Genomic DNA, 144,179 nt, shown 5'->3' with positions numbered 1-144,179 from the left:
CGCGGTTACTATCAATGGACCACCCTGTATATATTACGACGAACCAAATGAGCTAATAAATCAGCTACGACTGCTCACGTCATCAGCTGCTGGTACGACAACTCATTCGAATGAAGTTATTTCAATAATTTCTGGGCTTTGATAGGGAGATATCATCAAATAAGTATGGAGACTGTAGTTCAAGAAATGCAAAAATCAGCATGCAAAATTGCCCTCGTACATATATTAGGATTAAAAATTTGGATGAACTGTAGCAGGTGGATCTTGTCGACATGAGGGAATATTCACATGTGAATAATGGCTTCAAATATATCCTAATGCTCGTTGATACTTAATGTAACTTTGCGTGGGCATTACCCATGATAGATGAAATGTGCAAGGATGTCGCACAGGTGTTTGCGTGGTGTCACAGCCAGACACTACACTTGCTAGGTGGTAGCCTTTAAATCGGCCGCGGTCCGTTAGTATACGTCAGACCCGCGTGTCGCCACTATCAGTATTTGCAGACCGAGCGCCGGCACACGGCAGGTATAGTCTAGAGAGCCTTCCTAGCACTCGCCCCAGTTGTACAGCCGACTTTGCTAGCGATGGTTCACTGACTACATACGCTCTCATTTGCAGAGACGACAGTTTAGCATATCCTTCAGCTACGTCATTTGCTACGACCTAGCAAGGCGCCATATTCAGTTACTATGTCTCCTGAACAGATAATATTGTGAATGATGTACCGTCAAGAGCGACGTTCATCATTAATGGATTAAAGTTAAGTATCAAACTAATTACGTCCGCTCTCTGAATTCTAATCCCTTGTCATGTTCCAGACCTCACGTCAGTATAGTCCTTCCCTCCTCACGCCAGTCTGCGTGAGCTAAAACGCATGCGCTTCGGCCTCCAGTTGTAACACGGTGTTGGCTCCTCTGGCAACACAACAGTTTGAGCGATTGCTCCAGAAGAGGATGAATCGAAGCCCAGAAAACTTTCAAACAGATCATGGTGGCGAGTCTTCAAGACTGTGATGGTTCGGTATGGAATACATCACTACTTGACATTCACTCACCCGAAGGCATGTGTCATGCAATACCTAAACAGAACAGTGAAAGCCCGAACGTGTATGCATTTCGATCTTCGTGGCTCACACAAATGGACTGATATCCTCCCACAAATAATTGCACAATATAGTCGAATCGAACATCTCACAACAGAAATGAAACCAAACGACGTTCGTAATAGTATACTTCTAGATGCAGTATACAATCGTATTAATATGCTATAGCCACGGAACCGGCAATTTAATGTAGGTAATTTGGTTCGTATTTAAAAATACAAGACAGCATTTGAGAAGTGATACATGGCAAATTGCTCAACCGTGATATACACGGTTTCCAAAGGGCAGAGTACGAATCCTAGAACCTACCTGTTCAAGGACAGCTGTGGTATTGAAATTGCAGTATTCTTTTGCGAAGAAGAGTTACAGAAGACTTTGGAACCATATGTGTATCTCGTAGAGAGGGTCATACGACATCGAGGGAATAGAGCGCTAGTTAAGTGGCCTGGTTTCCCCGCGCCACAAAACAGCTGGATTGTCGATGGCGATTTGCTGTATTGAGAGGCATCCACATGCCTTGCTCATACTGTGGCATCAAGCAGTCAGGCCTGCAAGATGAGTGGTCTGCCAAGCGAGTGCATTCATTCTTAATTTATCGAGTAACATGAACTCTCGTACTCACAATTTAGTTACAAATTATCCTCCTGTATGAATAATACGCAACGGAAACACGCATCTGACTATCAGTAATTTACAGAACTCTGGCTGTACACTACGCACTGGCAATACCACATTTACTTTTTGTCTTTTATTTAACGGCATTTGTCAACACGTGGCCACCGCACTGAATATGAATGGCGCACACATTATAAATTCGGGACATTATGACAACATACAATTCGAAGGAAAAGTCCACCAATCTTTTTCTTTTCACTATCTTATTTATTCCGATAAATTCTCTAACCTAAACACACAAATTCTATAACCTACAACAATATCACATGAGAAATTCCGCCCAGTGGGCATGGCTTTACATTAGTGAATCTCTATATTATGGTCTCGTAATTATTTAACGCTACAGTGCACTTTCTGGATAGGATGGTGGATCTTTTATTATACCTCACACTTCGACTCTCACTATCATCATCACGAAACTTTCCTCCAGACCGAGCGGTACCGAAGGAACATGCATAACCCGCTAATCTTTTGAAACTACCTTGCTACTCTCCCATGCAAACCACACATACCCAAATTACATGACATACACCACACAACAATATGAAATACTACACAGAGAATGGTTACAACATTATCACTTTCAGCTTTCCCACTTCAATTAATATTTATCCCAGTTTCACACGACACTGCCCCACTTTGTAATTCTACTTTCCTACTGTGAACTCTGGAGATATATGCACGTCTTCCTGTGCAATGCAAGCCAAGTGGCGTTGCTGGATAGACGGCCGACTCACCTTGATTCTCTCTCAGAGTTTAAATCTATCGTCACACGGAATCATATCACGCAATTTAACATTAAAAACATAATCATCACACACGCGAGTCCTCAACTGATACCATGGACGAGTACTTCTCTTTATCCTTTGTCTCATACACAGATTGAGACTCACACAGTACTCACCACGTGGAAGTACTCGTCTCTAATTTCAAGTCCTGCACACGCCATTTCTTAAATATTTCAGCTTATGGTACACACGCTATTTCTTAAATATTTCAACTTATTGTACACACGCTAGTAATTCAGCTTAACTTAAGCACATGGAAGTATTTCAACTTATTGCTACACGTGGTTTCATTGTGACCGTTGGTCACTTCCGAAGATTACTACAATCCCATTAATATTACCTGCCTGACATTTAATTCTCCCCACAAAAGTTCCTGAGATAGAGAAATTATTATTTCAAACTACTCTTAAATATTCCACATGCATACCACGTCTCAACTCTTTCGTCATTACGGAGCACAACTAAAACAGGTCTTAACAGCACAAGATCCAGCGGCAGAGTGCTGAAACATGGCCGTCCTCTAGGTTCTCTCACACCTCTGTCGAAGTGGGGGGAGCACCTTCTTACCGTATTGGTCAGCCACATTTCAGGCGCTCAAAGCTCTGGTAAATTTCATCTCTTTGGTCCCACCAAAGGTGGCCAAAGGATCGACTCAAAGATGATCATATATCCACATTCACTATCTGCGGTTAGCAGACGACCATACATTCATTCATTTCACAGATCTCACCAAACTGGATGTAGGGATTTATTTTGTGGGAGTGCACATGTGATCAATTAAATAAATAAATTGTCATTCTTTCCCACACTGGTATCCGGCTTTGCTGTATTAATTGAAATTGAGTTATTTTTACAAAAAAGATGTGTTGTTCTGACAAGAATAATGAAGTAAGTTGTACCTATTTTCAATGTCGGGCGGTACTGTACCCTTTCACCACCGGCTACCCATGCAGAAAAATATGGCACGGTACTATCCTTGCAATGCGAGGGTAGTTCCGAACATTTGTTTAAGAAAACTGTATTAGAACAAACGTAGCAAGTCATCAAAATAACCAGGAGGAGACCTTAGCCCCTGGTGACCTCAAACTGACGACCAAATGTTGTTACTTTACCAAATTATTGACACAGTTGTTGCATTATTGTACTCTCCACAATCCGGAGTAACGTACACATACAAATTTACAACAATCCACATGACAAATAAAACATCACATCATAGAAATAAAAAAAATAATGGTGAGATAAAAATTTGCTTAGTTACTGGGATCTTCGTTATTTTTATGAGTAATCCAAACTTCACTAATTCTATGACAAATAAAAAAAATACTAATTGTACTCATGAAATTTTAAATAGCTCATCGTCCAAACACAGAACAAGTAATCTGACATTCATAAATTGCGTTGTAATAATCTTTACACGGCAATGTCTAAATACAAAACAAAATCAACAAAAGAAAAAATTTCGTACACTAGTTACACGTAGAATGTCAGGCTCCATACCATTACTCTAAAATATACCTCAAACCTACAGAGAAATGAAACTGAGAAGAAAAACAATGAAATATACCACAAGTTACATACTGGTTACGTAATATAGTTCGTCTAAGACATCATGTCATACCTCATTAACTATCATCACCTAAGCAATTGCCACAACTACTCGACAGTGAGTTTAACCTTATCCTTATCCACCAGTACAAATACCTGCTGCTGAGCCAGTCAGTCGATCAACTTTGATCAATACACGCAGTAAATAGTTTAGCAATAACTGCTTGAATCCACCAGTAGCTCTTGTATCTTACTCTACTGCTCATTTCTCTGTTGTCACACATTTAGACGACAAGAACTTGCATTTCGAGTAGCCTTCGTTACACTTTAATGTGAAATATCACCACTGTGAGAATGAAAATAAGTGGCTTCAGTCAACACACCAACAAGATCATTACTGTCCACGACATCAAAATGCATCAATTAATTCCGATATTTGATGTGCAATGCAAACTCTTGTCCCCTGTGACAACCTTACTGATCAATGCTACAAGAGCCACTACGTTAGTATTACGCCACTGGCTAATAATTAAAGCATCATTGTAGTCTTTAAGGTCTTCCTGCATTTTCGCTCTAGCCTCGTCCCTCAAATGGTTATACACAAACTTCGTTTTGAGGAGCAGTCCCCACGATGAAGGTAATGAATCTTGAAATTGAGACAGCCTTGGACTATACCCAGTTGGGTCTGCCACCTGTTTTATCCGACACAACCGTTCTTCTGACTCTGTGAATTCGTCTTCCTCTTTCTGTCTATTTTCGTTTTTCGAATTTATCTCATTCTCCCTCTGCAGTCTACCTGGTGGTGTTCCACCTTCACTTCTGCACGCTAATTGCAACTGTGCTAGTTCTTCCCTATGTTTCCTACTTATTTCTAATTGCGCCTCTTTAAACTGTAATGGTGATTGTATCTCCTCCTGGTCGGCATAAACCTCTCGCTGCGTACTGTCAGAACCTGTCTCGCCTCTTATACTGAGCTTTTCTACATCTGCACTAATCGTATTCATTCTGACCACTACCTCTTTGATTCGCTCATCCGGCAACACGTCCCTACGCTCAGTAGTATCACTCTCTATTGCAAATACTTGTACCTCCAAATTATTAGTTTTTTCTTTCACGGCGTCACATACTTCCTTCAACGCACCCAGGTTCTTCTCCCCCTCATCTAACCGATTATTAACTGCGGGCAGACGCTCATCGATAACTGTGTGTAGCTTGCTCATTGCCTCTTTACTTCCCTTATCCAATGCCTCCATACTTTCCTTACTATCTTTATACATCGCTTCCCATCTTTCCTTATTACCTTTATCCATGGCTTCCAATATTTCCATAAATTCCCTATCTCTCTCCTTAGCCTCCCTATCTCTCTCCTTATTATCTCTATCCATCTTCTGTAAAAACTGCAGTATCACATTGTCATTTGCTACTTTCGACGCGGTCACCTCGTTCGCCTGAGAAACCGCAGCCTCGCTAAGGGTAGCTGCACTTTCACTGCATACCTGACCTAGTCCCGGCTCGCCCGCGTCGTCGGGAAAAGCCCCCGATTGTGAAGAAAGCCCGCCGCTCAAAGGATCATCCAGCAGCGGTCCACTGAACAATTCACCCCCTTCCGAGTGTTTGTCTTTCTCGCTCATTAACCCATGGTCAACAGCTACTTCCTGCTGCACTGCTACGTTCACCCCAGAATCGCTATTCTCCATGGTGGCTACACTTTTCGACTGCGACCTAGTTACTACGGACATTACGCAAAAAAAATTATACCACGATCTTCCAGCCTTGGACGATATAGCAATTGATTACATAAAAAATAAAAGGTCCTCACCAATCCAGAAAGAAATTGCAAACAGAAAAAATTTTACTTCTTAGCGCTATCACAATATATTCCATCAAAAAAAAATCTTAACAGCAAACCCTAACAGCAAAATATCCTGGCAAAATATATCCTGGCTAAATTATCCTGGCAACAAAATATCCTGGCAGGGTCGAAATTATGAGAGGCACCCACATGCCTTGCTCATACTGTGGCATGAAGCAGTCTGGCCTGCAAGATGAGTGGTCTGCCAAGCGAGTGCATTCATTCTTAATTTATCGAGTAACATGAACTCTCGTACTCACAATTTAGTTACAAATTATCCTCCTGTATGAATAATACGCAACGGAAACACGCATCTGACTATCAGTAATTTACAGAAATCTGACTGCACACTACGCACTGGCAATACCACATTTACTTTTTGTCTTTTATTTAACGGCATTTGTCAACACGTGGCCACCGCACTGAATATGAATGGCGCACACATTATAAATTCGGGACATTATGACAACATACAATTCGAAGGAAAAGTCCACCAATCTTTTTCTTTTCACTATCTTATTTATTCCGATAAATTCTCTAACCTAAACACACAAATTCTATAACCTACAACAATATCACATGAGAAATTCCGCCCAGTGGGCATGGCTTTACATTAGTGAATCTCTATATTATGGTCTCGTAATTATTTAACGCTACAGTGCACTTTCTGGATAGGATGGTGAATCTTTTATTATACCTCACACTTCGACTCTCACTATCATCATCACGAAACTTTCCTCCAGACCGAGCGGTACCAAAGGAACATTCATAACCCGCTAATCTTTTGAAACTACCTTGCTACTCTCCCATGCAAACCACACATACCCAAATTACATGACATACACCACACAACAATATGAAATACTACACAGAGAATGGTTACAACATTATCACTTTCAGCTTTCCCACTTCAATTAATATTTATCCCAGTTTCACACGACACTGCCCCACTTTGTAATTCTACTTTCCTACTGTGAACTCTGGAGATATATGCACGTCTTCCTGTGCAATGCAAGCCAAGTGGCGTTGCTGGATAGACGGCCGACTAACCTTGATTCTCTCTCAGAGTTTAAATCTATCGTCACACGGAATCATATCACGCAATTTAACATTAAAAACATAATCATCACACACGCGAGTCCTCAACTGATACCATGGACGAGTACTTCTCTTTATCCTTTGTCTCATACACAGATTGAGACTCACACAGTACTCACCACGTGGAAGTACTCGTCTCTAATTTCAAGTCCTGCACACGCCATTTCTTAAATATTTCAGCTTATGGTACACACGCTATTTCTTAAATATTTCAACTTATTGTACACACGCTAGTAATTCAGCTTAACTTAAGCACACGGAAGTATTTCAACTTATTGCTACACGTGGTTTCATTGTGACCGTTGGTCACTTCCGAAGATTACTACAATCCCATTAATATTACCTGCCTGACATTTAATTCTCCCCACAAAAGTTCCTGAGATAGAGAAATTATTATTTCAAACTACTCTTAAATATTCCACATGCATACCACGTCTCAACTCTTTCGTCATTACGGAGCACAACTAAAACAGGTCTTAACAGCACAAGATCCAGCGGCAGAGTGCTGAAACATGGCCGTCCTCTAGGTTCTCTCACACCTCTGTCGAAGTGGGGGGAGCACCTTCTTACCGTATTGGTCAGCCACATTTCAGGCGCTCAAAGCTCTGGTAAATTTCATCTCTTTGGTCCCACCAAAGGTGGCCAAAGGATCGACTCAAAGATGATCATATATCCACATTCACTATCTGCGGTTAGCAGACGACCATACATTCATTCATTTCACAGATCTCACCAAACTGGATGTAGGGATTTATTTTGTGGGAGTGCACATGTGATCAATTAAATAAATAAATTGTCATTCTTTCCCACACTGGTATCCGGCTTTGCTGTATTAATTGAAATTGAGTTATTTTTACAAAAAAGATGTGTTGTTCTGACAAGAATAATGAAGTAAGTTGTACCTATTTTCAATGTCGGGCGGTACTGTACCCTTTCAGTATAACACCACAACCACCTCAGCAGCATAACATGCCTGACAGGGGACGCATTAGGTGAGGAGGTGGTATCCTCGACAAACTACCAGTCGAATTACAAATTACCGGATACAACTACTGTGGACCCGGGTCAATGCATCAAAAAGATTGGCACGCGGTGATAAGCGTCTATGGAACACTACATCACATATGCAACAACTAAAGATCGTGACACTGCAGATCGAATTTTAGCTGATGACGCTAAGGTAGCACACGTGAGAAGGGATATTGGTATAGGTCAATGCAATGCAGCATTTGCAGTTGAATAAACGATGAATGGTAAAGTTATGTTGGGCTTGGGTGTGAAGTAGTTCAGCTAAGTTATCAGCACTACATGTTGGGCGCTAAGGAAGAAGAAGACACCCAAAGGTTACATGTAAAACTACATCCCGAAAGCAATGTCTGCAGCTAAAAGCACCCTGAAGCAGAAAGCAGCGAGAAAAGGAAGACTTATTAAACCACCCAGTGTTCCGCCAAAACCCCAAGACGTCAGGTCGAGTTATTCCCTTCCTCCTGCCTGCCGTGGCCGGTCTCTCCCTGGATTGTTCACTTGCTGGGGGTGCTGCGGCTGTTGCCAGGACAGTCAAGAGTGCTCAGAACTCCCAAAAGCAACTGCAGGAAGCACAAAGACATAACGACATGATGGAGGCGGCAGACACTGGAAAAGGACTATATTTGAAACTATATAAGAAAAGTCTACATCCCTTCACAAATAAAAAAAGCCCCCTAGCAATAATGCCAGATAGGGCGCTCACAGGCACAGAACTGCTGAAGTTTGTTAAGAAGAAATTAAACATTCCGAGACTCTGAAGTGTGTTTACGCAGAATACATTACCGAAGACTATGTGGAAATCAGGGGAACGCTCAATTGTGAATCAAGACGTAGCAGGATGACCTGGAACTCTCTGGGTAGCATATGTTAAAAAATGAAATACAAATAACGTCTACTCTTTCGACTCATTCAGCGACCTTCAATCTTCAATATTATTGCAATGACACTTTCCCGGCAGAAGGCATGTGGTTTCGACGCTAATAAGACTTTAATACATATCTCTGTAAGATCATTAGCGATTATTTTCCTCCTGACGTTTACAAATGGCATAAGGACGGGCATTAATCGTCCATGCACCAGTTGGAGTTTGAATACTATGTCGTACACTCTGATTTAAAAAGAGCGATCGTCTGTATTACGTACAAATTACTTCCACCAATTGATTTAAGCACTGGAGATCGGAGTATCGCGCTAATTGGATTGGAGACATACAACAACAACCCAAATATCACAGAAGCTAAGAATAAAGTCCAGCTGGAAATTTAATGGTAAAAACGAAGTCTTGGAAACTGAACCTGGTGCCTACGATATTGACAAATTAAACGAAGTTTTAACACATATGGAAAAGGGATTGAACTCCGTGCAAACATCAGTACACTTGAATCTGAAATAAGGACGGTGAATGCATCGATTGACTTTAAGCAGAATGGGTCAGTAGGCCCACTACAGGGTTTCACAAAGACATAGACACTTTCTCAGCAAGCATTGCATCGCCGAGGCTTTTCAAGAATGGGAATTGTGCTAAAACACAGAGGACTGCAAAGCGGTTAACATGTTTATTGCATGGATTTCACTGGGACGATCCTGGCGTATCTAATAAAGATATGACGGCATCCCTTTGAATATTTGATCATCCTGATACCATCATCTACGTCAATGGCGAGGAGAAGATCACATGAATGCATCGAATCTTCAAGTTTGCAGTTATTCAAGACCTGGAATTCTATGGGTACCTGCTCTCCATCAGTTCAAGAAGAGGAAGATGTGTGAAAATAGTGTTATGTCTGGTTATGAAAATGTAAAATTACTTTTAAGTTGGATTAATGAAAATAAATGAATATTTTACCTCATATTCTGAGTTTTCTTTTTTTCTACCTAGCTCCCACATAGATAGCATGTATCTTTGCCCAGATCCTACGTCTGTGGCTTTGTTCAAGCACATTTGATATAATTTCAGACATGTTTGCTATTTTATTTAGAAGTGGACATTGTCACGTGCTGCCTGTTCCCAAAAACCTGTATGTACAGTACGCTAGGCGAAATCCCATAAAATAATTACATATATTTTGTTTTCCTCCATCTTAAGCAGTACCTCTTTCTTATTCAATTCCTCCTCTTCTGCAGTCATGTTCAGCTGTCCTTCACAATATGTGCACTGCTGCTGACACTATGTTCAAGGTGTAGTCTGTACAAATTTCAGTTAAGTGTAAGTGTGAGCATTCTTGTAGAAAGGACACGTGCAATGCGCATTGTAAGAAAAACATATATTTCATTATTTAAAAAAGGATGTTAAGGGTTTTGTGAAACAAGAAGAACAAGGATATATGGTAACAAATTTCATTTGTTTATTTTCCATAAATATAAATGTTACATTTCACTCACAATATCAGTGATGAAATTTCTGGTTACATTGCACTTATACAATTAGATTCACAATTTCAGCAGAAATACTTCAAATCCACAGTTACACTGTTTTTAGAATAGGCTACTATTTTTTAACATTATTCAAATGGCTCTGAGCACTGTGGGACTTAACATCTGAGGTCATCAGTCCCCTAGAACTTAGAACTACTCAAACCTAACTAACCTAAAGACATCACACACATCCATTCCCGAGGCAGGATTCGAACCTGCGACCGTAGCGGTCGCGCGGTTCCTGACTGAAGCGTCTAGAATCGCTCGGTCACACTGGCCGGCTTTAACATTATTACTCAAATTTAATGAGAGAGAGAGAGATTAAATCCACAGGCCACCTATCACTTTCACAAAGTAAAATTTATACAGTAGCAGTGGCTTAGTGCATTAACGGTTTACAATTGACAAAATAGCGCTTTCACTGTTTACAACTGACGCAGTACAGTTTACAGTTGACACTGTAGCAGTTTCACAGTTGTCAGTGGACTGGGGTTTATATCTACACTAAAAACTAATTTGACTGGGTCACAGGTGAAACATAAAAACGAGAAACTGTTTATTACTCATTCAGTGTACATTTGCCGTTCTAACTAGGTGCGCCGCGAACTGTTGACGTGTCCCACTATTGGTTGTTTCGCATGGTGCACGAACGGTATAACTGCACCCAATGAAAATGTAACACGGTTCGTGAACTGGCTTGGTATATGTGCAGCAGATAAAACAAATATACGTTCTGTTAACACATTGTTGTACCGGGAAACAATCGAAATGAACAATAATAATATAAAACTGTTGTTTTACTGTCGCACAAGGCAGCTGTGCGTACGTTTAGGAGACAACGGTACATTCGCTTTTATTATATTCTTCTATAGAAACGTACGAAATGGAAAAGAAGATGTTTTGTTACTATCTAATAACTGAAGCAAACGTGTAATTAATTTGCTATTAACATATTTTCCTACAGAGTCGCGCGAAATTAGAATAGAACTGTGGTTTTTGGATATAACAACTTGATTTGGGCGTGCAGCAGGTAAAAACAAATTCACTGTTAATACGTTATTCTACAGGAAAGCATATAAATGAAAATGAAATAGAAATTTTGGTGTTCGATCTAATAACTAAGAAACAGATGTCCCCACTAGGGGGGATCGACTTTTGAAACCATAGTGGTGTAGGTAGCGTCCCAGTTATCACATCCTGTAGCGATTCACCCTAGTGCGCCCTCGTTTACAAGTAATGGACGAAGAAAACGGAAAAAGTTTCGGAATTTTACCCGAGAATCTATACGATTAAAATAGAGAGCATATGTGTTAGCTGAAGTAGTGCAGTGGGTAACACGTCTGTTTTCTGTGCGAGAGGTGGTGGGTTAAAATTTTGTCAGGTGCTGCAACTTCCTTTTTATATCCAATATTTATCGAAATAACTTCGATCACTATATTATTAAATCATGTAGCGAAAAATGCGTTTTTACGGCATTGCGCAACTGATAGAAACAGATTATTCAACTTTTGCTTTTTAATCAATACACCAGCATTTTCAAACTTTTAAATATTATGAGGATAAATAAAAATAATTAAAATCACATATATAGGGATTCCAAATGAAAAAAGACAGGAACAAAAAACGTGACCTAATGAAAAATGTAGATACAATGATTTCAACAACCCTTAACCCATGTGTAAGGGCTGAACACCTAGCTCTTCTGCATACAATTCTGTCTCACCTGCTGACTCGGTAGAGTTGTTACTGATGTCCGGAGCAGCTGTCTCTGTCGAGTCTGAAGCTGACTTGTCCCATATATCCTCAGAACCACCCGACGAAATTTCACTATCACTGTCTGGTTGCAGTTGAATAATTACGCTCTCGGTAGCTTCATCCGTCAGTGCGTCTCTGTACCAGTATTCGTCCTTCATAGTTTTCACTTCATCACACGCCTTCTTTTAGGCGTCTTTCGCAATGCTCAGTATTGCAGCCGTAGTCATTTGCTTAAGTTGGGAAAGGGTGCCGCTGCCGACGTTGTTCGATGAAACTTTATGTATCATTAAATTCTAGATAAGTTCTATGGGGTTCAGATCACAGTTGTAGGGTGGAAGGCGTAATACTATGTCCTTTCCCGGATTCTTTTAGTACTCTGCTGGAAATCTTGAATCCGGTCTGTAGCGTTTCACATTTCCAAGAGCTCGTTGCGTGTTACATCTGCACTGAACGGAATTTTATGCTTTATCAGCCATGATTGCATATCTGCTTTACGAGAAGATGTGTTATTGGCTTTATTTTCGTGAACACAATGGTAGAGTGCGTTGTCTAATACCACAATAATTCCACCTGGAACATTTGGTGTTAGACGCTTTTGCAACCATTTTATATAATTTTCGCTGTTCATTTCACTGTCGTAATCTTCCAACCCCCACCCCCCCCACCCCCCCACCCAAGAACCACGGACCATGCCGTTGGTGGAGAGGCTTGGGCTTGCGTGTCTCAGCGATACAGATAGCCATTCCGTAGGTGCAACCACAACGGAGGGGAATCTGTTGAGAGATCAGACAAACATGTGGTTCCTAGAGAGGGGCAAGGGCAACAGTCTGGATGATTGACTGCTCTGGCCTTGTAACACTAACCAAAACGGCCTTGCTGAACTGGTACTGCGAGCGGCTGAAAGCAAGGGGAAACTACAGCCATAATTTTTCCCGAGGGCATGCAGCTTTACTGTATCGGTAAATGACGATGGCGTCCTCTTGGGTAAAATATTCCGGATGTAAAATAGTCCCCCATTCGGATATCCGGGCGGGGACTACTCAGGAGGACGTTGTTATCAAGAGAAAGAAAACTGGCATTCTACGGGTCGGAGCGTGGAATGTCAGGTCCCTTAATCGGGCAGGTAGGTTAGAAAATTTACAAAGGGAAATGGATAGGTTAAAGTAAGATATAATGGGAATTAGTGAAGTTCAGTGGCAGGAGGAACAAGACTTCTGGTCAGGTGAATACAGGGTTTTAAATGCAAAATCGAATAGGGGTACTGCAGGAGTAGGTTTAATAATGAATAAAAAAGTAGGAATGCGGGTAATCTACTACAAACAGCATAGTGAACGCATTATTGTGGCCAAGATAGATACGAAGCCCATGCCTACCACAGTAGTACAAGTTTATATGCCGACTAGCTGCGCAGATGACGAAGAGATTGAAGAAATGTATGATGAGATAAAATAAATTATTCAGATAGTGAAGCGAGACGAAAATTTAATAGTCATGGGTGACTGGAATTCGATAGTAGGAAAAGGAAGAGAAAGAAACGTAGTAGGTGAATATGGAATATGGAATGGGATTAATGAATGAAACAGGAAGCCTGGTAGAATTTTGCACAGAACATAACTTAATGATAGCTAGCACTTGGTTCAAGAGTCATAAAAGAAGGTTGTATACATGGAAGAAGCCTGGAGATACTGGACGGTGTCAGATAGATTATAAAATGGTAAGACACAGGTTTAGCAACCAGGTTTTAAATTGTAAGACATTTACAGGGGCAGATGTGGACTCTGACCACAATCTATTGATTATGAACTGTAGATTAAAACTGAAGAAACTGGAGAAAGATGGAAATTTATGGAGATGGGACCTGGCTAAATTGAAAGAACCAGACAGAGGTTGTACAGAGAGAATGAGGGTAAAAGACGAGGGCTAATGGAAATCCTTGGGTAACAGAAGAGATATTGAATTTAATTGATGAAAGGGGAAAATACAAAGATGCTTAAATGAAGCAGACAAAAAGGAATACAAACGTCTCAATAATGAGATCGATAGAAAGCGCAAAACGGGTAAGCAGGGTTAGCTAGAGGACAAATGTAAGGATGTAGAAGAATGTATCACCAGGGGTAAGATAGATACTGCCTACAGGGAAATTAAAGAGACTTTAGGAGCCGGCCGCGGCGGTCTAGCGGTTCTAGGCGCTCAGCCCGGAACCGCGGGACTGCTACGGTCGCAGGTTCGAATCCTGCCTCGGGCATGGATGTGTGTGATGTCCTTAGGTTAGTTAGGTTTAAGTAGTTCTAAGTTCTAGGGGACTGATGACCACAGATGTTAAGTCCCATAGTGCTCAGAGCCATTTGAACCATTTGAACCAGCCAGACTTTTGGAGAAAAAAGAACCACTTGCATGAATATCAAGAGCTCAGATGGAAACCCAGTTCTAAGCAAAGAAGGGAAAGAAGAAAGGTGGAAGGAGTATATAGAGGGTCTATACAAGGGCGATGTTCTTGAGGACAATATTATGGAAATGGTAGAGGAGGTAGAAGAAGATGAAATGGGAGATATGATACTGCGTGAAGAGTTTGATAGAGCACTGAAAGACCTAAGTCGAAACAAGGACCTGGGAGTAGACAACATTCCAATAGTACTACTGATAGCCTTAGGAGAGCCATCCCTGACAAAACTCTACCATCTGGCGAGGAAGATGTATGAGACAGGCGAAATACCCTCAGACTTCAAGAAGAATATAATAATTCCAATCCCAAAGAAAGCAGGTGTTGACAGATGTGAAAATTATCGAACTATCAGATTAATAAGCCACGGCTGCAAAATACTAACACGAATTCTTTATAGACGAATGGAAAAACTGGTAGAAGCTGACCTCGGGGAAGATCAGTTTGGATTCCGTAGAAATGTTGGAACACGTGAGGCAATACTGACCCTCCGTCTTATCTTAGAGAATATATTAAGACATATGCATGAAGTATGAAGAAGAGCACATAGAAGAGGTTGACAGTCTTAAATTCCTGGGATTACAACTTGATAATAAATTCTGTTGGGAGCAGCACACCACAGAACTGCTGAAACGCCTTAACAAATCTGTATTTGCAATTCGAGAGTTAGTAGACATAGGCGACATAAAAATGAAAAAGCTTGCATACTTTGCCTACTTTCATTCCATAATGTCATATGGTATATTTTGGGGTAACTCTGCACGTCAAACAAAAGTTTTCAGAGTCCAAGAGCGTGCAATACGTATTATTTGTGGAGTAAATTCACGGACGATCTGAAGAAACCTCTTCAAAGAACTGAGTATACTAACTACTGCCTCTCAGTATATTTACTCTTTAATGTAATTTGTCCTAAATAATGTATCTCTTTTTCCAACAAACAGCTCAGTTCATACATACAATACCAGGAACAAAAATGATCTGCAAAAGGACTTAAAAGCACTTACTTTAGTTCAAAAAGGGGTCCACTACTCAGGAACACTCATCTTCAATAATTTGCCAGCAAACACAAAAAATTTAGTTACAAATAAAGATCAGTTTAAAAGGTGCCTGAAAGACTTACTAGTAGCCAACTCCTACTGCATGGGCGAATTTTTTAATAGAAACAAATGATGTATAGTATATATTCATACCATTAGTATTGTTATTTCAGGTTAAAAAGAAGTTGACATGTTCCACGTCCACGAGGATCTCCTCAGCACGGATCTATGGAACGAAAAACTAATCTAATCTAATCTAAACCTACATTTCTAGCATTTGTAGAATTAGAGAAAGCTTTTGACAGTGTTGATTGGAATACTCTCTTTCAAATTCTGAAGGTGGCAGGGGTAAAATACAGGGAGCGAAAGGCTATTTACAATTTGTACAGAAACCAGATGGCAGTTATAAGAGTCGAGGAACATGAAAGGGAAGCAGTGGTTGGGAAGGGAGTGAGACAGGGTTGTAGCCTATCCCCGATGTTATTCAATCTGTATATTGAGCAAGCAGTAAAGGAAACAAAAGAAAAATTCGGAGTAGGAATTAAAATCCATGGAGAAGAAATAAAAACTCTTAGGGTCGCCGATGACATTGTTGGTTCAAATGGCTCTGAGCACTATGGGACTCAACTGCTGAGGTCATTAGTCCCCTAGAACTTAGAACTAGAGATGGGGGATCCGCTCTTGAACTAATTCATAGAGTTAAATCTTTCAAAGGAGTGAACAATCAGTGATTCAGAAAAAAAGAACGGTAGCTCCAAACGTTTCCCAGGCAGAGAGAGAGAGAGAGAGAGAGAGAGAGAGAGAGAGAGAGAGACGGAGCATATCAGCAGCGCCTCTGCTGGTCAGAGCACAGTGCACGCCACACAACACAGCCAGCGCCGGCCTCTGCCCTGCTTCTACCTTGGCTGCCTGCATTGTGCAGTGCCCCATTGGATTTTGTATTTCACATATGCTGGGCCGTCTCTGTGCGTCGTCTGCCGTGTGCACTGTGCAGTGTCTGGCGCAGCTTAACTTCGCATCGCACTCTGTCGGCGATCGTTTCAGTCGCACGTCCTGCCCTCTGGGCAGTTGATGCCAGCAACAGGAAAGAGAGCCACCTAGCGGATAACATAGGAACTACTTGCAAAAACCTGCTCGCAAGGGAGCGGACGATTTGTCTCGGAGCGGGTGAGCTCCCCCCACCCTCGGAACTCGCCCGCTCAACGCTCACCCCACCGTCTCGACTCTAGCCAGAGCGTCGAGCAAAGCGACTCTGGTGTCACTCTGGTCTCTGCGGTCTCAGCTCACGCAGTAATACAGCTCGCGGCTCGACCTGCTCGACTCAGCGCCTCTGCATCGGAGTTTGTCCCCACTGGATATTGTTCTTCATAGTAATACCGCTATGTATATTACATTATTATGTTATGTATACATCAATTGTTTTTATTTTATTTTTATTTGTTTAAACTGATTAGATTAGGTTCCTGATGACTACTCTTACTATAGGATTTTTATTATGGACACTCGAATTTACGCTTTAATTACGAGCGAACCGATAAACGTATCGCAAAATGTGATACACCAATATTTTCCTTGTTTTATTCTGCGTAAGGCTATATGCAGCACTTTCGTTTTACAGTCAAATTTATATTTTTTTTTCTTATTCTGGTACGGATTTTGCGATTTTAGGCGTCTTCGAAAGGAAAAATATATGGCTTGCGATGTATTTGTAAGAGGTTAATGAAATTTTAATACATTATAGCCAAATATATTGTTAATGTAAATCTCAAGTTACAACATTTTCCGATCACCCAAAAAACCACGCTAGTGCAAAATAAATCAATAATCAAAAACTTTGTCATATCGTGGAAATTTCAATAAACAATACAAAATTCTTACTCATTATCTATGTTACTTCAAAATAGGATCAAATAAGATCAAAATACAGGTATAGTACTGGAATAAACCAAGTTTAAAGGGCAATGTGCCTTTCATTTATTTTCTTTTGTAAATGAGTGGTGAGTCATGAAAAACAGCTAATTCATTTCAGGGAGTGAACAGTTCTGATCCAATCTCTGAAAAGAACAGTTTTGCCCATCTCTACTTAGAACTAGTTAAACCTAAGGACATCACAAACATCCATGCCCGAGGCAGGATTCGAACCTGCGACTGTAGCGGTCTTGCGGTTCCAGACTGCAGCGCCTTTAACCGCACGGCCACCTCGGCCGGCTGACATTGTAATTCTATCAGAGACAGCCAAGGACCTGGAAGAGCAGCTGAACGGAATGGACAGTGTCTTGAAAGGAGGATATAAGATGAACATCAACAAAAGTAAAACGAGGATAATGGAATGTAGTCGAATTAAATCGGCTGATTCTGCGGGAATTAGATTAGGAAATGAGACGCTTAAAGTAGTAAATGAGTTTTTGCTGTTTGGGAATCAAAATAACTGATGATGGTCGAAGTAGAGAGGATATAAAATGTAGACTGGCAATGGCAAGGAAAGCGTTTCTGAAGAAGAGAAATTTGTTGACGTCGAGTATAGATTCAAGTGTCAGGAAGTAAAAAATGTTCAAATGTGTGTGAATTCTTGTGGGACTTAACTGCTAAGGTCATCAGTCCCTAAGCTTACACATTACTTAACCTAAATTATGGTAAGAACAAACACACACACTCATGCCCGAAGGAGGACTCGAACCTTCGCCGGGACCAGCCGCACAGTCCATGACTGCAGCGCCTTAGACCGCTCGGCGAATCCCGCGCGGCGTCAGGAAGTCGTTTCTGAAAGTATTTGTGTGGAGTGTAGCCATGTATGGAAGTGAAACGTGGACGATAAATAGTTTAGACAAGAAGAGAATAGAAGCTATCGAAATGTGGTGCTACGGAAGAATGCTGAAGATTGGACGGGTAGACCACATAACTAATGAGGAGGTATCGAATAGAATGTGGGAGAAGAGAAATTTGTGGCACAAGTTGACTAGAATAAGGAATCGGTTGGTAGGAGATATTCTGAGGCATCAGGAGATCACCAATTTAGTATTGGAGGGCAGCGTGGAGGGTAAAAATCGTAGAGGGAGACAAAGAGATGAATACACCAAACAGGTTCAGAAGGATGTAGGTTGCAGTAGGTACTGGGATATGAAGAAGCATGCACAGGATAGAGTAGCATGGAGAGATACATCAGATGTTCAAATGTGTGTGAAATCTTATGGGACTTAACTGCTAAGGTCATCAGTCCCTAAGCTTACACACTACTTAACTTAAATTATCCTAAGGACAAATACACACACCCATGCCCGAGGGAGGACTCGAACCTCCGCCGGGACCTGAGATGCATCAAACCAGTCTCTGGACTGAAGACCACAACAACAAAAACAATCTTCCAATGTAGATCTCGAATCATAAATGAGCTTTGCCCCCTCTGTGTACCCCATTCCCCCTCCCGCATCAACCACTATTGCTCTTTGTCTAGAACTTTCATTTTCCCCCACAGCTGGTACGTCACTATGCTGCCAACATATACTGACAATGTAGTAAGTACGCCCCCATGTTTCAGCAGTATACTTGACGGGTTTCTTCGCAACCGTCTTGTTTTCTTTTAAAGTTCTAAGAAGCGTTCACGCCATGCTACAGTGTCCTCTATCTCAAGTAGAAATGTTCGTCTACTTTTACAGTTTTTAAAATGAAACTCCATATCCCTTAAAAATTTCCAGAAAGTGGTTAGTTTCCTCATGTAATTACTGTCTGTATCCTCCTTACCCAGTCGTAAAGCTTTCAATGAATTGGTATTTCTCTTTTATCGCCGTAATATTCCAAGAACTTCCTTATCAGTAAACACTTATCAAAGTCATTGAAACACTTCCGTTTCTTCCTCTGTCTTTTCTATCTTGGTGTCACAATTTCCTGACCACTCCGTCTGGCTTTCTTAACATCGTTCACAACATTACACACTGTCCTTACACTCTTTCCTACTACGGCTGCTGCTCTCTCCAGAGCTTTTTCTAACAGTACTAGCAAACCTTTCCGTTTTTCTTCTCGACAGAACTGAACTCTGTTATTAATCAAGACTTATCCGTCTGAGCGTATTCTTCGATAACGTATATTTGCGCGATCACTGTCCATTTCAGCAGATGCTAAGGATTCACAGAAGTAGTAACGCAGTATGACAACAACGTTACTGTAGAATGCCGAGACACATGCGTCATTGATGTACTGTTGAACTTCGTCGGACGCTGTCAGTATGTAAACAAAGCTTAGTTCAGCGTTCTGCCGTCGGCAGTTGTAAAATGAACAGGTAACACAAATGAGGAAGGTTGCTTTTTTTCTCGTCATCAGCACAAGGATGACATTACAGTCTCCATGTAAAGTCTTACATACTCGCCCAAATTTGAGATGTTGAATTCCCGCCAGACATTCATAGCATGCTCATACTCTGAACTTTTAATGGAATTGTCTGTGAGGTTACTGGAGAATGCAGTTATATCGAGTAGCCTGGATTCGTCGAGTTTTCCCATACTATTCAGATACTCATATGGGAAAACAACCTTCCTACTTAAAAGCTGAAACTTCGCGTCATTGGAGTATGCAGCTTGAGTACTGGGCAGAACGGCCGCGGTGGTCTCGCGGTTCTAGGCGCTCAGTCCGGAGCCGCGCGACTGCTACGGTCGCAGGTTCGAATCCTGCCTCGGGCATGGATTTGTGTGATGTCCTTAGGTTAGTTAGGTTTAAGTAGTTCTAAGTTCTAGGGGACTGATGACCACAGATGTTAAGTCCCATGTTGCTCAGAGCCATTTTAGTACTGGGCATGCCCTCCTGGGGCAGAGTTTCAACAAGTTTCTGGAATGGCGCGTGCATAAAACGTAGCGAGTCCAGGAAGCGGAGGGTAATTCTAGGTGCAATTCGTTTGGAGAAGGAAAATATTAATGGAGATACGTCCGTTTGTGATAAGATCTAAGCGCGAAGCATATAACACCTACCACCGTCATACCTGGGCTAAGCATTTGGCTGAGAACCCGAAACAGTTCTGGTCCTATGTAAAATCTCTAAGAAGGTCTAAGACTCCATCCGGTTACTTGTAACAGTCTGGTTTGGCACTAGAAGACAATAAAAGGAAGGCCGAAGCTTTCAGTTCCACGTTTAAGAAACTGTTCATGCAGGAGAATCGTAGAAAAGTACCGTCTTTCGACCATCGCACAGAGTCCCGTACGGATGACATAGTACACAGATCGAAAAGAGTTTTGCATCACCTCGGTTCCGAGAGTTCCGGAACCTGTACAGAAAATTGGAATAGAGATCAATATAAACATCATTTCCGCCCTTTGTACTGCCCATGAAAACCACACATTGCATGTTGTACCACCACCGAGCGAGACCTTCAGAGATTGCTGTACACACCGGTACCTCTAATACCCAGTAGCACGTCCTCTTGCATTGATGCATGCCTGTATGCGTCGTATCATACTATCCACAAGTTCATCAAGACAATGTTGGCCCAGATTGTCCCACTTACCAACGGCGATGCGGCGTAGATTCCTCAGAGTGGTTGGCTGGCGCGTCGTCCATAAACAGCGCTTTTCAGTCTATTCCAGGAATGTTCGATAGGGTTCATGTCCTGAGAACATGCTGGCCACTCTAGTCGAGCTATGTCGTTCACAAGATATGCACGATGGGGGCGCGAATTGTCGTCCATGAAGACGAATGCCTCGCCAATATGCTGCCGATATGGTTGCGCTATCGGTTGGAGGATCGCATTCATGTATCGTACAGCTGTTACGGCGCATTCCATGACCACCAGCGGCGTACGTCAGCCCCACATAATAACACCCCAAACCTGCAGGGAATCTCCACCTTGCTGCACTCGCTGGACAGTGTGTCTAAGGCGCTCAGCCTGACCGGATAGCTTCCAAACACGTCTAGGACGATTGTCTGGTTGAAGCCATATGCGACACTCATCGGTGAAGAGAACGTGATGCCAATCCTGAGCGATCCATTCGGCATGTTGTTGGGCCCAACTGTACCGCGCTGCATGGTGTCGTAGTTGCAAAGATGGACCTCGCCTTGGGCGTCAGGAGTGAAGTTGCGCATCATGCAGCGTATTGCACACAGTTTGTGTCGTAACACGACGTCCCGTCATCCACTGCAGTACTCGTCTTTGGGCGGTCTGAGCGAGGCATATCATCGACAGTTCCTCTCTCTCTCTTTATCTCCTCCATGTCCGAACCACATCGCATTGGTTCACTTCGAGACGACTGGACACTTGTTGAGGGCCCTCCCTAGCACAAACTAACAATGCGGACGCTATCGAACCGCGGTATTGACCGTCTAGGCATCGTTGAACTATAGACAACAGGAGCCGTGTACCTCCTTCCTGGTGGGATGACTGGAACTGATCGGCTGTCGGACCCCCTCCGTCTAGTAGGCGCTGCTCATGCATGGTTGTTTACATCTTTGGGCTGGCTTAGTGACAAATCTAAACAGACAAAGGGACTGTGTCTGTGATGCAATATCCATAGTGAACGTCTGTCTTCAGGAGTTCTGGGAACCAGGGTGATGGAAAACTTTTTTTGTTGTGTGTAATAAGGATCCCTGGCGCAGAGAAACAACTGAGAGAGTGGCAAACAAATAACTCACCTGGTCCGGAAGGAATTCCAGTTCAGTTTAATAAAGAGTGCTCTACGTCTTTTGCCCCTTACTTACTTTGTATTTATCGCGGATCTCTCAACCAGCACAAAGCGCCGAGCGACTGGAAAAAAGCGCAAGTGACTCCTGTATATAAGAAGGGTAAAAGAACGGACCCACAAAGTTACAGAACAATATCCTTAACTTCGGTTTGCTACTGAACTCTGTAGCATATTCTGAGTTCGAATACAATAAATTTCCTACAGACCGAAAAGCTCATGTTCACGAGTCAGCACGGCTGTAGAACGCATGATATGTTGTGAGCTATGGATGAAGAGCAGCAGGCATATCCCATATTTCTAGATTTCCGGAAATCATTCAACACGTTACTCCACTGCAATCTGTTAACGAAAGTACATGCACATGGAGTATGCTCCCAGATATGTGACTGCCTCGGAGACTTCTTAAGTAATAGAACCCACTATGTTGTCCTCTATGGCGAGTGTTTATCGGATATAGGGGTAACATCAGGAGTACCCCAGGGAAATGTGATAGACCGTTGCTATTTTCTATATACATAAATGATCTGATATACAGGTTGGGCAGCAATCAGTGGTTGTTCGCTGATGATGCTGTGTTGTACAGGAAGGTGTCGAAGTTAAGTGAGTGTATATTGACATAAGATGACCAAGACAAAATTTCTAATTGGTGTGATGAATGACAGCTGTCTCTAAATGTAGTAAAATGTAAGTTAGTGCAGATGAGTAGTAAAAACAAACCCATAATGTTCAGATACAGCATTAATAGAGCCCTGCTGGGCACAGTCACGTCGTTTAAATATCTGGGCGTAACGTTACTTAGCGATATGAAATGGAACGAACAAGTCAAGATTGGGGTATGATAGGTGAATGATGGACTTTGGTTTATTGGGAGAATTTTAGGAAAGTGTGGTTCATCTGTTGAGGAGATCGCATGTAGGACGCTAGTGTCACCTATTGTTGAGTGCTGCTAGAGTGTTTGGGATCCGCACCACGTCGGATTAAAGGAAGACATCAAAACAATTTAGAGGCAAGCTGCTACATTTGTTACCGGTACGTTCGATCAGAATGCAAGTGTTACGAATGTACTTCGGGAGCTCAAGTGGGAATCCCTGGAGGGAAGAAGACATTCATTTCGAAGAACACTACTGTGAGAGTTTGGAGGATCGGCATTTGCAGGAGACTGCGTTACGAAGCTACTGCCGCCAACATACATTTCACCCACAGACCACGAAGATAAGATACAAGAAACTAGGGTTCATACGGAGGCATATAGACAGTCGTTTTTCCTTCGCTCTGTATGTGAAGCGGCTAGTCGTGGTAAAGCCTACCCTCCGCCACGCACTCTACTGTGGCTTGCGGAGTGTGTATGTAGATGTAGAGATGTATTTCTCGACGCTGTCAGGCATGACACCTGATTTTTCTCCATATCGAATTTGTCCAAGTGCTTGATAAAGAAGTGGGAATCATATTCGTTTAAAGTATGGATGAAAACAGGTATGTGCCTTGGTAACTGATACTTCAAATTGCATGCATTGTGAGCTGCGCCACGGAACTTACCCGTAAGATAACAGTGATCTCTATGAGCAGCATCCACTTTTATATCTAATGGCAGCTTACAACTATGGCAGTCAACTGCGTTACTGTACAAATCGTCAGTCTCCTTTGACTTGATCATGGGAACGTTGCAGCTATAAAACCCATCAAACTCCCATCAAGATTTTTCGAGTGCAATGAACAGTTAAATTGCAGGGCTATCTCCGAAAAATGATTTGTGGCGCTTAAGATTCGAATAAAACGAGCACACTGCCTGGTAAGCAGCCTCATACGGTACGTGTTTCTCTGAGGAGGCTGTATGTGAGGCAGCGGGGTCGCCTTCGCAACGTGTCACAGGAGCAAGGAGGCACTCGGAGTCAATGCACGCTTCAAAGGGACGTCGCTTGTGGTGGTGTGCGTTCTTAATTTTTAAGAATTTACTGTCGTCAGTGGCTATCTCAACTCGTACCACCCATGGGCAGAGCGATCAACAAGATGCTCTATTAAAAACTCACTAGTGGAGAAGGCATTGAGACAGCTGAGGTAAACATGCAGTTTATGTCCATGTTTACTCAGGTGGTACGAAAGGAGTTGGGACAAATCTTTGATTCAGACGTAATGGAGATTGCCTCCAATGGAGACTAACAATTTGTTCCTATGAAAATAACGCTGACCTATAAATTTTGTAAAATGGAGAGGTCCGACAACTTTTTATGTGACTTTGCTATAGTCGTTATCATCATCATCATCATCATCATCATCATCCGGCTTATTCTTCTTCAGTTGTAAACGTTAAGTGAAATAGCCTCATTCTACCTCTAAAATTTTGGTGTGTCCAGAAGTTTCATGGGGAACTTGATACTGTCAAAGTTATAAAACCCACTCAATACCCCTGCCGTATCGAAATGGGCACTGCGGATCTTTCTCGTAATTTTTTTCACAAGCCAGGACAGACTATGCAAAACGAAAGGTGTCAGTTTCATTTTTGACATAACTACACGGCTGCTTAGCAGAGATATGGTCAGGAAGTTTGATATAGCTAGACCCTCCATTTACAGGATCAATGACTTGCATGTGCAGGTCCAGGTGTAGTACACAGCTAAGTGCTTTTCCAGAGCCTCTAACTTCCATCTTGGAAATTGACCCAGTATGCCACTTGAGGAGGATTCATCGAACCACTCAGCGATTGATATGCTCCACGATATCACACCATTATCCTCCAACATATAGAGAAGATTTGTCTCCTCAGCACCACCGACCTGTTTGGGGGATGAGTGAGCCGACAGCAGAGTACTGCACTACACTTAATGGCAAGATACCATGGACCACTTACGATTTTTAGGAGCCCTGTCTCTATGATGCTAAGGCACGCTTTCAGGGACCTGACGGGTTCCCGTTGCCCCTCACTGGGTACTGTATATGAGAAAATGACGTATGCTCCTCGATCACTGTATAGTTTAGTCGTGGCATGACTTAATGTCCATCATTAATAGAACGGGGGATAGAAATACCAATAGCCACTGGTTCTTCATTATCACTAACACTACTACTACAACTAGCAGGAGGTGTCCATCCAGTTGATGTCATTGGGAATGTTGTGGAAAGAGGTGTACGCTGAGACACACGTAACTTGCGTCAGCGAGAGCGATCTGCCTCAGGCGGAGGAGGAGAAGGCCAGTGTGAGCTGCCTCGCTCTTGATGCTCCAGGCCTGAACCGCCTGCCCGAGGGCTGGCTGACCCACGGGCTGGCTTGAGAAACCCATCATATCAACTGAGGAGTAAATAACTGACCAATTAATGAATTCGGATAATCTGTTTGATATCAGTTTTATATCAAAATTGCGCTAGAAACGGCTCTGCCTCCTACTGAACTGAATCACAAAAACCAGTGCTCATGGATGTGAAAAATCGTCACAAATTAATGTGGCACGAAACAAATGATCTTCCTTGTGGTCTCTAATAATGGAGGACCATTAAGTTCACTGAAGAATTGGATAAAATGCTGTTCCAGTCCTGTTGGTAATTGTGGACAAGTAGTGCATTATTTAGAGGGGTGCAAAATTCTTTTTACGATGGAGCTGTTACGATGCAAGACGTCTCTGAGATTAATATGAACCGAGTATCTCCTCTTGATGTTCATATCACCTCATACAATCAGATGTATACTAATGATGTAACCGCAAGGAAACACAAGGGAAGGATGGCCGTTACATACGAACTGGAGCTGTGAGTCTTACAAGAAATTAATAAGTATGAGAGGAGCATTGGGGACACATTACTACTGGAATGAAACAGGAATTCAGAAACCTTATGATTTATTAACAGTTCAGTTGAATGTAGGCTATCACTGAGCAAAAACATGTAAAGGAACTCTCTCTCTTGGAAGACGCGAGTGGAGAACCTGTGTTAATGGAAAAAAGTACATTAAACTGCTTGGGTGTGCGGTATGGCTCATAAAAGAACTGAGACAAAGCTTTATCCAGAGTCTAATCACGGGCTCATTCTCTTTACATCGAATTGGTAAGTGTGGCGCGAGAAAACCCTAAAATAATGTCATGGCCAAGAGGTCAAGGGCAAAGTGTAACAATTAATATCAAGTGAGATGAAAGTGCGCCTATTCCTTCATGAGTGAGGCTTACTCGCCACATTTCTGTGTAACTTAGACAATTTAAACAGAGCCGAGGCGATATGAAGTGCAGCAGGTGATGGTCCGCTAAGTACACATCACATCAGCTTCTGTCCTCTGCTGTCTCCTCCTCAAGTACCTCTAAAGACGGTTCCGTCCCTAATCTCTCTGAAGAAGCCTGCATCCCTTACATCTCCATAAACTTGCGCTGTCCGCTTCTACCATCAAGACACCGCCAAAATTGCTGGTAAGCCAATCTAAATGAACGTCTTAAACTCTGCTATTGGGAAATCTTAATTGGAAAATGGCACACTCATTATGCAGAATACCCTGATCTCTACCCAGAAGTTACAAATCATGACAAATTGTAAGCCATCATTCCCATTGTTCGCGAATGTCAACCAATCGTAACTCAGCCTTACATTCCCTCACGTACTCTACGTGGACTGTGATTTTAATAGTGGCCCCAGTGACGTATTGGCAAGCTTAAAAGCTGGCCCTAACTGTGGAGTATTGCTTTTCCTGCGTTACGAAGCGATCTTACCTTTCCACGGTGTCCAGAGTCGCATGCTTTTACCGCCTGCCGACCGGTCACACCCACCCATTATGCGAGTGGTCAACAGAAGTTTTGAGACGGTCTAAAAAAAATATCATTGCCTCGCAGACGTCCGAGGGATGGATGCCGGACCACGCCAGCCCAGACACCGTCAGTTCGAGGAAATGCTAGTGCCTCCCTGTCAAGCAAGTGTTTCGTAGATTTTAACTAGCGTGCATAGTGCCACCTTTTTAGTGAACTATTGTAGAAGTACGTTTCCTGCTGCCGCGGATGTTCGGGCTAACTGACAGTAACATCTACTAACAAAAAAAAAAAAAAAATGTTTCAAAGGGCTCTGAGCGCTATGGGACTTAACATCTATGGTCATCTGTCCCCTAACTAACCTAAGGACATCACACACATCCATGCCCGAGGCAGGATTCGAACCTGCGGCCTAGCAGTCGCGCTGTTCCGGACTGAAGCGCCTATAACCGCTCGGCCACAACGGCCGGCTTAGATAACAACATGGATCTTCTATTAGTAGAGTGCTCGATCTCCTTCATGAACCATGCGGACACACACGAACCTCTCGAAATTATTCAGGTAGTTTTTTGCTTCTGTTATCATTTAGTAACATTTTTGAACGATTAATTACTTCGAGCTCAGGTGTACATCTTGTATCGTTGACATATTGCGCTATCCAGCTACAAACAAGTGGAGGCAATTTAACAACCAGTCCAGCCCTCTGGCAAAGGGAGAGTGTCCTAGTAGAAATCAGTCAATACTTTTGATAACAGATTTTGCTTCGTCTTTAGATTATATAAGACACGGACTGATCGGCCAAGTAATTTGCAAGTCACTTCATTAATTGCCAATTAAATTATCAAATGAATTTTCCCAGGCAATTAGGGACCTGAAGAGATTATAATTTTCTGACGCCTGGTTTAATTAATGTAGAATTCTACTTCTACATCTACGTGATTACTCTGCTATTAACAATAAAGTGCCTGGCAGAGGGTTCGATGAACCACCTTCTAGCTGTCTCTACCGTTCCACTCTCGAACGGCACGCAGGAAAAACGAGCATTTAAGTTTTTCTGTGCGAGCCCTGATTTCTCTTATTTTATCATGATGATCATTTCTCCCTATGTAGGTGGGTGGTAACAGAATGTTTTCGCAATCGGAGGAGAAAACTGGTGATTGAAATTTCATGAGAAGATCTCGTCGCAACGAAAAACTCGTTTTTTTTAATGATTGCCACTCCAATTCAGGTATCATGTCTGTGACACTATCTCCCCCATTTCACGATAATACAAAACGAGCTGCCCTTCTTTATACTTTTTCATTGTCATCCGTCAGTCTCACCTGATGCGGATCCCACACCGCACAGCAATACTCCAGAATAGGGCGGACAAGTGTGGTGTAAGCAGTCTCTTTAGTAGACCTGTTGCACCTTCTAAGTGTTCTGCCATTGGTACAATATGGCGTATTACTAGAAGGCTAAAGCAGCTGTTAGACTGAATTTCCGTTCCTCGCTGGCGGTGGAGGGACACCGTCCCACCCACCGTTTCTGCGGAAGACCCACTATTCCATGTGTCCCAACTGTGAGTGTGCAGACACTGCCTTCACGGACCGGAACGTATACACCTGTGAGGTTGGTCAAGAAGCTTCTCATTCCGTCGGCGGACACAAAAGTGACGGGAGACGCTCTCGACACCCCAGTCAGAGCCAGTTATTAGTAGGTGCAAGTTTGTCACCATCGTCCGCGAGTGAGCTGTCGCCGTTATACACAGATGTGTATGCTGGTTACATCGGTAGCTTCCATTGATCGCACGACGCAGTACAGCACGATCAGTAATCAGTTTTTGCGTGCTAATCGGTAGAAATTTCGACATGAAGCGATGACGTGTATACCAAACGATTGGTGCGGGAGTCGTATCATGCTTCTGTAAAAGCAATCTCAACCGTCCCTGCCTGGGCTGGTCTCGTCAGTTCTCATGACTATTAGTATTTAAATTATCTCTCTGCCCACTCTTTCTTAATGCGGGAGTTGGACTGTTATATATTACGTCCGTAATTTACACTTTTTGATTATTACTGTGTCTTGACCTGCAGCAAGACAAGTCTTTCCAGTTCCATAACATTGTTGACGAACGGTAACCGTTATTTACGTTTAGTAGGCTACCTCTCATTTAACGTGTTGCCTTCACACAACATATGCAACATCATACAAGATGTGTCTGTTTACTTTCTTGGTGTGCTGTTTCCCCTGTTGTCTCTTTCTTTATCAGTTAATCACTGAAACCCAGCTAGATGTGACGGAGCTTGATGCCGGCCGCGGTCGGGGCAACAGAAGAGTCACAGGTGAAATGGTAATATCACCAGTTCTTAGGGGAGCAAGAAAAATGGATAGACAAATTAATTATTCAGTCATTCTTCATTCAGCTTTGTGAACCGCCTCCACGACCCGCAATCGCCCATTCAGTTATGACAGAGAATGAAAAAATGATATGTGTTAGGCGGTTTCCTTCGCCAACATTTCACTTTCAGGAAGTGTCACTTACAATATGATTTTGCACGATTGTCTTAGTGGCTGTAGTACCTCGTTAAGACCGACCTTAAGCATGTCATACAACGGGTGAAAAGTAGCTTTAGACCACGTGCAAGGCTATAAAGGTATATGTTTCTGCTTCCTGAGCTGAGAGTGGTCTCTAAATGAGAAGAAAGCCCATCTGCGACGCCATCACGTGTGGCCGCCTTGAGCCTCGTCAGGCCACAATAATGCGAAGTGGTTAGAGGGAAGGGACAGGGGTTATTACGAGTTCTGCCGACGGGCGGAATGGGGGCGGTAGTCTCATTACGCCGGCAGTCGTACATTGCTTCTAATGAAATAGCCGGCAGCCAATGTCGGCGCATTCTTCACGTTTCTCATTTCTCTATGCCCTCCTGGAAACACAGCGTCATAAATCTTACTTAAATAATTGCGGAGAAAGCGGCACAAACAGTGAAATCAGCGACTTTTTCGCGGAGCTCGCACGGAAGAACAGCCACCGAAAAACATTACCTCTTACACCCTACATGTCGTTCAGTGTCAGGTACAAAGTAAATTTTGTGACTGGAATAGAGGAACGGAAAATGAGTTGGAAATTATAAGAGGCACGAATGGCAGTTATAAGAGGCACAAAGGGAAGTACAACGGGCACAAAACAAAAAAAGGATATAAATTTTTCTAATTCAATCTCTCCACTGCATCTGACTAGAAAATCAAAACACGCATGCACACACACACACACACACACACACACACACACACACACACACACACGCATGTGCATGAGTACGGACATGCCTAATTTATTAACGTTGACGATAAATGGCTACTTAAAAACAAGAATCTGATTAACAATGCCTTACCCTTCCATTGAAAACTTACCATACACCTTATAGCTACAGTCTTAACTGAGACTACCAAAGAAAAAATTTACGTTAAAAAACGTGATGTATATATCGTCTGAGATAAATATGCTCAGTGATTTCAGAGTAAGTTTCTAATAACAAACAAAAGCTGCAAATGATATAAAAGTGACATTTTGTTTTCTAGAAGTGACTTGTGGAAATAGATCTCGAGTTTTGAGAGATTTGTGAAATGTCTGCAGAATAGTCACCCTGTGACCAGGCGAAATTACCTCCGGTGTTCATAAAAATGTTGTATGTGTTGGAGTAGTTATACATGTTGGGCCTGGTGATCGAGCGGTAATTTGTGTGCTTGGAAACCGACCAATTTACGAGGGGGGAGGGCGAATCTAATCCCTGTCGGACCACGAAAATTTTCAGTCTCCCATTAACATAAACTTCTCTTCACCTCTTCTCTCAGCTGTGTGAGGAGTCAAGTTGAAATGGCTTTGAGCACTATGGGACTTAACATCTGAGGTCATTAGTCCCCTAGAACTTAGAACTACTTAAACCTAACTAATCTAAGGACATCACACACATCCATGTCCGAGGCAGGATTCGAACCTGCGACCGTAGCAGTCACGCGGTTCCGGCCTGAAGTGCCTAGAACCCCACGGCCACCACGGCTGGCTGTGAGGAGTCACTAGGAATGACACGTGGTTCGAATTCCGCGTTAAACTGTAGGTGTCCTTTCCTCGGTTGCATAACTGGGTTGGGTTAATGACACGCAAGTCGTCGAAGTGGCGTCACATCGAAATACTTACACTCAGCTACTAGCCACACGCTATTGTACTGTAGTAGTTACGCAGTAGTGGAATCGTAAACCAAGGCCGTAAGCCTGCTCAAGTTTCTCACTGTCATAAACGCAATCTAAAATTTAAAAATCAATTTCCATAAGAAATTATGCCAAAACATAGTATAGTCTGTAGTCCGGCCGAATCCTTACCGTTGTGATGTTTTTATAGGAGACACAAATACCAAAATCTGCAGACGACTTGAGCTAGCCATGGGTGCTTGCATAAGATATGTGTATAACATTTGGTCGTCCTTCCTATGCCCAGTTACGGTGGATGCGGCCGTATGGACGACTTGTTTTTCAACACATTGTTCCCTTTATAGTTTTTTCATCACTAGGGGTCCTAAATAGCTCTCTGTGTATATTACATACTATCTTCATCCAATAACAACAACACTTGGTCAGATACAAGCAGCCTTTGGTTGTACCTACGCATAACACAAAATCTTCGTCCATCTCCTCCATTTTAGCCACACGGCACTGGAACAAAGTACTCAGTAAGCTTGCGATAAAACAGATGTGCTAAACCTTTTCATCCATTATGTTTATTGTACATATGATAAACCTGTTTTATTCTTTATATTTTTGGATGCTATGTGTTAATAAGAAATGTAACATGTGCTATAACCCGTATAAATTATTTTGTATCATGATGTATTTATTCCGGGTTAATGCCGTTAGGGAAAGTAGGAGCTCTGTCTCTGGACGGAGTATGACGTCAGAGGAGACTTATTTGGTTATGAGACGTAAAAGTGAACACAGGCAAGTGGCATGCACCGTCGGACCTATGTGACGCGCAGTTGTTATTAGTAGGACATCAGGAGCATGATGAGCATCGGCAAATGTAAGAAGCTCAAATAACATCGAGATCCTGCCCCATAACCGCTCATCGTGAATCAAGTTGTGCCCGCAATATCACATAGAGCTGTGGGGGCACTGTACACGATACGAAGAGGACGACTTAACATCTGCAACGATCTGTAAGGTTGTTTTATTTTCGTTCACGTTAAAATCCTTGTGATACATTACCCAGTAACATTCTCAGTGAATTTTTATTTCAATAATAAGTGTTGTACGAAAAACATGTAGTTACCTGAACTTACCATTATGCTCAGTCTTTGTCTTCTACTTAATGCCCCATTTCTTTCCAGTTACTGAATACCCGAGTGTCGTTGTTTAAATACTTAAACTAAACGTAATAAAATATTGTCATTCACTGTTTTGATCGTTTGCTAAATAGGTAATTGAATTTAATTGATGATGAAGCCTGAGTAAGTTAGCAGTGTTGTTCAAGGATATTCAGAGGCAAAGTCATTCTTGCCAATTGAGTGAAGTCAAAGTAAAGTAATGTAACTTAAAATTAAAGCAGTTCCGGCAATTTCAATTCAAAGGAAAGGATGATTCAAATGGTTCAAATGGCTCTGAGCACTATGGGACTTAACTTCTGGGGTCATCAGTCCCCTAGAACTTAGAACTACTTAAACCTAACTAACCTAAAGACATCACACACATCAATGCCCGAGGCAGGATTCGAACCTGCGACCGTAGCGGTCGCGCGGTTCCAGACTGTAGCGCCTAGAACCGCCAGGCCACCCCGGCCGGCGAGAAAAGGATGAGCTATGTTTACGTATTTCATATCTGTCTATTGTAATAATGCTAATGTATACTGGCTTGGTTCGTATTTTGGCGTTGTCATTCTGTTGAAAGCTAACAGTTGCTTATTTGATTCAGTAAATTTTCATATTAATTACAGACTATTCAAAGTACGTATCTAGCCTTGTCCAGGAATTTAGTGTTCGTTACCTGAGGTTATGTAAACTACTGCGCCGGCCGTGGTGGCCGAGCGGTTCTAGGAGCTTCAGTCCGGAACCGCGCTGCTGCTACGGTCGCTGGTTCGAATCCTGCCTCGGGCATGGATGTGTGTGATGTCCTTAGGTTAGTTAGGTTTAAGTAGTTCTAAGTTCTAGGGGACTAATGACCTCAGATGTTAAGTCCCATAGTGCGGAGAGCTATTTTTTTTTTTTTTGTAAATTACTGCCATAACAAAATATTTACCTCCTCGTATCGTCTCAAGTCGCGGAATTTGTCTCTCGGCCCTAGGGGAGGTCCTTAGCACTTTACACGCCGAATTTCCTTAACAAATGTTTGAGAATGCGTCCAGGTGACCGTTCTCTGTATCCCTGAATCGCCAAGAAAGCTGTAGCTTAAAAGCATGTCCCATTGACTATTGAGATCCTATTAAGTGACCCAGGACCTCCGGAACTTAGCTGTCAATCAGTCTTCAAACTGGATACCTCTTCCAGAGTGAATAACAACACTTATACACTGTACCTGACCATGATTACTTGGGGAACCCTTATAATATCTAGGCCCGTCTGAACTGGAAACCTTTTAATCAAAGTGTTGGGTCGTGGAGTAATACAGTTCCCATTATACTGTGATAGATTTTCGAGTCGTAAGATTCCATCTTTCCATCTTCAGACACCTGTAAAGAACGCTGTGAGTGATCGATAATACATAAATTAAATGTCTCCCATCGTGAACCAGAGAAGATAAGATGAAAGCATCCAGGAATTCAGTGTGCACTAGGATCACCTTTAGATTTCATAAAACTGATTTTACAGAACCTAGTGTTGATCCACGTACATGCTTGGATTTCCGGGTTGTGGATTCAACATTACTTAGAGCCTTCTTTACAGGCCCCCGAATATGCAGTCCTATGATTGTGACATTGATAGGAGTATGACAGAAATATCGTAATAAATAACGTGGTCAAAGGATCGTGTATTTGATATAATAATTAATATAGTTTAGAGGGAAGCGTATTTGGCATCAAAAAATAAGTTGGCATCTCACTACTGCAGTTATTATTCCGTTAGAAATGGGAAAAACAAAAATAATCGTCAGTTTTCTTTCAATGTTTGTGATGAGTTATTCGCAGACTTCTTTTGAACATTTTCATCTACATATACATATTAGTATACATCTCTACTCCAGAAGCCACACAGTAATGAGTGGTAGGGAGTAATTTTCATATCACTGTCACCCCCCCCCCTCTCCCAACACACACACACACACACACACACACACACACACACAGACACACACACACTTTGCCCTATTCCAGCAGCGAATGGTCGATGGGGAGAACGATCGTTGGTTATCGTCAATAGATAAGCTGGCATGTATTGACGCCAAGCCGCTTATAATCGGTTTATCACAAGTTCACTGATAAGGCGTCTGGGGTATTGTCACACACCTGAGTCAATTCCACTATTTATCCTCAAGGCTACTCCCAATTCCTGCCCTTCATTATTCCCCACCGTACCTACGACCCCCTAAGAATCAAGCTCCGCCCTCCCACTATTGTTAGCAGAGCACATGAGTGGGCGACGCTATCGGAGGTTTGTGCACCATACAGAGATGAAGTTTATTATAAACAAATTAGGGTGTGAATTAGTGACAGTGGTTTTTTCTCTCTATAGTTCAATTGTATGAACCTGTGTAGTGAAAGGGTTAGAATCTTTGTTTAAGTAATGACAATGAAATAACAAATTATGGTTTATTATTAACAATTTTTTCTGCGTTGTCTAATTTTTTCTTTTATCTATAAAGTTAATGCAAAATAAATTTTTTCTTATTACTTATAGACACATATACATTTCTTTTCCAAACTGATACTATCAGGTACATTTATACTATTTATCCTCACATATTATAAAAATGAATGTAAATGTGTACGAATGTATCTATGTGCACATGCTCCATATCTCCTACTACACCACTGATTTAATTTCAACCAAACTTGGTACACATATGACTTAATGTAGGGAAAGAAACACGGGGGCTAAGCATCCCCTATCTACCACTTGGCGGGCATCGAGGTGAAAAAGGAGCGTATTTCATGACATGTAAATAGCCACACTATATTAATGCAGTATTTGTGAATGCAACAAATTTTACGCATAATTTCAAACTTCTACGACACTTTTTCTCGCACACACCCCACTAAATGATGAAAGGAAAAAAAACTTTATCTCTTACTACATTTTCACTGTTCATGCAGAAAAAGTGGAGCAACAGACATGACCTATTAATTCATCACTCTATTCGCAACACATTTTCCGACAGTATCCGCATGTACCACTGAACCTACGTGCAAGAATACATAATTTTAAGATACATAGTTCAGGAGGTACAACGCTATAACCATTGAGCTGTGTGCAAACGAAACTGCAGGGAAAAATCACTAGAGATCCAGGTGAATTATGGGTAACTGTACTGTGAAATATATTAAATATATTTAACATTTGAGTGTGTGGACAAATCCGCATGTGAAAAGCTCCTTCTAACCCCCTAGACAGACTTTAACCAAACTTGGTACACAGATTGCTTACAATCTGGCAAGAACTACTGTGTGAGTAGAACTAGCAACCTCCTACTGGGATAGGGAAGGTAACGCGGAGAGAGAAGGGGAGGAAGAGATGAACAGAAAGAGATGGGAAGGAGGAAATGGACACAGATATGAGGGAGGAGGAGATGGACAGAAAGGGGAGGGAGAAATGGACAGAGAAAGGGAAGAGAAGGAGATAGAGAGAGGGAGGGGGAGTAGCAGATGGACAGAAAGAGGGACAGGATGAAGTGGACAGAGGGGGACCGAGGAGGTGCACACAGTGAGGTGGAGAAGGAGATGGATAGAGGGGGGGGGGGAGATGGAGGAAATGAAACGATAGAGGGGGTAGGCGGAAATGGACTGATAGAATTGGAATAAATACATATCCAGCAACGACAGGTACTTAGATAGTTTACACTAAAACAAGTAAAGAGAAGAAGAACTTAAATACTAAGTTTCCCATTGAATTAGTACTCTGTGACTGGTTTTTTAATCTATATACACTTGTCAATTTTGGTTATACAATATTTATATTTTAATCATTACTTTCGGAGTGTTTTTTTTCAATTCTATATTCATTTTTTACTTCCATTTACGAGGACGTGCTGAAAATGAAGGCTTCCGATTTCTTTGTGTGGAAACTCTTAAACCTTTTGAAATGAAACAAACATTATTAACGTTCCACATCGTTATTCTTCTTATCTTCATCCGCTAGAGGGCCCCGGGTTGTAGTGTGCATCATGGCGGTGTAAAGAAACTATGTCGTGTGAGAAACAGCATGCTGTAATCGAGTTTCGAATTCGAAAAGTTCGTCCACACATGGAGACCCTCTCTTTCTGCATGACAATGCCGCACCACACCGTAGCGCTGCGACAACTGCAACAATCCGAGTCCTTGGGTTCACTGTCACTGATAGTCCTCCATAAAGTCCTGACTGATCGCCATTCAATTTTTATGTTTTGAAAATTTAAAGAACATCTTCAAGGACTTCACTTTAATACTGATGAAGCAGTGGAAACGAAGGTGAGGTTGTGGCTTCGTCAACAAAATCAAACGTTCTACAGTGACAGTATCAACAAACTGGACTCTCATTAGGATAAATGTGTCCGTCACCAGAATGACTGTGTTGACCAATAAATGCGCTGTGATGTAGCATAAATAGGTAAAACGTTAACAAAATCTGCTTTATTTAAAAACCGATAAGAGTTTTTGTATTAAGAAAATCAGAAGCATTGCATTTTAGCATGCCCAGGTACAGACTATTGGAATCGGGTGCTGGGAATGCTGAATCATACACACACCTACAACAAATGGTTCATCCAACTATTCCACGCACACACATATCAACTGTTTACAAATATTTAACCCTCGACACACTCATTGACTGTCAAGTGAATATTATTTTTATGGAACGGTCCCGATCCGGTCCCTACAGATGAACACGTTTGTCATCATGACGGGCACAGCCCAACTTTCAGCTGCAGTGCAGTATGTATCTCATGGCATCGTGATCAGAAGGCTACTTGGCACACTAGCTGCAGAGCACTGCCAGCGCCGTCAAGCAAGCACCTCTTGTCACCTTCGACTGTGAGAACTACTGAAACCGCACCATACACTCCCTTAGCGCAACTGCAGTCTATGCAGTACGCCCACGTTTTCCGTCTGAGCTCCACGAATTCCACAACTTGCTTGTCAAATACTTTGGGATTGTACTTAACTACTTCATATGGATTAGGGGCTATCATCCAACAGATGAAACTGTCTGTACCCACATAAAGCAATTTGGGGTCAATGAAGTTTGGCTTCGCAAACTCGTAGTGGAATCGGCACATGTGAGTTTGGAGCATTCTAGAATATGCATACCAACATATGCAGGTTTTGTGAACTGCAGTGAAACATACACCACCTCCACAGCAACTATTATTTGATTGAAAATAGTAGCCTGCTTAAAATTATGGCTGGTGATGTAATCTCTTGTGCCATAAAGCCCATCCCAACGGTAAACAAAATGAATTTCTTATGCTTTTCCCGAAAACTGAGTTATTCACTAATGTAAAAAAAAATCCTTTTCAACACTTAGAAGTGGAGAGAACCCACTTCTCGGTGTTTACATGTATGTACTCCTTCAACCAGTGCGACTGTTTACAGGACCGATTGCAGCTGACTTTAGTAAGTTTCATCCCCAAATTGATGCACTTCTGGATATTTCTGTCGTGCAACATATATCTCTGTTTATTCCTCAGCTTGGGGATGGAACTATCGCGCGGGATTGGGCGCTCCAGACACAGCATCAAGTCACAGTGCGCATCGTGCATATCAGTAGTATACACAAGGTCTGCCTCGAAGACATACTTTACCAGAATCCACAGACTCATCTTGGATCTCATTCTTCATTCTGGCGATTACCTCTTTGAAATCCATCGGAAGCCACCAATAAACCGAGACTGCTACATGGCGTACCCTTAGACGTTGCTTACAATTAAGTAAGCGATGCCCAGCCTGTACCCCTTCTCGCACATTTGCCGGTTACTAGCCTTGGCGTACCTTTGTTCATACTGGCAAAGCTCCCCGCGAATCCCATGATCGAAGAAGAGCAGCAATTCAACATCAATTAACAGTTCGCTGCTGACACATGTGCTTCTCATCATTACATCACATGAAAGCCGTGGTGCTGTGTAAAAGATGGCAAGATCCAGAGAGTATGTTCCAAGGCATTGCTTGAAAATGTCTACGAACAGTCATACGTTGGTATTCATGTACATATTCCCCTAAATTAGGGGTGTTGGACTCCTGCCAGAGATTCATCCAATTCTTATACTCCACATCCGTTATGGCTGCAACTATGTATTTATTGGAGAATGCGGTTATGTCAGTCAATAATGGTTTCGTGGAGCCTCTCTACCAAATCCATTCACTCTTTGTGATAAGTAGAAACTTTGCATCGTCGGGATATACAGCTTTGATGAAATGAATATCCGTATGACGCACTGTCTCAGCATGTTTCTTTAGAGGTTTGTACATGAAATGTACCCAGGAAACGGAGAGTTATTTTCAGCGTGATTCGCTTAGTAAATAAAATGTATTTTTCAACGGTGTTAGGTATGACACTGACCTTATCATCCTTAAAGCAGAAATCACACAGGTGCTCAACAAGAAATGAGAATCATACCCGCTCAAATTATGGAAAATTACGGGTATGTGGCGTTGCAGTTGGTACTCCTACTTGCATGCATTGTGGGCTGTGCCGCGGAATTTCTTCTTTAGAAGATAGTGCTTAGCTACTAAACTTTTAGCGACGCTGGATGCCTACAAATAACCTTGCTGGCACAGTAAGGCTTCCATGCTACAGGCTCCCTGAAATGTCATGTTATTAAAATATGTATGGGATTCTTTAAACCCAATTTCCAGTTCGGTTTTACAAAGAGTACTCTACAGCATTGACTTCTTACTTATATTGCATTTATCGCAAATATTTCGCCCAGCGCAAAGTCCCAAGTACTGAAAGAAAGCGCAGGTCACTCCTGTATATACGAAGGGTAAAAGAACGGACCTGCAAAATTACAGAGCAATATCTTTAACAACGGTTTCCTACAGAGTCCTTGAACGCGTTTTTAGTTCAGATGTAATAAATTTCCTTCAGAATGAAAAGTTTGTCCACAAATCAGCACGGTTTTAGAAAGCATCGTTCGTGCGAATCTGAGTTTGCCCTATTGTCACATGATATCCTGCAAACCATGGATGAAGGGCAACAGGCAGATTACATGTTACGAGATTTTCGCAAATTAAGAGAATCCATTATGCTGTCCATAGCGGCGAGAATTCATCAGAGATAAAGGTATCGTCAGGAGTGCCCCTCGGAGGTGTGATAGTACCGCTGTTATTATCTATATTCATAAATGATCTGCGGACAGGTTAAGCAGCAGTTGCGGCTGTTTGCTGATGATGCTGTGGTGTATGGGAAGGTGTTGTCATTGAATGACTATAGGAAAACAGAAGATGAATTAGACTAAATTTGTAGTTGGTGTAATGAAAGGGAGCTAGCTCTAAATGTAGAGTAATGTATGTTAATGTGGATGAGTAGGAAAACCAGTGCCGTAAATTTCGTGTAAAGCATTAGTAGTGTACTGCCTGACACAGTCACGTCTGTTATATATGTAGGCGCAACATTGCAAAGCAGTATGAAATTGAATTAGGATGTAAGGATTGCAGTCGGGAAGCTGAATGGTCGACTTAGGTTTATTGGGGTTAATTTTTATGTCCGCGTAACGTTGCAAAGCAATATGAAATTGAATTAGAATGGTAGGATTGCAGTAGGGAACGTGAATGGTCGACTTCGGTTTATTGGGGCGAATTTTAGGAAAGTGTAGTTCATCTATAAAGATAACCTCATACAGGACACTGGTGCGACCCATTGTTGCGTACTGTTCGAGTGCCTGGCATCCGCAACACGTCAGATTAGAGGCAGACATCGAAGCAGTTTAGATTTTTTACTGGTAGGTTCGAACAAGGCGCATGTATTAGGGGGCTGCTTTGAGAACTTAAATGGGAATTACTTTTCGAGGAGCACTATTTAAAGAACCGGCATTTGAGGCTGACTGCAGAAAGACTCTGCTGCCACCACGTACATTTCGTGTAAGGGCCATGAAAATAAGATTAGAGAGATTAGGGCTTGTGCGGAGGCATGTAGATAATCGTTTTTCTATCGCTCTATTTGCGATTGGAACACAAGAGGAAATGACTAGTGGTGGAACAGGGTACCCTCCATCACGTACCATATGGTAGCTTGCGGAGTGTGTATGTAAACGTGATTCTAGACATAGACACACGGCAGCAGAAGAGTGGTGTGTTAGCGACAACGGCTGACGCCCACACGTTACTTTGTGGTTGAAGTGCATGCTCATTAGAGGAAAGAGACACTGACGTCCACGCAGCAGGCATTACCCACACTTGCTTCGATTGGTCATATCTATCACAGAATTTAGATTAATCAGGCTTCAGGCTATAAATAGGAGGAATTTAGAGTGAAAAAGTCACTTCCGTTTGAAACCTGATAACAGCCGAATCAACAGCCCCGAGAGCAGGAGAAATGAAACGTAGAAGTGGTTATGATGATGGTCCATTAGGGGCTAAAAAGCGTCTCCGATTTGCCTCTCGCGATACTGCAGGTTTGTATTTAAAATGACTTTTCTTCACCATGCCGCTGTCCCCGTACTTTAGCTGCAATCTGATGATGAATTTCTTCTTCTTTTGTTGCAGTTGGGAATGTGCCACCGCCCCTGTTGCATGATAGTACGGTGGAGGATGTGATGGAGCTCACTGACGCGCGGAAGGATGGCGGATGTCTCACAGAACCTTTCACAGGTGAAATTTGCAAACGTCAGTACTCGTATTTTACATATTTCTTCCCTTTCTAGTTGGTTGTATATGGATAATGCATGTATCTAATGTAATGCTTTTTCTATTTCTTATAAAATATTCCAGTGACATTTTGGTGATGGGGTGGATGTGATGGAGCCCAGCCCAATAACTGTACACTCCACACCACAGTCTGTGATCTAAATACACTACTGGCCATTAAAATTGCTACACCAAGAAGAAATGCAGATGATAAACGGGTATTCATTTTACAAATATATTATACTAGAACTGACATGTGATTACGTTTTCACGCAATTTGCCTGCATAGATCCTGAGAAATCTGTACCCAGAACAACCACCTCTGGCCGTAATAACGGCCTTGATACGCCTGGACATTAAGTCAAACAGAGCTTGGATGGCGTGTACAGGTACAGCTGCCCATGTAGCTTCAACACGACACCACAGTTCATAAAGAGTAGTGACTGGCGTACTGTGACGAGCCAGTTAATCGGCCACCATTGACCAGACGTTTAAAATTGGTGAGAGATCTGGAGAATATGCTGGCCAGGGCAGCAGTCGAGCATTTTCTGTATCCAGAAAGGCCCGTACAGGACCTGCAACATGCGGTCGTGTATTATCCTGCTGAAATGTAGGGTTTCGCAGGGATCGAATGAAGGGTAGAGCCACGGGTCGTAACACATCTGAAATGTAACGTCCACTGTTCAAAGTGCCGTCATTGCGAATAAGAGGCGACCGAGACGTGTAACCAGTGGCACCCCGTACCATCACGCCGGGTGATACGCCAGTATGGCGATGAATACACGCTTACAATGTGCGTTCACGGCGATGTCACCAAACACGGATGCGACCATCATGATGCTGTAAACAGAACCTGGATTCATCCGAAAAAAATGACGTTTTGCCATTCGTGCACCCAGGTTCGTCGTTGAGTACACCATCGGAGGCGCTCCTGTCTATGATGCAGCGTCAAGGGTAACCGCAGCCATGCTGCTGCAAACGTCGTCGAACTGTTCGTGCAAATGGTTGTTGTCTTGCAAACGTCCCCATCTGCTGACTCAGAGCTGATAGTCCATGCTGCTGCAAACGTCGTCGAACTGTCCGTGCAGATGGTTGTTGTCTTGCAAACGTCCCCATCTGTTGACTCAGGGATCGAGACGTCGCTGCACGATCCGTTACAGCCATGCGGATAAGTTGCCTGTCATCTCGACTGCTAGTGATCGAGGCCGTTGGTATCCCGCACGGCGCTCTGTATTAGCCTCCTCAACCCACCGACTCCATATTCTGCTAACAGTCATTGGATCTCCACCAACGCGAGCAGCAATGTCGCGATACGATAAACCGCAATCGCGATAGGCTACAATCCGACCTTTATCAAAGTCGGAAACGTGATGGTACTTATTTCAGCTCCTTACACGAGGCATCACAACAACGTTTCACCAGGCAGCGCCGATCAACTGCTGTTTGTGTATGAGAAATCGGTTGGCAACTTTCCTCATGTCAGCACGTTGTAAGTGTCGCCAACGGCGCCAACCTAGTGTGAATGCTCTGAAAAGCTAATCATTTGCATATCACAGCATCTTCTTCCTGTATGTTAAATATCGCGTCTGTAGCACGTCATCTTCGTGGTGTAGCAATTTTAATGGCCAGTAGTGTAGTTTCAACACCTATTCCATCTACATCGAAGATTCACGTCATTGACCCAACACCTTTCTCCAATGTGAGCTCGTTGGGAATAACGCCAATTGTCGTGGAGCAATTAAGTAAGTAGTAATATGTCAATTTTTTCTCAGCTCTACAGTATCAATAAAATGTTTGTTATCAGCTTGCAAGCATTATTTACGATATCAACTTGTTTCATTCTAGATGAACTCGATGAATGTGTGGCTGTATGAGGATGGTTTGAAACAGCAGCAGCTGCCGTATCAAACTAAATAGTACATCACAGTCCATGACACCTTCCTCCAGTGATAGATTATGGAGAATAACTCAGATCGTCCAGGGGCAAATAAATACTCAATACTTCACGGTTCTTATGTTCTATGGCATTAATAATACGGCTGTAACACACTTGGAACCAATTTGAAGAAGAGTTTGTTTGTTTCTAGGTGCACTGGATGATAATGCAATGACTGAGATGAATGTGGAGCCACAAGCAGAAGTGGATAAAATATTAAATATCATTGTAAATAATTATGTAATGAGACCTCACTGGAATGATTCGAATGCCGATCATTTTATGAGTAAGTATAATGATAAATTATTGTTATTATAGACATCTGCATATATATTTTTACACGTAATCCTTACCAATACCGTTTTTCTTTCATTAGAGATGTAATGGACATGTCTAGTGGCAGGCTTGCGTCTACTACAGCTCCATGACCTGATTCAACATTGAGGTATTCATCGTGCTCGTCCAGCCCTTAAACGAAATATTCGCTGCTTCCACAAACACAGTGAACGTCCACTTTGACGCCGTGGCCGGATGCTCTGCAGCGCCGTCTGTCAACAGTCTGATAAGGACTGACAACACTGGCTCTCTTGCAAATACAGTCACGCTCTCCATATCCTGGGCGATCTCGAAATTGTCCTGGACCTGCTGGAAATTGGGCACCACCTCGGCATTACCATGGATCTAGAAGTAGCAGCCCGCCTGCCCGCTGTGTTATGCATCACGAGGTAAACCGTGCAACTGCTTTGGCCTACACTGTTGTTGTTGGTACTTTTGGGGACAGGATGTGACAAGCTCACGACGACCACACTAAAGCAGAGTAACAACATCCTGCTACTCTCATCAGTGTCTGTCAAACTGTTTTGGAAAGAGAGCTCCCCACAGTAGTTAACAGTCCACGATATCCCACAATTAAGTGCAGTGCAGTTCTATGCTGTGAACTCATGTATCGCTGGTGAGGATAACAACATGTCCACATTTATGGCGATATATGTGTGATATCGTGGGATAACTCAAACACTGAGTGGTTTGGAATTTTACCAAGAGTGTCATACTGGATCATTTTTCAAAAATGTAGGACAGAGGGTCTGGTAAAGCACTCAGCCATGTACACATCCTCGATGGGTACTCACATGTTTTTAACCCAGTAAATGGAGGTGCAGCTTCATTCCTCCTCCAAAAGATATTTCCTATTTCCGCTAAAAAAAAGCGTGTATTAAGGTCCAGAATAATCAGTGGGTGATGAATCTTGCTTTGGATGGTCGCTTTTGGCTTGCGATAGAAATTGCCTGAACGCTGTACAGCATATGAGAACATACCAGGTATCTTATCCCTGCAGGCATTATAGCATTAAAGACATTTCATTCCCTGTAAAACATGAGGACCTACCAAAATTCGAGAGGTAGAATCCAGACTATCCAATTCAGGATTTGACGTAGCAGCAGATGTTTATAGTGACCCAGAAGATAACAAAGAGTACACTGTGCAGAAAGTTGTAAAGCATAATATAGTTGGATTGCATTTCTCCAATGACAAGATGAAATACAATGGGTCAAAAGCAAGTCTTGCCTATATTCCTTACAAAAGAGCACAATATTGTGTATAGTATTTTTGACATAGATGTCACAACTCCTATACTAAGAGCGAGTATCTAGAAAGGCCTGCTTATTTGCTCCAGCCAGGGACCAGTACATATTGAAATACCTACTGAGGTCAAAAAGTTCTGAGAGTTTGAGGATGCCAACTACCAGGAGTGAAGTTCCTTCATCAAATACGCTGCCTTCAAGTGCCTACTAGCTCATGTGGTTTGTTTTGAATATGACACCATAGCCTCTCATACTACCTTCACCAAATGTAGCTGTGTATCAGGTTATATGCTCATGTGACTCTAACCTCAACCAATTTCTTGGGTATAATCCTTCAAGAAGTTTGACGTTGAGCTCAAAAAACTTGCGAGGTATGTCGATAAGATTTATTGTAACAATACTTCCACGACTGATTCATAGGGGAATGAAGCATTATGCCCTTCAGGCATGCATCTCTTCAGAAACTTGCTGAGACAAAAAATGGTTCAAATGGCTCTGAGCACTATGGGACTTAACTTCTGAGGTCATCGGTCCCCTAGAACTTAGAACTACTTAAACCTAACTAACCTAAGGACATCACACACACCCATGCCCGAGGCAGGATTCAAACCTACGACCGTAGCGTGCTGAGACAAACTTCAGGAAGATACACATATCACTAGAGCTCCACGTCCTGATGATGCAAAGTTTCTGCTTGTGATGAAGAAGGGGGTCTTGACTTATGAATACCTGGAGTTGGTGGGGAGACTCCATGAATCCACTTTACCTGACAAAACCACATTCCCCAGGAAATTCTTAGGCACTGCCACAATGGATGCAGAGAATGGATATGCAGTGAATGTTTGGCCGAGTTCGACATCCCTAACTTAGGGCATTATGCTAGATTGTACATGAACACCAATCTGTGCCTGTTTGCAGACATTTTTGATAAATTCTGGAGTGTATGCCGCGGTCTTTTATATCTCGTGTACGTGATACTACTGCGATCTGTATATGTCCATATCGCTACCCCAGGACTTTTGTCATCTCAGTGTGAATACTCTGAGGTGTATACACATATACAGATGGCGATATTATCGCGTGCACAAGGTAAAGAGACTCAGTGCAATGGCAGAGCTGTCATCTGTATTCATATGATTCATGTGAAAAGATTTCTTATGTGGTTATGACCGCAAGGCGGGAATTAACATACTTTGAATGGGAAATGATAGAGCTAGATGCATGGAACATTGCATTTAATAGATCTTTAGGGCATTGAGTATTCTGAGATCGACAGTGTCAAGAGTATTCTGAGAATAAGAAATTTCAAGCATTACCTGTCACTACAGAGAGCCTTCACTTAACGACTGAGAGCAGTGGTGTCTGTGTAGCGTTTCCAGTGCTAACAGGCAATCAGCAACGCTTTAAATAGCCGCATAAATCAATGTGGGACGTACGACGAACGTATGCGTTAGAATAGCGCAGTGAAATTTTGCATTAATGAGCCATGGCAGAAGATGGCCAATGCGAGTTCCTATGCTAACAGCACGGCATCACCCGCAGCGCCTCTTCTGGGCTTGTGACCATATCAGTTGGACTCTACACGACTGGAAATCTGTTGCCTATCAGATGAGTCCCGATTTCAATTGGTAAGAGCTGATGGTAGGGTTCGAGTCTGCCAAGCACCCAATTTGTCAACAAGGCACTGTGGAAGCTGGTGGTGGCTCCATAATGGATTGGGCTGCGTTTAAATGGAATAGACTGTGACTGAGCCTGTCATTGACTGGAAATGGCTATTTTCAGCTAATTGAAGACCATTTGCAGTCATTTCTCGACTTCTTGTTCCCAAACAAGGATGGAACTTTTATGAATCACAACGCGAAATGTCACCGGGCCACAGTTGTTCACGATGACTATGAAGAACATTCTGGACAAGTTGAACGAATGATTTTGCCACCCAGGTTGCCCGACATGAATTCCATCCAACATTTACGGGATATAATAGAGGTGTTCGTGCATAAAATCCTGCACTGGCAGCACTGATGCAATTATGGAAGGCTATAGAACCAGCATGGCTCAGTATTTCTGCAGAGGACTTCCTTCGGCCTGTTGAGTCCATGTTGTTGTTGTTGTTGTTGTGGTCTTCAGTCCTGAGACTGGTTTGATGCAGCTCTGCATGCTACCCTATCCTGTGCAAGTTTCTTCATCTCCCAGTACCTACTGCAACCTACATCCTTCTGAATCTGCTTAGTGTATTCATCTCTTGGTCTCCCTCTACGATTTTTACCCTCCACACTTCCCTCCAATGCTAAATTTGTGATCCCTTGATACCTTAGAACATGTCCTGCCAACGGGTCACTTCTTCTCGTCAAGTTGTGCCCCAAACTCCTCTTCTCCACAATTATTTTCAATACCTCTCATTAGTTATGTGATCTACCCATCTAATCTTCAGCATTCTTCTGTAGCACCACATTTCGAAAGCTTCTATTCTCTTCCTGTCCAAATTATTTTTCGTCCATGTTTCACTTCCATACATGGCTACACTCCATACAAATACTTTCAGAAACGACTTCCTGACACTTAAATCCATACTCGATGTTAACAAATTTCTCTTCTGCAGAAACGCTTTCCTTGCCATTGCCAGTCTGCATTTTATATCTATTCTACTTCTACCATCATCAGTTACTTTGCTCCCAAAATAGCAAATCTCCTTTACTACTTTAAGTGTCTCATTTCCTAATCTAATTCCCTCAGCATCACCCGACTTAATTCGACTACATTCCATTATCCTCGTTCTGCTTTTGTTGATGTTCATCTTATATCCTCCTTTCAAGACACTGTCCATTCCGTTCAACTGCTCTTCCAAGTCCTTTGCTGTCTGTGACAGAATTACAATGTCATCGGCGAACCTCAGGGTTTTTATTTCTTCCCCATGGATTTTAATACCTACTCCGAACTTTTCTTTTGTTTCCTTTATTGCTTGCTCAATATACAGATTGAATAACATCGGGGATAGGCTACAACCCTGTCTCACTCCCTTCCCAACCACTGCTTCCCTTTCATGCCCTTCGACTCTTATAACTGCCATCTGGTTTCTGTACAAATTGTAAATAGCCTTTCGCTCCCTGTATTTTACCCTTGCCACCTTTAGAATTTGAAAGAGAGTATTCCAGTAAACATTGTCAAAAGCTTTTTCTCAGTCTACAAATGATGGAACGTAGGTTTGCCTTTCCTTAATCTTTCTTCTAAGATAAGTCGTAAGGTCAGTACTGCCTCACGTGTTCCAATATTTCTACGGAATCCAAGCTGATCTTCCCCGAGGTCGGCTTCTACCAGTTTTTCCATTCGTCTGTAAAGAATTCGTGTTAATATTTTGCAGCAGTGGCTTGTTAAACCGATAGTTCGGTAATTTTCACATCTGTCAACACCTGCTTTCTTTGGGATTGGAATTATTATATTCTTGAGTCCATGTCTTGTCGAATTACTGGACTACGCCAGGAAAAACAAGGTCCAACACGATATGAGGGGTATCCCATGACTTCTGTCACCTCAGTATAGACATATTGTGTGTGCTTGTAGTTTTGCTTCATCTGCTGCTGCTAACCCCTCTTTTCCATATATTTCATATATTATGAATAGAAATGAAAATTGTTTACAGAATTGAAAATGGTCAATCAGAAAGTAGTGATTAAAATGTAAGTGTTGTATAATGAAGAGTGACAGATGTATATAGTTAGAAAAAACAAGTCACAGGGGATTCATTTAACGGGAAATGTATCTGATGGATCTGTCTTCTTGCTTCTAGTGTAAATAAATGGTATAAATGTAACGACTGGTAGTAGTTTGAAAACTGTGTATATCTACACTCCTGGAAATTGAAATAAGAACACCGTGAATTCATTGTCCCAGGAAGGGGAAACTTTATTGACACATTCCTGGGGTCAGATACATCACATGATCACACTGACAGAACCACAGGCACATAGACACAGGCAACAGAGCATGCACAATGTCGGCACTAGTACAGTGTATATCCACCTTTCGCAGCAATGCAGGCTGCTATTCTCCCATGGAGACGATCGTAGAGATGCTGGATGTAGTCCTGTGGAACGGCTTGCCATGCCATTTCCACATGGCGCCTCAGTTGGACCAGCGTTCGTGCTGGACGTGCAGACCGCGTGAGACGACGCTTCATCCAGTCCCAAACATGCTCAATGGGGGACAGATCCGGAGATCTTGCTGGCCATGGTAGTTGACTTACACCTTCTAGAGCACGTTGGGTGGCACGGGATACATGCGGACGTGCATTGTCCTGTTGGAACAGCAAGTTCCCTTGCCGGTCTAGGAATGGTAGAACGATGGGTTCGATGACGGTTTGGATGTACCGTGCACTATTCAGTGTCCCCTCGACGATCACCAGTGGTGTACGGCCAGTGTAGGAGATCGCTCCCCACACCATGATGCCGGGTGTTGGCCCTGTGTGCCTCGGTCGTATGCAGTCCTGATTGTGGCGCTCACCTGCACGGCGCCAAACACGCATACGACCATCATTGGCACCAAGGCAGAAGCGACTCTCATCGCTGAAGACAACACGTCTCCATTCGTCCCTCCATTCACGCCTGTCGCGACACCACTGGAGGCGGGCTGCACGATGTTGGGGCGTGAGCGGAAGACGGCCTAACGGTGTGCGGGACCGTAGCCCAGCTTCATGGAGACGGTTGCGAATGGTCCTCGCCGATACCCCAGGAGCAACAGTGTCCCTAATTTGCTGGGAAGTGGCGGTGCGGTCCCCTACTGCACTGCGTAGGATCCTACGGTCTTGGCGTGCATCCGTGCGTCGCTGCGGTCCGGTCCCAGGTCGACGGGCACGTGCACCTTCCGCCGACCACTGGCGACAACATCGATGTACTGTGGAGACCTCACGCCCCACGTGTTGAGCAATTCGGCGGTACGTCCACCCGGCCTCCCGCATGCCCACTATACGCCCTCGCTCAAAGTCCGTCAACTGCACATACGGTTCACGTCCACGCTGTCGCGGCATGCTACCAGTGTTAAAGACTGCGATGGAGCTCCGTATGCCACGGCAAACTGGCTGACACTGACGGCGGCGGTGCACAAATGCTGCGCAGCTAGCGCCATTCGACGGCCAACACCGCGGTTCCTGGTGTGTCCGCTGTGCCGTGCGTGTGATCATTGCTTGTACAGCCCTCTCGCAGTGTCCGGAGCAAGTATGGTGGGTCTGACACACCGGTGTCAATGTGTTCTTTTTTCCATTTCCAGGAGTGTAGTTTTGGCGGATAGGCTCTAGTGTTTCAGATATCTCAAAGGTCATGTTGCTGAAATATATGAACATTGCGTAATCGTGAAGTCTAACCTATTCACAAAGCATGTGGAAAAAAGAATCAAAAGCCGGTCGGAGTGGCCGTGCGGTTCTAGACGCCACAGTCTTGAACCGCGCGACCGCTACGGACGCAGGTTATAATCGTGCCTCGGGCATGGATGTGTGTGATGTCCTTGGGCTAGTTAGGTTATGTAGTTCTAAGTTCTAGGGGACTGATGACCTCAGAAGTTGAGTCCCATAGTGCTCAGAGCCATTTGAACCATTTGAAAGAATCAAATTGCTGTAGACTAAGAACATCAAAAGCCACAGTCAATTTAGTTCAATAGGAGATACTATTAACAGTTGCCTGGTTTACAACACACGTTCTCTTTTCACCTACTGCTTATGGGGAAAATACGAGTCTTTCAGCAAAGTCTAACAGAAACCTGCCAACATTGAAGTACTGGTTATTTACTGGTATCTGTAGTATCGTGGCCAGTTGATATTACCCAGGGAGCCATCGTTCCATGTACAGAGGTTGGAACTAGAGGTTCCGCTGTAGTTCGACAGCGGCAACGACAGCGACTGGCGCCACCCAACAGCTGGCCGCATGTGTGCTACGCCCCCTGAGCTGAGGCTCCGCCAGCGCCAAGGATTACGTGGCGAGGAGCCTGCCTGACTGCAGCTTTAGCCAGTTCTAGCCGAATTCATGCTGAGTTCTAGCCCAGTTGTCGAATAGCTCCAGTTATCAGCAGTCGAGGATCATCATGGAGCAGTCGGAACTTTCTCTACGGAAGCATTACATCAGACCTGGCTTTAAGACTTACGTTTATTTCTGTATTGTGAACTGTTAAATTGTTTAACTTATCCCAGCATTGTTAAGGACCTCTATATGGATTTCGACAAGGACTCTCTCCATTAAAATCGAATATAATACAATATGTCTATCAGTGACTGTGTTCTCTCATTCTTTTCACATCTGCCTCAGAACCCACGCACCGTCTCGACTGAACATTGTACTTTTTTCGACGAGACTTTCTTTGTCACTTCAGTATCGATGTTCCATTACAGAGAGTCGTTGGTAAAACGTGTCACCATCACTAAAGGCCCTACAATCTTTAGGGAAAAAGTCGATATGTGAGTGAATGAAGTGATGAAGTTCATCTTGAGTGGCATGCTGAATTTCAGTTTTTCATAGACACATATAAGATCATTCACAAGTTCAATGTAATTTTCAGCTCTCCTATTGCAAGAAAACAATGCCGTAACTTTCTGAAAGCACTACCACGCGTTTAGCTCATCAGGATTTAGAATACACTAGAACTGCTGGTCTCCCACAACCTAATATATTTGTGGGCCAATGAATACTCCCTGTCAGATCTTCCCAGGGAATATTCTACGCAAGTATTCAAATGCTCGTCCGTTGCTCTTATTCACTGCTTTTCCAAATGACTTTAGTAATCCTAGCTTCACATGTAGTGGTGGTAACTTGGATTTATAAGTATCCCCCATGAGAGATGTCAGGTTGCAAAACTTTTCGTCGTAGCCAGTCCTTCGGTTTGTAATGTAAATCCTTAGCACACACATAGCAACAGTACTTACTGTATCCACCTTGTAGATCCATGAGCATATCGATGACGTTCAAATTACCGTATATGAGCCATTATTGATATTTATCCTAGTCTCACTGGTTGAAAATCCCTCAGCATGATGTAACTTTCCTTCGCCAGGACTGCATACGCCAGTGAGATGGAAGGAAGCACGTCGGCAGTATATAATAGCATGTCTTTCAAATTAATTTTCAAACTATCTATGAAAAGTCTCCAATCGTCCTGTTTTTATAAGATATTGGGTGTTTGAATCAAGCCTGCAGTATCCGTAAAGTATCTCGTCACATCTGCTGTGTTGAAAAAGCTTTCGAGTGGATTTTGACGTTGGCGGAAGTACATACTCAGCCCGTATCACCCGAAATATTTCACTCCATTAAACGAGGATCTAATAACTCAGTTTTATATTTTGGAAGGTCCAATCTCTAACAAGATTCTGGAGTTCACTTTGCGTGATGTTGTGCATTTCGCTAGATGATGTTGGTGTGAAGGTGGAATCGTTAAATGTAGAAGAATGGCAGGTATCTGACTGGTCTTCATTTTCGCTGTTACTAGAAAAGTTAATTGTTGTGACTACGGAAGAATCTGGAGCTGGAAGACCCATTCCATGAGGCACTCATCACATCACACTTGGTCTAATTGGATACTGTACGATACTCTTATTTTTCTTCTTAAATACTTTATTTAGCGGGGGCACAAGCCGAAACAGTAGTCCGTTACGTGGTTTGTAGGTTCGCACCAAATACTCGGCACTGCAAAATGCATGGACTCTTTTTTTTCTGTATGCTATTTTGTCTAAAACTGACATGGTGGGATCGTGGCTGTGTACAATTAACGTAGGTCGATTTTTACAAAGAAGAAGACAGAACCAGCCAATATTAATAATGCTGAAACTTTCTGGCAGATTAAAACTGTGTGCCCGACCGAGACTCGAACTCGGGACCTTTGCCTTTCGCGGGCAAGTGCTCTACCATCTGAGCTACCGAAGCACGACTTACGCCCGGTCTCACAGCTTTACTTCTGCCAGTATCTCGTCTCCTACCTTCCAAACTGTGACTAAGCCATGTCTCCGCAATATCCTTTCTTTCAGGAGTGTTAGTTCTGCAAGGTTCGCAGGAGAGCTTCTGTAAAGTTTGGAAGGTAGGAGACGAGATACTGGCAGAAGTAAATCTGTGAGACCGGGCGTGAGTCGTGCTTCGGCAGCTCAGATGGTAGAGCACTTGCCTGCGAAAGGCAAAGGTCCCGAGTTCGAGTCTCGGTCGGACACACAGTTTCAATCTGCCAGGAACTTTCATATCAGCGCACACTCCACTGCAGAGTGAAAATCTCATTCTGATTAATAATGCTATTTATTTAAGTAAACAGCGCCATAACCGGTTTCGAACTGACAAGTTCATCATCAGACGGCTGTTCACAAGATTCACAAGATGCACCTTATATGATCGTCAGTTTTCGGTTTTTATTCTCCCACTGTAGCGAGATATTCTTGGTGTGTTGGTGCCATCGAAAATTCCGCGAAATTTTGTTGCAAAGTTGCAGGATTGTATTTCTGAAATATTGCAAAGTATATGCAGCACTTATATGATTTGCGTATCACCATATTGTGCAAAGCACCACACACACACACACACACACACACACACACACACACACACACACACACACAAAGTATTTGCCACATGTGAAGTTGACACAAAGATGGTGGTTTGTCAAAGACAACAAATACAACTTTTTTTCTTTTCATTCACGCATGTGGAGTTGCAGTAATGTCGTACAATATACATGAGGAACCCATGCTTTTGGTTAATCCCCTACACGGCACCCGAAATGAAGGAAATAAGCTTTTTCCACAGCTTGTCACAATGTTCGTTTCCTTTGTCCAAAAATTACATCTCCCCAAAGGTAACGAAAATTTTTGAGGTTATTAACGCATATGTTGGACACAATTGCAGTTTGAATTCCATACGGCAACTCACAAACCTAAGCACAAGTCGCAATACACAATGGAGCACTCCTAAGGCAAGCAATCTCAGACATTGTTAGCATAGAAGCAAAACACTTACGTAAAATCACGCGGGGTACGTGTTAAGCGATCGAAATATCTGAAGATGTGGTCACGGAAGTCTGTGTATCTGATATAGCATGAAATACACCGTTCATGTGTGATTTCAGTGGCGTTCATAATACATGATTGCGGGAGCTAATAAACGGAAATAAAAGTTAACAAACTTCATATTGCACTTGAACGGGAGCTAAAAAAAGAATTATTCTCATTTTCGCATTCAGTGTACCAAAATCTATAACTATTCGGTATTTTCCTTACGCAAATATTTCATTGTTGAACAGCGCAATAAACCTTACGTAAATGTGTTATATCATTGTTATTTACACTACTGGACATTGAAATTGCTGCACCACGAAGATGACGTGCTACAGACGCGAAATTTATCCGACAGGAAGAAGATACTGTGATATGCAAATGATTAGCTTTTCAGAGCATTAACACAAGGTTGGCGCTAGTGGCGACACTTACAACGTGCTGACATGAGGAAAGTTTCCAACCGGTTTCTCATACACAAACAGCAGTTGACCGGCGTTGCCTGGTGAAACGTCGTTGTGATGCCTCGTGTAAGGAGGAGAAATGCGTACCATCTCGTTTCCGACTTTGATAAAGATAGGATTGCGGTTTATCGTATCGCGACATTATTGCTCGCGTTGGTCGAGATCCGATGACTGTTAGCAGAATATGGAATCGGTGGGTTCAGAAGGGTAATACGGAACGCCGTGCTGGATCCCAACGGTCTCGTATCACTAGCAGTCGAGATGATAGGCATCTTATCCGCATGGCTGTAACGGATCGTGCAGCCACGTCTCGATCCCTGAGTCAACAGGTGGGGACGTTTGCAAGACAACAACCATCTGCACTAACAGTTCGACGACGTTTGCAGCAGCATGGACTATCAGCTCGGAGACCATGACTGTGGTTACCACTGACGCTGCATCACAGACAGGAGCGCCTGCGATGGTGTACTCAACGACGAACCTGGGTGCACGAATGGCAAAACGTCATTTTTTCGGATAAATCCAGGTTCTGTTTACAGCATCATGATGGTCGCATCCGTGTTTGGCGACAGCGCGGTGAACGCACATTGGAAGCGTGTATTCGTCATCGCCATACAGGCATATCACCCAGCGTTATGGTATGGGGTGCCATTGGTTACACGTCTCGGTCACCTCTTGTTCGCAATGACGGCACATTGAAAAGTGGACGTTACGTTTCAGTTGTGTTACGACCCGTGGCTCTACCCTTCATTCGATCCCTGTGAAAATCTGCATTTCAGCAGGATAATGCTCGAGCGCATGTTGCAGGACCTGTACGGGCCTTTCTGGATACAGAAAATGTTTGACTGCTGCCCTGGCCACCACATTCTCCAGATCTCTCACCAACTGAAAACGTCTGGTCAATGGTGGCCGAGCAATTGGCTCATCACAATACGCCAGTCCCAACTCTTGATGAACAGTGGTATCGTGTTGAGGCTACATGGGCAGCTGTACCTGTACACGCCATCCAAGCTCTGTTTGACTCATTGCCCAGGTGTATCAAGGCCGTTATTACGGCCAGAGATGGTTGTTCTGGGTACTGATTTCTCAGGATCTATGCAGCCAAATCGCGTGAAAACGTAATCACATGTCAGTTCTAGTATAATGTGTTTGTCCAATGAATACCCGTTTATCATTTACATTTCTTCTCGGAGTAGCAATTTTAATGGCCAGTAGCTTATAAAAATGGGCAACGGCCTTGCCACAGTGGATACACCGGTTCCCGTGAGATCACCGAAGTTAAGCGCTGTCGGGCGTGGCCGGCGCTTGGATGGGTCACCATCCCGCCGCCACGTGCTGTTGCCATTTTTCGGGGTGCACTCAGCCTCGTGATGCCAATTGAGGAGCTACTCGACCGAATAGTAGCGGCTCCGGTCAAAGAAAACCGTCATAACGACCGGGAGAGCGGTGTGCTGACCCCATGCCCCTCCTATCCGCATCCTCACCTGAGGATGATCCGGCGGTCGGATGGTCCCGATGGGTCGCTTGCGGCCTGTAGACGGAGTTAGTTAGTTAGTTAGTAGCTTATAAAAATACCTGACCCTCGCACTACAGAGGCTCATTATATTGAACTATAGAGAGAGAGAAAATTATGTTAGTGACATACTTGAACGTCCCTACAGGGAGCACAAACCTTGAGTGACATCGCTCATGCAAATGCTCTAGTAATGAAATCAATTCGGTGGCGAGATAGCTGGAATCTTGTTGGTCCCATGGGAAAGGGAGTGAGGAAGTGAGCGTGGTCAGGGTGGTGTTCCTTGAGTTCAGTGGTGTGGATGATGATCTTGCAGATAAATGGCGCAATTGTCTCAGGTATAATGTGATACCCTGGAAGCTGTGTCAGTGACCTTGAGATAAGAAACCGGTTATAGCCAATTTGCTGCCTAAACCAACGCTGCTTATCTACTAGCCTCTGTTTGAATTCGAATACGTCTAATTTTATATGAATCGCCTTTTTGCGCGGTATACATAGCAGGAAGCAATATTTTGGTCGACGTTCACGGAATGTTAGCAGCAAACCACACCGTGATGCACTAACCCATTTTTTTGTAACGTCTGCCACTGGGGCTGGCTGTGCATCTTTCGGGCTCACTAAATGAACGTGTAACGAAACACACTGCTCTGCTCTGGATATTCTCTGTTTCCTCTATCAAAGCTATCTGTTACGGATGCCAGATCGACCAAAACTATTCAAGTATTGAGCCAATGAGAATTTCGTAAGCTGCCTCCATTTTTGGCGAATTTCACGTCTGAGGAACCTTGTGGTAAATCTGCGTCTGACATTTACCTTATCAGCGACAAGTTTTATGTGTGAATTGCTGTTTACATCGTTCCGTACGTGTATCCCCAGATGTTTAACTGATGTGACTGCGAACTACAGGCCGAAAGTACTCATCAGTCTTGAATCTATGGCACTTACTTCGCCATAAATACGTACGGAACAAATTTCTATGAGCACAAATGAAATATCTATTAGACCAAGTGTTCTAAAATATTTTATGTTTGGTTCTAAAGCTATACGTCGATATTCTCTCTTGAACGCAGAAATGTAACGAAATTCGGGAATCCTTTTAATGCATGCGTCGCCTTTAGCGGAGTTTTCTTTTTTGCTAGCGGTATTGCTATCTGCAAACCACAATGAAGTTGTTATGAAGTTGCTAAACCGTGACAAGCAAATGCAGGGACACCCTACTCGAGCCAACGCACTTCTCAAATGACCTTTTATTTTCTACGAATAACCCATTTGTCTATGATGATAACATTTTCAGCTGGACGAAAAGCGCCAACAATTCGGAACCTTTCTTCGTTGACCCACAGAATGTTGGTATTGAACATATGACTATCAGCAGTCCCAAAAAGAACATCCTAGATTTTTCCTGTACTGCGCTTCATCCATACTTCAATATCGCTCTATGCTGTGCACAAAAAGGAAAACAATAGGGGAATCAATTGAATTACTGTTTTCATTTGCTTCGGAATCAGCAAGCTAGTCTACCACCAAGTGAAGTAAAGGATGGTCTAAGAAATTGGACTGTGATTTGGAAGGAGCAATTTTAAAACGATTTTTTATATTCAAGTTTGAAATTATTGCGTGCAGATCTGACTAACCATGGTAGATAAATTTAGAAAAGGAAGATCAGAGTTTACTGTGTCATCGACGTGCAAGGTGTTTCAGACAGAGCAAGACTTTCGACTGCAGAAAAATGGAAGGAGGAATCGAACATGGCCTTTTCTAAGGAGGCAGTTGAGCATTTCTCTCAGCTTATATATTGAAAATTAGCACGACAGCCGTGTCTTAACCATTACGCCACGTCTATGTTTATAGGAGAGGCTCCATAACAGAACATTGGTAGTAAATAACGGAGGAATTACAGCATACAGTATATGAGGGGCGACCAAAATGTCTCCGTTCGAAGGCCGCACAGTCCAGAATCGTTATACCATTCTGACAAAATCTTCACGAGCAATCATTCAACAGACGCCTCAGGTTGAAGATACCAGTTTGGTAAAATAACGTGTCCTTCTGCGTGAAGCTGTCTGTATCTGCTGCACATCCTCGTCCGGCAGTAATCGTCCACCCTTCAACGCCTTTTTTCAGGGACCAAAGGCGTGATATTGGCATGGGGAGAGATCAATACTAAAGGGCGGGTGATCGAATGTCTCCCACTTGAGTCTTCTAGTTGAGGGATGCCTTCCAGATTGATCGGAGTCTTGCATCGAATCGTGAATAGCACACAACTTGGAGCACCATTCCACAACGGTGATTTTCGACAGACATGCTACCCCATACACATTCTTCATTCTACGACGGATGTCTAACGGTGTTTGTCCTTCAGCAGCCAAAACTAAAGTAACAGAAAGATCGCCTTGTTTGAATCATTTGTTAATAATGTCGCCATAGTTCAAGTTTTCACATTTACAGCATGCACATCGGAGAGACACGAATACTGCACTAATCCTTTGCTTACAGTTAGGTGCTTATATACCAGCATCGGAATAGTGCTACATTGCATATATGCTGCAGCAACGTCCACAAGCGGAAAATTTTTGAGCACCCCTGACTGTTGTCCGCACCTCTCTCCCTCTCCCTCTCCCTCTCCCTCTCCCTTTCCCTCCTCTCTTCCTCATTATTATTATATTACTTATTCAAGAAAGGACATCTCAAATAAATGGCAAGTGGTCTTATGGTATTCTGTTAAAATACAGGCAGCAAATACCTTAATCAAATGCAGTAAAGCTACGTTCATGACGTTACAAGAATGGTATCAAAATCCCCTAAACTAAATAGTCATCAAAGATTCCCCAAATCTAAGTCCATTTCGTAATCATAATACACGAAATATTCGCCAGCTAAAAAAGTTCAGATTTCAGCACAATGAGTCACAAATTAACACATCCAATGCAAAGAATAGTAACTCATATTCTTGTGTCAGTTCCATAAGCCAGATGGCAAAAGATAGAGTCCTACTTTGGAGTACATTCAAACCTTTCAAAATATAAGTCCCTCCAGAAGTCAAAGTATGGTAGCGACAGTTCACCGCCCAGAATCAATCATCTAGATGACTGAATCATCATACTTTACTGCAGACAGGTCTGCATTCATCCAGAACTCATGTAAAAGTGTATAGAATCGTTCCCTTAAGCTCTTCACTCCAAAAGTTTCCACTTGACTTGCATAGCGTTCTGCTACTGTCAGCACTTCCATTGGCTGAACATTGTCTCTACCAATAATACACCATTCTTGTGCTCTGCAATTATCACTTGACTCAACGTGACCACTTCCAACACTATATTAATGTATTACACAGGATTCAAATAAAAGAAATGTTATAAACATTCGGTTAAACTCACATCATTCACGATACATGTAAATAATAGTTTACACATAAATAAAGAAGGCAGCATTCTTACGCAAGTGCAGTTACATTAAATGACATATCTAATGACTTAGACATAGTGGTAACATTAAAAACCCTAATTGTCTTCCACAAATATTTTAGTCATTTGTTGAAATTAGCTCGTTGTTTATGCCTTCAAGCCTAATGTTCGCACATTTTATTTCCACACTTGGAGGTATTGGACCGAAAAAAGTGTAACATTCCTGGGACCACAAATCTCAACATCTAAGTGGATTGAAAATGTAAACATTCTGAGAAATAAATGTCTTAAATGACAAATAAAATAATTCTGTAATATTAAAATATGTCACATTAAACATAGTAGGCAATATTCTACATGTTTGCAGAGAGAGCTCGGAAAGGGAATAAGATCGTAGCTCGGAATGGTGTACATGTATGACTGCAGGAGTGACTTCTGGAAAGTCGACGACACATCTGTGAAGGTAGTCATTTTGGGCAGTTATAATCAGTTAAAGATTTAATTTCTGTTTGCGAGAGTGTTTCTGTGTCCCGGTGCCTATAGACTATGCATTATAAATACCTCCAATACTGAGCGACTGATGGTATGTGACAACTGGGTCCATTCTATCGGTAGACGGCTGCGCGTTGGATTAAGCTGATTATAGAGTCATACGTATTTGTGGTTAGTATTTAAATCAGGGAAACTACACAGAGAAAGTGACACAAGATTGCTTAATGTTAGTACATCAGTGGAATATCCCCAGAACTTGGAATGCCATCTTCCCTCGACTGTATATTGCGTTCCTTCTTGTCTAATCATTCAGACCTTATACTTATTCGACAACTTTCTAGTTAGTAAGTTTTAAGGCAGTGTAAACGCCAGAATTATAGTGACCCTACGACCGGTACCATTGCCTGGTTTGCTATCACACTGGTTGGGCAGCTGACCTTCCAGTGCCACTGGAACATATATAGAAAAATATAGTTCCTTCCAATAGCGCTTTCTTGGATTTACTTTCCAGAAAGACAATGCTCGACCACAAGTCGTCTGATTGTTGAAGATGTTTTCTGTGGACAGTGGATACTGCTCATTTGTCCAAGTCTAACTGATAGGTATCGTGTTTTAATGTTCGTATCATGCAATATTTAGGACCACTGCCAGTTCCCGACTTAACGTGTGGACTCCTCAGCAGCATGGCAGTTTCTGATCTAGGAAGATACTGTATCTGTAATCGTTCGCAGTCAGTTTCGTGCAATGTTGAAACTTCGTTTTGGGCGTAGTGGCTTTAAAATTCTATACTATATCAGGCAATTATTTTTGTGGAGCTATTGTCTTGCAGCGATCTGATAATAAATGCCATTCCTTTGTTGCTCTCTTCTCAATCATTCAGCGTACAAGTCTCTTTGCGCTTCACCGTCAATGAAAGTTTCACTTTATTAGGTAGTTCTAGACTGAAGTAGAATTCTAGGGGCGTTTAACTGTTACTGGTACCCGAAAATTAGAGAATGATTTCAGTGCGAAGTAAGAGACATTATCTTCCCTATTTCGATATCGGGAGAGTTACTGCACACAGAGTTTCTTCTCGAATCATTTACATTCACAAATGATTTCTGAGTGAAACTGGTTTTCTAGTTTTTGAGATTCTACAGCTTCCATGGCCTTAAGGACATTGTAACTGTTGGAGCTGGACTAAACTGCATTGATTTATGGAATCTATTAATCAGGACGCCCCCCCCCCCCATGAACCATGGACCTTACCGTTGATGGGGAGACTTGTGTGCCTCAGCGATACAGATGGCCGTACCGTAGGTGCAACCACAACGGAGGAGTATCTGTTGAGAGGCCAGACACACGTGTGGTTCCTGAAAAGGGGCAGCAGCCTTTTCAGTAGTTGCAGGGGCAACAGTCTAGATGATTGACTGATCTGGCTTGTAACACCAACCAAAACGGCCTTGCTGTGCTGGTTCTGCGAACGGCTGAAAGCAAGGGGAAACTACAGCCGTAATTTTTCCCGAGGGCATGCAGCTTTACTGTGTGGTTAAATGATTATGGCGTCTTCTTGGGTAAAATATTCCGGAGGTAAAATAGTCTCCCATTCGGATGTCCGGGCGGGGACTACTCAAGAGGACGTCGATATCAGGAGAAAGAAAACTGGCGTTCTACGGATCGGAGCGTGAAATGTCAGATCCCTTAATCGGGCAGGTAGGTTAGAAAATTTAAAAAGGGAAATGGATAGCTTAAAGTTAGATATAGTGGGAATTAGTGAAGTTCGGTGGCAGGAGGAACAAGGGTTATAAATACAAAATCAAATAGGGGTAATGCAGGAGTAGGTTTAATAATGTATAAAAAAAATAAGAGTGCGGGTAAGCTACTACAAAGAGCATAGTGAACGCATTATTATGGCCAAGATAGACACGAAGCCCACGCCTACTACAGTAGTACAAGTTCATATGCCAACTAGCTCTGCAGATGATGAAGAAATTGATGAAATGCACGATGAGATAAAAGAAATTATTCTGCTAGTGAAGGGAGACGAAAGGTTAATAGTCATGGGTGACTTGAATTCGAGAGTAGGAAAAGGGAGAGAAGGAAACATAGTAGGTGAATATGGATTGGGGCTAAGAAATGAAAGAGGAAGCCGCCTGGTAGAGTTTTGCACAGAGCATAACTTAATCATAGCTAACACTTGGTTCAGGAATCATGAAAGAAGCTTGCATACATGGAAGAATCCTGGAGATACTAGAAGGTATCAGATTATATAATGGTAAGACAGAGATTTAGGAACCAGGTTTTAAATTGTAAGACATTTTCAGGGGTAGATGTGGACTCTGACCACAATCTATTGGTTATGAACTGTAGATTAAAACTGAAGAAACTGCAAAAAGGGACATGGATAAACTGACTAAACCAGAGGTTGTACAGAGTTTCAGGGAGACCATAAGGGTACAATTGACAGCAATGGAGGAAAGAAATACAGTAGAAGAAGAATGGGTAGCTCTGAGGGATGAAGTAGTGGAGGCAGAAGAGGATCAAGTAGGTAAAAAGACGAGGGCTAGTAGAAATCCTTGGGCAACAGAAGAAATATTGAATTTAATTGATGAAAGGAGAAAATATAAAAATGCAGTAAATGAAGCAGCCAAGAAGGAATACAAACGTCTCAAAAATGAGATCGACAGGAAGCGCAGAACGGCTAAGCGGGGATGGCTAGAGGACAAATGTAAGGATGTAGAGGCTTATCTCACTAGGCGTAAGATAGATTCTGCCTACAGGAAAATTAAAGAGACCTTTGGAGATAAGAGAACCACTTGTATGAATATCAAGAGCTCAGATGGAAACCCAGTTCTAAGCAAAGAAGGGACAGCAGAAAGGTGGAAGGAGTATATAGAGGGTCTATACAAGGGCGATGTTCTTGAGGACAATATTATGGAAATGGAAGAGGATATAGATGAAGACGAAATGGGAGATACGATACTGCGTGAAGAGTTTGACAAAGCACTGAAAGACCTCAGTCGAAACAAGGCCCCGGGAGCAGACAACATTCCATTAGAACTACTGACGGCCTTGGGAGAGCCAGTCCTGACAAAACTCTACCATCTGGTGAACAAGATGTATGAGACAGGCGAAGTACACTCAGACTTCAAGAAGAATATAATAATTCCAATCCCAAAGAAAGTAGGTGTTGACACATGTGAAAATTACCGAACTATCCGTTTAATAAGTCACAGCTGCAAAATACTAACACGAATTCTTTACAGACGAATGGAAAAACTGGTAGAAGCCGACCTCGGGGAAGATCAGTTTGGATTCCGTAGAAATATTGGAACACGTGAGGCAATACTGACCTTACGACTTATCTTAGAAGAAAGATTAAGGAAAGGCAAACCTACGTTCCTAGCATTTGTAGACTGAGAGAAAACTTTTGACAATGTTTACTGGAATATTCTCTTTCAAATTCTAAAGGTGGCAAGGTTCGCCGATGACATTGTAATTCTGTCAGAGACAGCAAAGGACTTGGAAGAGCAGTTGAACGGAATGGACAGTGTCTTGAAAGGAGGATATAAGATGAACATCAACAAGAGCAAAACGAGGATAATGGAATGTAGTCGAATTAAGTCGGGTGATGCTGAGGGAATTAGATTAGGAAATGAGACACTTAAAGTAGTAAAGGAGTTTTGCTATTTTGGGAGCAAAATAACTGATGATGGTCGAAGTAGAGAGGATATAAAATGTAGACTGGCAATGGCAAGGAAAGCGTTTCTGAAGTAGAGAAATTTGTTAACATCGAGTATAGATCTAAGTCTCAGGAAGTCGTTTCTGAAAGTATTTGAATGGAGTGTAGCCATGTATGGAAGTGAAACATGGACGATAAATAGTTTGGATATAAGAGAATAGAAGCTTTCTAAATGTGATGCTACAGAAGAATGCTGAAGATTAGATGGGTAGATCACATAACTAATGAGGAGGTATTGAATATAATTGGCGAGAAGTTTGTGGCACAACTTGACTAGAAGAAGGGATCGGCTGGTAGGACATGTTCCGAGGCATCAAGGGGTCATCAATTTAGTATTGGAGGGCAGCGGGATGGTAAAAATCGTAGAGGGAGACCAAGAGATGAATACACTAAGCAGATTCAGAAGGATGTAGGTTGCAGTAGTTACTGGGAGATGAAGAAGCTTGCACAGGATAGAGTAACATGGAGAGCTGCATCAAACCAGTCTCAGGACTGAAGACCACAACAACAACAACATTAATCAGGATATACGGGATGATACGACAAGCTGAAAGCGGTCAGCAGAGCCGGCTGCCACTGCTGCCTCGCCCCCACCCAGTCTAGCCACCATCCCACATTAACCTCTATTCATATTTTCCGTGGCGTTTTGTGCCATATAATGACAATATCTAGCTGAAGAAATGTAAGACTTCTACTCTTAAGCGCAATATCATACGGAGCCACAAAAGAATTTTCTGTTACGTAAAAGAATATGAAAATGACTTCGGTTATGGGTGATAAACACTACTGGAAAAAGTGAAACGAATATTTTTAAAATACTACTTAAGAGACATCATACATGCATGGGGACAGCACAGGCAATCGATCAACGCGCCGTGCTGTGTACATTGTGGCAACCTCGTACTGAGTAAGACAACATCGAAACCATACTTACATAATTAGAGGACCTGTTATTTCTAGCATCGTACTTCGTTATTATTAATCGTAGACGTGTTATAATGACGTCGAGGGATAAAATTCGTGGAAGCAAAGTGTGTACGGTTCAACCTATTGAGTGGGGACGTACGATCACAAACCCTGTAGACGACGCAATGTTTCCACACAATGCCACCATTCCTTTCTGTTTTGTGCTCGGCTGCTCCAGGCGTCTTCAGTCCCCAGGACTGCCAGGACCTTCGCCAGGTCTTCAGTCCAACGCTGCCTTCGTAGACCTAGAGGGTGTCTAGTGCCTTTTTCACCTGTCTCCCTTAAAGAATCTACGGAACTCGATGGGAAATTGTCTTGTTCTGTCTGTATTATCGGCAACATCCGTAGCGTCTCTCGTAAGATGACAAACGATATTCCTAGTATAGTCTTCATATAATATAACTCCAATGACCTGTTGCTAAGGAGGCTACAAAAGGTACTTGACAGTTGTTCGGGACAGCGTGTTCATAGATGTACGATTAAACGATTTTCGTAATATACAGTGCAAAATGTGCAAAATATTTGCCCTTTGAATTAAGGTATTAATGCTTCATTTTCCACTGGCGTATGGTAATTCCGTTTTAAATATTGTATATGAAAAAGTAACACCCTAACTTGATGGTCTCTGCAGCAAGACGTACAAAATTTCAACATACCCAGGACGATTGAGAACTAGATTCGACGAGTGGAAAAATATCTAGAGAGTGCACAGTTCAATTCATCAGAAATTTTCGAAAGCAACACAAAAAATTGAAAGAAAGAGACGAAATCAACTGATGAAAGAGATAGAATTAGTCATTCTTTGATTTGCTAGTTTTTGCATTTACAGAATTATTTGATAAAAGTGAGAGCTGCCGGGGAAATGAGAAAATGGAATCATACGGAATACAGTTGGGTCAAATCGCGAAGAATGAAAAGAGAGGGTAAAAAATCTTAGTCACCTCTAGCAGACATCAAGATAATATCGAACAACACCACCTGTAGCCTTATAATCGCCTCATTTCGGCGAGCGAGAGAGTGCACAAATATCTATACGTACGCCATGTAGACACGAAGACAAGCCACCTAATTTGAAGGGATATTTTTGGCTCCGTTTGACCCGCTGTTCCAAACAGTCCCAGATATTTTCCATGAGATTAAAATCAGTTGATTTAGCTGATCAGTCGAGGTGGGGTAGGGTGCCTGAGTGTTTGAGAAACCAACAACGTATGCACGGAGCCTTGTGGACACGGACGTTGTCCTCTTGGAAGCATACTCGAAATGAAGATGAAGCAAAAAGGGCAACACTTCATCATCGACAATTTCGAAATAATAATACTGGTTCTTGTTTACTGTAACCTGAATGTTTGGGACTGAACCACAGTACGAAACATACCCCAATAACATCACTGAAGCACCTCTAGCTAGAACTACTGCGCGTCAAACGCCTTTTTCAGCAGCCTGTGAATTCGACACCTTGCATCCTTTGATAAGGAACAAAATCACTGCACGGCGGACCACACTACACGCCTCCAGTTAGCTGCTGTCCTAATTCTCTGGTGTTTGGCCCTCTGAAACGTGCAGCTCTGTGTGACACTGTGAGATATGCCCTTTAGCGAGGTACTCAACTCCAAATTACCAGTGCATGTTGTCCCATTTGCCACGGTCATATATAAAATGGTTGAAATGTACCTGTATTTACAACAGCAACCATTCGTGTCAGTTTTCAAAAATGTTCGTATGTGAATGAACCAAACTGCTGAGGTCTTCGGTCCCTAGACTTGCACACTACTTAAACTAACTTATACTAAGAACAACACACACCCCCATGCCCGAGGGAGGACTCGAACCTCCGGCGGGACGGGCCGCGCAATCCGTGACATGACGCCTCAAACCACGCGGTCACTCCGCGCGGCTGTCAGATTTGATACCAACCATCAGCGAGAAGGCGTGCCACTCATCTCTGGTGCCTGTCGGTTACCATCTTTCTTCGATCACTATTCTTATATTGTGTTGCGTGGGGCTGGCATTTAGACGCACTGGAGAGACAGCACTGATACATTAACAAATCGAATAAGTTCATTTACAGCGAAATCGTAGGCTGGTCAATAGGTAGGCTACGTTAGTTCGAGCACACACTGCATTGTTGTCAGATTTCCCCACTTTCCTCCTCCACCCCTATTGACGAAATTATGCATTGTTGCCAGATTTCTTCTAATAGGCCAACAGCCCTATGTACAAAATAGGGAGACGTTAAAAAAGGGTGGGAAATTCAAATAACGACAGGAAACATTAAATAGCCTAAATGTGGTGCAAGGTTCAATTTTGGAAGTAAGACTGTTATCTTAACTATAAATTAAGATAATGCCTTGTCCTACTGCAATTCAGGATATGAACTCAAACTGAATGACCTGACATGGTGATGCAGTTTTATGATTTAAGGGCCCAAGATGGTGCTCCAATATGGTGCCAAGATGGTGATCCAAGATAGCTGACTTAGGATACTGACACTGAATGCATTGTTGCCAGATTTTCTGGGTTTTCCTCTGCCATCTGGGTCTCCATGGGATGCTATTCACAGCCAGGAATGAAGAACTTCTTTTCCCCCGCAGGTCCAAGACTGCCTATTAGACAAAACATATACTCGTATTTCTCTTTCCAGTCTGAGCCTGCATCGATTGCTATTCATAATCAGGATGAATGGTGTTTGCTCCCCTGTCTCTTCTTATCTTCTTCGTACCTTTTGGCAAAGGGCGCCTTTTCTCCTTGCCAGGCGGATCCTCTTGGCTATCTAAACAGATTTTTCATCCTACGGATAGTAACCAGCCTAAACTTGCGTGCTGATGTACTTCCAGCAACATGAGAAACCACTTAACATGTTACAGTCCAGTAGCGCTGTGTTTAAGCAATTGCCCCTTTGACATTAAAGTTTATAACAATTTCCCTCCCAACCCTCTGACATCACAGTTTAAACTGTTGTCAGCCTAGGTTTGGATTTAACTTGCCCCAAGCTTAAGTCAAATTGAGCTTTGCTTAAAAAACTGCAACCACTGTTGGGTGAAGATATTCAAAAAATTCACTCATTTTAAATTTTTATGATGGGAAATTCACTTATTCTAAGTTCAAAATGACCACTTATCCCAGGGGTGGCCAGAAACTAAATACATAGGTTGCGCTTTTTCAGGGAACCCGCTTTTTCTTCTGACTCCGTGTTTTCCCCACCATCCCACTATGCAGTCTGAGTAGGAACAATGGGAAAATGAAGATGGGCGAAACCAAAAACTTTGAGGAATAAAGAAGTCTGATGTCAATAAACCAACTGAATGCATACTCTAGAAACGGGAGTCCAAAATCATATACAACAATACAACTACCTTCCATTTTTTCCACCTCTCACCTATGTACTCGCACCTGTGTACATGCAGTTAAAAGAAGATGAATCGTATTTTATTTGCCTCAAGCAGTACAACTACAATCATTTTCCATTATTTATGGAATGTTTTGTAACTAAAACTATTATGCAAGACAAAAACGTCAGAATTAAAGGTCTGCTCTGATATTACGCCAGCTTCAGTATAAAAACTGTGAAGCCATTAGCAGTTATATGCTGCAGATTGTTGATAATTTTCTGTAACCACTTTCACTCAAAACTTGAACATAATACCTGACGTGTTCTGAAACAAGATGAAGGTAATATTCGAAGTATTTTGATCGAAGCTGTTTCTAGTTACTGTAGAATATATGCACTTACTTCGTGTCTTTCGGAAAGGAATTTATTTGTAGAATTTTCGACTCCAGTAATAATTAGAGACGTTACAGACGTTGTAATGTTTCCTTCTTCGCAGCAAGCTGAAGACCCGTGACACTGTTTCGCCACATATTTTATATGTCATAAAACATTTCGAGTACAAGCAGAATCGATTAAAGTATTCTAGCTATAACTTTTCGAGATGTCGGAGAGTTTGTGAAAGCATTTGCTGTGTAAAGCCAAGTATTCAACAACTTTTTTAGGGTCAAAGGAAACGGTTGTTGTAACTACTGCGACCTGTTGTTTTCATGATTTATATAGAGGTGAACTCAAAGAACTATAACAGCAGTTTGTGGCAAGCAGGTCACAGAATTGACCGAAGAGGGGTCCGAAGTTGTGACGCTCATGTACACAACGAAATCGACGTAGTAAGAAAATTACTGCATCCGTCATTGCACGTGTATCGAAAAGTATCTAGTGATTTACTATAGTAATGAAAACACTTGTACAGCCTTTTGTAAGCACGTTTCTGTAGTACACACTTTGCGGTTGAAAGTCGATGCAGCACTGATTGCCGTGAGGGACTTCCGCCGTTTGGAGATAAATTCCCATAGGAAGTCCCTTTACTTGTTCTGGCTGTTCCTAAAAAACCTTCGACGTAACCAACGAAATCAGTACTCAGGAGTTCGTGGCTCGGGATCGACGTTCTCCCATTTTCTGATTGGGTTCCATACTCCCGGTTTCGCTATTCATAGCGTCAGTATAAATGTATTATTATGGTCGTAGGACTATAACTAGTTTCTGGATATTTGACCCCGTAAGTTGACTTTAAAACTAGTGAAAACTGTTTTCATAAATGATCGTGAGTTCAAGAAGGAGTGGGAAGTTTTTGTGCAGAAGAAGGACCAGCGTTGACACATTCCGCGTCTTGCAGCTTATGCCATAAAGAACTAAAATTTTTTGAAGCGGTGCAAATTTAAGGAAACTCTTACAGTGTGTTCGCCTATTATGCAATTTCAGTAGAGTAACTGTTTAAGTTACGTGGACTAGGGAAAGACAAGGTATAACATTAGACACTGGAGTGTTTTAATAAAACAACGCTGGTACTTCGGGTGAAACAACTGCAACTTGTGATCAAGAACTTCTGTAAAGCAATTAATGTCGGTAGCTGAAACTTTGTGCAGTCAGTGCACAAGCAGGCTTTCAGGAAGAGAAGGACTTTGATTGTATACTGAAAAAATTGACTGTAACAGTACAACATTAACAACACAGCGATTTGGAATGTGACGTTGGCTGATGCTGTAGTTCGTTCTCAAACCAACTCAGGATGTACTCAGCAATAGCACGTATTAAAATGTTTGTTTGAAAACTGAAGAAATCAGTGACATTGCCTGAATTCCTATAATAAAAGGCAGCAGCCACAAGACAGAAATAAATACAGATTCGAGAACCGAAAACCATGATTCTTTTTTATCAACGGAAACAATATACAACCAAGAACTGAGAAACGAGAACAATAAAACGAGCGGTAAGAAATGAGAACTGAGAAGCAAGGCCCGGAAACCGTCTATTTCTGTGTGGTAATCGCCATACACACATTTGAAACATAAATTCCTGTCGCATTATGAACAAAACAACGCAGATGATGATTTAAACGGAAGAAGTGATTATAATTAAAACAAAATTCAAGTGAAATCAGGAATAAAAGTAGTGAATGTGATAAAATGGACGAAAATACGAAACGTTGAAATGGAAGAATTAAATTGAAGTTAACATAAAAAAATTATTAAAATTACGTAGCCAAGTATTCCAAATGAAAAAAAGAATGATAAAAAGAAAAAAAAGAGGGTAAATAAATAAGTTAATACTAATGATTAAATTGACGCAACAAACGATTAGAAAGAAAAATTACATTTAAACCAAGTAACTGAGTAAAGATAATGTTAAAAATCATCTCGATGAATGGTTTAATAATATTTTGAACAGTCTTTAAGATTAGAACTCACAGTCCTCAACACAACACAAATACAACTAAATCGGCTGTGGTATCTCTACATCTACATCATGTTCCGCAAGCCACCTAATGGTGTATAGCGGAGGGTACTTTCGCTACCACTATCTGATCCCACCAACACTGTTCCACTCGCGAATAGTGTGTGGGAAGAATGATTGTCGGTAAGCCTCTGCATTGCCTCTAATTTCTCGAATTTTCTCCTCATGGTCAATAGCGAGATGTATGTGGGGGGAAGTAATATGTTGTCCGACTCCTCCTGAAAAGTGCTGTCCCGGAATTTCAATAGTAAATCTATTCTAATCCACAACGCCTCTCTTGTAACGTCTGTCAGTGGAGTTTGTTTAGCATCTCCGTAACGCTCTCTCGCCAGCTAAACAAGCCCGTAACGAAACGCGCCGCTCTTCGTTGGATGTTCTCTCTCTCTCTCTCGTCAGTTATACCTGATAGGGATCCCAGATGAATGAACAATACTCAAGAATCAGGTGAATAAGCGCTTTATAAGCCACTTCTTTCGTGGATGAGTTACATTTCCTTAAGATTCTTTCGATGAATCTGAGTCTGGTATTTGTTTTTCCCGCTATCTGTTTTATGTGGTCATTCCTCTTTAGGTCGCTCTGAATAGTTATTCCTAGATATTTTACGGCAGACGCTGTCTCCAGCTGTTTGTTATCAGTATTGTAGCTGTACAGTAGTGGATTTCTTTTCCTATGCATGCGCAATATGTTACATTTATTCACGTTCAGGATCAACTGCCAAAGCCTGCACCGTTCATCAGTTCTCTGCAGGTCGTTCTGCAAATTCTTACTATCTTCTGGCGTTGCTACTTTAGTATAGACAACTGCATCGTTTGCGAATAGCTTTACACATCATCCCGCGCTTTCTACTAGATCGTTTGTATATACTGTAAACAGCAACTGTCCTATCACACTTCCCTGTGGTACTCTGGATGTTACCTTTACATCTGTCGATTTTGTTCCGTTAAGAGCGACGTGTTGAGTTCTATCTTCAAGAAAGTCTTGAATCCAATCGCAAGTCTGCTCCGATACTCCGTAAGCTCGTATTTTGTTTTTCATTAAGCGGCAAAGCGGACGGTGTCACATGCCTTACTGAAATCAAGGAACACGGCATTAACCTGAGCGCGGTTGTCCGTTGCTCTTTGGATCTCATGGAGGAACAGAGCAAGCTGAGTTTCGCCGAAATCTCTGTTGTTTTTTTATAGAGGAGACGTCCATTTTTCAAAAACGTCATAATTCTTGAGCATAAAACATGTTCCATAAGTCTACAACAGATTAACGTCAACGATATAGGCCTATAATTGTATGGATCTGTCTTACGGCGTTTCTTAAAAACGAGAATGACCTGCGCTCTTTTCCAGTCGTTAGGTACCTTTCGTTCCTCAAGCAATCTACCATAAATTACTGCTAGAAGTGAAGAAAGTTCTTTGGCATAAGCTTTATAGATCTTATAGGTATCTCATCTTGTCCTGACGCCTTTCCACTACTAAGCGATTGTAGCTGCTTTTCAGTTCCGCAATCGGTTATCACAGTATGTGCCACTTCGACGTTCGTACGACGATTAAAAGGGCGGACAGTGTTATGATCTTCCGCGGTGAAACAACTTCGGGAGACCGAATTCAGTATTTCGGCCTTCTCTCTGTTATCTTCCGTTTCGGTGACGACGTGGTCGTCAGTGGAGTTCTATCTTCAAGAGCTCTTTTCCAGTTCTTAGGTTTTATACTCAGGTCGGTTGACAACGTTTTACTTTCAAAATCATTGAACGCTTCTCTCACTGCTCTCCTCACGCTCATTTTCGCATCGTTCAGCTTTTGTTTGTCAGGTAGGTTTTTACTTCTCTTGAATCTGAGGTGAAGTGCTCTTTGTTTACGTAGCGCTTTTCTGTCTCCGCTATTAAACTATAGTGGATCTTTCCCATCCCTTAAAACCTTACACTGAACGTGCTTGTCTAGAGCACATTGAAAGATGCCTTTGAATTTTTTCCATTTGTTCTCCACGTCTTCGCCCTCATCACAGAATATTTGATGCTGACTGCTGAGATATTCTGAAATTAGTATCCTGTTACCTTCGCTGAGCAAATATATCTTCCTACCATTCTTAACATCCCTTGTCGGTCCTGTCGTCATAGATGCTTGTCACAGCCTTATGATAACTGATACCTTCCTCTGTGTTAACTGATTCGGGAAGTTCAGTTATGTTTGTTGCCAGGAGGTCTAACACTCTACCCTCACAAGTTGTTTCTCTGAATATCTGCTCAAGGTAATTTTCGGAAAATACAACGAGAACAATGTCACACGAATCCTTGTCTCTGGCACCCAGTTTTGATGGCGTAACACTTTCAATCTATGCCTGGCAAGTTGAAGTAACCCCCTATAATAACGGCATGATCAGGAAAATTAGTAGTGATATTCTGCAAGTTCTGCCTGAAGCGCTCTACAACTACAGATTCTGACCCAGGTGGTCTGTAAAAGCGTCCGATCACCATTTTTGCCCGTTCTTTGAGACTCAGTTTCACCCAGATTAATTCACATTCGGAATCAGTGATAACTTCGCTAGACTTTATCGAAATTTTTACTGCAATAAACACGCCGCCACCGTTGGCGACTAACCTATCCTTACGATAAACATTTCAATCTGAACTTAAGATTTCGTTGTCACTGACGTTTGGTTTCAACTAGCCTTCTGTTCCCAATACTATGTGTGCATTATAACCTTCAGTAAGCGACACTTATTCTGGGACCTTTCCTTGTTGGTTGCTCTTGCAGTTTACTAAAATCACATTAATCTTTTATATCTCTGATCTGTGAAGAGCAAGAATCTCTGAGGTCACTGGGGCTGATTTAACAGGGGCTAATCGTCTTTGATGGTACATGGCCGTTCAGTAACTTTGTGTTACATTTACTATATCAAGACAAATCATAGCTAAATGCCTCATTAGCTGTGACTGCGGCAGTGGTAGGAATATAAGTGTTTGTGTCAACAATTATCTGACACTACAAGGTGAGAACTGAAGGACGAGAACCGATGTCGGTTATCGAGAACAACGAGAAGTTCAAAAATATTCAAATGTGTGTGAAATCCTATGGGACTTAACTGCTAAGGTCATCAGTCCCTAAGCTTACACACTACTTAACCTAAATTATCGTACGGACAAACACATACACCCATGCCCGGGGAGGACTCGAACCTCCGCCGGGGCCAACGAGAAGACTTTGGAGTCCAGAACATCTACAAAAACAGAAGTTAAAATAAAGTTGGGTTTGCAACTACATTACACCAGTAAGAATGTGTGAACCACGCGTAAAATTTTTACAACGTGTCGGCTAAGATATAGAAAGAGACGTAAAAGCAAATAGTCTCTATGGAATCACTTTATGGGTGGAATAAGTTTTCGTAACTACATGTTTAAAAAAATTACTACCTAGCACTTCTCTGCCGACACTGCCAATGCTAGAATTCTCAACAAAATATGTCACAGACGAAACAAAATTTTCATCATAATTTAATTAATTTTGGTTGGCTGGAGACATAATAAAATTGATATCTGGTAAAAACTGTCGGCACAGCGACAGGCGCAGGTAATTTATCAGTATGTTGTCACTCATGCTGCTATGTAAATGTCACGTATTTAGTTTCATTATCGAAAAAGTCTCTCACACACATGCGTTGATGGAAACATTCATACAACTTTTGCAACCTCATTATGGTGGAGTGGAAACTCTTTCTCAGGAAAACGTCCGTAGAACAGTTTTAGGATAATAGAATTTGTCTTTTAATCGGGAATTACGAGGTCTTTCTGAAAAGTAAGACCTCAGAATTTTTATCTGAAAGCTCTTATAGCTTTTTAAATAGAACATACGTTGTTAACATTCTACATCTTCATTCTTCATGCCTACATATTTGGAGCCCCCTGCCGCTAGAGAGCTCCGAATTGTAGTGTGTAACATGGCGCTGTGTAACGTAATTATAAAAGTGCATGAGAAACAACACGCTGTAATCGAATGTCTAATTCGAAGTGAACGTCCACATGTGGGGCACCCTCTCACTCAGCATAACAATGCCAAACCACACACGAGCGCTGTGACATTTGTAACCATACGACAGTTGGTTCACTGTCATCGATCATTCTCCATACAGTATCGAATTGGCCCCTTCTGATTTTTATTTGTTTCCAACATTTAAAGAGCACATTCGAGGACTTCAGTTTGATAGTGAACGTTTTTTATTTAAAAGCATTAAGAATTTTCATATTCAAAATTCGGAGACATTGATTTTCAACACGCCTTTGTACACTTTTGATCGATTCGTTCCATCTGCAAATGAATAGGGGTTCTTCTAACTGATACGGCTAATGGTAGTGAAAAGTCTCCAAAGCAGATGCGAGACTGGCAGTACCCTGGATACGATTTGAAAACTGTTTCTGTACTTCTTTCAACACCGGAATGAATTGCTCAAAATTCGCATTTTCTTCAACACCAGAGAGCTTAGAGATACAGGTTGTGCTCTTTTTCAGCAGTTATCGTATCCACGATGTTATCTCATTTTAAATATTTCCATCTTCCCCGTTAAAACGCATATTAATTGCTTTTCAACGTCTTATTTTGGGCGTTCAACTGTTCAGTCAAGTCAGGTAAAACTGCGAGGTCTGCAATTCATTTCTGATATTTTAATATTGGTTCCTACTTTCCTCTTTCCTTCATGATTTGAACAATAGCAGGTATTAATTCGAAAAATAGTTCCAGGCATGTCCCTCGACTTAACTAACGAACTTTGCAGTGGTTGATTACGTCTCCGTACTGTTCCTGCAGTTATATCAAAAATTTTTGAAACTGGCGATGTAATAACCCATGTGACTTAAGATAACTTCTTATTCGACTCACCAGTTTCATGAAGTGCTCCATCCCTGCAAATTTAGTACAAACTTCTTCTTGATGTACGAAAGAATTAATTCCACACAAATCGTCTGTTGATCGTTGTAGTTTCTTGAGCAACCCATTTCGTGCCTCTCGCATCAATAGCACTCTATCGGTGACAACTGAGACCAGCATGTTACAATGAAGTCCGACGGCTTTAGTTGCCTCACAACAGATTTCAGAAGTCGATCCCTCTCGTTGTGTCTTTCATTGCCACCAAATCTAAAGTCCATTTAAAATAAGTTGCGACTTTTGACAGTTCAGCACAGAGCGAGTGGAGGGAAGCGTAGTTGCCAGCGTTTGTACGGCACGTCAGCAGATGACCGTAGTATAACGCCAGTCCGATCCGGCCCTGAACCTGGCAGAGTCGCTTGACTGTGCGTACTGCAAGCTGGCCGATCTGCGATCTTTCTAAAACGTTTCTGAAGAAACTATTCGGCAATAAACTCTCATTCTCACACATCCTATATTTCAAGTCGTCAACTTCATAGCGAACCACCCATCGGTTCGTTAATGCTCATAGTTATTGTGATTTATCGGTAGTAGGTAAATTACAGAAAGAAATTATTAGTTTGTAGTGAAAAATAGGTGTCGTTATGAATTCGTGTTTGATACGTGTTAGGTTACATGTTGCCGTGTGTTAAATGTAGATAATATATTGAATTATTCTTTAAATTTGCCAAGATATCGCTTTTTTGCTTGTAATCTTGGAAAAATGGAATGTACATGAAGAACTCCGAGACGAACTCGTGCGTCATTGAAAAAACTAGAATGAAATATTCGTAAATTTCTCGTATCCCGTAAATGTTTTGTCATATCAAAACAAGATTTTTGCAAATGATAACGATCACGAGACTGTTTTGCCTTATGATTAGTATGCGGAATTTACATATCTACAGCGATATTCATGCGACTACAGAATTTTCAAAGATATAATGTAGTTATTGAGGGCCATGGTGAAACGAGAATTGCTGGGGTTTTTGTAACAATGTAAGTGAAGAAGTTACACATTTTACTTTTATACTGAGAACTTGCTGTTACATAAACTATTCACCGGACTTGCACTCAGTTGTCAGTTTATTAATACACTATTTCAGGATTCTGACGCAATTTCAACTGCATTACAATGTTAGCGAGATGAATATTTCTGAACTCTGCTGTGTTTTAACAAGAGAAGCAGGCTTTAACATGGCAACATAAGAAGTTACGTATTCCTCAAAACTCGTCACAGTCCTTCATGAATCAATGTCTTGGTATTATGGTATTATGGCTGAAACTCAAGTTGAGCCCTTTCGTGTAATATTAGCAGTGGCTTGTTTTGTCAGCATTTTAGTCTCAGTGAGCGTAAACTTCTAGCTGTTTCTTGCCACATAACTTTTCACGTAGGCCCATATATTCTATCGGATTTAAATGAGCATGATACGGATGAGGCCTAATTAAACTATGTCCTTTGTTATCCAGTTCGTCGACATGGTAGGGTGAGGTTTTGGCTTCTACAACATAAAAAGTTCCATTAATTTCGCCTTATACATGTTAGGTTAAAGTTTATCTCATGGAACATTTATTTATACCCAGAGCAAAATATCCGCTTTCGTCCACTACATTGTTGGAGCTTTATGCATCGCAACAGAGTGGTGTGGCGTTTTGTCCATTACTGTTGTCTTATTATGAGGAATGTTTTGCAGCAGAACGATATCTTCCCAGCCGATGAACGTGTTCCTGGACGACTCTTTTATTGCAAATCTTGTATTCACATGTACTGCACTGTTGTCATTAATGCAATGCCAACACACAACACTAGTTCCCAATACATGACGACTGCAGAACACTTCAACGCCAGAAAATACGACTTTTCTACGAGAGCTGACAAACGTTGATGCATCTGATGTGGGAAAACACGTAGTACTGTTTACTCATGGTTTGGCAACACGGGCGCTTTAGCAGCCGAACCGCTGGCGGCGTGGTAGGGAAAGCTGTCTCGCCATTGGTGTTACCTGGGCAATGGCGACACGTCCCCCTCCGGTCAGCCAAACGTCAAAAGTCATGATTAATTTTAAACGCACTAGAACAGTTTTTATTTCACTTGCAAATTGCTGTCAATTTCAAAAACATAAATCGAAGGTTGTGTTCTGTCCGAAATGTCTATTGTCTCGTCCAGAGCAATCGAGTATCCAATCATTTTGCTGGCTTTGTCAGGTAACTACTCAGACATTCGCTGTCTTGACAGCTAAACAGCGAATTATTGTTTATCGTGAAAGAGTAATTATGTAAGACGTCTGTGCCTCCAATGGCGTTACGAGTTCCACTGCTTCAAAAACTTACAGTCTGATGAACTCGCCATAGCTGAATGGTTTATTAAATCTGTAAATTTTCAGCTCTGTTTCGTAGCTTGTTTAGATGATGGGCTGCTGCGGTTATTTGACAGCCAGAAACAAGAAACAGTAGAGTGGAATTTATACACATTCGATTTCTACAAGGAAATACGTACAAATATTAACAGCTCAGACACCCAGACTTGCATAAGTTACTAAGGCTAAGATCAGCTCACTGTGTGGAACTGCATCTTTTTCGGTACTTCAGTTCGTTTTCTCATTCATCGCCAGATAAATTTTTTAATCGATTGTACACTGTGCATACGGCGTATATGCTGTGCCTGGCAATTACGAGACTGAATAATAGACACTGAGCATTTTCATCCTTCTCATCAAAAAAGAACAGTAATTCACTCTCATATTTAATTGCTCATGACAAGGCATCGTTAGACTGATTTTGAGTGTATAAGCCATTACAACAGCAGTAGCTGCTCTTCTACACCTACTTTAAACAAAAAATAAATAACGAAGTACACACAGCGCAGGTACAGCGAAAAATATAGCAGTTATGCCGAAAGGAACAGTGCCGCATCACATACCTACATCAAATGTTGCCCCATATCGAGCACTTCCATTACTGCCCAAGAGTAGGAGAGTTTTAATTTTATGAGCACACTCTATCGTCTGCTCATCAAAAATCTCCTGAGTAAGTTGAATATTTTATTCATCTTTAACTGTATACAGTAATCAGCTGGGTCTCCATCTTCTTCACTTATAAAAATTAAAATTAAGAAAGATGAAAATTTTTGTCATTCAGAATTAAAAATTTTAAATTCATTTCTAAATTCACTGTTGCCTCAGTAACATTACCATCTATGGTATTACTATTTCCATCAGTAATATTTATTCCTGAATTCTGAAATCCTGAATCATGAATTGGAGCAAATAAGTGATATTTTGGTTCATAAATTATAGGAACACCAAATTCTAAATTAGGTTTATATGGTGCACTAATATCAGTTTCTTGACGAAAATATTTATCTTTCTCTACAAACATCCCATGAGCTAAATTAAAATTAAAATGTATTAATTTTTGGTAAATTATTAGGAATAATTTCTTCTTAGCTTCAATTATTTGATTATTAAAGCCTTAAACTTTTCCAAATCTTTATTGGAAACCTAAGGCGTGAATAACCCCTTAAAAAATAATTAATTCGAGAGTGAAGGGCTGCGTATATTGTGCTTAAAGTTACTGAAGTGGATCTTTTTTTGGTTGTGGTAAGTGAGCACAGCTGCCTACCAATTATTATTGCTGCTTTATGGAATTTTCATGCTAGTAGGGTGGTGATTCTATTGTGTGAAGTGGTTAGCGAACAGCGGACAGTACTCGCCACGTTCATTTCTAGACAGATACAACTCATTCACAAGCAATCGGCGCCTTTTTAATAGCAGTAGCCTAAATGCAGCACAGGGGCATGGTCGCATCCGTCACGCCCAAGGAGGTTATACACTCTAACCTCTTTGACAGAATAGATTATAACATATTCCAACCTAACCTATCTGATACTACCAAAAACTGAGGAAGGACACTGGACGCACTGCAACCAAGATGACTGCCCATGTTATCGGGCGACCTGAGTCGACGGCACCTGGCGACCGTTGTTGGTGCCGCTTTGAACACAGCCTACTGGTCATGCTACTTACTTCTTTGGCCTTGAGACAAGCGACCGAATTAACTTAGCTCTCGACCGAAATCACCGAAGTCAATTAAAATCGAGCACATCTTCAAACACACAAAAAGATCCACACCACGAAGGAGTAATCAGAATGGGATGGAAATCGGTAGGTGTGGCGCACACGTGCAAAGAAACAAGTGACTACATTTTCAGAAAAACTGGATAATTTATTCTAGAGAAAGTGGTTCACAAACTGAGAAGGTCAGTAATGCATTGGTCCACCTCTGGCCCTTATACAAGCAGTCATTCGGCTTGGCATTGGTTGACACAGATATTGGAACTCCTCGTGAGGAATATCCTGCCAAATAATGTCCAATTCTAGTGTAACATCGTCAAAACCCCGAGCTGGTTGGAGGAGCCTGGCCAAAATGCTCCAAACGATCTCAATTGGGGAGAGATCCGGTGACCTTGCTGGCCAAGGTAGGGCTTGACAAGCACGAAGACAACATGTAAAAACTCTCGTCCTGCTCAGATGGGCATTATATTGTTGAAATGTAAGCCCGGGATGGCTTGCCGTGAAGAGCAACAAAACGGAGCGTAGAATACCGTCGACGTACCGCTGTGCTGTAAGCGTGCCACGGATGACAATAAGAGTTCCTCCTATGAAAAAAAAAAAAAAAAAGTCACCACAGACCATTACTCCTCGTGGAATACAAACGTGATTGTCGCCTGCAGTACAGTCCGACAGCCAGCGTAATTGTTTCAAATCAAATGGCTCTGAGCACTATGGGACTTAACTTCTAAGGTCATCAGTCCCCTAGAACTTAGAACTACTTAAACCTAACTAACCTAAGGACATCACACACACCCATGCCCGAGGCAGGATTCGAACCTGCGACCGTAGCGGTCGCGCGGTTCCAGACTGTAGCGCCTTTAACCGCTTGGCCACCACGGCCGGCGGTAATTGTTTGGGATGCCATTTCATTTCATAGCAGGATCCCCTCAGTTCTTATTCACGACACCCGTTCAGCACCGCAGTATGTCGAAGATATTCTACGCGCTATTTTGTCACCCTTCATTCATGGCAACTCATCCTAGACTAACAGTTGAGCATTATTACGCACGCAGACACACGTCGAGTGTTTCTGCCGCTTGTCTTCATGTTTGCCAAACCCTACCTTGACCAGCAAGGTCGCCGGGTCTGTACCCAACTGAGAACTTTTGGAGCATTATGGAAACGTCCCTCTAAATAGCTTGGGATTTTGACTATCTAAGTTGCCATTTGGACATAATTAGGCACTCTATCCTTCAGGAGTAATCAAGCAACTCTGTCGATCACTGTCAAGCCGAGTAACTGTTTGCATAATGGCCAGAGCTGGACCAACAGGTTGTCGACTTCCTCAATTTGTGAACCTCTTTCTCTCGAATAAATCATCCAGTTTTTCTGGAATTTTAATAATTTGTTTGGCTGTACATGTAGATCACATCAACTGAGTTCCGTCCCACTCCGATAATTCCTTCGCGGGGCGTCGCTTTTTCTCTTAGAGTGAATTTATGGAGCTTGTAGATTTGAATAGTTAGCGCTCTTTGTTTTAATTAGTACTAAGGGCCCTACCCCTTTAATTTCAGTACCTTTCTGTTAAAGTTGTTTTTGTCATTTTGAATTTCTATGGCCTCTCTGTACATCCTAGCATAGCAATGACTAGATCACGACTTTACAGTTGTTGCAGAAGTACAATATGTTACGGTAAAGTTGTACCAAAATCCTCCACGTTACATCGGACACTGTAACAAAATACCTCTCAATATAGCTAAATGTTATATAGCTTTACGTAGAGAACGCCCAACACAGGCAGGTTCAGACGTCCTCTGTATTATAGATGTAAAAATATAAAACTTCGCCTAGAGAGGGACTCTGAAGTCTAAGCTGTTGTTATGGTGACGATACTGAGCACATTTTAAATGAGATGGAACTTAATGGTTCAACAGTTGAAGTGTCAGAGGGAGACTGAAAAGTTCATACATTTTCAACTGTTGTCGCTATGTCAGAGATAAAGTTAGAAGTTCATGCATTTCTCAGTTGTTGGAGTTAGAAGTTCATTAATAGAAAAGATAAAATGTGTGTGGAGTATGGTTGCTCAAAAATTAAAGTATATAGAGGTGAACCATGGAAGGGAGGGAGCGAGGGAGGCCACAAACTGTAGTGTGAATACACTGTTACTACTTTACTGAATTTGCAATGGAACCTACTGTTTGAAGCTATGGAATGAATGTTACTACTACAACAACAAATAGAGCTCTGCCGAGCCACACTGACCACTCATGTTTAAAAGCTGCTATAATGCGTTTTCCCACGCAGACACCTTTACAATTGACTGCAGTGTAAGACTCAGTGGTGCTATAGTGGATTAATGAGCATTCATGTTGAAGTCGTACCCATCCAATTCGTTTGATCTGAATGCATCTGGATAGCTATTGGAAGCCAGTTCTACACCTGTAATTTACGGGAGTTTTGTGTAAACAAAGGACGCTGGATTCCACAGGAGGAAACCCGTTGAGAAACTGATTTGTCTGCACGCTCGATCTGCCAGCAATCGTAAGCTTGCATATGGAATGTATTGTACATCGTAACTAAAAACCTCTCTATCAAGGCCATCCTCTACCTTGGCCAGCAAAACACTACAAACGTGGATGTGTTGTAGGAATCACACCCACATTCATGATAAGTGATTGATAAATTCTCTGGTAACGTTTGATGTCTACATCTGTCGCTGATGTATACTGAGATGCTCGGCAGTCGCAGTCCAGTTTCTAATACAACCCGTCATCACCATCCCGCAAACCATTACATTGACTGCGTGCCACTGGATGTAGAGTGCTTCAGTTATGTACAGACGAAATGCAGAGACTGTCTTACTATGGAAAACTGTTGCAGACTCCTAAAAAGTATCTTCCCCGTCACGTCTGATGAACCTCACAATCTTGTCCATCAAAATACATTTTCGATTCAAGCGTGCTGTTGGAGGAATCCCACACGGTTTCATCAGAAATGGCTTAGAAGCCGTGTAGAAGCACGCAGTGTTTGTGTCAGACATTTAACTTACTGCACATCTTCTGTGACACTTGCGAATGGATGTATTGCACTACAATCTATCTACGATCACAAACCTGTGACACTTGTCATCATTCATGTTTTATATTAAACTACGATACTTTCATCAATCGAATGGGACGCTGTTCCATGTATAGAGATGTATCCAACGATTGTGAGCGCGAGACTTTCATGCTGTTTTTGTTAACTTACAATAAGTGACCTTAGAAACAATGAGTGACACCTTCACATTTCCATCTCTGTGCTTCCATCGTCCTAAGCTAGGCAGTACCAGAGGTCTACTCTCGAAAGATCTATCCATATGCCATACAACTGCCAACGTAATTTGGTTTGAAAATTCAAAGTGTGGTTTGTAGAACGAGAATACAAGGCATTAAATAGATGTGAGCAGGGCAGCAGCGTTTGAGGACTGAACGTGACAGTCTACTGCTGATATTGTACTAATGCCGCGAATAGACCACTAGCTCGGGCAGATTTGTCTCTCACAATAACTCAGTGCCAAAAATGAGTGTAGAATTACGTGCTTATTTGAATTATGTGCGTTCTTGGGCGAAACGATGAAATACCTGACGGCTTACCAGAGAGAACATTATCATCGTTGATAAAGAACGTCCGTCCTCAGAGACCAAAAACAGGAAAAGTTAACGAAATATTGGTAAACTGCAGGAGTATCCAGGGCAAGGTTCCTGAATTAGTATCTCTTATTGAAGGAAATAGTGCGCATATAGTATTAGGAACGGAAAGTTGGTTAAAACCGGAAGTGAACAGTAACGAAATCCTAGACACAGAATGGAATATATACCGCAAGGATAGGATAAACGCCAATGGTGGAGGAGTATTTATAGCAGTAAAGAATTCAATAATATCCAGTGAAGTTATTAGCGAATGCGAATGTGAAATAATCTGAGTTAAGTTAAGTATCAAAGGTGGGTCAGATATGATAGTCGGATGCTTCTATAGACCACCTGCATCAGCAACCGTAGTAGTTGAGCGCCTCAGAGAGAACCTGCAGAACGTCGTGAAGAAGTTTCGTGATCATACTATTGTAATAGGGGGAGACTTCAATCTACCAGGTATAGAATGGGATAGTCACACAAGCAGAACTGGAGCCAGGGACAGAGACTCTTGTGACATTATCCTGACTGCCTTGTCCGAGAATTACTTCGAGCAGGTAGTTAGAGAACCAACTCGTGAAGCTAACGTTTTAGACCTCATAGCAACAAATAGACCGGAACTTTTCGACTCCGTGAACGTAGAAGAGGGTATCAGTGATCATAAGTCAGTGGTTGCATCAATGACTACAAGTGTAATAAGAAATGCCAAGAAAGGAAGGAAAATATATTTGCTTAACAAGAGTGATAGGGCACAAATCGCAGAATATCTGAGTGACCACCATCAAACGTTCATTTCTGAGGAAGAGGATGTGGAACAAAAATGGAAAAAATTCAGAAACATCGTCCAGTACGCCTTAGATAAGTTCGTACCGACTAAGGTCCAAAGCGAGGGGAAAGATCCACCGTGGTATAACAATCATGTACGAAAGGTACTACGGAAACAAAGAAAGCTTCATCATAGGTTTAAGAGTAGTCGAATCATAGCTGATAAGGAAAAGCTGAACGAAGCGAAAAAGAGCGTAAAGAGAGCAATGAGAGAAGCATTCAACGAATTCGAACATAAAACATTGGCAAACAATCTAAACAAGAACCCTAAAAAGTTTTGGTCATATGTAAAATCGGTAAGCGGATCTAAATCCCCTATTCAGTCACTCGTTGACCACGATGGCACCGAAACAGAGGACGACCGAAGAAAGGCAGAAATACTGAATTCAGTGTTCCGAAACTGTTTCACTGCGGAAAATCGTAACACGGTCCCTGACTTCAGCCGTCGCACGGACGCCAAAATGGAAAATATTGAAATAAACGATATCGGAATTGAAAAACAACTGCTATCACTTAGTAGCGGAAAAGCATCCGGACCAGACGAGATACCCTTAAGATTCTACAGTGATTATGCTAAAGAACTTGCCCCCTTTCTATCAGCAATTTATCGTAGATCTCTGGAAGAACGTAAAGTACCTAGCGACTGGAAGAAAGCGCAGGTCTTTCCCATTTTCAAGAAGGGTCATAAATCAGATGCGAATAATTATAGGTCTATTTCGCTTACGTCAATCTGTTGTAGAATAATGGAACATGTTTTGTGTTCTCGTATTATGACGTTCTTAGATAATACAAATCTCCTTCATCATAACCAACATGGATTCCGCAAACAGAGATCATGTGAAACTCAGCTCGCCCTATTTGCCCAAGAAATTCACAGTGCCGTAGACACTGGCGAGCAGATTGATGCCGTATTCCTGGACTTCAGGAAGGCATTTGATACGGTTCCGCACTTACGTTTAGTGAAAAAAATACGAGCTTACGGAATATCGGACCAGGTTTGTGATTGGATTCAGGATTTCCTAGAAGAAGGAACACAACATGTCATTCTTAACGGTTCAAAATCTGCAGATGTAGAGGTAATTTCGGGAGTACCGCAAGGAAGCGTGATAGGACCTTTATTGTTTACAATATACATAAATGACTTAGTTGACAACATCGGTAGCTCCGTGAGGCTATTTGCAGATGACACGGTTGTCTACAAGAAAGTAGCAACATCAGAAGACTCGTACGTACTCCAGGGAGACCTGCAGAGGATTAATGAATGGTGCGACAGCTGGCAGCTTTCCCTAAACGTAGATAAATGTAATATAATGCGCATACATAGGGGCAGAAATCCATTCCAGTACGATTATGCCATAGGTGGTAAATCATTGGAAGCGGTAACGACCGTAAAATACTTAGGAGTTACTATCCGGAGCGATCTGAAGTGGAATGATCACATAAAACAAATAGTGGGAAAAGCAGGCGCCAGGTTGAGATTCATAGGAAGAATTCTAAGAAAATGTGACTCATCGACGAAAGAAGTAGCTTACAAAACGCTTGTTCGTCCGATTCTTGAGTATTGCTCATCAGTATGGGACCCTTACCAGGTTGGATTAATAGAAGAGATAGACATGATCCAGCGAAAAGCAGCGCGATTCGTCATGGGGACATTTAGTCAGCGCGAGAGCGTTACGGAGATGCTGAACAAGCTCCAGTGGCGGACACTTCAAGAAAGGCGTTACGCAATACGGAGAGGTTTATTATCGAAATTACGAGAGAGCACATTCCGGGATGAGATGGGCAACATATTACTACCGCCCACATATATCTCGCGTAATGATCACAACGAAAAGATCCGAGAAATTAGAGCAAATACGGAGACTTACAAGCAGTCGTTCTTCCCACGCACAATTCGTGAATGGAACAGGGAAGGGGGGATCAGATAGTGGTACAATAAGTACCCTCCGCCACACACCGTAAGGTGGCTCGCGGAGTATAGATGTAGATGTAGATGTAGATATATTCGTCTGTGTTGTGAGGAAAACGCCTGGCAGACAACCACAGATCTGTCAGGCTGATTTTAGTTTACGGTGTGAACCTAAGGACTGGTGAATGCTGGTGGATTATCATTACATGCGAGTTCTGAGTTCCGTTTTCTCGTGTTGTGTACATACGTTGGATTCAACAGAAAATTTTCACCCGAGGAAATTTCATTGCAGAATTGTCTGACGGTTTTGCAGAATAGTCTGATGGTTTAAAAATTATACGTCACAGTACAGGCTTGCCGAATCCCTGTAACACAGAAGTCATTCTTGAGACTTCCAGGTAACTGAAACGTATATCACCTGCTAAATACGTAAACGCAATGTTCTTGAGAGATGAAGTACTGAAAATCATGTGAAATTGCATAAAAGTATAAAACCGTTGCGACTATGGTCATGAAAACCTTTCGCAGTTACGGCGCAACGTTTCTTTTGACTGTGTGTTATAGGGAAGATTCTACTTCTTCAAACTCTACGTTTTAAAATTATTGTAGTGGTCTTCAGTCTGAAGACTTGTTTGATGCAGCTGTTCATTCTGCTCTATCGTGTGTAAGCCTCTTCATTTCCGAATAACTACTACAACGTTCATCAGTCTGTATCTGCTTCCAGTGTTCATATCTTAGATTCCCTCAACGATTTTAGCCCCCACACTTCCGTCCAATAGTAAATGGCGATCCCTTGATGTCTCAGAATATGTGCTACCAACCGATCACTTCTTCTGGTCAGGTTACGCCACAAATTTCTTTTCTCCCCAGTTCTGTTCAGTACCTCCTCATTAATTACATGGCCTACTCATCTAACCTTCAGCATTTTTCTGTAGCACCATATTTTAAAATCTTCTATTCTCTTCTTGTCCAAACTGTTTATTGACCATGTTCCACTTGCTTACATGGCTACACTCCATTCAAATAATTTCAGAAAAGATTTCCCAACATTTAAATTTATACTCACAGTTAACAAATTTCTCTTCTTCACAAATGCTTTTCTTGTCATTCGCAGTCTACATATTTCATCCTCTGTATTTCGGCTGTCATCAGTTATTTTGCTGCTCAAATGAAAAACAAATCATCTACTACTTTAAGTGTCTTGATCCTACGCTAATTCCCTCAGCATTATCTGATTTAATTCGACTACATTCCATTATTTTTTTTTATTTCATCTCACATATTCCTTTCAGGACATATGTAATGATAGCGTCAGTTGGAGCAGCTCAGCAGCCTGCCGCTCAGTTCTAAAATTGAGGCGTGGTTAAGGCTGTACGAATGCTTCTGTTCAGAGGTCTTTTTAGTGGGGTTCTATGTTGGAATGTAATCATACACGAGGTATGGGTTGAGAATTTGTTGTACTAAGTCAGCACAGGCGGAGACGGGGCCGCTGAGGAAGGGCTGCCGTCAGCGCTTGCAGAGGAGGTCCATCGTGCAGCACACGACGCTGTACGGTTCTTACGGGGAGTTAGAACGGAAATTTTTTTTCACATTTTCGGATTTTTATCTCATGATAAAATTCGCAGTTTCTTGAATAAAATTGTATATGTATGTATATTACGTATAAACTCACATGGGAAGTATTTGATTTTATTTTTTAAAATATAATCTACATCAGTTGAAAATGTTAAAATTTTTACCTGCATTGCTAAAAGATCTAATAAAATCGAGAATTTTTTATATAGAAGGCTATGGATTGCTGTGTTATAACTGGAATGTGTTGATCATGTCCAGAAGAGGATGGGCACCAGGTTGAGGAAGTTGAAACAGAGTTTGAGAGGCAAGAAACTTTCTGATGGTAAAACCATAAGAGGCAGGCTGACAGACAAAATGATTGATGAACTACAGCAGTGTTATGGGATTGCCATTAGAAATAATACTGAGGATTTGTTGAAGCAGGCATATGGGCTATCTTGTTCCACAGACTGTCAACTGATGAAAAACCACTACACCACCTTTGCCCTCCTGGACCTGATTTATGGTGCGATTACCTCAGTGCCCAGTACTCAAATAATTCATACAGCCATAAACATTCCATCCCAGCAGCAGTCATGGATATCATAAAACCTATTTACAGAGACCTGACAAATCATGAATTACTGAAGAAGTGTCTGCATGGCCAGACTCAAAACCCCAATGAGTCGTTCAGTTATCTTATATGGACTCGATTACCAAAATAATTTTTGTTGGAATGAAGACACTAAAGTGGGGGTCAGTGATGCTGTTATTCCCTTTAATGATAGCAACATTGGTACGGTGCAATTGTTACAGCAAATGCAAATTAATCCTGGAGCAAATTTCATCAGAGAACTTGAATGGATGGACAAGGTTCTCATTGATAAAGCAGAGTATGCAGCACAGTTAGCCACTAAGGAGTCCAGAAAGAAGAAAGGAAGAAAAAACTTGGAAAAAGATCAGGAGGTTGATATAGAGTATGGTGCAGGGTGCTTCTGAGTGGCTAAAAACAAACAAAAATTAAGCATACATTAAGTGAGTTACAGTCTTTTGAAACTTTAGAAGCCGCTTGTAAAAATTTAAATTTTCTGTTGAATTTTCCCTAAGTCTCAGAAACCACTCCAAGTAGAGTATTCCAATTTTCAGGGAGTAATAACATTCGTATCCTGAGTCTACTGAACTAAATGAATAACATAACGTTATGTATAATTAAAATTATTTAATGTATAAAAAGGTACACAAAATTTTAACTGTGTAATTAAAAATTGTATTTCCGAAAGCAGTGACTGAAATGCAATTATTGTAGTTCAGTAGCCTCAGAACATACAGTATAATGGCCAGTAAAAGTTTCATGTCAATGGCTGCAGTGTTTCCTGAAATGCAGGGAAGCCAAGTCACTTAATTTAACATTGTCGGGATTGGGCGCTCCAACTCCCAAGGGAAATACAATGTTGCCTCCTGTGATATAGGTGTACTGCCTGTAGAGCATATAAAAGGCGACTCACAATTGCCCTCATTTGATGACGACGAGCGATGGTGGTTATGGCTGAAACAGCCGTTTTTAGTTCATAATAATTTTTTTATTCAAGCCAGTTTAACCTGACTGTTAAAACTGCTGAAAATAACTGGTTTCTGAACTAAAAGATTTTCGGATTTTTCTATTATTTCCTGTAATAAACGCAGAAACTGAATAAAGGCTAAAAAATTTAGTCTCTCCCAGTTTCGAGTTCCATAGGACCAAAATATTAAATTAAACAGGCAGATAAAAGGATACTTACTCCGTCCACCGTTTCTCGAAATTTTATAACTGCTGGAACACTACGAAAAATCACCAGTGTTCTCCTATTGATTCTACATTAATTTCATTCGTCGTATTAGATGTTTCAGGAAAGACTGATGCTATGTCATTCATGATTTCAATAATGAAAACTACTTATGTTTTGGTACTTAGCATGATACGTTTCGAGAATTTACTCTCATTTTCAAACGCACTTGGGCATTTGTTTACATGAATATGTTACGTGATGTCTGCATGTGTGATATTCTGCCTCTCTTGCGTCTTTCTCGGTTAGACTGAATAGGAAAATGGGACAAAATGAATCTTTGAGTGTTTTTAAATGGTAGTGGTAGAAATGGTATTTTTGTTTGTCTACTGACAGGTACTGTGACTCTTCCATTATACAGAAAATCACATACACACAAATCCACACTTACAGTGTATGTTTACAAAACGTGCTATAGAGGTATTCCAACACTGTGGTTGACAAAGTGTTTGTTCACAGTCTGAGGTACTACAGTGCTTTTGGATTACATTATGTGTATATAGAAGGGTGTCAATTATAAAATACATTTTTAACACTGTTGACTACTAAATTACCGATTAAATTCGTTTTAATGAGGCAATCTACTTATTCATGAAAATTGTTACATTTGGGTGACATAATGTTGCATGCATTGTGTTGCTGGAGGTTGTTTTTTCCTGTATATCTTGAAATTGTGCCTGCCGTTTCCGTTTTCTATGCTCAGATCTATAAAATTAGTGCAATTGTTTTTGGTATTAACTGTGAAATTTATATTATTGTAAACATTGTTAAACAAATTTATAAATTTATTGGTGTCTTTAGTGTAACCTTTGCGTAAGATGAAAGTATCATCTACATATTTTTTGTAGTAGGGTATGTTTTTAAGCATGGTTCTTGGCTGCTGAATATTTTCTGTTCAAAGTGGATTATGAAAAGGTGTGTTATTGTGCTGGATATGGATGAGCCTATGGCTAGGGCATCTTATTATTGCTAAATGTTGAAACTGAATGCAAGATAGCTATGATTAAGGATTATATCTAGTAACTTTATAAATTCAATACTTTCAGCTTGAGAACACCTTTTGTGCTTTAGTAAGTTGTTCTTTATTACTGCAATGGCTTCTTTAACAAAAAAATGGTTCATATGGATCTGAGCACTATGGGACTTAACATCTGAGGTCATGAGTCTCCTAGAACTTAGAACTACTTAAACCTAAGGACATCACACACATCCATGCCCGAGGCAGGATTCGAACCTGCGACCGTAGAGGTGGCGCAGTTCCAGACTGAAGCGCCGAGAACCGCTCGGCCACAACGGCCAGCGCTTCTTTAACAGGGATATTGGAATACAGGTTTGTGATGTCTAGTGAAATAGAATGGGCAGTGCCTGGAATGTTAATTTCTTTTATTGCGCTGACTAGTGTGGTACTGTATTTTACAGTAGATGTTGTCTCATATGTGAAATTCTTTTTTGGAAAGTGACTGGGCTTGTGAGCTAGTTTTTATGGAGGACTGTTCATACTGTTAATTACAGGCCTTACGGGACATCCTTCCTTGCATGGACTTAGGATGGGAAACAAAGAAATCATCAGACATTGTAAAACTAAACAGCAATGAAAAATTTTCCATAGGTCACAGACTAAACAAACTCCTTGAAAAACAAGTACTAAAGTATAAAGATGACTACAGACATTTACGAAATGAATCAAGAACAGAAAGCAGTACACACAAATGAATTACCTTAAAGTCAGATAAAAGTCACACAATTGTCGTTCTGAAAGAAAGCTAATACACTGAGAAAACTCTTAAATTCTTCTCAGAAAACAATATAGCACAACTTCAGAAACTTCCACCAACACATTTCGATAACAAAGTCAAAGAACATTTAAAGAAAACACCTGTCTTACTAACAGAATAGGAAAGGAATTACGTCACCTTCATGAACCCTAAAGCTCCCCTATTAAGATTCCAGTCAAAGGTACACAACATAGGATGCCCTGTGAGGCCTGACATTAACTGTATGAACAATCTTGGATAAAAACTAGCTCACAAGCTCAGTCATGTCCTAAAAAATAATTTTGCTTATGAAACAACATATAATGTAAAATATAGTACCTCAATAGTCAGTGGAAAAAAAGAGATAAACATTCCAGATGGTGCTCATTTTATATCACTATACATCACAAACTTATTTTCCAATACCCCTATTAAAGAAGCCATTGCAGTACGAAACGATAGCCTACTAAAGCACAAAAAGTATTCACAAGCTTTAATTATTGAGTTTATAGAGTTACTAGAAACAATCCTCAGCTACAACTACTTTGCATTCAACGTCAACATTTAGCAAGAACCAGATGCACTAGGCATGGACTCATACATATCCGGTACAGTTTCATAATCTACCTTCAACAGAATATATTCAGCAGCCAGGATCCATGTTTGAAAAACATAGTCTACTACAAAAGATATGTATATGATACCTTAATATTACTCAGAGGTGACATCAGACACACAAAGAAATTTATAAATTTCTTTGATAATGTATACAAGAAAACAAATTTCACAGCTGAATACAGAAAAATACAATTGCACTAATTTTATAGATTTGTTCATAGAAAACAAAAACAACAGGTACAGTTTCAAGATTTAGGAAAAGACAATCTTCAGCAACCCAATCCACACGACATATTGCCAAACAGATGTACAGAAGAAATCTGGACACAAAACGATGAGTTGAAACAAGGCCCCAGGAGTAGACCACATTCCATTAGAACTACTGAGAGCCTTGGGAGAGCCAGTCCTGGCAAAACTCTGCCACCTGGTGAGCAAAATGTATGAGACAGGTGAAATACCCTCAGCCTTCAAGAAGAATGTAATAATTCCAATCCCAAAGAAAGCAGGTGTTGACAGATGTGAAAATTACCGAACTATCAGTTTAATAAGTCACGTCTGCAAAATACTAACGCGAATTCTTTACAGACGAATGGAAAAATTGGTAGAAGGCGACCTCGGGGAAGATCTGTTTGGATTCCGTAAAAATATTGGAACATGTGAGGCAATACTGACCCTACGACTTATCTTAGAAGCTAGATTAAGGAAAGGCAAACGTACGTTTTTAGCAGTTGTAGACTTAGAGAAAGCTTTCGACAACGTTGACTGTGATACTCTTTAAAATTCTGAAGGTGGCAGGGGTAAAATACAGGGAGCGAAACGCTATTTATAATTTGTACAGAAACCAGATGGCAGTTATAAGAGTCGAGGGACATGAAAAGGAAGCAGCGGTTGGGAAGGAAGTGAGACAGGGTTGTAGCCTCTCCCCGACGTTATTCAATCTGTATATTGAGCAAGCAGTGAAGGAAACAAAAGAAAAATTTGGAGTAGGTATTAAAATCCATGGAGAAGAAATAAAAACTTTGAGGTTCGCCGATGACATTGTAATTCTGTCAGAGACAGCAAAAGACTTGGAAGAGCAGTTGAACGGAATGGGATAGTGTCTTGAAAGGAGGATATAAGATGAACATTAACAAAAGCAAAACGAGGATAATGGAATGTAGTCGAATTAAGTCGGGTGACGCTGAGGGAATTAGATTAGGAAATGAGACACTTAAAGTAGTAAAGGAGTTTTGCTATTTGGGGAGCAAAATAACTGATGATGGTCGAAGTAGAGAGGATATAAAATGTAGACTGGCAATGGCAAGGAAAGCGTTTCTGAAGTAGAGAAATTTGTTAACATCGAGTATAGATCTAAGTCTCAGGAAGTCGTTTCTGAAAGTATTTGAATGGAGTGAAACATGGACGATAAATAGTTTGGATATAAGATAATAGAAGCTTTCGAAATGTGATGCTACAGAAGAATGCTGAAGATTAGATGGGTAGATCACATAACTAATGAGGAGGTATTGAATATAATTGGCGAGAAGTTTGTGGCACAACTTGACTAGAAGAAGGGATCGGCTGGTAGGACATGTTCCGAGGCATCAAGGGGTCATCAATTTAGTATTGGAGGGCAGCGGGAAGGTAAAAATCATAGAGGGAGACCAAGAGATGAATACACTAAGCAGATTCAGAAGGATGTAGGTTGCAGTAGTTACTGGGAGATGAAGAAGCTTGCACAGGATAGAGTAGAATGGAGAGCTGCATCAAACCAGTCTCGGGATTGAAGACCACAACAACAACAGATATGCCAGCTGATTTTTAATTTTTTAAAGCAAATGAAACAGTGAACTTCATTGTTACGTCACATCGTAGAAATATTTCCAGATAAGGATTGGTGCCAGTTTGCAATACTAAGGATACGACAGCGAAAAACTACGGTATAGATGAGGTTGGAGCAAGTCCTGCGCACTTCACGTAGACATACGAGGGCCGTTCAGAAAGTAACCTCCGGTTGATTTAAAAAAATACACTAAGTTAAATAAAAATATTTTAATATATACATCTTACAACTACATCTTTGCACTATTTTTCTACATAGTCTCCATAGCGATTGAGGCACTTATCGTATCTCTTCACAAGCTTTGAAATTCCTTCTGTATAAAAATCACCCGCTTGTGCCTGGAGCCAGCCTGTGACCGCATCTTTGAGCTCTTCGTCGTCATCAAACTGCTGTGACCCGAGCCATTTCTTCAAATGCATGAAGAGGTGATAATCACTTGGCGCCAGGTCTGGGCTGTAAGGTGGATGGTTGATAACGTCCCACTTGAAGGACTCAAGAAGGGCCGTTGTTCTGCGAGCAGAGTGAGGACGGGCGTTATCGTGCAAAAAAACGATACCGGAAGTCAGCATACCATGGCGTTTGTTCTGTATAGCCCGTCATAACTTTTTTATTGTTTCACAGTACACGTCTTGATTAATGGTCGTACCACGTTCCATGAATTCAACCAAAAACACCCCTTTGGCATCCCAAAACACCGTTGCCATCAGTTTTCTGGCAGAAAAATCTTGCGAGGCTTTTCTTGGTTTGGTAGGCGAATTTGAATGTGCCCACATCTTTGATTGTTCTTTTGTCTCAGGGTTCACGTACTTAATCCAGGTTTCGTCACCGGTCACGATTCTGTTTAACAATGGTTCTCCTTCGTCCTCATAACGTGACAGAAAGTCTAATGCAGAGGCCATTCTTTGAGTTTTGTGGTGGTCGGTAAGAATTTTGCGCACCCATCGTGCACAGAACTTACGGTAACCCAATCTTGCTGTCACTATCTCGTTCAAGAGAGTCTTAGAAATCTGTGGAAAACCAGTAGACAACTCCGACATTGAGAAACGTCGATTTTCACGAACTTTTGCATCAACTGTCTGAACGAGTTCGTCAGTCACCAATGATGGTTTACCACTCCTCTCTTCATCATGAACGTTTTCTCGTCCACTTTTAAATAAACGTACCCATTCACGGACAACTCCTTCACTCATAACTCTTGGTCCGTACACGGCACAAAGCTCACGATGAATAGCCGCTGCAGAATATCCTTTGGCTGTAACAAACCTTATGACAGCACGCACTTCACATTTGGCGGGGTTTTCTATTGCAGCACACATTTCAAACTGCCACAAAAACTAAACTAGCGCAGGTACGACCACGGCTTGATGCCGACTGACCTGTTGAGTGCGTGAACGCACAGATGGCGTCGCTACTCCCCCCACAACCCGCACTGTGACCAATCGGAGGTTACTTTCTGAACCGCCCTCGTATATCTGATGCCACAACTCATATTATTATATCAGCAGTGATTTACCAGTCTTTGTTGCTCGTTTCTGTCGGCATTGTTATTAAAATATCACTGATCGCTTTTTCTATTTTCTATAATAACTCAATACTTTAAAAAAATGAAAAATTTTACAAGTAAAATTTACGCCTTTTTTAAAAAAAGAAAGCGTTGTTTGACAACGAAATTTTTAGATCTGTTGCTAATGGGAAATTGATTTTTTTTTTTTTTTTTGCTCGGTTATTAGTAGAAAATAAAAATAAGACACCTGTTATACGTGAGATCAAACAAATACTAAAAGTGGCAGTTATACACAATTAAAATACTGGTATCGGCTTTAACCAGTCGGTGGTTCCCATCCCTTACTCGGGGGCGGTCAGGATATGGACTGTCGGAAGTTTGTTGGTTGCCATGGAAGACAGTTGATTACGACACAGTGCGGTACTGACTCACCCTGCTCGGATGACGCAACTCGCAAGCCATAGCGGAGGGACTGAGCGCTAGCACTGTGGAACTGTGCAACAGCCGAGGAGCGCAAAAGCCCAGCGCTGTCTGCCACAGAAAAGACTACTACCCCCGTGCACGATATTTGTGTAAATAAAGACGTAAGAGCATACGACCCCTAATCCTATCCTGCCACATACAACAAATGGCTCTGAGCACTATGGGACTCAACTTCTGAGGTTATTAGTCCCCTAGAACTTAGAACTAGTTAAACCTAACCAACCTAAGGACATCACATACATCCATGCCCGAGGCAGGATTCGAACCTGCGACCGTAGCAGTCGCGCGGTTCCGGACTGAGCGCCTAGAACCGCTAGACCACCGCGGCCGGCGCCACATACAACACTTTCGGTTGTTTGACACCCATAAAGACTGCAACATAGAATTATACAGATTTACAGCAGAATCAGAGGTCCAGTTTCGACGAGCACAAGGCTTCTCATCATTTTAAACCTAGCCCAAGTGAAATCTATGTCGTTTTCAAACGATTTAAGTGTAAGTGAATCTTTTGAATACATCTCGCAGAATTGGTGGCAGTTGTGTTAGTGAAAGTGGACTTAAAGGTACGACTAGTCAGATCAGAACCTAGGATGATAATAGTTTAAACTGTGAAATCATAGGGTAGGGGAAAACTGTTTAAACTTTAATGCCAGAGGGGCAATTGTTTAAAAATGGCACTAGTCGACTTTCAACATGGGATTATTAGTAAGTTTAATGTTAGTAGAAAATCCACTGGCTGCCTCAAAGTCTACGCTTAGAACAAGTGATCTAACAAGTATGACTGCTGTTTCGACGTAATGACAAGCGCCGTCACGACGATGAAGTACGGAGGAGCAGAGAGGGCTGTGAGACGACGTCAGCCAATAGTTCGCTGACTAGGACAACATCAAGACGGGAGTGGAATCTATACGAAGAGAATATAAGCTCCGCGGCGGCAGTAGAACACCCTTCGTCGTACAAACGCTACAGCAGTTACTCATGAACTGTTTTGTGTTGCTTGCATTGGAATGGTATATACCGAAGAACAGTGATTATTTGTCTGTTGCCATTTGCTTCCGACACACCTTTGTGAATACGCACAGTTAAGTATTGTAAATTTAACTTACTGTAATAAACTGCATTAATTCGATTTCCTTGAATTGTTGTCTAGTGATCGAGAAAACAGCTTCTTAGGCACCCTATGTTAGACGGCTGGTCAGGATACTACAACTGCTAGAAAATAAGCCCTGCATATTCCTACACATCCCACAGCTTCTTGGGCACCCTATGTTAGACGACTGGTCAGGATACTACAACTGCCAGAAAATTAGCCCTGCGCATTCCTACACATCTTAGTGAATAATTTCTTGGGGAAAACACCTAAAGTAGTTTTTCATGTCGCTGAAAGTAGGTCAGCAGAAAGGTTCAGACTGGTTACTACCTGACGGTGGAAATCCTGTTTACTTATGGTGGAAACAGCCAGCAGCTCAGACTGGTAGTGGCAAAAAACACCCTATGTTTTAGGATCTGCATTGCAGACAGATTTGGACTTTCAGGGGAAACAAACACATATTGTCCTGACTCCATGCATGCTCAGATTGGCAGAAGAAAAATTCTTTTCTAACAGACAGTCTTGGAGGTGCAATGGAAACAAACACCATTAGTGATGTCTGTGAATAGCAACTCATGAAGTCTCAGACTGTCATGAGGGCAGGAGAAAATCCAGGAAATATGGTAACAATGGAGACAATGCCAGTATCCTAAGTCTGCTACCTTGGATTGCAATCTTGGATCATCATCTCAGATTCTGATATAGAGCTGCACCAGTACTTTCATCAGCCATATTGGATCACCATCTTGGATTCTTATGTCATAGAGCTGCGGCAGTATTCCAGGTCAGTCATCTTCAATCGCCATCTTTAATTTCCACAGTACAATCCACCATCCTGGATTTCGCAGCAGTTTATACTTAGAAGAACAGCCCTACATCCAACAGTAACATCATAATTGTTGGGGTACTGCCAGTAGCACCGTTGGCCTATTCTGAATATCCTACCATTTTTTAAATTTCCCACCATTTTCTCAATTATCGCCATTTTACAAAAAGCGAATTTGCCTATTAGAAGAACTCCGGCAACAGTACATGACATCATCTATTACATCTTAGAGGGAAGGTGTGAGGGAACTGGGGCATTCTGTCAACAATGGAGGGTGTGCTTCAATCCTCCTAGCCTTCTTACTTCCATTCCAACATCATATCATTTTTATGCCATTGTGTCATGGCTCTGCATTGACCCACCATACTGCACTGATTGCATGCGACCTATTGACAAGTACACAACACATCACTGTCATGACCTACATCAGTGGAATAGGATCAAATGACCGCCTTGTCCCAGTTCTAAACAACCTACAACACTAACAAGCAAAGAGTCTGCTGAATGAGATTTTCACTCTGCAGCGGAGTGTGCGCTGATATGAAACTTCCTGGCAGATTAAAACCGTGTGCCGGACCGAGACTCTAACTCGGGAGACGAGGTACTGGCAGAAGTAAGGCTGTGAGGACGGGGCGTGAGTTGTACTTGGGTAGCTCAAACAGTCTGCTCTTTCAAAAGGGTGACTAATTTTTTGTCTGCTAATATTTAATGTACTGAGGTGGCAAAACATTACAACCTCTTACTTAACAGAGAGTCGGTCCAGTATTGGAACACAATGCAGCAGCCATTCTTCCGGATGGATTCAGCAAGTCGTAAGTAGGTTTCTGGAGGTATGTAACACTAGTTGTCTACACACTAGTAACGCAGTTCCCGTAAACTGCTCGTTTGTGTTTCTACATCTACATCTACACAGGTTCTCTGCAGGCCGTCGTAAGGCGGCGGAGAGTTCCCTTTACCACTACATGTCATTTCCCCTCGTGTTCCAGTAGCAAATAGAGCGAGGGAACAACGACTGTCTGTATGCCTCCGTATGAGTCCTAATTTCTCGTATCTTATCTTCGTGGTCCTTACGCGCGATGTATGTTGGCCGCTGTAGATTCGTTCGGTAGTCAACTTCAAATGCCGGTTCTCTAAATTTTCTCAATAGTGTTTCTCGAAAAGAACCCTCGCCTTCCATCCAGGGATTCCCATTTGAGTTCGCGAAGCATCTTCGTAACAGTTTGTTCGAACTTACCGGTAACAAATCTAGCAGACCGCCTCTGAATTGCTTCGATGTCTTCCTTCAATCCGAGCTGGTACGGACCCAAAACACTCGAGCAGTACTCAAGAATAGGTCGCACCAGCGTCCTATATGCGGTCTCCTTTACAGGTGAACCACTGTTTCCTAAAATTCTCCCAATAAACTGAAGTCAACCATTTGCCTTCCCTTACACCGTTTTCATATGCTCGTTCCACCTCATATCGCTTTGCAACGTTACTTCCAGATATTTAAACGATTTGACTGTGCCAAGCAGGATACTAGTAATATTTTAACCGACCATTACAGACTTTTTCTTCCTACTCATCCGCATTTACTTACATTTACCTCATTTAGGGCTAGATGCCATTCATCAGACCAACTGGAAGTCGTCTTGTATGTTTCTACAGTCACTCAACTTCTACATCTTATCGTACAGCGCGGCATCATCAGCAAACAACCGCAGATTGCTGCCACCATGTCCGCCAAATTATTTATGTATATAGAGAGCAACAACGGTCCTATCACACTTCCCTGGGGCGCTCCTGACGACAGCCTTGTCTCTGAAGAACACTCGCTGTCGAGGACCACATGCTGGGTTTTATTACTTAGGAAGTCTTGGAGCCACTCACATATCTGTGAACTTATTCCATATTTTCGTACGTTCGTTAACACCCTGCAATGGGGCACCGTGTCAAATGCTTTCCTGAAATCTAGAAATATCGAATCTGCCTGTTGCCCTTCATCCATAGTTCTCAGTATATCATGAGAGAAAAGGGGAAGCTGGATTTCGCAGGAACGATGTTTTCTAAAACCATGTTGATTCTTGGGCATAAGCTTCTTAGCCTCAAGAATGTTTACATTCGAACAGAGAATATGTTCACGAATTCTGCAGCGAACAGAAGTTAGGGACATTGGTCTGTAATTTTGCGGGTCCGTTTATTTACTTTTCTTATATACTGGAGTAACCTGCACTTCTTTCCTGTCTTTCCTGTGACTTTGTGCTGGGCGAAAGATTCACAATAAATGCCAGCGAGATAAGGGGCCAATGGCGTAGAGTACTCTTTGTAAAATCGAATTCGGATTCTATCCGGCCCAAATGATTTATTTGTTTTCAAATCACTGTCCCAGGTATGCTTATTTCTGTGTTGTCCATACCGGGGTCTGTCCGATGGTCAGATGACGGTATGTTTGTACTGTTCTCCTGTGTGAACGATTACTTGAATGTGAAATTTAAAACTTCGACTTTCGTTTTACTATTTTCAACTGCCACACCAGACTAGTCAACAAGGGACTGAATGAGAGCCTTAGACCCGCTTAGCGATTTTACACACGACCAGAATTTTGTCGAGTTCTCTGCCAGATCTTTTGCAAAGGCGTGATGGTAGTAGTTGTTGTATGCTTCGCGCATAGATCTTTTCACAGACGCACCAACGTCTACGAACCTTCGCTTGTCGTCACTTGTGCGTGCCCTTTTGAATCTAGAGTGCAATTGCCTCTGCTTCCTAAGCCTCCGCCGAATTTTGTTATTAAATCATGGTGGGTCTTGTCAATGCTTTATCCACTTACTAGGCACGTAACTCTCCAGACCACGATTTACAATCTGCTTAAACTTTGTCCATAATTCCTTTACTTGAGTCTTACTAGAACCAAGTGATGTCAATTCACTGCCTAAGTGAAATGTTAATAACTGCTTATCTGCTCTATCTATCAGAAACACTCTCGAAGCCTTCTTGACTGATTTGTTAACTTTCGTCATCATCTTTGCTATAATGATATCATGATCGCTAATCCCCGTTTCTATGCTGACATTGTCGGCAAGGTATGGCCTACTTGTAGCCACAAGGTCTAAGATATTTCCATTGCGCGTGGGCTGCTCAAGACAATTTTCAGAAAACGTGTTCAACAGTGTTTCGCATGACTGTCTGTTTGTACCCCCCGCAATGAATCCATAGACATCCCAGTGTATACTCTGCAGGTTAAAGTCGCCTACAACTAATATTGCTTGATCTGGGTATTTACGTGTTATTGGCCGTAGATTTTCTTTGAAGGACTCTAGAACTGCCACAACGGAATCGAGTGGCCGGTAAAAGCATCCATCAATTAACTCAGTTTCACATGTGTTATACGCGACCAGACGACTTCACTGTCACATTCAACTTCGACATAAATAGAGACAATATTTTTGTTGATTTCAATGAAAACTCCCCCTCCTATGGCCTCTAATCTGTCTTCCCGATATTCGTACCACGACTCGTTAAGTGTCTCAGGGCTTTCCACTGCGGGTTTCAGCCAGCTCTCAGTTCCAAGCATAATTTGAGCGCGAGAACGTTCTTGCAGGGCAGTAAATTTGGGAACTTTATTACGAATACTTCGACAATTTACTGATAAAGTTGTTGCAGTCGAAGTGTCTTTATACTGACGCCGTTTACTTCCCTTGCTGTAAATCGACAGGAGAATGTTCATCAGAACACCCTAAACTACCACCCAGCCTAAAAGTCTTCATGTGCACTCCACAAGTAGTCTGCTACCCGAGAGCTGCTTCCTTCTTGTAGTGCACGCATGACCTATCAAAGGGAGTCCTACAAATCCCCACACGATAACGCAGGTCCAGAAATCTGAAGCCAAAACTTTCACAGAGGCGACGAAGCCTTTGAATCAGACCCTCCATTCGGCTCCAAAACAAGGACCCCGGGCCGGCCGAAGTGGCCGTGCGGTTAAAGGCGCTGCAGTCTGGAACCGCCAGACCGCTACGGTCGCAGGTTCGAATCCTGCCTCGGGCATGGATGTTTGTGATGTCCTTAGGTTAGTTAGGGTTAACTAGTTCTAAATTCTAGGGGACTAATGACCTCAGCAGTTGAGTCCCATAGTGCTCAGAGCCATTTGAACCAAGGACCCCGATGAACTCTGAAAACGATGCTGAAAACTGCGAGATCTGCTTGCACCCTGAGTGCGAGGCCAGCAGTCTTCACCACGTTCGCCACCCGCCTGTACGAAATGAGGATCGCCTCAGCACCCATGCCCCAGACGCCGTTGGTGCAGACGTGAGCCACAACCTGCAGACGACTGCACCTTGCTGTCTCGATAGCCACAGGTAATGCCGCTTCCACATCTCGGATTAGCCCCCCCCCCCCCCCGCCCCCCACCGCCGAGGACATACCGAGTGCACATTGGCATTCTTTACAGCACTGAACGCTATCTGCCTAAGGGGCTGCACAACGCGCCTAACATTGAAGCTCCCAATAACGAATAAATGCTAGGCGGCCAGTCTCCACATTTCCCTCCTCCTCGAGCGACACCAACTCTCTATCAATTGCCACTCACCCTGCTGTGAGGGCGTATTCACTACGTCACGTGCGCTACGAGGTGCCTCAGAATTAGAGCCTGTGGGCAAAACAAGTGACAGCTGAGGTGTCCCATGCGACTCGCCAGATTCTTCGCCATCGCTGCAGCTCAAGACAGTTGCCTGAAGATGACTGACCTTAGCCAACAACATGTTCAGCTGTTCGCGAACTGCGGCAAGCTCCTCCTGCGTCCGCGCACCGCATGCAAACAACCTATCCATTATAGCAAGACTAACTGAAAAAGTGAACTATAAAAGCAGACAATCCTAGATATGCCACTTGTTACCCTCCTGATGTGTTACCAGAGGACGCTGATGCGTTAAAGAGCTAGTGTAGCTGGCTGTTCAGTGAGCAACTATTGAGCTAAAGGCTGAGTGAATTCACACTTACAATAACGCGAGATTAACCCCCTTAAACAGAGAGACACGCACGGAATTTAATAAATATACCATGTGCGAAACACAGAAAAGGAAAAGCACTTAACCCGCTTTGTAGACGTTCTCGTATCACAGCCGAGAGCTGGAGCCTGACTGCCGAGCTGGTAGCCGAAAGTGTCCTAAGCGTGTTTCATCAATTTCAGATCAGGGACTTTTGCGGCCAAGATATAGGCATGAGTTCACTATCATGCTTCTCAAACCAATGTAGTACCATTCTGGCCAGTGACATGGACAGTTATCATGCAGAACAGTGCCATCGCCATCAATGAAGACATTGCTCATGTTTGGATGCAGGTGGTCCACAATAATGTTCACTTTGTCGCCATCTATAATGGTGCGATAGATTACTCTCAGAAGTCCTATGAAAGCCCAGATGAATGCCCCATACTGAAAAATTCTGCACCCACTGTCCTACATACATGACACAGTGCATGTTTCGAACAGCTTTATACTTGGACGATGGAATATCCGAACGCCATCAATGACGTGATGTAATAACAAATGTGTCCCACGGACCAGCCGACTCATTTCTATGGATCCGCGGTCCAATCGCGAAGATCTCGTGCCCACTACAATTGTATTCCAAGATATGATTGGATCAACGTGGGAACACAGTGTAAGTAATGGGACAAAGTTCGTGTCGCCTGACATTCGGGTTACCTACATCAGGGGTAAGCATACATTCAGGGGCAAACCAGTTGTTATTTTTTGATTGACAGGTCCTTAACCAATTTCCCCTCCCCTCCCCCTCCCCCCTCCACCTCCTTCTCCCCCATCCCTATGGGAACTTCCCTCGCCGATACAAGCCTACTTTTGATATCAATTTGATTGACTAATTAATTAAATAGATCAAATAATTAAATACACCTTATGGGAAACCTCCAGCCTCCCCTTCCCTCTCCATCCCGGAAATTGGCGGGAAAAAGTCTCAGCTGATCAGCCATTTGGAGGGGAATCGATTGCAGTGTATGGAATATTGTTTAAACAAGTTAGACAGTATCCAGAATGAGATTTTCACTCTGCAGCGGAGTGTGCGCTGATATGAAACTTCCTGGCAGATTAAAACTGTGTGCCCGACCGAGACTCGAACTCGGGACCTTTGCCTTTCGCGGGCAAGTGCTCTACCAACTGAGCTACCGAAGCACGACTCACGGCCGGTCCTCACAGCTTTAGTTCTGCCAGTATCTCGTCTCCTACCTTCCAAACTTTACAGAAGCTCTCCTGCGAAACTTGCAGAACTAGCACTCCTGAAAGAAAGGATACTGCGGAGACATGGCTTAGCCACAGCCTGGGGGATGTTTCCAGAATGAGATTTTCACTCTGCAGCGGAGTGTGCGCTGATATGAAACTTCCTGGCAGATTAAAACTGTGTGGATACTGCCAGAAGTGAAGCTGTGAGGAGCGGGCGTGAGTCGTGCTTCGGTAGCTCAGTTGGTATAGCACTTGCCCGCGAAAGGCAAAGGTCCCGAGTTCGAGTCTTGGTCGGGCACACAGTTTTAATCTGCCAGGAAGTTTCAAGTCAGACAGTATATTTTATTTATTTATTTTAAAGAATCTGGTGGGAGATCGAGTGCAGTGTATGGAATATTGTTTAAGCTATTTAGACAATGTGTGGAATATTGTTTATCTATACAATTCATGGGATTTGAGGACATGTGTGGAATATTATTCATTTATTTATGTAAAGAATTTGGTGGTTGGTGGGAAATCGATTGCGGTTTATGGAATACTGTTTAAACAATTTAGACAACGCGTGGAATATTGTTTATTTAAACAATTTACGTGATAGAAGATGATACATGGAATATTTAAACAATTGCGATGCATTTTTTGCTGATTGTGCTAGGAATACTGTCATGAAATACCCATCACATGTAATTACACCGTTAAAAATTTTTCGACTACGAAGCACTCATTGTCTGTCATCCACACACAGTGCTGACTCCCACACCGCACGCGCAGGTCGCTCCGGGTCTTGCAAAGGGACGTGTCCAATAGTGGCTGTGCCTTGCGCCGGTGTCCAAGAGGTGCCTGCGTAGGCCCCGTGACTGATAGACCGGATGTCACATTAATCCCCGAACAAAAGCACCCGAAAAAATTCCTGTCGAGACACGTGCTCTCTTTCTCTTTCTCCTCTTGTAACGTGCCACTGCCTGGCCTGCACGCGCCGTCGGTCGCGGTCAGACTGAACCGCAAACAAAGTAGCATTTTCCCGGTAAACGCCTGTGGAGTACCGACGCACACGAGAACTCCTACCGAGGCCTGACTGACAATGGATTCCGCCATGAGCTCTAAGCTGCCGTCTGTCCTGGAGAGGAAGGATCTCAAGACACGAAATTCAAATCAAAGTCGATAATATATTTATCTACATCTTCATGGGTACTCTGCAATTAACATTTGAGTACCTGGCAGAGGGTTCATCGAACCACCTTCATAATTCTCTATTATTCCAGTCTCGTCCAGCGCGGGGAAAGAACGAACACCAGCATCTTTCTGTACGAGCTCTGGTTTCCCTTATTTTATCACGGTGATCGTTTCTTCCTATGTAGGTCGGCATCAATAAAATACTTAAGCATTCGGAGGAGAAAGGTGATGATTAGAATTTCGTGAGCAGATTACTCCGCAACGAAAAACACCTTTGTTTTAATGATGTTCATCCCAAATCTCTGTATCATGTCAGTATCATCCTCACCCTACTTCGCGATAATACAAAAAGTGCTGCCCTTCTTTGAACTTTTTCGAAGTACTCCGTCAATCGTATCTGATAAGGATCCCATACTGCGGAGCAGTATTCTAAAAGAGGACGGACAAGCGTAGTTTAGGCAATCACCTTAGTAGATTTGTTACATTTCCGATGTGTCCAGCCACTAAAACGCAGTCTTTGGTTAGCCCTCCCCATAACATTTTCTATGTGTTCCTTCCAATTTAAGTTGTTCGTAACTGTAATTCCTAGGTATTTAGTTGAATTTACGGCCGTTAGATTTGACTGACTAATCGTGTAACCGAAGTTTAGCGGATTCCTTTTAGCACTCATATGGATGACCTCACACTTTTCGTTATTTAGGGCCAATTGCCAATTTTCGCAATATACAGATATCTTTTCTAAAAATGGTTCAAATGGCTCTGAGCACTATGGGATTTAACATCTGAGGTTATCAGTCCCCTAGAACTTAGAACTACTTAAACCTAACTAACCTAAGGACGACACACACATCCATGCCCGAGGCAGGATTCGAACCTGCAACCGTAGCGGTCGCGCGGTTCCAGACTGAAGCGCCTAGATATCTTCAGATCAGTTTTGATCTTATGAGGACTTCACTAGTTGATAAATGACAGCGTCATCTGCAAACAAGCTAAGACGGCTTCTCAGGTGGTCTCCCAAATCGTTAATATAGTTAAAGAACAGGAAAGGGCCTGCAACACTACCTAGCGAAGCGCCAGAAATCACTCCCGTTTCACACGAAGACTTTCCGTCAATTACTACGAACTGTGACCTCTCTGACAGGAAATCACGAATCCAGACACATAGGCATGCAATTTCACTACAAGCAGCTTGTGTGGTACAGTGTCAAAAGCCTTACTGACATCCAGAAATACGGAATCGTTTTGAAATCCCTTGTCGATAGCGCTCAACACTTCGTGGGAGTTGTGTTTCACAAGAACTATGTTTTCTAAATCCGTATTGACTAAGTGTCAATAGACCGCTTTCGTCGAGGTAATTCATAATATTCGAACACAATATACGTTTCAAAATCTTGTTGCATATCAACGTTAACGGTATGGGTCTGTAATTTAGCGGATTACTCCAACTACCCTTCTTGAATATTGGTATGCCTTGTGCTACTTTCCAGTGTTTGGGTACCGATCTTTCGTCGAGCGAACGATTGTATATGATTGTTCAGTATGGAGCTATTACATCAGCATACCTGTACTCTGAAGTGAACCTAATTGGTACACAGTCTGCACCAGAAGACTTGCTTTTATTAAGAGTTTTAAGTCGCTTCACTACTCCGAGCATATCTACTTCTTCATTACTTATGTTGGCAACTGTTCTTGATTCGAATTCTGGAATATTTACTTCGTCTTCTTTTTTGAAGACATTTCGGAAGGCTGTGTATAGTAACTCTCCTTTGGCAGCACTGTCTTCGGTAGTATCTCCACTGCTACCTCGCAGAGAAGGCATTGATTGTATCTTGCCGCTAGCATACGTCACATAGGACCAGAATCTCTTTCGATGAGTATTGATACATGTTCTTCATTCAATCGATCTGCAGAAGACTGGGTCCCCACACTTGGGTAGATATTACGACTGTACCCTCCACCCTTGCTCCCCATGACATAACTGTAATCTCCAAGGGAAGGAATGAAGTGCGGTATAGTAGCCACCGTTTGGGGCCTCCCGCGTGTGTGTCTATCGTCAGGGCGCCGCCACGAAGGTCAAAAGAGCCGAATGTTCTACGTTACTAAATACCACCGACCTCGGGCCACATATCGGCCTCCTTTGATCTCGCTACCCTCAAACAAAGCATCAAGTGACGGTATTCTGTTGATCGGCAAATTCCAAACTCGCTTCCTATCTTTGACACTCTCAAGAGGCCACTCCCTGATTGTCTGTATGAACCAGCTTCTCCAAACACGAAGTTGGAGGTTTTCATCTCTCCTCAGAATACCGTATTCCTGTTGGCTGATGCTGCAGACAAAGGGAAAGCTGACGTAAATTTCAATATCAAATGTAGAGTGAAATAATCCATTTACACTACCCTGTCAAATTAATTATTTAACAATGTGAAGGAGTCTAGCAGCTCACTTAAAACACTCCCTTCCATCCTATGATGATCCTTCCTCATAATAAAACATATTTTCAACGTTTGAGTATCACACAAACATTATGGAAATCAAGTAATGAAATTTCTTTCACAAATAGATCGAAGCACTCAATGTATCCGAGGTCTTGTACGGACGTACATTTGAGAGCATGAACACCCTCCTCCACAACAACGTTTCCACTAAACATATCTGGTAGAAACAAAATCCTGACAGACACACAAACTCGCGATCATGAAGCGCGCCGCCAGCCGAATGCAGGGCAGCCTCGTAAGTACCAGTTAGGACAGAGAGAGAGACCCACACCCGCGCCGGCCATACCCACCCAAACCGAACACATACGTACATGCAATACAACTATCGGAAACAATAAATTGATCAATCGGGAATTTGAGGTGGCGATTGGGTTTTAAAAGTACTGTAAACTTCCTAAAGTGGTTCTCTTCATTACATCCGGAAGTAGTGGGAATGTTCTGCTGCGTAATAGAATAGACACAGCAGCAAATACCACTGCAAGTCAGAGTCCTCTGCGATTTGTTGAGAAGCGCTAAGCACTTCATACCTAAATCACGACTCAGTCCATAGCAATAGCTGCCGTGGGTAGATGTTGGAGATCGCTGAAACACGCGCACATCCCGTGGACTCACCTCCCAAGCATCCACACAAAGCATGCCTGTCTCTGCATACACCACCAGCACCGAGGTTAAGGGACCGGAGGAAACTACAGCCGACGTGGCAGCTGCAGTCGTGGACGCGCGTGTATCATCTCCTGGCCATGGAGGGAACGATTGGGCTGTTAGGAATTCGGATGTTATCAATACATCCATGCAAACATTTATCATTGTGAATCTTCTCTCATGCAACATACACACGTCCTCCTCTGTTGCGCTCACCCAGCATATACACTCCTGGAAATGGAAAAAAGAACACATTGACACCGGTGTGTCAGACCCACCATACTTGCTCCGAACACTGCGAGAGGGCTGTACAAGCAATGATCACACGCGCGGCACAGCGGACACACCAGGAACCGTGGTGTTGGCCGTCGAATGGCGCTAGCTGCGCAGCATTTGTGCACCGCCGCCGTCAGTGTCAGCCAGTTTGCCGTGGCATACGGAGCTCCATCGCAGTCTTTAACACTGGTAGCATGCCGCGACAGCGTGGACGTGAACCGTATGTGCAGTTGACGGACTTTGAGCGAGGGCGTATAGTGGGCATGCGGGAGGCCGGGTGGACGTACCGCCGAATTGCTCAACACGTGGGGCGTGAGGTCTCCACAGTACATCGATGTTGTCGCCAGTGGTCGGCGGAAGGTGCACGTGCCCGTCGACCTGGGACCGGACCGCAGCGACGCACGGATGCACGCCAAGACCGTAGGATCCTACGCAGTGCCGTAGGGGACCGCACCGCCACTTCCCAGCAAATTAGGGACACTGTTGCTCCTGGGGTATCGGCGAGGACCATTCGCAACCGTCTCCATGAAGCTGGGCTACGGTCCCGCACACCGTTAGGCCGTCTTCCGCTCACGCCCCAACATCGTGCAGCCCGCCTCCAGTGGTGTCGCGACAGGCGTGAATGGAGGGACGAATGGAGACGTGTCGTCTTCAGCGATGAGAGTCGCTTCTGCCTTGGTGCCAATGATGGTCGTATGCGTGTTTGGCGCCGTGCAGGTGAGCGCCACAATCAGGACTGCATACGACCGAGGCACACAGGGCCAACACCCGGCATCATGGTGTGGGGAGCGATCTCCTACACTGGCCGTACACCACTGGTGATCATGGAGGGGACACTGAATAGTGCACGGTACATCCAAACCGTCATTGAACCCATCGTTCTACCATTCCTAGACCTGCAAGGGAACTTGCTGTTCCAACAGGACAATGCACGTCCGCATGTATCCCGTGCCACCCAACGTGCTCTAGAAGGTGTAAGTCAACTACCCTGGCCAGCAAGATCTCCGGATCTGTCTCCCATTGAGCATGTTTGGGACTGGATGAAGCGTCGTCGCACGCGGTCTGCAGGTCCAGCACGAACGCTGGTCCAACTGAGGCGCCAGGTGGAAATGGCATGGCAAGCCGTTCCACAGGACTACATCCAGCATCTCTACGATCGTCTCCATGGGAGAATAGCAGCCTGCATTGCTGCGAAAGGTGGATATACACTGTACTAGTGCCGACATTGTGCATGCTCTGTTGCCTGTGTCTATGTGCCTGTGGTTCTGTCAGTGTGATCATGTGATGTATCTGACCCCAGGAATGTGTCAATAAAGTTTCCCCTTCCTGGGACAATGAATTCACGGTGTTCTTATTTCAATTTCCAGGAGTGTAGATTACTTCGCCAGGCCTCGCTGCCATGGGCAACATCAAATAGGTCAGCGCATTCTTTTTACGTGGTCCAGGCTGAGCTAATCCGTTACTTCCGGTTCCCTGTTCCCGATTCCTCGGGACCACTGCTGCAACCAGCCGTGGTGCACTGCGAAACAAGGAGCTACAGCTCGGGCGTATACAGTAGTTCAAAACAATTCCACCCCGACATAGACCCACCAGTTTAAAAAATCTGCTTTACCCAATCCGAGACAGGAATGCTGTTGACCATACACATTGAATTTCTCACCCAAAATTTAGATTTGTCCCTTTTATTCCAATTATTATCGAAGACCGAAGAAATCGGAACATACACCAGTTTTCACATCGGTAAAGTGTCGTTACTTGTTGTGAAAATACCGTACAGGACTATGGCATAGGCTATATTCCTTCAAAGTATTCTCTCATCAGGTAGAAAAATATCTTTTCTTATCTGTCGTGTCCTGCATCACAGGACTATAATATTAAGTCACAGATCGCCTCCTCATTTTCAGACTCTCTCTTAAGGAAACAACACAGAGAAGTTGTAAATATAAGGTGAATACTACCTATCACTTTATAAATTCGGCAATACATATGATTTTATTACGATGGTCGTCTCTCCCTGTGTAGGGGAGAGATTCAAATATCGTTAAAAGCTAACGCCCCAACGAACGAAACGCCACGTCAGCAATCATATCCGTGGTGCCCCAGCCATTAGCTCCACCCACCAAGTGGCATGTCACTGATATCAAATTGATAGTCTAATTATTAAACTGATCATGAGAGTCACTTTTCTTGGCGAGAAATTTTTCTTTCTTAGTAGTCGGATTACACTCACCAGGTAGTTCAAATGGGAATCCCTGGAGGTAAGACGGTGTTCTTTCGAGGAACACTACTGAGAAGACATTTGAAACTGACCACATAAGGATTCTACTGCAAACAACATACATTTCGCGTAACTACCGCGCTGTTAAAAACACGATCACAACAGCTGTGTTATCGTCAACCTGCATGAAAAGCGGTCTTGGTTCTACAGGCACACACAAGAGTCACTGACAGCGTTACGCTTTCTGGTAGAAATTCTGTCTGTGATTTGAAGTCAAGTCTCTCCATTCAACCACATACTTGAGTTGGATCCTATGGAGATGTCTCTTAATGATTACAGACACTGGTGAATCGTATTCGTGCCACTTCCATATCCCGAAACAAGTCACCTTTTTCGAATCTATCTGCTACAGCAAAACCACAACGTGGCTTTAGACAGACCCTCAGATTAGTCAATGTGATGGCCCAATTTAAGTGGGAACGCTGTATGAGAGCGCTGTATCTGCCACCTTCTGAATCCTGTGAAGAAACAAGTTGAGCTGAGTTAATGCAAGAGGGAAGTGGGGACGTTTTTCGTAGCTCCGTCAGTGGTGTAGAATGTATAAGGTCAGTGCCAAGATGAAGACTTCTCCTCCAACACGAGGTAGCAGCAGTACGGGAAATGGAAGGACTGGAAGAAGGTCGAGGGTTTTGCTACTGCATTGCCTGTGCATCTCGAAACTACTCACAGGTACTGAACTCCAAAGGAGATCTGCATGCTTCAGGGTGCATTCACGGATGTCCCACAAGCATTCTATCGTTGTTATTTTGTACCACCCAACAGAGAAAAATGCTAACTATAAAAGCTCTGCTGACATCATCGACAGAGAACTCGATAAGCTTCTTCTGCAGCCCTGTACTCAGATATATATAGCTGGCAGATACATATAGCTGGCATCGAACATATGTGGCGGTCCTATTAAATATGCGGGTATTGATCCATTGGAGCAGGTGCCCAGTGATTGCTTGCACAGACCAATGGAAAGTTTCATCGCCTGAACTGTAGGAGGACCAGATCCGACAGACTATCGGTTGCAAGAGAGAGTTCCTGTTTTGTTGGTTTTTTCTGCTGTAATGCTGCCATACATTTTTTTCCACCACAACTGACATTAAGATGATTCGATCCATTGGCTTTCACAGAAAACTGGGCATCGCATGGTGTAAATCATGCTACTGCTGCTCCCACAACACACACACACACACACACACACACACACACACACACACACACACACACCAGATGATTGAAATAAAAGACAGTCACAACATAAGGAAACTGGAAGAGTTTTCCAGCATTGTGGAGCGTTTCCAAGCATCTGTCCGAAAGCGATAGATGACCTCCACATTTAAACTTATCTTTCACAGTGACGGGGTAGCAGATGATTCCTCATATTGCGGTCATGTACTCGATCACTCGATCTCAAACGAATGATATCAGTCAATCATTATGTGATAATCAACACCGTACCAGTGGGCAGATAGGATGAAAAAGACACTGTCGATGTACTGTAATAAGCATCACAGTTGGTAGTGTGATCAGTTTTAACAATTTTACCAGTTTTTCAACGCCAACCAGTGACACAGCAGCATGCATCCCAGTTTCTGTATCGTCGCTAAACCACCCTTCCACTACTTTGCGAGCACCATATATTAGATTGCAAATGTAGACAGATGACTATGCAGTACCCCCATACCTCTCTCTCTAGCATCCGTCATCAGTCTAACACTGAATCATACATCATTACAACTCTATCCCAGCTGATCACTCCATCCACTTCCTATCGTCCTCTAACGCAGGTCCATGTAAATTTAGAGGTAGATGGCTTTTTTTTGTCCAGGAAAACATCAAAGACAGCAGTCGACTTGCCTGTACCACTACTGCCTTAATAGACATACAGCAGAATGTTGCCATACAGCAACTGTTTATTAGCTGACTCCGCAAGGTTGTGATTGGAGGAGAATACAGAGAAGCACATTGTAAATACGGTTTGCTAGCGTTTAAAACACCTAAATAATCCTGCACAGGGTCAAACACGCGATCGTCTCTGTAGCTGTATACTGCAGTCACCCCAGCCGGTAATACAACGCTCTTAAGCTAAGGATACTTTACAAAAATTTATAAGGCGATTGCCGATAACTTGGGGCACACACCTGGGCATGTGATCCGACATATATAAATTTATTACTGTAAATTTGACGGTCATCCACGTTAAGCATTCAATTCCAACCGTCTTATCGCTGTCGACGAAGAATGACTGTTTCCCTGGTTCCCGGTGCTTCCATGTCAACGTTTTCTTCTTGCGTACTCGTTCACATTTACAAGTATTGTCTTACACCAAGCAGAAGACATGCAAGTACTCCCTCAGTATCCCCACATTTTGGCGTATTTTACCTTAATTTATACGTATTTTCTGTAATTTTTCGTAATTTTATTGCTTGTCTGCCACTTCTATCCATGCGATCATGACGCTACTTCTCTTTCTATATTCTAAAACTTCTTGTAGATGTAGTACAGTCACCAACACCTACCGCAAATGCACTATTTTTCTGGTCGGACGGTATAGTATAGCATTGTACTCAATGTATCAGTCACTTCCAACCACATATTCTTCGGTTGCAATGTGTGTTTTCTTTTCTGCAGGTCTGTGTCTGTGCATGAGTGGCGGATGGCTCCTATGACCCAGAATGGAGTGGAGTTAGTGTTCAAGTGTGCATCCACCATGCGTTATATCCGGAACGATGGTGGGATACGGATTCACAATATGCTACATCCTGGGTGGTGTTTGAAGTGGATCCGCCACACATTACATCCGAAGCGATGTTGGGACGCAGATCCACAATAGACCACATCCGGGATAGGGTCTGAAGGTGGAACTGCCGCGCGTTATATGCAAAGCGATGTTTAGAGGCGGATCCACACTTGAACACTCCTCTCTCCCTCAAAAAATCCACCTCGAATTTCGCTCGAGATGTCTCTGAAAAAGCCTTGACATAGGTACAAATCCAAAATTATATACAATGATCTTGGTTTCTTTTTTACTCTAGTCTAGTTTCACCCACGTGGTCCACCAGCTATGCACCTATTTCTAAGACATTAATTTCGCAAATTTCGTCCACTGGATTCATGATTTTGCAGAACAATTTCCCCTCTAAACCAATTCTTATGCATTAGTACAATAATTTTAAAGACACTCCGCTCGCAATCACTCTATGACTCATAATCTGATTTCCTTATTCTCGGCCGACCGGAGTGGCCGAGCGGTTCTAGGCGCTACAGTCTGGAACCGTGCGACCGCTACGGTCGCAGGTTCGAATCCTGCCTCGGGCATGGATGTGTGTGATGTCCTTAGGTTAGTTAGGTTTAAGTAGTTCTAAGTTCTAGGGAACTGATGACCTCAGAAGTTAAGTCCAATAGTGCTCAGAGCCATTTGAACCATTTTGAACCTTATTCTCGTTTGACGGGTAATCCATTATTAAAGCTCTCTCTTGCGTAATTCTTACTTTTAGTGATCAACCAGTCCCTCTTGTTTCCACAAACAGACATGACCTCACTAATCATCAGGCCAAAAACCTATAAAATGAAACTGAAAAACTCTTCCTTCTCAGCAAATCTTCCACATCCAGTTAGTTACGGTATTTATTTATTATGTTCGGCAGATTTCTTCATGTATGAGGTGGTTTGGTATATCATTTGGAACTTCGTCTTGAAACCAAAAGTTTCCCTTACCTTTCCTCAGAACACACATCCTTAAAACTATGTTTGCACAAAATCAACTTACCGTACTACTGCATATAATATAGCGGTCTGTAGCCCCAGTTACCTCTCTTATTTCACAGTTACTGACAGACTTACTACGCCTTGCAATGCCATACTTTCTTATTTGTTTCCTCCTGCTGCTCTTCGGCACGTTACAGTGTGCATTGAATATTAGTGATGTACGAAGTTTAGGTGCTTCTACTTTCATGATGATAGGTCCCTGCGCGGAAGTAACACTTACAGCTCCCTCCTTCGGCTGAAACAGTGTCTCCCCAAGTTCGATTCTGCGTTTGAGTAAAGTTACACATTTTTCTTACTTTCATTATCTGTAACACGGTACCAAGTCCACCCAGATCCTCAGTCACATATTCCCGAAAGGATTCAGTCATCTCAGCTTCGTCTTTAGCTATAAAACCATTTTCATTCTTTTTCTCTTTTTTACTTTCCAGTTCAGAGAAGTCGGGTCCACCACAAGTAGAGACGAATCTGCGTTCACTGGAAATAAGTGCATCTGTACTACTTCCTCGTCCGAAACATGTGCGATACAACTAATATCATCAAAACATTACCGTGCACAGTCATTAGTATCTACAACAAAATTATCATCTGCTGTGGCACTCTGCATGACCGACAAATCACTGGCACACATACTTCCTTATACATCTGTTCCAGACTCCACAGCCTCGAAACAACAACCATTATCACCCAATGGTATGGAACTACCTCTAAAACAATGTCATTTGTTACACATGTCGTAGCAAGCCTATATGACAATTCAATAGTTTTATTTCTGGAGCAGTCCAAGCTATTACTATGGCACATATAATGTGTGATCAGATAGCTTGATAATACTAGTTCAGTTTAGCAAAAGTCCGTAAAAAAGAATATTTGGATGAAATCTGTCTTCAAATGAATGACAATGAACGTTTAGTCATGTTGTTACTTTGGGTAATGGCGGTCAAATATCATTACACGTTTTAGCACTCATATGGATGACCTCACACTTTTCGTTATTTAGGGCCAATTGCCAATTTTCGCAATATACAGATATCTTTTCTAAAAATGGTTCAAATGGCTCTGAGCACTATGGGACTTAACTTCTAAGGTCACCAGTCCCCTAGAACTTAGAACTACTTAAACCTAACTAACCTAAGGACATCACACAAATCCATGCCCGAGGCAGGATTTGAACCTGCGACCGTAGCGGTCTCGCGGTTCCAGACTGTAGCGCCTAGAACCGCTCGGCCACTCCTGCCGGCTACGCAGTTCTGACAAGTGACTCAAGCTCATTGCCGGAATTTAGTTAGGAGGATTCTGCTACCCGTATGGGCTATCAAAGAGTGGAGCCAGTGGCGCTACGCTCTGATGTAAGCAGATTTCCAGCAACAGCAACGTACAGAATCGTTTGAGGGCATTTCTTCGCTGACATATCTCATTCGTTGCTGCGTCTGGCAGCGACTGTCTGTAACTTGTGGTACCATCATGAAGAACCAACTTTACTCCTGAACCTCACTCTTCAGACGACATCACATTCCTCCCCTCCCCCCAAAAGCTCCGCACCATTGTCGTGTAGAGCTGAGTCACGCGACGGCGACAGGGGAAAAAGGGAGGGGGCTGAATGTGAAGAAACGGCAGCGGCGGCGGCGGCGGCGTGACGTCGATCTCCATCAGCGCTGCTCTGTATAGCACCGATAACGGTGGTCAGAGAGGCGGAATGATTGATTTGCGGATCCCAGCTGTGAGCTGGGCCTGTGTGAAAAAAATTCTGCGGCAGAATCTCTGATATAAAAGTGTCACAGATGATTCTAGTGACTACGATGCAACCCAGAGGAACGTTGAATGACGTAAGACGAGCAACACAAAAGTTATGTGATGACACGGTGATCTCAACACAATTTTTTGCCAAAAACTTTAAGGAATACCTTGTGTAGCAGTTGAAACTTTGTTTGACGTGACAGAATGAACTGCTTCTGTGGCAGCGGCAGGGTATGCAACAGGATTTGGAGATGATGACCGTGTAATAATTCTGCCGGTTACTTCCCGCCATGTGGCAAGGAGCGGTAGGAGGAAAGAAAAATCTTTGATGCTTGCTGCCATGTGTTGGAGCAATAGAGTTTCTCTGTGTGGCTTTTGAGCGTTCGAATGAACTATTCAACTTCACTTTTTTGACTGAGGGTGAAAAGGAGCAGTAGTTACGTGGTGTATGCTATTGTCAGCGGAAAACGCCTGAAGATCGACTAATGTGAACTGTGGTTCATTGTCCCAGACAACGACCTCAGGAAGACCTTGGAGCCAAAAAGTAGAGGACAAAACAGATACAGTACTAGCAGTACAGATGGATGTAATGGGGACTACAAATGGAAATTTGCTGTATGCCTCTACGAACAACAACCATCGTTTGTTCCAGAATTGACCCACCAAATTAATATGTATACGTTGCCACGATCTGGATGGATGTGGCCCTGAAAGAAGGTTTGTGATGAAATAGACTGATGCTCCGCACAAATTGTGGAATGGGAGGTCTTATGCTGAATTTCGGCGTCCATGCGCTGCCAAGTGCAATGACGTCGGGCGAGTTGCTCTGTGCGAATTATACCCCGCGGACCCTGGTGCAACATAAACTAAACTTCCTGTTGTAAGGAGAGCAGAATCACAACAGCAGTAGCAGATCACCTGACTGTGCGGATAGAGTGTGAGAATGCCAAAAGTAGCTACACGCCACTGAGTGGGCGATTTCTTTAAAACTATTTGGCCAACGATGGCGCACGTTTTGCAATACTACAGTAAGAGTTGTGTCAGAAGTAGTTGCACCAGAAATACACCGGTAGTTAAGGGGAAATTTTATAAAAATTTCAAAATCTTGAGTGTCAGTTTCATAACACGATGTCTCAGACATATCAAACACTGTGTCGGTATGGCCCGTAATAGAGGCAAAAAGTCAGCATTCGATTGTTGTGCAGTGGGTTTATAGAACTACTCGTATTGATAATTAGACAACAACAGAGTCCTGTGTTTCAATTTTTACACTGTTGGTAGTGGGACAGGCTTGAAAGTATACAACAAATTCCTTAAAGGCCGATGATCTGTAACCAAATGCAGCTTCTGACCATACAAATATTGCTTGAACTTGGTACCGCCAAAGCAAAGGCAAAGGCCTCTTTTTCAAGTTGACTGTAAGTACTACGCGCTATGTTGAGCATTTTCCAGCCGAAAGCAGTGGGCCTATCAGATGAACCAATTCTAAGGTCGATCACGTCTGCAATGTTGTAAGAGGATGCATCCACAGCTAACACAACAGGCTTAGCTGGATCAAAATGAATGAGACAACGACTACTTAATAATGCGTCCTTTAATTGTTGAAATGTTTTCTGACATTCCTAGGACAACACAAAGGTAACGTCTTCCTGGGGAAACCGGTTCAGTGGTGCAGAAATCTGCACATCATTTGCAATAAATGTAATGTAATAAGTTAATTTCCCAATAATGGCCTCAAATTTCTTAATGATGTGGGGTCGTACCAAATCTTACAGGTGCGAAACACTACTTGAGTACCCTATGTATTTATGACACGTCCTTAATATTCAAGTTCTTTGGGGACGAAGGAGCACTTTTCCTTTTACATCTCAAGCCAGCCTCAAGAAGCACTTTAAATAAACGCTCTAAATTTGCCTTATGTTCAGCAGACATAAGACCTATGAAAACTATGTCATCCAGACAGTTTGCAAATGAAGGAACATTTGCTGTTAAGGGTTCCAGGAAACAATGAAAAAGAGCAGGAGCTGAAGTACTTCTGAATCGCACTCTTTGAAACTGGAACAGTCAGAGATGAATATTGATAACGAAATCTTTCTTGGACTACTCGTGCAAGGGTAACTGTAAACATGCCTCAATCTTCGAAAAGAACCTTCCCTGTCCCAATCCATCCATCAATTCTTTCAGCCAGGAGTGCACGATAGTTCATGAGTTTACTGTGGTTTTCAAATCGGCACATAGACATAAACATCCTAATGGCTTTTTAACAATGACCAAGTAGGGAGCCTACTGGCTTGCAAAAATGGGTTGTATCACAACATTGACTTCTGTCGTGTCAGTCCCTCTGCAACCTGCTCACGCATAGCATGGGGGACAGGCCTAGCATCATGAAATCGTGGTTTTGCATTATGTTTAACAGTTATGTGAGCCTCAAAATCCTTAGGTTAAAAAATATCACTGTACTCATTACACAAGTCAGAAACGTGAACATGGGGCCCTGAAACAATGATATGTAACAGATTGTATTAGATGCGCAGGTTGAATGAGTCAAACAAGTCTAAGCCAAAAATGTCTGCTCTGTTTCTATAACGTAGTTCATGAATGAAATACACTATTTATTTTCACAGAAGGTTGCTGGCAAACTGTACACTCCAGATACTGGTATTTCGTGACCGTTATAAGCAGACAAAACAGAAGTGGGCTGTAGTAGCTGTGGGCTAGAAATTATATCACAGATGTTTTTACTGGTCAGGGAAGCAGACGCACCTGTGTCCATATAAACTTTTTTGGCTTATGGCCACTCTTAACTGGACAAAAAGTTCGTTCTTATATTTGTGGAATGAAGCAGAAGGTTTATGTGGAGCAGATAAGGACAAGCTTTTCTATTTATGATCAGAAAAGTCTGAGGATAAGACTTAATCACCTTATTCTGAGGTACACCTAATGTACGACATGACCAAAAGGTTTTACATTTACTTTTACTGTTATTGTGAGCTCTGTTTTCATTCACTTTAATATTAACTGTAAACTGAGGGCCCTGTGCACTGTTAACAAGAGAAACAGATGGAGCCTCAAAATCAACTTCACTTCTGTCCAAAATACTTTAGGACTTAATTTTTTGTTTATTTTGTAGCAAGCATAGATGACAGAACAGTAGTTTTACTTCTGGAGGAGGTCGGTCAGATACTATAGCACATATAAAGTATATTAGCTCAGTTTAGTAAAACTCCTTAATGAAGAATGATTAACTTGAATGGAATCCATGTCCACGTGAATGACAATATATATTAGGAATTAGATAAATGTTTCGGATACAGAGGAAATATATGTAGTACTGTCACAGAACACAGTGATAACTGTTCAGTACTTTGAACGGCAGTCTCTGACAGTCAAATATCACTGTACGTTTAATAATTGACGTTAGTACACAGTTATGACTAATGACGCTAGCTCGCTGCCGGATCTGAGCTACGATGCTGCTGCTATCAGACTGGGCTATCAAAGAGTGGGGTAAAAGCACTGTGCTCTGATGTAAGTCGACTTCCAGCAGCAGTGACGCACGGAATCTCCTGAGGGAGTGTCTTCGACAATGTCTCTCATTCATGGCTAAGACTAGCAGCGCTTGTGGTTCCATTGTGAGGTACCAACTTTTCTATGGGACTTCACTCTTCCACCGAGCGAGGTGGCGCAGTGGTTAAACACTGGACTCGCATTCGGGATGACGACGGTTCAATCCCGCGTCCGGCCATCCTGATTTAGGTTTTCCGTGATTTTCCTAAATCGCTCCAGGCAATTGCCGGGATGGTTCCTTTCAAAGGGCACGGCCGACTTCCTTCCCCGTCCTTCCCTAATCCGATGATGACCTCGCTGTCTGGTCTCCTTCCCCAAAACAACCCAACCCAACTTCACTCTTCCTATGACACCATATCATCTATGTTGCTATTCATATACTCATTTACTTTAGTACAGGTCACATTTACTCCAATTGGCACTATAATTACCTCAGACACCGCATTTTCACAGGTTGTTGCAGCTGGTACTTTTACATTAATCTCCTTAACTGCCACAACGTTGGCACTCTTCGCACATAATAAACTCACTGGAATTTCCACCTTCCACAACAACAACTCTCCCATTCTCATCCAACCACATAATGAAATCGACCCACCACTTGTCCCGTCCTTTCTTACTAATTACGGGGTCGACAGATTTAACTAGGTCAGTGGTAGTTGGATATACCGCAAAAGGAGGTAAGCTCGCCACAAGCCTGTTCACTTCAGTAGCCCTCTCAATTTTCTTTCTCTCGTCTAAAGTCTTAAGGTCTGCATTCATAGCCCATACTTGCTTAAATATATCCGTAGCTTAGCTACTTGCACTGTCAAAGCTTGCAACGCTTCCTGCATATCCGATTCAGACACTGTTGACATTCTGACACACAAAACTCAACAAACGAGAAAAAACAAAAACGACACTACAGTCACTTCAATACACTGCTAGCATACACTTATTACAACCTAACGATCCACTCGACTGGCTACTAATGAGTCATGAATATCACTACCCCATACATAAACAGAACGAAGCATACGCTTTGTTCACAACTAAATTCAGTGCTCATTACAAACGGTACAAATTGCCCAAATTGGCACAAACAATCTTTGAATGTCAACTGACCTCACTCCCTTCATCTTATACGCACAGATACAACTAGATACAAGGAAAAAAAGCCTCTCGATTCAACATCACCCTTTGCAGTAAAAAAAAAAAAAGTGCCACTACTGCAATCACCGAACTGACAAAACTGCAAGGCTGTAGTAGTCGCGCTATCTTCTTGAAGGACAGCAGGAGGTGTGGTTCCTTTGTCATCACAATTTCGAGGGGACAGACCGTTCCGACACCAAATGTGGAGTCCCAGGGTTGTCAACTGCACTGTTGTGGCTTGCAGTGGTGCTGTGTTGCCGTGCTGCGTGGTTTGATGCCTCCTTGACGCTCAGCACTGAATGCTAGTGAAACGACATCATACCACCAAAATTTTATTGTTATTAAAATCTGCGAAGAAGTATTGACGCTGCAGGCAGCTAGCATTGGCAGGTTTACCGGCAGGAGGCTTTCCAACCAGTATGTGCCGGCCAAGACGAGGCTCGTAGCTGCGTCAGTCGTGTCGGCTGAAGTGGCTTCACGTAGGCGCTGGCGCCACACAGCGAGCACGTGGTGTCGTCCACGCCGTCCTAGGAGGCTAGCAGCTCTGGAAGTGAGTGACCGGGACGAACATGGTCACGCTGTAGGCTACACACAGGAAAGACAGCCATAGGCAGGAGAAACAGCCCTCAAGAGCACGAAGTGGGCAGTCAAGACGGCTCGCACCTGGTGATGACAGAAGAGACCCTGCACTCCCCGGACGGGAACCGGAAACCGTCAGAGCGGAAAATGCGGCAGCAATTGCCATAAACCCCTCTGGAGGCCCACTGATAAAAACTGCTTAAGACTGAAAGGCGTCAATCAACCCTCCTCTCGTGTTACTTTGGTGATCTTGGTTTATCAAAATCTCTGCCTGCCTCTGTCCGTGATCCCACGAACATAGATATTAGTATCTGACACCCAGGTCGATAGCAGACAGTAGTCGATTCTCAAGTGCTGCTGCTGGCAGTGAAATTAGTGCTGAGTGGAAGTAATAATGGGAAGACGGGCAAGAATGGTGGTCGAGCTGAGTAAGGTGTCAATAGCGAATGTGCCGACTGAGGAGTAAATTCTAAATTCACTGGAGTGTGACAAATGAGTGTGTCTCCCTTATCGTCCTGGGGTTGACCCACATCAATACCGATTCACGAGTGATATAAAACCAAAGGTGACAAGTGCCGAATTACGTGTTTTGCGTCGGCTAGCAACAGCCGTGGATTGCAGTGAGGATTGTTGTGAATGTTAGCCAGCATCATTGCGTGTGACGAAGTACTTAAAATCAGAAACAGTAACACATATAATCGTAGTTAAACGTGTAAGGCGAAGGTAGCAACTCCCTCAGAATTTGTGTGTTAATAGAAAATACATATCAGTTTGTATGTCGAAACCTTTGTGGTCTTTAATAATAGAAAAACTTCCAATCATCAACTATTCCGTCTCAGAACAGCCGCATTCTGTTAAAATATCCCCGAAACCACAGCAGAAAAACCGATGGCCTTTCTTCCATTAAGCACACGGTAATATAATCATAATAATTAACTGTTTGGCGACTTCGGTAAATCACAAAAAATCCAATAAAGAGCATAACGGGGGTGTTTCACCTTAGCTCTCGTGCCAAGGTCAGTTGCAATCATCGGATCCGAACAACGGTTTATTAAGCACCATTTTTGGGTTCAGTGAGAAGACATTTGCAATTATCGGATGATTTTAGTGCAAGAATAAATCGGTATCGTCGTTACCGCGACTAAAATTAGAGTATTTCAACTAGAAACTGTGTAATATAACGTATTTGTGGTGAAATCGCGGGAACGAAGCACATTATTTAGACAGTACAGTGCAAAAGTGACTGAGATACAGTAAACAATTTGTTTTTACAAGTTTAAGTCACAAGAGCAGTGTTAATAAACAATGTATTGAGGTATGGACACGAAAACCCGCGTGGATTACTGTTAAATTCATGCTCTAAGAAAAGGCGCGTTTGTGCACAGTCGCGAGTGAACCAGCCAAAATTCCGTTACAAAAGTATCAGGAGTATGTTCTCAAGTGACTTTGTATCCGAAATTATCTTTTGAACGATGTAAATCGCTCAATTTGATGTGGACCTGTTAACTGTTAACGCATTTGCGAGTGTTGACTGTGGCGTAATTGTTGGATGACGTCACCCAGACTCTGTGAGCGGACAGCCAAAGCATTTGAAGCAGTGAAGCAGTTCCACACGCCGCGACAACAAGGATTTGGATAGCGGAGGTGTCCCACAGTGGACGGTGACTACAACGGAGCCAAGTGGCTAAATTAGGAACGACGACGACGCTGAGTTCGACATCTAGTGGCGAGCTTCCGAAGTATACAACGCCTGCGCCACCTACCCGCCAATCAGCGAAATACGTGACAGCAGCTCCAATCCGTCACCAACCGCCGAACAGAGACTGCATCAGCGCGATTCTCCGCGCTACAGCAGCGCATCGCCTGACAACTGCAGCGCCGGAGGAGCCAACGCCAACACAACTAGTAGCGCGACTTCAAACGTCAGAACATCGCGACTTAGACGAGCGTCGAGGGGTAAGTGAAGACGATTTGCTGGCGTGATATTAAACAATATTGCACTTTCTTCAGAACGCGGAAGGAACTTCAAATTATATTTGGCAAGTGCAGAAAATATAAAAATAATACTTTTTAACATTTTTTTGCGAATTTGTTCTGAATCATATTATGCTAATATGCGTGTGTTTTCAAGCTGTACAGCACAGAATAGTGCCTCATTTACGTTAGTTATTGTAAATTACATGTTTATATGTCTTCTAAGTTGTTGCGTGTGTGTGTTACGTCGAAAGTTTGTGTATAAATGCGGTCATCGATATTTGATCTTGGTAGGCTTCTGTAATTTATGGGTTAACCTAATACAGTGAAGGATTATTTAATTATTAGCTAATTAGTGAGTGTTTGGGTTACTAGGAGGTTATTTTATTTTCCTTGTCTGTGCATGGTCAATAGTTGAGAATGGATCCAGAACTGAAAGAAGAGGTTGTGGAGGAGATAGTTAGAAAAATGGAGATAGGGCAGGAGCACAAGTATGGGTCAGGAATTGGTAGTAGTGGAATGTCAGTGGGCAGCCCATTGGGTCATTCAACAGGTTACCCTGAGACACCGGTAAAACCAATTAGAAAGGAACTGAGTCTAGAAGATGGAGAATCACAGTCAATAATATTCAAGATGCTCCAAGGAATCAACAAGCATATGGAAGAGATGTCCAAAGAAAACGTTGAAATCAAGAAAGGAAACGAAGAAATCAACAAGCATATAGATGTCCAAAGAAAACTTAAGGAAAGGACTGCAGAAATTCCAGGAACAGATGAGAATGACTTAAGGAGAGAGATGACAAGCTGCAGGAGAAGGTGGATCGACTCCGAGAAGAGATGAACGATATGAAGACAGAGACAATTGGAAAAGCTGAGAGAGATGTCAAGGGCATCAAAATTGAATTGGAAGGGAGAACGCAAAAAATTGAAACAAATTAACACCAACAGATTAAAGATGTGGTACAAATACAACAGCAATGCCAAGTTAATCTTGGAAGTTGGGAAGCAGGCAAGTGAAATTGGAGGAGGTTGTGGAACGTATAGTCACAAATGAGATCGAACAGTTACAGGAGGGAGTTCAACAGCTAGAAACTAAAACCGAAGAGACTGATAGGAAGATATGTAGTGCCACCTTAACAGTAGGGGTGGGCAATGGCGTTAACTTAGTGAACACTGACAAGAGGTACTCCCAGATCCACATGGGGCAAAAATATAAACACGAAGTGGTGTTGCAACCAATGATATTTACTAAGTGCTTACCGGGAGTTTTCCCAGCACACTTACGAGATACAGATAAAATTCAATTTACAATAGACAGAATGGGGGGTGAAGCTTTCACCTGGGCAGTTAGGAACAAAGAAAAAGTTACCAGCTACAGTCAATTTGGGGAAGAGTTTTTAAAGAAATACTGGTCCAAAAGTCACCAGTGTGCAACACTTGAAGATTTACTGCATCCCAAGTCCCTTAATATATGGAGAGGTACCTTGAGAGAATTTGCTGAGCATCTATGGGAATTGAATGAAACTTTAGAGCAGCCATTAAATGACGACATAATGATATCAGCAATTAAAAGGAGGTTAAGTTGCAGAATGCAAGAAAACCTATCCGGAAGCCTGATGAAAGATAAAGATACTTTAATGGAAGTATCGGAGCAATTAGAAACTATTCGTGCACAGCAAAACAACCAGATGTGTGATCAGAACCAAGGTGGAAATAATTACAATCAAAGTCAATTTAATGGCCCACCAAATTACAGAGATAGAGGTGGGGGTCATGGACATAGGAACGGTGGCAGTGGTCGACAGTTTTACCACAATCATAGGAGAGATAATGGTGACAAGAATTATGACAGGGAAGAAGATAGAGCAGCGACTCCTATGATGTTTTCTTGAGTATCGACTGTCAGACGAAAAACGTCAAAAACAGACATGCAAGCTGACACATTTATACTCATTTCTATCAATATATAAAAGCTTCAGGGCGTCTTGTGCGTCATAAGAACTAGACACAACACTTGATACTGACAAGAAGTCGAAACAAGCTTGTAGTGTAAATAACTGAAGTTAAATAAAACTGTTGCAGCTAAATTGGACTACAAATATTCCTGAATAATGTCATACTTTTCCGTCTTACGAGCTGCGAAGTCAATGGAGAAAAAAAAAACTATTATTAAGAGGATAATCAGCAGTTAAAGAGGTTCAATTAAGAAATCAATATCACAGTTTAATTAATGAAGAATTCTAAAATTTCTTACAACTATGTTTCAGGACCGTAATTTCTGAGTGATTCCTTTGTAATTTTGGCAATGTCTCAAGCATCTTCTGCTGATCCAGAAGAAAAGCCCTCTCAGTAAATTTAAAAGTGGCCTCTTTCTTAGATCGAAACTGTATTTTATTTCCTAGCAGAGAATTTCTAGTATTCTTTAATAGATGTGGGATATAAATTACTGCAATAGGTTCATCACTGACTAAAAAGTGAACTGGACTGGACTCAGTAATTTTCTCACAGTGGAGATCATTCAGCGCTCTCTGGATGGTTGCACCCTTGTCACAAACTGTCCAAACAACCTTTAGCCCTATTTCTGGCAACTGCCTTATGACATAGGTAATAAGACTTTTTAAAGTGATACTTGAAACAGAGTGAAGTAATAAGCAACAACCTGCTTCCAGCTTTTATATATGCCTCTAACCATGAAAACTAATGCATGGTTTGGTTGCACATTTGACTTTCCCAAATGACCTAAATCTTGAAACCCTGAAATTTCTTGTTTGTCTACATCATAATGCAACCCTCTCTCCAAAGACATTTCATCAAACAACAAAGCACAATATTTATCACTGTTGATCATTGCCTTAACTTCTGACTTCTGTCTTCATTACAATCATCACAGAAGTATTCAATCCATGCTCAAAAGGTATAGAAGACAGAGATTTCAGATGCCTCATAGAAGGAAGATAAAAATGAACTGACAAATATTTGTATAGGTGGAGACTTCGCTCATATAAGGATAAAACAAATATTTTGTCCTCAGAGTGTCCATCACCTTGCATTTCCTGGTCGATGAGCATTTCTTAATTGGCTGTATATGAAATATTTGGCAACAGAATTTAAATTAGTTTCTATGAAACAGAAAGTATTACTGTCTTATAAATCTCATTGTGTTTTTAGTTCTGATTTTCCATGATGTAGCTTTGTTTTCAGTTTTGATAGCCTTGTTAGAGTATTCTTATGAGTCTTGCACACTTTTGATTTTCTTGGAGTTAAGTCTGCTTTTGAAACCTCTGTACCTAAAACTCCACTTTCCTCATTACAGAAAGTTTCAGATAAGAATGTGCACTCACCACCTCCAGGTACATTTTGAGGGGAGATAAAAAAATTAAGAGAGGCATCACTCAACGAATTACTCTGCTCAGCACAACTAGTGCTAGGTAATTCACGAATGCCAGTTTCACTTCTGGTATTGGCACCTGTATAATAAAGATATTCCATGGCTCCACTAATGCTTGGTAGGCCTAATTCACTATCAACACTAGTTTCAACAGATCCACTTCTAGTACTAACAGCTGCATGAGAACTATTTGCCACTCACAACTAAAGCTTTGTAGCTCATTAACACCAGTTTCACTTATGGTATTAGCTGCTGTATAAAGAACACTTGCCATAGCACCACTAGTGCTTGGTAGCCCTAATTCACTATTAACATCAGTTTCACCTGATTCACTACTGATACTAGCAATTTCACAAGGAACAACTGCTACATGTTTTGGAAACACACCCCTGTTTAGCCTCTGCCTAGTTATATTCATAAAATCTTATTCGAAAAAATGATTTTCGCAAACAAAATAAGTAGCACAGTTCACATCTGGTGACAGTTTACAAACAATTTTCCACTTCAGAAGCAACTCTGGAGGTAGTTTTGGAAACCTGTAGAAATGCTTGTTGCTAACTTTCTCCATTGAACCCATGTAATATCCAGATGAACAGTTGGAGAATTTGCAGGAGTATTTCAGTGTCAATTTGTTAAGTTGAAAATTCTGAAAAAACAAAGTTCTTCATTAAATAAAACTACTACTGACATATCAAAGTTATTTAAATAAACAAATGGAAACCACACAGCTTAATTTACGATAGAACAGAATGCATTTCATCTATAGGCTGTGAGATTATTTACTGAAAATGAAATGTCTTACCTTAGGATTTTTTGAGGACATTTTTTCATCAGGAAATCTCTTGTATTCCACGGTTAACTTCGTGAAATTTAAAGCAAAAAATCTGTTTATAATGAAGATCATTAAATTGTAAATATAAAACACAAAGACGACTGTATCCGTAGGCTTCAGTACAAAGCAAAACGACAGAATATCAAAAACCGCCATTGGACAGCACTCATTGGTCAGTTCCAGCTTCGTTTGACCCCTAGCGCCTCTAGTGGTGTGGAAGGAACTACGCGGCTTGTTGCCTCTTCGCCAATATAGCTTTCACCCCCATGCGTGGTACTATGGTTTCTATTTTCAGCAATGTACACATATCGATATTATTTAAGTTGGAGAAAAATTCAGCTTTGCAATGCACTGTGTCTCAAAAAGTGCTTTATTCTTCACTTAGAAACTGTTGCTATTGAGTTCGTAAAACGCATGTAGATTTGATTACTGTTCTCTATCATCTTTGTTTCAACTTATAAACTTTTTGTCAGTCTCTTCTGACAAGGCGCATGAACTTTCCATCACTTCGTCGTAATACTAGGAAATTGGTCTTGCTGTTTGGGACGTCGAGTAAAGGGTTGTCGCTAAGTAGCAGTTTTAAGAATGAAGTATACTGAGAAAATGGTTAAATACTTCATTACAATTATAAGAAAGATTATAGCCAAGAGCGAAAATGGTTTCTATAAATGCAATTCAGTGGCGTCGTTCGTACCGTTGTCAGATTGGCCGAGCGGTCTAAGGCGCCAGACTTAAGTTCTGGTTCCCGAGAGGGAGCGTGGGTTCGAACCCCACATCTGACAAATATTTTGAACAAGATGTATAGGTATAAAACACTTGCAACAGAACGGTTTGTTAACAAACTACACTATCTCGACGCTGCATCGCAGATGGTATTACAGATTCATTGACCTGTGTAAACAAACACGATTTTAGGACTGAATAGCACTGCAGTCTTCGGTCGATACTCCGATCGAACGGGTAGGATCAGTATTCTCTTCAGGTGTGTCAGACGCAATGATTATGTAATCTGTGGTAATGCTAATTCTCAGAGCACATGTCACGCAAAACGTGTTTTTAAAGAAAAAATTCAGGTGCAATTCTTAAAACTATTTTATTACTAACTGAAAATATATGTCTCACAAGGGGAGGACGCCAATTGTGAAATTCAGATTCGATTCATACTGCGCATAATAAAAGCTCATGGCCAGAGGTGTAATGTGGCAAAGCACCAAGATGCACTTCTCAGCCGTTGTCGAGAAAATCGACAGTTAAAAGAAACCGTTGCGGTGAAATACTCTCTACGATTAACAGTTTTCTACAGCGTCGTGGCGCAGCGGTAAGCGCTCGGGTTCGTCATCCGAAGGTCGCCGGATCGAATCTTGCGCCATGCAATTTTTTTTATTATTAGTTTTTTGTAATATATATATATATATAGAAAATAATTAATCGTAGAGAGTATTTCACCGCAACGGTTTCTTTTAACTGTCGATTTTCTCGACAACGGCTGAGAAGTGCATCTTGGTGCTTTGCCACATTACACCTCTGGCCATGAGCTTTTATTAAGCGCAGCATGAATCGAATCTGAATTTCACAATTGGCGGCCTCCCCTTGAGTGTGCTTCAAAAATAAGTTCCACCAATAGTAAGGCACTTGTCAACGTATACGTACGGGCGGCGGGCCATTGAAACGACAGCAGTTATAGTATCAAACCCACATGTTATATTTTTCTCCATAATTTCTTGTCAGAACAACAAAAACCTTTATCGGCGATTATGTCTCACGTAGATCTGCTATCTCCTCGCAAAAGTTACCATATTTCTTTTAAAAAATACCGTCACTTCTATCTCGGTGAGCAATGAAGTTGCGAAGACGCGATGGACTTTTTCTGATTAGGGCCTAGTCGGTATTCGAGTATATAAAATTGGATTACAAATACACTTATCAAGAATAATTTGAGGAAAAAAGTTAGGCAGATTACCTCATACGTCCACCCTGCTCCTACTCCCCTATTTCGAAGATGTAGGTTATGGGTATGGTTCTGAGCTACAAACATAACGTTGGCGTCTGACAGCACAAAGATTTAACTAAGAAATTTGTATATATACACAGAGTGTATAAATAATTAATAGCAAAAAGTGACACTAGGAGAAGTATAGGGCAATAGAAGTAAAAACATCGCAGTAAATATGGTTCTGAATGAGACATCTGAGATATTTGGCGAGTGTGTTGTTATTGGCCTAAACTGGCTTCAGTGAAATCTCGTCAAAATTTACCATGAGATCTGCCTACTACAGCAGAATGGTTGTTTTGATATCTTTGTCGTTTTCTTGGCAATGACCTAAGTATTTCTTCTAGGGCAGGAGGAACTCTGGGTTAATTCAAAGAGAGCAGGTTGCTCCCAGCTATTTGAGATAAGATTTGTGTCCTAACGCGTATGTGAACGGACATTGTCAAGAGGTAAAATAACCCCTCTCTTGATCTTGTCACGCATTTTAGTATTCATTGCTTGATTAAGCATTGTTAAGCTCTGACATCACGTGTCAGTATTTCTTGTGTTATCCTGTGGTCTAAAAAACTGCAGATGATTCCACCTGTATACCCTAAAGCACAGTACATACAATTTTTCCTATGAACTTTATGTTCTTTGCTGCTATCATATGCAGATATTCAGTGGAGTGTTGTTTCAATTCTGTTATAACACGAGTTACACATGTTTCGTCTCCAATGACAATTCAGTTCAAAAATTCGCCTCTTTCATAAGTGTTCAAATCAAGGAAGTTCAAGACATTGGCTAGTCAACTGGTATTGTACACTTCAGTCATCATTTTCGGTACCTGCAGTGAGCACAACATCTGGTAGTTTAAGCGTTCTGTAAGATTGTCATAGTGAACACTCCTTGAAATGAACTCATCAGATGTAGGCCACGTCATAAAATATCTATTTTATTGAGTTTCTGTATCAATTTCCTGCAACGAGTCTACAGTAACGACAGATGGTTGCCGACTTCACGTACTGTTTTCAATTTCTTTACACAAAAGGCTAACAACAGTGCGTATTTCACTTCCACACTACAGTTACCTATGGCATTTTAAATAAGTACAGACAAACGTTAACACGAATGAATGTTTCTGTTATGGCGCCTGCGAGTTACCAATAGATGCAAGTAGTGAACGTACACACAAAGCGTAGAGATATTTCTGGAGTGAGCGTTCATATGAACACAGCAGGATTTTTGACATGAACATACATTGTATTCCTGGCCAAGTGGTTTTGATGTGGTGTGAAGTTTGGCCATGTGATCTGTATTGAGTTCGAATATGATTATACTGCCAGTACAGGCAGTTCCTGTTCAAAAATGCCTTGGATAGTTTACACGCATTTCATATGCATCTTAACAACTATAATTCGGTATTGAGAATTAACTTTACTTAACGCTTGGATGAGTTTAACTCAAGGGCATTTCGCTTACATTCAGTATTTGCAACTGGTTATATAACTTAAATTTTTTGTCATGTGGAGAGCAGGGGTAGATGTCGCCACTTTTTAGGTTTTGTACTGCTGCGGCGAGGCAGGGTTGGTGCGCTGCGTTTTGCGATTTAATTATTCATGTCCACATACCTCAGTATAGCGTCCATTCACCACCCGTTGCTCTGCATTCTTAAGTACTATGAAGACGACGAGAAAAGCAGCGTTGAAGAAAACCACCGTCCATATTTACGATTACTAAGTCCGCGTAACTCAAGTAACAGGATAAACTTGTAAATCTCTATTAATAACGGGCAAAGTGGGTGCTTCCTTCCTTCATTGAAAATGTTTGTTTGTAGATGCTGATGTTTTATTTCGGTCATTTTCATTTATGATGTCACCAAGCACACATTTATGTTGGTAGCACATCTACTACTAGTTCGTGCAGCTTATATCACATGGCTCTGAGCACTATGGGACTTAACATCTATGGTCATCAGTCCCCTAGAACTTAGAACTACTTAAACCTAACTAACCTAAGGACATCACACAACACCCAGCCATCACGAGGCAGAGAAAATCCCTGACCCCGCCGGGAATCGAACCCGGGAACCCGGGCGTGGGAAGCGAGAACGCTACCGCACGACCACGAGATGCGGGCTTATATCACATGTAAGACAGCAAGAAATGTGTTAAGTCCAGTCCGAAATATTACGAGATTCACACAGGCAATACTCTGTTACAAAACGTGTTCACATTCGGTCCTTTTCAGTGGATTCTTTGAAAGAAGATGCTCTCCAAAATGTTCTGTACATGCATACGGAACACGCCACGCACAATATTCACAAAGGCAGACAGTTTCACACGCGATTTATTCTGCAAGCAACGTTCCAAAACTTCTCAAAACTTCACAGAAATCTCCGTAATTGCATCTGCTAACACGGCGATATAAGCCGAGCACAATTTAACCGTAATTTCTACATCTTACAGATAATTTTTTCGGACACATTTAACATGACCTTCTTGTCCGACAGCGGCTTCACAACTAACTGAATGCCGTCGTTCACAGGGCATATAACTCATTCAATTACGCGGGAAAGACTTCTCTCTCATTGGTTGATCAAAATGGTCATCCCATCAGATTAAATTTTTATGATCAATTTCGGGAGCAAACCGCTTTACTCCAATCAACATTCGCAGATGCATCTACACTATTTCATATTGCAAAATTTCACAAAATGTTCCACAAAACCAAACCAAACGAAAATCAAAAGAAAATCATGCTTGAAATATACTTTAGGACTAAGTATCCTCTTACTATCTTTCTGGCTGCCTTATTACAAAAGCAAACGCTCCTAGACATAGGTCATCCACCAGTTAGGGAGATTCGCCGTTTTCAGGACATCCTGGTTGTTGTAGCGTAACAAGACAGCTACGCCACACTGAAGTAGCCGAAAGGCACGCGTTACTGACGCAGGCTAGAGATAGGTCTGAAACAGGATACGTAATGAATGCTATAAAGAAAAGTACGTAGCTGCTATAATACTTAACTTTAATCCATCATTTGTATACAGCATTCTTGATGATACAAGTGAGACTCTATCTTGAAATGGTTAATGGCGCCTTGCTAGGTCGTATCCATGGACTTAGCTGAAGGCTATTCTGTCTCTCGGCAAATGAGAGAAAAGGCTTCGTCAGTGTAGTCGCTAGCAAAGTCGTCGTACAACTGGGGCGAGTGCTAGTCCGTCTCTCGAGACCTGCCGTGTGGTGGCGCTCGGTCTGCGATCACTGCCAGTGGCGACACGCGGGTCCGGCATGTACTAATGGACCGCGGCCGATTTAAAGCTACCACCTAGCAAGTGTGATGTCTGGCGGTGACACCACACTGGTTACATAACACTTGCTAGTTACACATGGTTAATACACTATAAAATTGAACGTTGGCGCATGTCCCCACATACACACTAACATTCACTCTCATCTACTCCCACTCTAACACAAGATATAAATATCAACTTTTAAACTATTATTTTCCTTACGAAAGCAAAATTATTAAAAGTTTAAAACTAAAATTCTTTAAAAATAACTTCTGCACACTGAGAGTGCTGCTTGTATTTTCAAATGACAAAGAAACTTAAACTGTCGTGATTCCTATCTGAATTTACTTTACTAAGAGTTGGTTAAGTACTTTTTAATAGGTTTTTTTTTATTTTGAAAACTATTAAAGTCATGTGCATGAAAATTTAACCACTGTTCTTCTAAATTATAAAAGTTCCTATACCAAATTTAAAACAAACAGATCACATTTATCATAGTTATTTAGTTTCTTAGGTGAGATGAATAAGTGATGTTAGTACGCTCCACACAGAGCAGTTCTCACGGTCCGCACACCGCGACAGATGGCATTATGACGCCAGCAGCCGACTGTATTGCCCATCCGAAATACACGGCCTTACAGTTTACTGAATTTTATTGTCACTGAGAAGCGTTTCGTTTCTCGCCGTTTAAGTGCTCCTTCTCTTTTCGTTAGTACATAACAGTTTTCAGTTAAATATATATGTGCAGTTCTTTTGTTTTGTTTATTCTTATGTCAAGAAAAATGCCCAATTCAATAACTGGTGAGCCATTAGCCAGAGGGAGTATATCTTCTGCCTCCACAAAGTTTTCACATCATAAGAAGGGACAGATCACTCATCGTGACGGTCGTGAATAAGGATGTAAGGAATATTATAAAATCATGTGATCTAGAAGCAGGGCAGGAAAGTAAAACAAAGTTATCTACTTGCTGCCTGTTATGCTGACGTATCTCTACTGTCTGTTACAAAAAGTCGAAAAGGTGTTATTTCCATAGGTATGACCACTTTGTGCTTCTGGTGAGAAGCATCCAAGATATGAAATACTGTATATAAGTTGCACCATCATTACTTCGATATATATGTAATAAGAGACTTTATACTATGTGCATGTAGACATCTCACATCCAATGCAAGCTAGAGACAGTCGAGAAGCCCTCACGAAGCCGGCCGCTGTGGCCGAGCGGTTCTAGGCGATTTAGTCCGGAACCGCGCTGCTACTACGGTCGCAGGTTCGAATCCTGCCTCGGGCGAGAATGTGTGTGCTGTCCTTAGGTCAGTTAGGTTGAAGTAGTTCTAAGTCTAGGGGACTGATGACCTCAGATATTAAGTCCCATAGTGCTCAGAGCCGTTTGAACCATTTGACATCACGAATAACATTGTTTTCTTTGGCTCGCCGTGACGAGAAAAAACATATCTGTGGTTGCATACACATTACCAGCAATAATAAACTAATTATATAACAGGCAAACCAAATGAAAAAATGGTAGGAATTATTACGAAAGTATGACTGTCCTGAAAGAGTATGGGGATTTGATATATTTAGTTTGTTGAAATGTATTGCTGATAAAGACAGATCTACTTGCATGACACTGTTTTTCGAACGACGTAAACTCCCGCTCACAAGGCATACATGGCTATCTTCCGCATTCGTGTCGCGCACATTATTCTCAGCTGCTGACAATACATTGACCATTGTGTTGTGAGGCAGATCAATTGTTTATTTTTCTCAATAACAACTATTTTATTCACGAATCATACACTGTCATTTTGGCAAGCCGTAGGTGAGTAACTAGCTTCTGGCAAGTGCCTGTCATTCCACCTGAAGGGAACGCTTGTCATTATTTTAATACTGTTCAGATCAAGAAAAGGAATAAAATCCTTTGGCAAGTTTCCATTTCAGTCGTAAAAATACGATGGGTTACGGTGATTCAACCAAAATTTCAACAGAATTGGCAATTTATTTTTGTGTGAATTGTTAACCTTTTCTCATTTGAAGAAGCATCGCAGTTTTTGAGTAACGACCACATTTATCTTTTTGACAGGTTTCATTGTACTTCCTTTGCCAAAACACAGTATAATTTGCACAAACTCATCTGAGAGTACTTATTGCGACAGAATTCTGAAACAGAGTGTCTCATTAAACAATTAACTGGCAACCGAAGAACTGAATAGCTTACGAAAAATCTCATTGTGTCGGTTTGTAGTAACATAAGAGAAGAAATTTAATGTTTATTTTATACTAGGAAACTCTTGCTTCACCGGCTGTCGATATCTCTTAAAAAATTATAGTCACTGGAGTGAAAATAAAAAGAAAATATAGCTACTGATACATCACCATAGATAAGAAAGTTCCGTGTGTTTATGAACTGGCAAAAAACTCTCCACCTTGCGTGTTATTATTCGCCAAAACCTCGTTTCGATGTCTCGAACGGTTTAGCAGATTCGAGGGATATTGTGAATACTTCATTCTCGCGGGCGTGAGATCGTGAGTGAGCGCTCTACGTTGGATCCATTTTCTCAATATCGGAGACCACTAGAGACCTCCTCCCAAGGATATAGAAAAATTCAACATGTAGCTAAATTTCATATGCAGCAACATATGGTGTAATACACACCAAACGGAAAACAATAGCGACCTCTATTTTTCATTACAAACTTTTAGAACTGTGCGTAGCGCCTTACTGAAATGTGTGTATCACAATAAGTATACGATTAGAGAGATGATGGGCACTTCATCACTAAGCTCACATATAACGCTACAAGCAAGACAAAAATCAAATATTTTTACTGAGTAGTTTCTGTAAAATCGTTTGAGATAGATTACAGGGTGTGCGCGCTTCATTTGTGCCAGCGCACAGCGTCTTCAACCGACTCGTGCAAACTATGTGTACGCGTCTCAATATGCGTTGGGCCAGCGAGACACGTGCGAAACGTGCACGTCGCGCTGTAGTATCGTGTCACGTCAAGCGTGCTATACGCATCTCAATTTACGCTTAGCCTGAGGGTGTAGCCAGATAAGATGTCTCAAAGGAAGCCTTTGCAGCTTTAGTCACGCATGTATCAAAATCGCATCCCACCGTGACCACTCCACAGGAGGGCGCGAAACAGGTCTAGAGAAGCATGAGCACTCTTTGTTGCTTTGGATCATATTCGATTGTCGTCGAATGGCTTAGAACAGGCCCTAGTGGGTCCACCCTGCACAGCAGAGAAAAAAACTGCAATCGCACTGCATTCCAGAGGATTGCTATCACGTTCAGTGGGGTTTCTGTCCCACAGTTGCCTTAGAGAAGAGTTCAGTCATCTTCGGGGTGTCATCAGTGTCACGCGCTGCCAAGTCCTTCGCCCTACATCAGACAGTACTGCGAACTTTTCGATCACGATATGCATGGGAACAACGATAAAAGAAAGAGATGGTTTCACTGACGACCTTTATGCCACCTACTGAGACACCTTCGTGTCGATTCTGAGTGTGTGGGGGGGGGGATCTGAAATGATTTCCTCTGCCACCCACAAGAAATGCGCGGTATTTCAGCGCTATGTTTTGCAGTTTTGACGTCCATCACTGAGGCTTCAAAAGTGGGGGTGAAATGTGGGCAGGAGGGGGTTTGACGACTTTCCCACCGTGTGACACTTTTACGGTGCCATTGGGTAGAACTGTGATGAAATTTGGTGCCAATGTGACATTAATAACCGATGTTAGACCTCACGTGAACTTCTAAGCTTTGGCCTCTTCTTCGCCAGTTTCTACACCTTGCTGTTTGAAGCGTTGCCGAGCACAAGGGTGCCGTCGCAGGGCGCCACGCTTTTTCACCATTACAGAGGAAGATTGTAGGTACCTCTGAAACAAATTTCAAACTTCTGAGTCGCAAAAATAGAAAAGCACGGCGTTTCGAAAATGTAATTCTCTACTTGTATTGCACTGTGTATATGAGTAATACCATGCGTATTCGTTATGTTAGCAAAGATGACGCAATGCGTTTCTCATTCGGAAAACGTATTTGAACGTTGTATGTTGGTGAGAAGATCGAGTTACTCTTCGCATAAGAAGGAGAAACGTTTACCAGCATGTGTCGAAATTTGAAGCGGCAGCATCTATCGAGACTGTAGTTTATCGTTCAACGATATTGCTATTTGCATTGATCTAGTTTCCAAGACTGTCATGGCAATACAGGATCGATGTGTTCAGGAGGGCTCCACTGAACACCACGTAGAACCTCAATGGAGGACTGCAGTTAAGGCACCACATCGGCTTTTCAGACGAGTTCCGGATCAATGTTGAGAATCAGCATGGGTATGCATATGCGGAGCATCCGAGGAGAAGGAGTGGTGCCAGATTGAATTCAGCATCACCATATGGGCCCAGTACATGGCGTGATTGTTCGGGCTGTCGCTTTGTACACAACACAACAAATAACCTCAGGTTTGCGTAGCATCTGTGACATTTCTGTCGTATTAAGGTACGTAGCTGTCCTCTACCTTCGAGATATCTGGGACGTTATCTTTCAACAAGACAACGTAACAACCCATGCAGCCTGTGCTGTGCTCACCTGTTCTTGCCTTCTTCGCTATCCTTCCTAAAACTAACTGTTAATGGTCAGCAGTATATCATTAAAAAAATCTTTTCCCTGTTCAGACACTTTCACATAGAAACTAAATTTGCTCCCAACTCTCACAATGACGTTTTCGCTTGCAAAATTTATTGCAGTTGTCCAATATCACCTGTTAAGTGAATGGCCAATGCGACAGCAGCAAAGAAGAGTGTACAGAAGAACACTTATGGAGGAGCTGAATGCCATCTTTTACACTAACATTTTATTGATTTTAATAAAATGGAGGCGACAGTAATCTGTGTCGCCTTTATCTGATTTCTGTCTCTCATTATTATGATTCCCATTCAGTACGTTACTTTCTTATTGACACACGCACACACACACACACACACAGACAGACAACCATTTTTATACTTTGCTACCATATTTTTAATCTTCGTTGATTCTTAGGGAAACTGAAACATTGACCACACGTTATCACTCTCACATCGTAGGTGGTAGTAGTAGTAGTAGTAGTAGTAGTAGTATGATTTATATTGTGTGTACACTATAATAAATCTAGTGGTTTGGAAATTTGCATTAATCGGGGGAAATGGCTGTCGTGTATGAATCTAATCCACAGATAAACACTGCTCTAAGTGCGTATACATGCAGGTTCTTGACTGACAGGAACGTCCCACACTATTAAATATAATCCTAGATAGATGGACATTCAGTCACAGAAATTACTCCTATGATACTACGACTTCAATAAACTGGCGAAAATCGCAGTGCTTGAACATTCATATTTTAGAACGACACTAACAAAAACTCGCCTCTTCTGTGGTAGTGAAAGTGTGGTTGACACTTAACTAAGAACATGGTATCCCAGATCAATATGTTGCACAAGTGCTTCTTCTGTAGATGGCGAAGAGCGGTCATAGATTCCATTGCAATACATGCGAATATGCTAGTATAAATTTAAATGTGTAAAAATTTAAACTTAATTTAAATCAGTATGTGCAGACTAATCACTTGTCTCACAATTAGGGTAAATTCATAATTCATAGTTCTCTGTTAAAATTATTTGCATTTATTGTTATCACATGATTACCATCTGATTCACAGTACTACTGCGTATTTACGTTTAACTTACTTAAAGATATACGCCCCCACCTGAGCGTAGACTTAGTAGTCTGAAACAATACACAATCTCTCGTATTTGTTATTGATATAACGTTAGTAGCTCTGTACATTCATAGTACATTTGTTTACTTGCTATGTGTCTTTAGCCTCGTATCATACATACAACATGTATAGTAATTTGTAACGAAAACTAACGTAGGTGAAGGAATACGACAATAGAATTAGAAACGATACGTGGAACCACATAAACCCTTACGTAAACATCGCGACTTAATTCAAAATAGTTTATGCATATCTGGTAATTTGAATACATATAGGCTCTGTAACATAGTTTCAGGACCTATGCCTATAACAAACATTTCTTAAAAAATAATCAATTGATGTGTGTACACAGATCTCATCGTTATCGGTTTTCTCATACACCTGTACGTACAAGAAAATCCACTGTCATGACCTTTGTTATCTGTAATTTCATGGTGAGGGAACAGCTGCTGCTGTTCGGAGGCATGACGTTACACAACGAAGCGGACAGTCCCTAGGCCGAAAAAGTCGATATTCGTCACGACCGTTGCTCAGCCGATACGCACGTGCGCGCTTACGTCACTGCGGACCTGGACCTTCCAAGGCCCGCTAAATGTCCGCCGGGGTCGTGGTCACGCACACAGCAACACAGACGCCACTGTTCGCGTGACGAATCGTCTGTCGCCGTCTCCTCTGATCTGGAGATCCTGTTCCTCATTGAGTGACGAGGTCTTGTAACACTGGTTACTAACAGTGTTAGTTAACTAAGTTTTTAGCCAGAGACTGCCTTCTAATAAAAGTCTTGGAAACAAGAGCACGCCGAAATCGACCTGCGACTCCGTACTCAGCGAAAGGTAGCTTGCGTTGCGTTTACGTATGCCGTTTGAAGTAACGTCCTATTAACGTCGCAAAGGGGAGTTCTAATTGTGCTTTCGCTTGATTACAGTTATGTCGCTTCCATAAAAAAATATCCAACTAAATGATTCGCTAGTTTGAGCAGTTGATTCGTATTAAGACACAGTAGAATTGAAATCCCTGTGCGGTCTTCTAAATTTAAGTTTCCCGTGTTTCTCCTAAATTACTTAGAGAGAATATGAGATATTTCCTTCGGAAAGGTCAATGCCGATTTCCACTCCAATCTTCATCCAAACGGAGCTTGCGCTCTGCCTCTGTCTTATCGATGGCACGTTAAAACCTAATCCTCCTGCTGTACTAAATAGCAAAGGGCAGGCAAGTTAATTTAAATCCTATGTTGGCACCTTGGAAACAGCCCGACATACTGCATACGCTGTTATCGAACAGTAGGTAATTCCTAATATTGACCAAAAAGGTTACGCTATACTTGAAGAAACACATTCATATCATTGTGTTATATGAAAGATTCGATCCACCTAAAAACAGTGTACATCACTTTTATCGCTTTTTAAGGTTGTTGTGTAAAGAAAGTCATCATCTATCAGGAGCTTATCGACCACAGTAACTTACTAGGCATAATCATGTCTGTGGCAGTGTTATGCCCTTGTCATCCTTCAACGCAAAAGCCTGCTCACATACAAGAAACAGTGACAGAAAATTAATAGTATCTCCGTAGGAGGAACTCTGAAATCTCTTTTGGAGTCTGTCGCTCCGTCCTTTATTTTCTCGAATGAGACTCATCATTACAACTATATCGTGTGACTCAATAACAGGGTACTAGTATTTTAATTGGACTACACTTATCCAGTTATCCCTTCGTGAAAAGGGGACTTACAGCTCAACGTGTAGTCCGACCCACGTGTCGTTTCTGACGATTCCTTACGTTATTGAGAGGTTAAAGCTAGATTACAGGCAGAGAGAGTCTATCCTGCAACCCCTCTGTTTACAGGCATATGCTTTCCCTCTAGAGCCCCAGGCTAAACAGAAATACTCCTACACAGCTCACCATGACAACCTTGTTAAGCCAGTGAAAAACGGTGCTGAGGGGTAACATCACTGTAACGGCCTAAGAAAAGCTTTTTCCTGAACAATTTTTAGTAGGAGTGAAGGTGATAGAGAAATACGAGAGTCACTCCAAAAGAAATGCACACTACTGTTTTTTAAATCCATCTTTTATTCTACATGTTTGAAAGTTTTACAGTGAGTAGATACATCCTTTAGGAACAATATTTTCATTTCTCCACATAATTTCTATCCCTCTCAACTGCCTTACGCCATCTTGGAACCAGCGCCTGTATACCCGCACGGTAAAATTCTGGACCAATCTGTTGGAGCCACTGTTTGGCAGTGTGCACAAGGGAGTCATCATCTTCAAACCTTGTTCCATAAAGAGAGTCTTTCAGTTTCCCAAAGAGATGATAGTCTCATGGAGCCAGGTCAGGACTGTAAGGCGGGTGTTTCAGTGTTGTCCATCCGAGTTTTGTGATTGCTTCCATGGCCTGCCGCTGGGAGGACAATCCTCAATATTTCCGTGCCCGCTTTCATCACGTAACCTGCTTGCCCACCGACTAACTGTACTGCAATCGACAGCAGCATCTCCATACACCTCTTTCAACCTCTTGGGGATGTTTCCCACTGTCTTGTTTTCACAGTGCAGGAATTCTATGACAGCACGTTGCTTCTGACGAACGTCAAGTGTAGCAGCCGTCTTGAGGACATGCTGTGACGGCGCCACTCACGGGAACAGGTTGAACTAAGTTTGAAAACAAGCTGGAAGGATGTATCTACACACTGCAAAACTTTCACACATGCAGAATGAAAACTGTATTTTTACAAAAATAGTGTGCATTTATTTTGGAGTGACACTCGTAATACTTGGGGTAGTTATTGAGCACATATTTAATTATACTACAAAAACCTTTTGTCAGAAAATATTACAAAATGGCGACACTGCAGTAATTCTACCGAGGTATGCTGAATTTGAGGTGATGTGCGGCTCGCACTATAATTTGTTCTAGTTTCAACCAGAATGTAACCTACATGAATGTAGCCAGCGAACCGTGTAGGGGAATTTAGAAATATTGATTTTTGCGTAATTGGCGAGTGTTTGAGCAAAGATGTTCAATTTTCACCAAAAAGGACAGTCATTTGTTGATAAATCTAACCAACCAAAAATATTGTACGTGGTTCACTTTTGAAAGTCATTTCAATGTTGCAGTCAAATTTTCAAATTAAAACATTGAAAATTGTTAGTGTTAGGCAGCATGCCTTTCGAAAAATTATATTTCGAGAAAAACGTGTTTGAAGTTTTGAAATGTGTTATAGACATGAACAAATGAAAAAACTTGCTTTTAGAAAACTCTTATCATTAATTTTGTATACCAGGACTGGCCTGACGCAGTGTTGGCATTGCGATCGAAATCATATCCACTAGATTACCAGAGAATGATTGAAACTCCGGTCGTAGCAGTTCCATGAACGGGCAAAACTTAACAATTTTGTTTAATCCTACGCCAAGCTGGCGCATTGCTAGGACGATTCGATGGTTGATTTCATATGCGTTCCGTATAAATTACTACTTGGTGTAACCACGCCTGGGCAGTTTGGAAAAGCAATAATTTTTGTGAAGCATATTCCTCAAGAACATCGTTCTTGCAACATGGTGTCTGCAAGACACAATTTACATTTCATTAGTTGAGAAATAACAGAGAAAACGGCAAGAAAATTTATAGTCCTATATGTCAATGCGTAATTCACATTAGCATCTTGGTCACGGTCTTTCAATTTATTGGCAGAGGCACTGACTCCTTCCAAACTGCTCTCGGCCTCTCATCTGTTCTTTGGACGCTTTGATGACATACTGCTTCGACGTCACGTTGGATCAGATGTTTTCGTATAATTTCTGCCCGAGTACACTTCCGTATCACTCATTCTTACTTGAAAGACTAAAACCAACAGAAATCAATGCTACGCTAAAAAATAAAGATTCGAAGCTAAAGAATTGTCTTTTTCCTACACGTAATGACGGTTGCTGACGCCAAGCTAACGTATTACTGTTCTCTAATGATTCTAACTGTACCCAGACAATACAGGAGTATCGAGTTGGCGCAAGTAGGCCGTTTAAGGTCATTCTAGGCACTAGAGGAGGAGTTTGGAATTCCATAGAACAAAGTAGACTTCTTGCCTCATATTCTAGAAGATTCAAAGCATCTTTTAAGCCAATAATAAAAATGGATTTTTGAAAGTTCTATAGTGGTGTTACCCCTTATGGAATGTCTATCTGAAGATAGGATGTGCGCCAAGAAAACTGGGATTCGTTAGAAATTGAGAAAACCTTAACACACAACGTCTTTAATGGTATGAACGGTGATAAAAAACTTTGGCACAGATAAGAAATTAAAAAGGTAACGCATGGCAGCTAAGTTAAATACAGCAGGGAACACAGGCATGCGTCTGGGCTCCGATATCTACATCCTTCTGGATCTCGTGGACAAACTGAGCAAACTGGGTTTCGCTCCATCAGTGCTTGTATAATTATTGTTGACTTATACAGCGGATTAGTTCGTACTTTAAAATAGTCCTCATACATATACACCGTTGGTCTCCAAAACAGACGCCTGGAAGGATAACAAATGACTCAATTTTATTTCTTATGCGTATAAAGTATTGTTGGGTGAATAAACGCCTAAATTTGTAGTCGATTAGAGGGGTATACGGTGTGCGAAATTTAGTATAGAGAGTTTCTACATTTGTCAACAACAACTCCTCTAACCCCGCTAGGCATAGAATCGAACTGAGCCTGAATGAGAAATACGGTACGTCGTTCCCTGCTTCCTCAACTCTGTGCCAGTGTTCATCAATGGTAGTGGCTGTTGAGTGATGGCGTGCAAACCATACACAGATGTTTTCAGTGGGTGAGATATCAGAAGAAAGTATTGGCCGGGACAACAGTCGAAAAATCTCTGTATCGATGTAGGTCTTACGTTATCTTGGTCAAGGTTGTTACGAAAACCTCGAAGATAGAACAGAGCCACTAGCTTCATCGCGTCACAAATATGACCGCTGCTGCCCAAATTGTCAACTATGTGAATCAGTGGTGATCGAGTTGTGTACCCAAAGGCAACCCGTGGGTTAAAGTGCCCATATTTCGAATGGTTGCCTAATTCCGGGTATCCGAATATTTCCCTTGCTTAGTGCTGCACGCCGTACCTCTCTCCAACCAGCAGCGAAGGTCACTTTAATTTGCCATAGGTAGTTTGGTGCCGATGCTCTTAATGTTTCGTTCTGCACAGTTACTTTTGCATTGCGGACAAGATTCTACAGGATTTAGTTATAAGTCATTCCTCAAGGCGCGTAAGACGCACTTTGAAAGTATTTCATACGAGACAGTAAGTGAACCATGCTTGTCCTTATCTAATTCATGAAAGTGTCGTCCCCCGCTTACTTAAAGGTTATGTTGTTCCTAAATAGAAGGAAGGAATGGTCCCTAATAGCAGGTAGATATACGTTGCACTATACCGGCTACTGAAAATATGGCGTCAGTTTATACGATCATTGCAAAGTCGCAACAATAAAAGCGGCTGCAAATGGTTTCAAAAAATATGAGATCTAGCCTTGTGATCCCCTCAGTTTCTTCATCTATAGAGTTTCCTCCTCAGTTGTCTGCAGCATATGCTGATAAGACATCAGAAGCTACAGAAGGGTGATTGTCGACTGCAGTTCGTGGAATGGAAGAAACAGTGGTATCTGCTTTCGAAATTAGCTCACCTCCTTTTCTTCCACCGTCAGACCCAACACCAAAAGCAGCAGTGTTGAGGTTGTCTCCTTTTAAAAAGGCTTTGAGCAGTCCCTGACTAAAGGGAAAAAGACTACAGGAAAGACACCACCTGCAACAAAACCTACTCCAGGAGCTCTTAGTAAGAAAGAACCAGAGAGTCACGAAGCAGGCGTGGGAGACTCCGACCCAAGCGTCGATGAAGCCATGTTGAAAGACTCATCATCTGAATATGAAGAAGAGAGGAGTACATTTACTGCGACCATCTCAGGTCAACTGATATTTTCTAAAGAGATCCGATTAAGTGTATCGATTGCTTTCTCTGGTGTTACGTGCTTTGTGCAGGCGTTGACGATGACACTTAGAAATATTTAAAATGTTACTTCTGTATCAAAAAAGCACAATGATTGAACATTTCTCATGTTATGGCTGAAAGGTGTACAAAGTAACCGACAATTATGTAATACTCTTTATTGAAATAAACATTTGGTAGGAATAAAGACTGTGTTACTAATTCATTAGATTTTAGTGGTTATTATCAGCCTGGTATTAGGAAACCCGAAAACCCGAAATTAGGAACCACATTTTCCAAAAATTACACGTCTTAATTATTTGTCCTCTTATTACAGAACGAAAAAAAATATTCGGAAGATTTTTCGCAAGTATCGCATTTAAA

The 144,179-nt window shown here is 42.1% G+C and overlaps 1 non-coding gene across 1 annotated transcript; it reads left to right on the top strand.

Annotated features, from left to right (window-relative positions):
- Positions 1–127,513: 127,513 nt before the first annotated feature.
- Positions 127,514–127,597, top strand: Trnal-uaa (transfer RNA leucine (anticodon UAA)). Its single transcript has one exon. It is a non-coding gene; the product is annotated as a tRNA-Leu (tRNA).
- The last annotated feature ends 16,582 nt before the right edge of the window (positions 127,598–144,179 follow it).

The sequence above is a fragment of the Schistocerca nitens genome, chromosome 3, assembly GCF_023898315.1.
Source record: "Schistocerca nitens isolate TAMUIC-IGC-003100 chromosome 3, iqSchNite1.1, whole genome shotgun sequence".
NCBI classification, from domain to species: domain Eukaryota; kingdom Metazoa; phylum Arthropoda; class Insecta; order Orthoptera; family Acrididae; genus Schistocerca; species Schistocerca nitens.
The sequence above is the reverse complement of the archived record's forward strand: the minus strand, read 5'-3'. Positions and strand labels throughout refer to the sequence as shown.